At 52.6% G+C, this 125,331-nt stretch overlaps 2 protein-coding genes across 5 annotated transcripts; both read left to right on the plus strand.

Moving 5' to 3' along the window:
* Positions 1 to 11,530: 11,530 nt before the first annotated feature.
* On the plus strand, positions 11,531 to 91,692 carry NCAM1 (neural cell adhesion molecule 1). Of its 4 annotated transcripts, XM_050983523.1 has the most exons (20): positions 11,531 to 11,599; positions 46,669 to 46,743; positions 47,042 to 47,260; positions 48,220 to 48,363; positions 49,175 to 49,312; positions 49,706 to 49,823; positions 50,857 to 51,026; positions 51,661 to 51,803; positions 56,093 to 56,122; positions 60,815 to 60,965; positions 61,501 to 61,685; positions 62,033 to 62,129; positions 63,143 to 63,313; positions 63,933 to 64,064; positions 76,071 to 76,195; positions 77,818 to 77,998; positions 86,715 to 86,922; positions 87,475 to 87,591; positions 88,573 to 89,325; positions 90,444 to 90,571. In XM_050983523.1, exons 1-20 carry the CDS (start codon positions 11,545 to 11,547, stop codon positions 90,556 to 90,558), a joined length of 3,327 nt encoding a protein of 1,108 aa, XP_050839480.1. In that variant the 5' UTR covers positions 11,531 to 11,544; the 3' UTR covers positions 90,559 to 90,571. The 4 variants fall into 4 exon arrangements, with proteins under 4 accessions (XP_050839480.1, XP_050839477.1, XP_050839478.1 ...); XM_050983520.1 differs by lacking the exons at positions 56,093 to 56,122; positions 88,573 to 89,325 and having other exon boundaries at positions 90,444 to 91,692; XM_050983521.1 differs by lacking the exons at positions 56,093 to 56,122; positions 88,573 to 89,325 and having other exon boundaries at positions 87,475 to 87,691; positions 90,444 to 90,575.
* Positions 91,693 to 98,222: 6,530 nt separating this feature from the next.
* TTC12 (tetratricopeptide repeat domain 12) lies at positions 98,223 to 113,725 on the plus strand. The gene is made up of 21 exons (XM_018923054.3): positions 98,223 to 98,446; positions 98,959 to 99,122; positions 99,673 to 99,703; positions 100,156 to 100,233; positions 100,604 to 100,725; positions 101,268 to 101,327; positions 101,643 to 101,714; positions 102,571 to 102,631; positions 103,464 to 103,652; positions 104,169 to 104,235; positions 105,034 to 105,122; positions 105,636 to 105,801; positions 106,884 to 106,976; positions 107,151 to 107,214; positions 107,791 to 107,985; positions 109,255 to 109,353; positions 110,128 to 110,196; positions 110,816 to 110,917; positions 111,792 to 111,891; positions 112,615 to 112,840; positions 113,639 to 113,725. Exons 1-21 carry the CDS (start codon positions 98,383 to 98,385, stop codon positions 113,712 to 113,714), a joined length of 2,187 nt encoding a protein of 728 aa, XP_018778599.2. The 5' UTR covers positions 98,223 to 98,382; the 3' UTR covers positions 113,715 to 113,725.
* Positions 113,726 to 125,331: the final 11,606 nt, after the last annotated feature.

Consider the following 125,331-nt stretch of genomic DNA (forward strand, 5'->3'; position numbering starts at 1 on the left):
GCCAGTGTCCCAGCAGTGCCAGTGCCCCAAAGTGCCACTGCCCTACATTGACAGTGCCCCACAGTGCCAGTTCCACTGTCCCAGCAGTGCCAGTGCCCCACAGTGACATTGTCCCCAGTACTCAGCAGCCTGCCTGGGGATGCTTTAGGCCAGCCCTGCCATTCCAGCTCTGCCTCAGGAGCAGCACCCCGCTCCTCTGAGCCTGTGTCCCCTCCTGTGTCCCCTCCTGTGTCCCCAACTGTGCCATGGCTCCGTGCTGTGCCTGCCCCAGCCCAGGGCTGTTCCCTGTCCCAGGAGCAGCCCCTGTGTCCCCTGGTCACTGGGACTGGGACATGGGAACGAGCCTGTGCTGCCTTTGTGCCTTCCTGAGCCTCTCTGAGCCTCTCTGTGCCTGGGAACCCGGGCAGGGCCAGCTCCCCTCGCCACCCGGAGAGAAACGGCCCAGAAAGGAGCTGGGATGTGCTCCAGGTCACAGAGCAGAGCAGTGGCCAGGAACAGGAGCCAGCTCCCACTTCCCTTCCCAGAGCCTGTCCCCTCTGTCCCCCCCAGTGCTGGCTTTAATCACCAGACCCTGTTTGTTTTCCTGGCCGTGCATTCCTCACCCACACGACATCGGATCCTCGCTGCCCTGCTGGGCCAGGTGGGTGGACAGCAGGGAGAAAATCCTCTCTTTTTTTGAGAAAGAAAATTCTCCAAACCTTCTCCGAGCCTCCTGCTGCACCCCAGCACTGGGAATTTCCTCGGGGGGTTTTGTGAGTCCTTGTCCCACTCAGCAAGGAGAAAATCCTCTCTTTTTTTGAGAAAGAAAATTCTCCAAACCTCCTGCTGGACCCCAGCCCTGGGAATTTCCTCGGGGGGGTTTGTGAGCCCTTGTCCCACCCAGCCTGCCCTGCCCAGGGCAAAGGGGGGCTGCAGAGGCAGAGGGTGCAGGGCAGTGTGGGAGGGGGCTGGGAGGAGCAGAGTGACCGGGCTGTGCTCTTTTCCACCGCTAAAGTTAATGAATTGCAGGCACAGGAAGCCGGGGGTCCCCCGGAGAGGGGAGGATGCCCTGGCAGTGCTGTCTCCAGCCCTGGGTGCCCTCCTGCCCCTCCCCACACCGAGCAGATCCCCCAGGCTCTGCTGCCACAAAGCAAACCCAGATTTAGCCAAGCCGAGCTGAACTTTAGCTCTGAGACCAGTGCCACATCGCCATGGCAACAGCAGGGCCGAGCTGGGCAGGGCCTGACTGCTCTCCAGCCTTCCCGGGGTGGGTTACAGCATCACTTCTCCATGGAGCCACTGAGCTGGGAACAGCCCCGTGGGACCCCTGACTCCAGCCTGTGCCTCATGCCCAGCCCCGAGCCCTGGGTGCCACCTCCAGCCCTTCCTGGGCACCTCCAGGGATGGGCACTCCAAACCTCCCTGGAGATTCTCACCAACCCCAAAACTTCCTGTGACAATGAGGAGGGATGGGGGCATGGGAAGGGATGTTTGGAGACCCAGAGGCATTGAGGGAGTCCTGCACCCTGTCCCTGAAAGGTCTGGGCTGGTGAAACCCTCCTGGTGTGAGCTGGGCTGGCTTGGAGGGGCTGGAGCTGCTGTCACACCTGGGTGGCTCTGCTGTGGCAGGAGGGGCAGGAGCTGGAGGCAGCAGCTTTGAAGCTGCCTCAGAAGTGTGTGGATTCCCCAGGGATGGGCTCCTGCAGGTGCTCCCTTTGTCCCATCAGCTGCCACGCCTTGGAAGCAAATCAAAGTTTTCCAGAGCTCACTTTTCTATCCTCTCACTGCCTGATCACGGCGGGGCCAGTGGGGAATTCAGGCCAGAGCTGCCTTTGGACAGCAAAGCTCCACGTTTTCCTGAGAAAACCTCCAGTCCTGCTGCTGTCCAACCCAATACATTGGATTTGTCTCCTGGATGCAAATGCCAGCAACCCGTGGCAGTTAATTGCAAGTTTTCCTTGCAGGCTCAAGTGCTGGGATCTGGCTACAGAAGGCGTTTCTGGTGGAGGGTGCTCTGTAAATATTTATGTTCTTCCAGTGGAGGAATGCCTCGCAATCAGACAAACCACACAAAGGCAAATGAACTCATCAAAAGAAACCACAACTGAAAGGCAAACATTCTAAAAACAGGGGAGAGAAACCCTCTCTTCTGAGAGAGCTCCGAGCCCAGGTGGTGCCCTGGGTTTTCCTCAAGTGAGGATCTTTTTTTTTCTAACCTGCAGGTGCTTCCAGAGGATGAACAGGATGGGAAATCTGGCCCAGTCCACCTTAAATCCGAGGATTTAATGGAATTTCAGTGTTTTGTCAGGCTCACGGGCTGTAATTACTGACCAGGACATAATCACCACTCACACTCAAACACTCCAACTTTCACCTGTGCCTTTGGTAAATTTCAGCTCTGAGCCAAATATTTTGCCTCCTAATCAGAGTTTACACCCTTTATTCCTAAACAGGAGGTAGCAGCAGGAAGGGAAAGTCTGTGTTTTGTCAGTTAAAGGTTTCTTTATTTCAGCCTTGTTTTTTAACACTATCAGCTAATCCCCAGCACCAAAACAAGGCTGGAACTTTGTCAGGAGTTTGCTGCTGATATCCAGGAATATAATTGCATTTATTTATCTCCCACCTCCAAATTTTAATGTTTTTTTTTTTTTTTCCTCACAGATAACAACAGGGACACAATGGCCATAGATAGGCTGTAAATGTCAAATCTCAGTTTTCTTCTTTCTTTCAAGCTCCTCTTGGGACAAATGCAGGCAGCAAGTAGGACCAGGACTGCAGGAGTTTTACTGCCAGGATGGAGCTTGCTTGTCACAAATCCTGGACTTTTCCAAGCTGGCCTCTGTCACTTTCTGCTGGGGGAGAGAAAACTTCCATTTTTAATTCCATTCTGGGTTTTTATTTCTTTGTTTTGCATTGGTTTCTCTGGAAAGTGAGACAACTCACTCAGGCAATGTTCGAATGGAAGTTGTTCTTGCAGATTTGCAGGAGGTTAAACCAAGGAAAATTGGGAGCCATTATCTTCCCAAAGCCAGGAAATGTGTTGCCTGAATTAAGGGCTGATTTCAGGAATACTCTCAGTAACAGCCATACATCAGAAAGGAGAGGCTGAATTACCAGCAATGGCCCCGTTCTTTATTAAACACTTTGGTTAATTAGTCTGGGAGCATTTCACAGGCTGGGGCACTCTGAGGAGCTGCAGAAGGTCACAGCAGAAGGCAGCAGGCGATGGATTAGTGAGCACCAGGACTCAGCAGCTCTGCTCAGCCCCTGAAATCCCCCTGCCTGAGCTCCCCAGCCCCCTGTCCCACCTGTAAGCACATCAAATAAAAGTGAATCAGGATTGTTATGGCCAGGAGACCATGATGGTTGTTCTTTCTGAAGGGCTCAAAGCTGCCAGGCTGAGCTGAGAACACCTGCCCTGAGTTTGTGTGAGCTCACAGCAGAGCCACGTTCTGGGCAGGATTTACCCTGCAGGGAGACAGGGAGCCCACCCTGCAGCCCCTGCCTCCCCCGGACCAGGGGGAAGAATAAATGCAGAATAAAGGGAGTTCTAAAGGGTTTGGAGCTGGGCTCTCACAGGCTGCAGCTCCCAGCAGAAGGAGAGAACCTCTCTCAGCCTGCAGAGCTTTGGGTGGTGCTGGCAGTGCCACCTTTCGCCTCCCTCTGTGGCCCTGCTGTCACCCTGCTGGAGCACAGCCCCCTGCTCCTCCCTCCCTGAGCCCCTGCCATGAATTAATGGCATTAGAGCTCCCCTGATGCCCCGCATGCCAAGGGGGTGTTGGTCCCTTCCCCTGGCAGGGAATCACCCTGAGCCTCCCTGGTGTGCCCTGAGCACCGTGGGGCTGCTGGAGCTCCCAGGGCCTGCCCAGGCCACCCCAAACACAAACCCAGCACCTCGAAGGGTTTCCCCCTTTCCTTCTAGAAACACATCCTTGCTTGCTTTGGTTTTTGGCCATCTTTGCTCAAGGATCAGTATTCCAGGGAGGGCTGTGTTGGAGCCCCCATCTGGGGTTTGTTTACGTCCAGCTCTGCCCTGACAAGGGCACTTTGTGCTGCTGGGGATGGAGGGGGACAGCAGGGAAAATGATGCCTCTATTCCAGGGTAAGCACCAATTTCCAACTGGGGTTTTGTTCCAGAAAGGCCAGAAATACAAAATGACTCCTCAGCTAAGAGAGTAGAAACCAGGTCTTGATGTACAAAGGATGGTTATGCAAAACATCCCAACCCCGGGGCTGCATTGCAGAAAAAAATAGGGTGAGTTGTACCTGTAGCTTCAGTGAAGCAGATTTCAAACTGAAAATCCAGGGACAAATTCCACAATATTTTTTTTTCCCCTTGTGAAGTCAGGAAAGAGTGAAGAAAAACCCCTGACAGTCCCAGGTGACAAAGCTGTCACCTGGCTGCCCAGAGATGTGATTCTCCCCCAGTTCTGGAGAGTTCTGCCCCACATCAGCTCAGCACTCCTCACCCTGTGTGTGCCTCAAATGAGCTGGAAACGCAGCACAGGAACACGAAACAGAATCTTCTGCTGTTGGACTCTCCTTTCCTTTGCCCCATTTGTGCTGTGATTTATATGGAGAGCACAGTGGAAGGCTGCATTGTGCCAGCAGTGAGCCCACACACCCTTTCTGCCAAGATGAATTATTTTGCAGCTTTCCCGTGCTGCTCAATCATAAACAGGGGCAATGGGCAGAGGATGAACCTGTGACTGAGCAGAATTCTCTTTTTTTGTGCAGATTTCCCCAATTCTGAAATGTTTTTTGATTACATCATAGAAAGTTCTTTTGGGAAAAAAGCATTTCTCACATTTCCATCTTCCACAGCGTCAACGACTTCCCAGACATTGCCAGAGCTTGAAGAAGAGTGGGAGGAGGAAGAGCCCCTGAAGAAAAGGAGTTCATGGAGTTTAAAAATGCAGTTTACACGTTCAGCAAGAGTCCTGCAGGAAGATGCACGTTCCACATGCATTTGACAGATCCTACAAATAAACAGCTTTGCTCCCTCTGCTGCATATTTTGATCTTGGTAACAAAAATAGGAAATACCAGCCTGACACTAGGGCAGGATCCTTCCCCTGCAGGGCCAGAAGGGTCTTTTGTGGTGGGATTATTTTAGAAGTGAACCTTGGTCAGATGTGTAAGATGGAAATTTGAAATATTGGAAGTGATTTGAAATATTGGAAGTGATTTGAAATATTGAAAGTGATTTCCTTCAGTGCAACAGCTCTGTGAAGTGTTAGACTGTTGGTAAGAGAAGAGCTGATCTCAAAGTTAAGCCCAGCTCAAATGGCTGTGTTTAATGGTGCTGTGGTGGCTCTGAGTGCCAGCCCTGCTGGGAATGAAGTGCAGGGTGGATATTGATTAGCCCTGGGATCGTGAGTCATTTCCTCTGATCCTCTGCTGAGTGGGAGCCTGCCCAAGGGGCTGGTTTAGGCTTCACAAAAAATGGGAAGCACAAAGGGAGTGTGGGCTGTGCAATGGCAGGGACTTTCATTCAAAAAAAACATCTTTGCAGAATGGCTTGCCTTTGAGAAGGAAAATATTTACATCCCTTCTCATCTGGAACTGGAATAACAAAAACAAACCTTGAAATGGCAAAGAAAAAGGGGCAAGATCCCACATTTCCAGAGGCTTTGTAACATTAAATACACCTGAAAGGACAAATCACAGCTCAGGTTTTAATTACTCACATTTCTACAGTGGAGCTTTTGGAGAAGGGCTTGAGGGAGAGGGGAAGGGATGTTTTGTTTGTCTTGCATTTGTTTCCATCCTGCTGCTTTCAGGATTGTGCTCATGGTTTCAGCTGAGGCTCAGGAGCTGTTTCCAGCTCCCTTTTGGCTTTCCCACAGACACATCACTGAATCAAGCTGTGCTCAGCTAAGGTGACTTTGCCTCTTTGGGCCGTGTCCTCAGCAGGGGCTGGGCTGGGAAATCTCCGAGTTTGGGGCTCCAGAACAATGAGGACTTGGGGAAGCCAAGTTGGGTAAAAGGAGAAATATGAAATAATGGGGGAATGTGCTGAATTCCAGCATCTTCCAGCTGCAGGGCTGCTGCTGCAGGGCAGGGAAGCTGCAGGAGCTGAGCTCTGTTTAGGGGTGATGCTGTGCTTGTCTCCAGGAGATTTATCACAACTTCCAGGCCCTGGGGCCCCCCTGGCTGCCAAAGGCAGTGTCTGTCCCTGATTGTCCTACCTGACTGGCACCAAAATGCCTTCAAAGAGGATCCTGAGCCCTAGCAAAGGTTTCTGTGCTGGTTTTTTCCCCTCCCATAACGAGCACAGCCCTCTGCAAGAGAGGCTGGAGCAGCTGTGCAGATGGCAGACATCTGCCAGGGAAATGCATCATCTTCCATCATCTGGCCCCGCTCCTGCCAGCACAGAGCTGCTGATGTGTCACCCAGCAGCTCCTCAGCAGAGATGGAACCGGGGTGAGGAGGGCTAGAGCCACACCAAAGATGCTCTCCTGACCCCATCTGGGTGGCTTCAGTGGCATTCCTGCCAGCCTGGGACCTCCTCACCCTGATGTGGGGGTGAGAGCCACCAGGACTTTTATTGCTGAGGGCTTTGTGTGAAGAACCTGTCTGTGGAGCAGCATCTTGTGTTCAGGAAATCATTTAATTTCACTCTAATTCAGACTGGAGCACAAGAGCAGCAGCAATCAAAACTGAACACCAAGGATGGAGACAGAGCTCTGAAAATCATGGTCAGGACTGGGGGGCAGCAGCTGCCCTGGGGTCTGGGGGTGATGCTCACCAGTGAATTCGGGCCCCCAGACTGGTCATGGCAAAGATTCAATTCCAAAAGTGGTGCCCAAAGGTTTCATGGCCGAATTTCAGCATCCAGATGTGCCTGGGAAGCTGCCTCAAAACAACCTGGATGTTGTAAGTCCCAGAGCCTCCATCCACGCTTTGGTAACAAAGCAGAGGATGTATTCAGTTCCAGAAAAAAATTATTTTTGCCTCAACAGCAAGAATTTTCCAGGATCTTTTTCTTTCTCACTGCATTTCAGCACCATCTTAAGACCATTATGCAAAAATAGAAACACTCCTTTACTCATATTTTTATCCTCTCCACAATATTTTTAGAGAAATGTGAAGCTGACATAACACAGAGTCAGAGAGTGAGATTCTGTTACAAGTTTTATTCTTCTGTGCCTGAAACCCAGTCACAACCAAAGAATGTTGGGGAAACATTCAGCTCTGCTCTGGGCTGATTTCAAAATGGAAATATTCCTTTTTCCCTTGGGATGAGTGCCTACCTGCCTGCCTTGGGGGCAATCAGCACCATCCTGTTTGGTTGCCTCTCAGCAAGAGGAAAATGAAAGCCCAGTTCTGCTCCAGTGGATTCATCTTCTGCAGCTCTGACTGGCAAGGAGCTCCCTGTGGAAGGAGAGACAGGAGCAAAAAGTTGTCAATTACTCCTTTTTTGGGTGGGTTTTTGGATAGCTCTTTACTTTGGGGGGATGGGGGAGCCTTCTCTGAGGTTCCAAGTGGTCCCTGGTGCCTCAGAGGCAGCTCTGGGTGGGTGTGCTGGCTGTAGGTCTGGCAGTGCCCTCCCTGGGCAGGGAATGAGGCTCCTCAGAGCTTCCACATGTGCCTGAACATTCCTGCCAGGCTTATTTGTACTCCTGTTAAATCAAAGCAGACTGAGGGATGGATTTTTTCAATTAAAACCATCCTTTATTGCTTGCTACCATCAGACACCCTCTGGTTTTAGTCTCTCCTCTGCTAATTTTGCACACACTGGTTTTACACTTGCATTAATGCCCGTGATGTGATGGTGAGGCCTGGAATAAATATTATTATAAATAAAAACAGCAACTAGAACAGCTGTTCTTTTAAAATAGCCAGGTATTAGTGATGCTGATGTCTGTTATTTGGAGGCACTGGGTGATGGAGGTGCTTTAAATACCTTTAATATTTTAAATTAAAACAGAAACCAGTGACACCATGGGGAGAGAGGAAGAGAACAGTCAATTAATCCTCATGTAGTCTGTACAGCCTTTTCATTTCTGTGATTCTGCTCAGCTGAGAATCCTCCTCTCCTCTGAATTGAAGCACCAGAGTTGACTGGGTAGGTTAAAAATATTAAAATGAGACATTTAGTGCACACTGGCAGTGTGGAGTGGTTTTCTGCACGGAAGGCTGCATGTCAAATGTCACATTTTATCCTCAAAGATGGAAGATTTCCTGCGTTCCCACCAGTGCCAGGTGACTCCCAGGAATGCCAGCAGCTGGGTGCCATGTGAGCTGTGAGTCAGACTGACAGAGCAGGGCCAGGAAGGGGAACATCCTTTCCCTGGGTATTCCCATGGCCAGCAGCTCCACATCCAAACCTCCCAGCTCTGGGCAGGAGCCATCCCTGGCTGTGGGCAGCAGAACTCCAGGAGAAATCCAGGATCCAGCTGGGAGCTCCAGGGATGCACACAGAGCAGAGGGTTTGAGTGTGAGGTTCTGAATTTCTGGGCTGTAATTTTACCTCCCCTGCTCTGATGACTTCACCCTCATTCCTTGGTTTGTGACACCACCAGAGCACAGGAATATCTTGGTGAGCCACCTTGTCTGAAAAGGAGAGGGAGATACTCTTACTCTTCTTCTATATTAAGGCTTTTAAAAATAATCTGTGGCTGAGAGAGGGATGTTTCAAGGGACTGTCTCTGCTTTTATTGCCTGGCTGTGAAGAATATTGATCTGAGGTCATTTTGCATAGTGTTGTTATCCATCACCACAAACATCTGCAGAGCACAGAATCATCCCCCTCTGGCCAGGAGGAATTCTGAGGTGCATTCCCTAATTCTGCCCCTTTTCCAGAGCCTCCAAATAAGGGAGAGCTCTGCTTTGTGGTATAAAAGTCTGGCTCTGATATTTGTGAAATGCCTGTAGAGTTAAAATTCACTTTTATTATATTTGCATGGCAGAAGTGGAATTAATTTGACAGATTCCACTGCTGCTGCTTTTAAATGTGGCAGAAAACTTCAAATTTCCTGCTGGCTTTTATGCCAAGTACCCAGTGAAGTCAGGAACAGAGACTTGCACTTCAGTTATTGATTGATGGGATTTTTTTCCCCTTTTCATTTTATATATTAAATGCACAGGCATGGCCCATAAACCTCTGTTAATGGCCAAAAAAAAAGGGAAATGTGTCAGGTAATGTACTTGGAGCACCTCATTCCATTTGGATGTGCCTGGGACTCGTCTCCATTGGATTTTCATTATCAAAGCCATGATTTTGTTTTTAAATTACTTGGAGGCCCAAACTCAGGCTGGACACTTGGTGCCTTTGCTCTGTCAAGTGTTTTGAGGAGAAAATCTCGTATTTCAGGAATTCTGCTCCAGGTGAAATGGTGTCTCCAGATTCTCCTTTATTCTGCCCCATCCCTGGGCTGGAGGGGCTTTGGGGTGACTTTGCTGATTTCCATGGGAGTTCTTCCCCTGATCCACCCTGGCAGTTAAAACTCCCACGTCAGGGACTAAAATATTGTTTAATAGGAGTGAGGATCTGCTGACATCTCCAACACCAACAACTGCTCCCCACAGCACACAGGAATTCATGGTGCTGGTTGTGTGCAATATTCTCTCTTCAGATCCTTCTGCTCCAGTTTTTGGGGATGTCAGCTTGCAGGGAAGAAGAGCTGCCTTAACTGATGGGATGTTCACTCCAGAGGAATATTCCTGCTGTGCAAGGGTTCCACTCTTCTGCTGATTTTTGGGGAGAGGATGACTGGGATTTCATGGAAACCCCTCAGTTTATAAAATTGTGTCCACAGCAGCCTCTGAACTTCTTCTGGATGCTCCAAAGGTCGTTTGTACAAGGTGGCAGGGACACCTCCCTCTGTCCCAGGGTGCTCCAGGGCTGGGGCAGGAATTCCTCCCCAAAATTCCATTTACACATCCCCTCTGCAGGCCCGAGACCCCCGCCCTTGTCCTGCCTCCATCTGCCCATGCCAATAAAAACAGAGATGTTGTGGAAGGCTGCTTGGTTCTCTTCTGGGCTTGCTCTTTTCAGGCCAAGCTCACGGAGATTTAATCTCGACAGGTTGGGTAATAATTGCTGCAAACTCTGTACCTTTCATAATAAGAAATATACCCAATGTGTGGAACTCAGCTCGTTGTTTTCAGGATAGACAGGGATTTCTGCCTCAGGTTTTTATCCCAAATACTCTGAGGGCAAGGTTGGCTTTCTGCTGCAAAAACATAGATATAGAATATATTAACATATCTATGTTATATAAATATAAACAACACATATAAACATATATAACACATGTAAACATATAGCAGATATAAACATATATAACATATATAAACATATAATATATATAACATATATAAACATATATAACATATAAAAACATATATAACATATATAAACATATATACATATAAAAACATGTATAATATATATAACATATATAACATATATAAACATATATATAACACATATATAAACATATATAACATATAAAAACATGTATAATATATATATATTATATATAAACATATATAACATATATAAACATATATAGCAGTATAAATATATATAACATATATAAGCATATATATAGCATATAAAAATATATATTAATACTATAATATAATGTGATAATAATTAATGGAATAGAATGGAATAAATAGAATACAATAGGAGTGATATATAATACAATATATAATAATATAATAATATTTATTTGCATAAAGATTAACTACCCATTTTCTATAGCACATAATACATATCATATACACATATTTAAATATGTGTTAGATACACATTCTATACACCTTAGAATAATCTATATTCTAATACTATTATACTACTTGATAATTACTAATAATGATGCTATGATAATTAACGATAATGTTATACAAATATATAATGTAATATAATATAATATAATATAATATAATATAATGTAATGTAATGTAATGTAATGTAATGTAATGTAATGTAATGTAATGTAATATAATATAATATAATATAATATATATAATCCCTGCCTCCATATATAATTATAGTAATATTCTATATTATTAATTATTAAATATAGTATATTATTAATCGTCGCATCAGTATTATATATATTATATTATATTATATTATATTATATTATTATATTATATTATATATTATATTATATTATATTATATTATATTATATTATATTATATTATATTAGTATACTGTTTATTATTATATTATTAATTACTTATAAATAAACTTATATTATAATAATATAATAGCAATTAGCAATGATGCTATGACAGTAAATACCGTTGTTGTGACAACAATCAATGACAACTCTTTCCTCATTCCTCTGCTCGTTTCCTCCCCAGACAAAGCTCTTTCCCCCCCCTCCCCCCCTCCCGGCGCGCAGCAGCGCGGCACTACTTGTCGCGGCGGAGGGATCGCGGCGGGCGCAGGGATCGCGGCGCTGCGGCGGCGCTGTCAGTCAGCGCGGCGGCGCCGGGACGCGCCGGGCGCAGCGCTGAGCGGAGCGGCCACGCCGGGCTCGGCTCCCGCGCCCTCCCCGCGCCCGCAGCCCCGGCCAGCGGCTCGCCCTCCCGCCGGTGCGATGCTGCTGCCGCTCGCCGTGCTGCCCTGCGCCTTCGTCCTGCTGCGGGCCGCAGGTACGGCGGGGCGGGGGCGCGCCGCGAACAATGGGGTCGGGCGGACCCCGGGCTGCGGGGGCTCGGCAGGGAGAGGAGGAGGAAGAGGAGGAGGAGGGTGCCGGGCTGGGGTGGGCTGGGCAGGGTTCCCCCGGGGCCGGGGGTCGGTGCGGGGGGGCGCAGACAATGGGCGCGGAGGGGATGCTGCGTGCGGTGTCGCGGCGGGCTCGGTGCGCACCGCGAGGATGCTCCCGCGGCCGCCGCCCTCCGCCGCCGGGGCACGGACGCGGCCAGGGAGGGAGCCAGGGATGCGATCGCCGTGGAGCGGCTGGAATAATAAAAGGAGGAGGAGGAGAAGGAGAGGAAAAAAAAAAAAAAAAAAAAGGTAGAAAAAAGGAGGGGCGCGGGGCGCTGCCGTTGTGGAGCGGCCCCGGGCGCGAGCGGTGGTGCGGTGGCCCCGCCGTGGCCGCTCGGTAGCCGCCGGTGACCGCCCGGGTCGCCCCCGCCCGGGTCCGGGAGCGGCAGGTGGGCTGGGAGCGGCGGGATGGAGCGGCCACACCTGCGCCGGCCCCGCCCCAGCCGGCATCCCTGCTCCGAGCCGCATCCCCGCTCCGTGCGGTCCATCCCCGCTCCGATCTGCAGCCCTGTGCTATCCATCCGTCCGTCCGTCCGTCTGTCCCTCCTCCGCGGCGCTGTCCGTGCCGGCGCTCCCCGGGGAGCGCTCCCGAGCCGCGCTGCGCCCCGCCGGTGTTCGCTGCCTGTCCCGTGCTGTCCTGTGCTCCTCAGCCCTCGTTCCCCGTCCCTCGGGAGCATCCCGGGCTGGCTGTGCCACCGCCACCCCGCGGCTGTCACCGCGCCTGGCGGGCAGCCCCGGAGCGCTCCGGGATTTTCCGGGCGCCGTGTCCGTGTCCCCGCGCTCCCTGGGGCTGTCGGTGTGTCTGTCCTTGCCGTGTTCCATCCCTGCCTCCGTGCCCACCAGCCCTCCCCACGCTGAGGATTTTTATCTCCTTAAGCAATTACCGCGGCTGGGGCTCTGTGTGCGCTCGCGGTGACAGCGGTGACAGTGCCACCAGTGTCCCCAGGGCTGCTGCCAAAGCCGAGCCACCTGTTTATCATCAGCGCAGCGCCCACCCCGAGCCCTGCCCGGCTCTCGCGGGCACAGCGCTGCCGTTTAGCCTCGGTTAAATTAAAATAAAAGGGAGGAGTGCCTGTGAGAGGGTCTGGGCACGGCGCGGGGGTCGCGCTCCCGTTCCAGCCGTGCCCAGCTCCGCATCCCGCCCGGCCACACCCTCCCATTCTCGGCTGCACATCCCTGCTCCTGCATGGCACAGCCTCGCCTCCCTGACACCTCCCCACCGCCTTCCTCAGCTGGGGGACGCCACTATAAAGCGCCTGCTTTGGGGGTTTTTTGGTGGTTTTGTTTTTTTTTTTTCCCCCCTAGGGGAAATAAATGGGAGTAAGCAAAAGAAAAATTATCTGCATCTCATCTGTTGCCCCACTCGAATACATGTTTATCCAATAATAATAATTATGAATATGGAGACAGCCTAGGAAGCTGCACAGCTGGATCTGTTAAATCAGCACAAAATGGAGAACACAAAAACCAAATAAAATATTAAAAAGCTAGAACAAAGCAGCAGCCGTGTTTATGGTGAAAGCAGCACCAAGCACATCCAGCTCTGTTTTCCACCCTAAAGGATGCTCTGGTCGTGTTCCTTCTTTTTTCCCCCAGCTGAGCTCACCACTCTGTGATGGGGGAGAAGGAATTTTGCTTTGAAAGCTGTGGAGATGTCAGTGCAAGAGGGTGTTCTATTTATTTTTATTTATTTTCTGATTGTGCTGCTAAGAAAACCCTTAAGCTTAAATGTGAGAGGAGGCAAGAGGGAGATATTTATCAGTGAGGAGTCCCTGAGGAAACTGTAGTGTGAGCACAGTTGTGGGGTGGGCTCACCCAAATCGTGTTTTTTATGGCTTTCAGAATAATTCCATTTCGTGTGTACCCCCGTGGCCTGTGGTAGTGATGATTTATTTTATTTAGTCTGCTGTAAAATTAAAACATTCTCTGATAGTGTAGAAGCTGATTTATAGATGGAGCAGATGGCTCCTCTCCTTTCATGTCCATCCTGAGAACTGTGGGTTCCTAAAAAATAGAGAGGATTTTCTATCAACTTTATCCCCTTAACACATCAACTTGAAAAATCCCGACTTGACTCTTGGGCTGGGTTGTTTTTTGGATTTTTTTTGGGTCTTTAGCCCATGGGTTTTGTCAGAGGTTTTTTTAAGGACATTTCAAACGAGTAACTTCACAGCTACCCGGTTTTTAAGTGTTAAACGTTGTGGCTGCTCTCCAGGCTGAAAGTGCCTTCACTTTTCCTGGCTGGGCTCCAGAAATGTATTTTAAGGATAACTGCTCTGCCGTCGGGTGCAGAATGCCGGGGGGGTTTGCTGGTTTTCCTGTTTGTTTGGGGTGGGAGGGCGAGGCCATGGATTCCCTGCCAGGGAAGCAGAACCAATTGCTGGGGAACGAGGAGGAGGAGGAGGAGGGGATGGGGATGGGGATCCTGCATCTGCTGCCATCAGTCTGCGAGGAGCAGGGGGATGGCTCGGGGAGGAGACAAAGCCCAGTTTATTTCTCATTTCCAAGGCCATCCTGCGGTTCTCCTCATTATCTTACACAGCTGGTGGTATAAAAAGGGCACATTTCTGGGATTTCGGGGTGGGTTTCTGGGGGGTGTGGAAACATCGGTTTGGCAGTGTGTTCAAGGTGAGATGGGCATTGTGAGCTCCCCAAACGCCTCTGCAGGCAGCTGGGCAGGAGCTGCTTCCCCTGGGATTGTGCTGAGGCTTTTATGCAGGGGATTCTGAGGAAGCTGCAAGGATCTGATGCCACCAGGGCACGGTTTTCCAGGTGCTGGGAAAAGAGGGTGTTGATTTCTTTGTTTATTTCCCAATCCTGTCCTTTCCCGCGGATGTGAAATGTGGTGTGAAACCAGCAAAGGACTCACTTGTAAATACAGGGCTTTGAAACCGACCGGGAGACAGAATTGTGTTTTCCTTGCTGTTTCTAAACTGGGAGAATGGGAATAACTGGGCTGAGGGTGTGTCTGCCAGGGAACTACGGCTCCCAGCAGCTCCTCTCTCCTGGAGGGTTCCTTTGCGCATGTTTTTCAGGAATTAATGTGGAAAAAAAAAAAACCCAAAAAAAAAAAGAGCCACCAGGCAAATGGACTTTGAGGCATCCAAATCACAGGAGCAAACGTGAAGGTCAGCTCTGGGCTGGCTGTGGCTCCTTTTGTTTAGGAAAAGCCATTAGCATGGAGCAGAGGGCTGGCTGTGCGGGATGGAAATGAGCAGGGCTTGGCAGCCGGGCCCTGCTGCTGCCTGGTGGGGAAATGCAGCTGCTCCTCAGCAGCGATGCCTTTTGAGGTGACCCAGAGCCAAATGGCAGCTCCTGCTCAGGCAGCCTGTGCTGGGAGGTGTTCCTGCCTTTGGGTTTGCAGTGCCCGGGGAATGGAGGAAAATAGAGCAAAATCAAGGATAAAATTCAGATTAAAATAAATGTGTGGCTTCCAGTCCAGCACTTTGCACTGTGGTGATGGTAAAGCAGATAATCCCTCTCTGGAGAGTCAGTGATGGAGACTCCAGACCTTCCCAGGATGAATGGCACCTACAGGATGGAGTCACCATCCCTGGAAGTGCCCAGAGAATCCGTGCCCATGCACTTGGGGCAGGGTTCAGTGCTGAACACGGTGCTGCTGCAGGGCTGGCAATGACACTCGATGATCCTAAAGGTCTTTTCCAGCCTTGACAATTCTCTGGTTGCACAAAAAACAGTTTCAGGAGGAATTTCCCAATGGGAAGGGTTAAACACGGGCAGGGCTGCCCTGGGAGCTTTGGATTGCCCATCCCTGAGGTGTCCCTGGCATTGCTGGGCAGGGTGGGGCTGGGCACAGCTTGGCTCCATGGCCTGGGGGGCTTCTCCAGCCTCAGGGGCTCTGATTCCATGGCAAACCTTGTCCCACAGCACCCTGGGCTGGACAAGGCTCTGATGCTCCCAGGGCAGGGCATTCCAGGCCCTCTGCATTGAGGGGTTGATTCCTTTGTTTATTTCCCAGTTCTGTCCCTTCCCAGGGATGTGAAACCAGCGAAGGGACTCACTTGTAAATACCGGACTTTGGAAACGACCAGGAAACAGGATTGTGTTTTCCTTCTGTTCATTAACCGGGAGAATGGGAATAACTGGGAATAACTGGGCATCCAGGGGGGCACTGGGAATAACTGGGAATGACTGGGAATAACTGGGCATCCAGGGGGGCACTGGGAATAACTGGGCATCCAGGGGGCACTGGGAATAACTGGGAATAACTGGGCATCCAGAGGAGCACTGGGAATGACTGGGAATAACTGGGCATCCAGGGGAGGACTGGAAATAACTGGGCATAACTGGGAATAACTGGGCATCCAGGGGGGCACTGGGAATAACTGGGCATCCAGGGGAGCACTCCCCCACCACGGGAGGTGCTGACATCTTTTTAACATACCCAAGGCCACCTGAAAACTTCCCCAGAGCGTTTTTTGGGCCCTGTTAGAGCTTTGCCTTCCGAGGTGGCTTTTGACCCAAGAATTTGTGTGCTGGAGGTGCTTCAGCTAAATTCTGCCTGGGACAAACGTGGGACATGAGCAGCCTCAGTCCTGAGAGCTCCAGATCTGCAGGCAGCTGCCGGAAAAGCTGATTTTTGGGGAGCAGCACACAATGGGAGGTTTATCCTGCAAAGCAAGTGCAAATTGCTTTAAGATTCCTCTGAAGCAGCAGCAGCAGCTGTGGGGTAGAGTCACACAGAGCTGTGCTTAAGAGCAGGGGGAGTTATCTGAATTCTTCCACGTGAATAATAATTAGGATGGAGATCATTCTGCTGGTGCTTGCAGCAGAAAGCACGGAGCAAGAACAAGATAAAAATTGTGCTTGTGCCTCAAGATGAATGTCTGCACTTGCCTCTGCAGAATCAGAGCTGGGGTTGGGAAAGGGGGGGGATTTCAGGAGTCTGGGTCTGCTCAGCCTGGGCTCAGTGCTCCTGCCCTGCCCGGGGTGGAGGCACCAAAGGGCCCAGGTAAACTGAGGCTGAAAACCAGGTCAGAGAGGGGGCAGAGCCCAGGGGTGGCAGGCCCTGGTCCCACAGCCATTCCTGCTGCTCTGGCCCAGGCAGGGCCATTCCCCACCTCTGGTGCAAGGAAATCCCCTTGGGGCTGTGGGCACTGATGGGATCTGGGCAGGGCTGACCCATCCTCTCTTTCCATCCACATCTCGTGACAGGGGTGTTGGGAAAATGGGAGTTGGCTGGTTCAGTACAACCTGGGGAGAATAGGGTGGAAAAATATCAGGAAATCCATTGAAATGGTCAATTTCTTAAAATGGGAAGCAGATTTGATTTATTTTGAGTGAAAACAAATGTCCATCACTTCACCAGGGCATCACTGGCCAGGACAAAATCCATTTAAAGGAGCTCCTCACTGCTTGAATTGCTGCAGAATTGTCAATCCCATCATGTCTTGAACAGAAATATTTATGTTTTCTTTCCAGCTCAGTGTTTAAGACTGTTAGAGCCACTGGGTAAATCAGGGTAGGGACTTTGCACAGTTTGTTGTTAAAATCAGGCAAGTCAGGTTCATTCTCTGAAAATCCACCTGCTCCTCACTGCTGGAGTGTGGGGTCCTGGATTTACAGCAGAGGGGCTGGAGCAGCACCTTGGTGTGAGAAGAGAGAAGGCTGGAGGGGATGTGGGTGTGGATAAATCCCTGCTGGGAGGAGTGAAGGCACCACGAGCTGGAGTACAGCAGATCCGAGGACAAACACTCAAACTGCACCAAGGGAGATACAGGCTGGATTTAAGGAGGAAGTTTTTCACAGAAAGAGTGGTCAAATACTGGAATCATCTGCCCAGGGAGGTGGTGGAGTCACCATCCCTGGATGTGTTCAGAAAAAGACTGGATGTGGCACTTAGTGCCATGACCTCGTTGAGCTGTTAGAACATGGGTCCCTTCCAACCTAGAAATTCTGTGATTCTGTGATTCCTCTCTGCACGTGTGCAAACACACCAAAATCCCTATTTTTATTTATTTTTATATCTTTTTTTGTTGGATGAATCCTGGGCCAGGTTGAGTGGAGGGATTGTGGATTCTCCATCCATGGACCTCCAGAACACACCTGGCCAGACCCCTGGTGACCTCCTGCCCTCCCCTCCTGCCCTGCATAACCTCAAGATGTCCCTTCCAACCCCAATCCTTCTGTGGTTTTCCTACCTCTACTCTTATAAAAATAGCTACAATAGAAGCTAATTTGAATATTTAATTGACTTTTCCCTCTTTGTTTATGTTCATGACATTTATCACCCTTGAGTCGTTAGGATGAACAAGAATGTTAATTGTTTGTTGCTGGTTTATGGTTAATTGTCATTTAGCACATTGATTAATTTGAAATATGACTGCAAAGACGTGAAAGGGAAAACCTGTGACAGAAATGGGGAGTTGTGTGAAATGAAGGGCTAGAGGAAGAAACGAGCCAGGTAACGTTCAGGCCACGTTTTGGGCAGAGTTTGGTCAGAATCAGTGAAATTCAAGGTCCTTTCCAGAGGAGAGCCCTGGCTGAGCTGGGAATTGAGCAGGTGATAAATGATGAAATCAAGTGATGAAGATTTTAGACAATGGAAGTAGAAAATCGTTGCCTCCATATTTGAATGGGCTTTTCCAGATGTTTAAGATCTCTTATCCCAAAAGCAACTGTATGAAAAATACTTTAAATGTGACTACAACTGCAATATATCCCTGCAGAATTTCGTTAATTGTCCCTGAAATCAAACTGTGGGATTGTAAATGTCCTTGTTTTATGGGAAAAAAAACCCTAAACATTTATTTATAAAGTGCAGATCTTTTTACAGTGAAGACTGATGTGCATTAAGCATTCCAAAATTGAAATCCCATTTTTTTTCCAGCACCTTCATACATGGGATAATTAAGGCTGGGTTTGAATAAAACCAAAGGAGGAGGAGCCAGTTTGGTGGTGTTGGCACAAAATTGGCAATCTGGGCTCTAATCTGTGGCATTATTGCATTTTTAAAAATAGGAGCAGGCAGTTTGGTGGTGTTGGCACAAAATTGGCAAACTGGGCTGTAATCTGTAAATTATTGCACAATTTTAAATAGGAGCAGCCAGATTGGGGGTGTTGGCACAATGTTGGCAATCTGGGCTCTAATCTGTGAATTTTTGCACAATTTTAAATAGGAGCAGCCAGTTTGGTGGTGTTAGCACAATGTTGGCAATCTGGGCTCTAATCTGTGAATTTTTGCACAATTTTAAATAGGAGCAGCCCGTTTGGTGGTGTTGGCACAATGTTGGCAATCTGGGCTGTAATCTGTGGCATTATTGCCCAATTTAAAATAGGAGCAGGCAGTTTGGAGGTGTTGGCACAATGTGGGCAATCTGGGCTCTGATCTGTGCCATTATTGCACAATTTCAAGCAGGAGCAGGCAGTTTGGAGGTGTTGGCACAATGTGGGCAATCTGGGCTCTGATCTGTGCCATTATTGCAGAGTTTGCAGTGATCACGGGCAGGGATTGAGGGCAGCTCAGGGCTGGGGATGCTCGTGGTGGCTCCTCGGAGCCCAGCCTGTCCTTGCATGTTAATCACCCTCTCAAAGAGCTCTGATGTGCATTGTGCAGGCTCGGGATTGTGCTGCTCAAAAGGGTTTTTATTCCATTCAAGTGGCAGGGCTGAGAGCAGCAGAGCCCGGGCAGGGCTTGGGAAGGGCAGCCCCGAGTGCCCCGAGCTCTGCCCTGCCAAGTGGGCACCAGATATTCCAATATCCACCCCAGCTCTCCCTGCCTCCTCGGGCAGCTGGGGTGGGAAATGGAATATTGGGCAGTTCCTCTGTGGGTTTTGCCTTTTGGGGTCTCAGCAGGCCCAGCTCGAGGCTGTGATCCCGTTGGGAAACTTGGAGGGGTAAAAGTTGGGGAAGTGGCAGATGTGTGAGTTTGGGAATGACAGGATTTCTGCCAGGAAAAGGGTGGGAAAATTCAGATTGTGTGAGTTTGGAATGACAGGATTTCTACCAGGAAAAGGTTGGGCAATCCCAGATTATGTGAGTTTGGGAATAACAGGATTTCCCAGGAAAAGGGTGGGGAAATTCAGATTGTGTGAGTTTGGAATAACAGGATTTCTGCCAGGAAAAGGGTGGGAAAATTCAGATTGTGTGAGTTTGGAATAACAGGATTTCTGCCAGGAAAAGGTTGGGCAATCCCAGATTATGTGAGTTTGGGATTAACAGGATTTCCCAGGAAAAGGGTGGGGAAATTCAGATTGTGTGGGTTTGGGAACAGCAGGGACTACACAGCTTTCCTCTGTGATGTGGTTTTATGTAAATTCAGCTGCTGCTCTGGGCAGGTGAGGTGAGGTGGGAATGAGCTGTGTCTGTGTGAAATCCAGAAGAGGGGAGATTTTGGATCCTTTTCTTTGTGCAAACCTCAAAAACCCCTGTAGGGATTGAAGCATGGACTCTGGTGAGCAGCAGAGATGTGTCAGTGGGTGATGGCTGGTATTCTGAAGGAGAAAATGGCAGATAAAATATGTTTATCTCTATCTAGATGGGTCCAGATGTACATATGAGTGTTCTGGCACAGGAATTTTGTACAGTGAGTAGAGAACTGTGCTTGTGAATTGCCACCAGCTCATGTGGTGAGGACAGGTGAAAACTGGTCCTGGTTGTGCAGAAGAAAAGCTTTTGCTGGAAGGAAAGATCTGCATTTCAGACCAGCAGTGAGCCCATCACTGTGCTCCCCAAATCCAACTCTGTAATGCTGGGTTTGTGTTTAATCAATATTATTGAGCTGTTTGCTGAGTCCTTGGTGTCTCTTTGCTCCTGCTTTTCCTCCTTTTATCAACTCCTGGGCACGTTTTCTTCCTGTTGGTTTTTTATTCTGCGAGAAGCCTGGCAGGGTTCCCTGTCTGTGTGAATTTCAGGAGTGAACCTGGGAGAGCAGCAGTTCCTGACAGGCATCCAGGGAGCTGAGAAAGCCCCAGGGATGGTGCTCAGCCTGGGCTGAGGTTGGTGTGAAGGTCTCTGTGGGAATGAATCCCTGGAGTGCAGCCTTTGGTGTGTTTGTTGTTGTTCTCTGTGCACTCAGTGGTATTTTCTGGGCATTTTCCTAGTGAGCACCAGGAGTTTTGGTGTGATTTGGTGGTGCTGTTAAGGCAGCGAGGTGGGGAGAGCATTTTTCTGCTCAATGTCCATTTTGGCTGGATTTGAGTGGGAGCTGTTGGGGTTTTGTGGGGGTGTTTTGGGGTGGGAGTGGGAGGATTCCTCTGGTGCAGCAGAGCCCTGCCTGTGCCCCTGCAGTCAGAAGGAAACCCCCAGACCATCCAATTCCCATTGATTTCCCTCATTTCCCCACTGAAATTCCAGCAGGAAATTCTGAGTGCAGCCAGTGCTGGCATGTCCCTTTGCTGAGAGCTGCCTTGTGGGGTTTTGGTACCATTCAGATCAATGTGTGCAGGCTGTGGCACTGCTCTGATGGAGCCCTTGGAGCCCCCCTGGGCGTGCTCTGAAATCCCCAAAAGTACCAAAATAAAATTCTTTTAAAGTTGTTAAGGTGCATCACAGATCCCGTGCAGGCCAGGGACAGAAATGCTCAATCATTATTGGCCAGTTGGAACGGTGGAGGATTGAATTTGGCATTTTTCACTCTGTTAATAGTGAGAGGAGGACACTTCCAGCTTTTTAGTGAAATAAAACCAACAGCTGCTTGGCCAAGGAGCTTCTTTAATTCTGGAGAGCTGCAGGAGTCAAAAGAGCAGAGCTGGCAGTGCTGCAGTTGTGTTTGCTGCAGATAATCCCCCCGTGCAGCGTGGGGCAGACACAGGAATTACTGCACACTCCCCAAATCCTCCTGCACTTTAATCTCCCCCTGATCTCTGGGAAGGCTCGCAGCCTTTATTCCAGTTATTCCATTTATTCCAGCTATTCCAGTTATTCTATTTATTGCAGTTATTCCAGTTACTGCAGTTATTCCATTTATTCCAGTTATTCCATTTATTCCAGCTATTCCAGTTATTCTATTTATTGCAGTTATTCCATTTATTCCAGTTATTCCATTTATTCCATTTATTCCAGTTATTCCCTTTATTCCAGTTATTCCCTTTATTCCATTTATATTTATTCCATTTATTCCAGTTATTCCATTTATTCCAGTTATTCCAGTTTTTATTCCAGTCATTCTAGTTATTCCAGTTATTCCATTTATTCCAGTTTTATTCCAGTCATTCCATTTATTCCATTTATTCCAGTTATTCCATTTATTCCAGTTTTTATTCCAGTTATTCTAGTTATTCCATTCATTCGCTGCTCCCTCCTGGCTGGGCTTTCTTGGGAATGAAGGAGGGAAGCTGGAATACACGAAGGGAATAAAATTTAAATTTATTTTTTGCAGACAGCCTGGAACAACCTCCTTTTTTACATTTTCTTTTTAAATTTCTTTTTCCTGTAAGAAGAGCTGCAGCATCAGAGATTTAATTTATATTGATACACTTCTGGCTTTGCCATTGGGTTTTATATTTGGGATGGGCTTTGGCTGTTTTGCTCTCTAATTTCTCTCCATTTCTCTGTAAAATGAATATTTCATCAAATACAAGCAGACTTGGAGTAGTTTGTGCTCCGTGGACAAAAATAACGTGGTGCTGCAGTGATTGTTTGTAATTTTAATTTCCCACTGCAGGCTGGCATGGCTGTTGGCTCCAGAGCAGGAAATACTGTGGAATATTTCTGCTCAGAGTAGAAATTATTCATCATAAACGCTGGTAAATAAAAAGTGACTGAGTTGGAGATGCTCTGAACAGAACAGAAGTTATTTTTATTCCTTTATTCCTGGCCAAGGTGAGGTTTGTGTGGTGTGCAGTTTGGTTCTGCTCAGGGTCAATCCTGCTTTTGTCCAGTCCCAGGGAGTACCCAGGGGGGAATTCAGGGATTTTGCTCACAGGTACTGAGGGATCCCCATGAAAATTCCAAATGCTTGAGTAAAAATCACTGTAGATCTGCTCAGCGAGTGTTTCTTGTTAAATCAATGACTTGTGCTGCTCTTTCTCCCAGCTGGTGACAAACCAGGCTTTAACTGGCACAGAAAATGGGATTTTCTCCTTCCCACCCCGGCCCTGCCTGGCTGCTCACCCTGCAGTGAGTGTGACCTGCTCTCCTCAGTGCCTTGCTGTGGGTGGGGAGGGAAATCCCAAATTTGATGGAAACTCTGCTTTTTTCCTTCAAACCCATCTGACAGCAGCAAAAACCTCAGCATCACCAGCCAAGCACGGAGCAATCCCAGCCCTGGGGTGTTTTTTCACTCAGTTTCTCTCCCAGGAGAAAACTGCACCTCAAACCCTTTGGTTTTTTTTTAAAAAATCTCTTTAAAACACTCTTTTTTAAACCCACACCATTTCTGGAGCAGCTTTTGCCGTTGTTTTATTGAATATTCAGAGTGAAGAGTGCCCTTGGACAGTCCCTGGAGTGTGTTTGCCTGGGGTTTGTGTTCTGGGCAAACACTTCAGGTATTTCTGCTTTTCTCATGGCAGTGCTTGGTGTGTGCTGGTAAAACAGTGGTGGAAATCCCTGGTTTGTGCACAGCTTTGTGGGATTGCATGATTTTAATGTGAAATAATTCCTTCTGGGTGCTGGGGGAGCTCTAAAGGCTGGCCTGTGGGACAATCTCTGTTAGTGCTATCTAATACAGTAAATTAAAGCTTTTTTTGCTTTTTACTAGGTGTGCTGCAGTTTCTGATAACCTGTTTCTGTTTTAGTTACATTTTACCTGTTAATCAACCCCCCAAAAAAGGCAGAATGTGCCAAAATGTGCAGATGAAATCCCAAGCTTTGAAATCCTAATTATTTTGGCTAAAAAAAGCCATTTTTATATGGAGAATTCTTGCTTTGTGAGAATGGAGCTGGATTTAAATGCAACCACAAAGCCACGGTGGACCATTTCTGTTGTGTTCAGCCCTGAATTTTGGGACCATTTTTGTTGTGTTCATCCCTGAATTTTGGGACCATTTTTGTTGTGTTGATCCCTGAATTCCAGGACCATTTTTGTTGTGTTCAGCCCTGAATTTTGGGACCATTTTTGTTGTGCTCATCCCTGAATTTTGGGACCATTTTTGTTGTGCTCATCCCTGAATTTTGGGACCATTTTTGTTGTGTTCATCCCTGAATTCCAGGACTATTTTTGTTGTGCTCATCCCTGAATTCCAGGCTCTGGTTTGTAGCTGCAGGCACTCTGTCAGGTTTGGAGGGTGATCAGTGCCCTATCCCAAACCTTCTGTGTATTCCCAGGAGCTGCTTTTTATCCACCCAAAGGGGTCCATGCAAAGGAGCCTGGAGATAAAAATAGAAATCCCCCAGTGCTGGTTTGGGCCCTGCATTATTGCTGGGCTCCTGCAGTGTCCCCTGGGCCCAGGAGGTTCATGGGCTGTGATTTATTATTTAGTGGCACATGCAGAAGCAGCTCCAAGCATTAAAGGAACAAAAGATGAAGGTATTTTCTTATCAGGTGAAGGGTTCTCTTATCTCCTTTTCCTTGAAGATTGCAGCAGCGGTGGGAGCAGAGGAATTCAGCTGGAGTGGTGAGTGAAAGCAGTGCTGCTGATTCCCTTGGAATTTAGCACTTTAAATGGATTAGAACTAAAAATATCCCTGCCTGGCATTGCGTCAGAGCCTTTCAGAGAATCTGCATTTCCATGTTGGATGGCAGTTCCCAAAGATTCCCACGTTGGGGCTGAGAGGGAGCCAGGATTCTTCACCAGAGCAGCAGGGCTGGGCAGAATTCTGCAACTCCTGGGGAATTCTAAATCCTGCCAAAGTGGGAGCCCACAGAAGCAGCACTGGGGAAGGAAAGGTGATTTTGGTTGCAGACAGGTGTGGAATTCTCTGCTTGGACAGGTGGGACAGGAATTGGTTTGTAACTTTGGGGGGGATCTTGCAGCATCTCCACGTCCTGCTGGTCAGGTGTGTCCCCAGTGAATTCACTCCTGGCTCACAGTTTGGGGTTTTGGCAGTGATGGTGGGTGAGCCCTGCAGGAGGGTTTGTAATCCCAAAGCCCAGAAATGCTCCTGTACCCATGGAAGGGGAAATAATCCCATTTTGTGCTGCCCTAAACCTGGAGTTTGAGTGCCACAGGGGAGGGGTTGGATGGAGCTGGTGGGGTGAGCTCCTGTTCTCTTCCCAAAGCAGTGCCATGATCTCGTGGAGGGGCTGAGGCAGAGGAGCACAGAGCCCCCAGTGCTGGTTGGGGTGCTCCTGTGAGATGTGGTGGTTGAACACCCTGGTGCATTGCTGGTCCTGAACTGCTGGGAAATCCCATCAGTGCAGGGCTTTTCCCTCACACTGAACATTTCTGCTGATTTTTGGCCCATATTTCGTGTGACTGCAGAGCTGTTGGCTGCACGTTCAGCAGCTCCAAAGGTGAGTTTCTGCAGGTGCTGGAGGTGTGGTTTGAGCCCCAGGTGTGGGTCCTGCAGCTCTGTGGAAGGTGAGGGGAGCTGGGCAGTGCTAAACTCATCTGTCTGACGGATCAGCTGCACTGCAGGGAAGGCTCTCTGAGAGGCTGTAAATTCCAGACAGGTAAGAGCTGGCAGCTGTGGTCCAGGTTAACATTTTGGACTCCACTAGATGGCACTGATTTATTGTGCTGTTGATAAAAAACCATCCAATGCAGTGGGACACTTTTATTTTCTGAAGAGGAGCCATAAAGGAGGTGATGAGGATGCTCAATATTTATCTGTTTGTCTGCTGGGTGCATTGGTCAGAGCAAAGTTAATTAAGAGGGGGAGTAAATTGGCCCAGGAAGGGGGGATGGAGTGGAGCATGGCAGGGGCTGCTGGGTTTGTGCTGCTGGGAGAGCCAGGCAGGGCTGGCTGGGGACTCCAGGCTCCCTTTGCTGTTCTGTTTTCCAGCACAGAAGGTGGAATAGTAATTTATTATCTGACATTCTTGGCAAACAGATGGAAACCACTCTGCCTGTGAATTTGCAAGGGAGAGGATTCTGGGAGCAGGCTTTGCACATGTCCTTCCCCCCTTGGTTTTTGTGCCTGCTTGGGAAAACAACAATGAAGTCATTGCTTGTTGTTGGGAGGAAGCTCGTGTGGTGTTCCCAGTCCTGCTGTCAGGGTGGATGAGAGAGACATCCACTCTGAACGTGGCACAGGGCTGGGAGAAATGGGAATAAAACCCAGCTGAGAACGGCAGGGAGCTCTGCTTGGTTCCCATCCCACATTTGCATTTTTAGTGTAGAATAAACCCCTGTGTTTGATGGAGGAGAAAGAGGAGATGTTAAAGGTAAAACATGTCATTAAGAAGTGAGCAGGTGAACCCAGGGCTCAGAATGAACCCCTGTGTTTGATGGAGGAAAAAGAGGAGATGCTATGGGTGAAAATATCTAATTAAGAAGGGAGCAGGTGAATCCAGGGCTCAGATCAGGAGCGGGGGACGTGCCCTTTGCAGCAGTGACATGTTTGTGTTGTCCTTCACCTTTGTTTGTGGCTTTCTGGGAGAGGGCAATTAATTAACTTGTCTCTTTGGTTTGGTGGGGGTTTTGCCTTTAGTGAGTCTCACACCAGGGAGTTCTCACCCCGCAAAGATGAGAGAGGGGCTCTGGCTTTGGGAGGGCAGAGAGGAGCACTTGGGAATGGGGGTTTTGCAGCTTTGGGCAATTATTGCCCTCTGGGTGTGCCCTGTGCTCTGCAGGCTGTGGGCAGGCACTGCAGAGGCTCCTAAAGCACTCGGGCTGTGCAGGAAGGGCAGCCAGGGCTGGGACTGGCTGGAGCTCTTCCCTGCAGAGCACAAAGCCTGGAGGAGGAATCAGACAGATGGGTCTTAACCTCAATCCCCTGAACTCCCTGGGGACACCTGGCCCAGGCTGCCCTCGGGCTCAGAGCTGCTGTGGGAGGTGTGTCAGTGCTGCATTCAATGTCCAGCGTCCATGGAATGTCCCTGAGAGCTCCTGGAGGGGGAAATCCTGCTCACAGTGTCAGGGAGCCATGGAGGAGACAGCACCAAGGTCTCCTGGGCAATCCCAGCAGGAGCCTGAGAGATTCCCACTCACACATTGGGAATGTTTGGCTTTCCCTTCCAGCTGGAAGAGCAGCCATGGCATGAGCGTTGGCTGTAGGGAAGTGGGAATCTCCCATCCGTGCATTCCCATTTGTGACATCAACCACTGGGATCTGTCAGTCTCATTTGCAGTGTTTTGGATCTCTCCATCTCATTCACAGTGTTTTGGATCTCTCCATCTCATTTGCAATGTTTTGGATCTCTCCATCTCATTCACAGTGCCTTGGATCTCTCCATCTCATTTGCAGTGACTTGGATCTCTCCATCTCATTTACAGTGACTTGGATCTCTCCATCTCATTCACAGTGACTTGGATCTCTCCATCTCATTCACAGTGCCTTGGATCTCTCCATCTCATTTGCAGTGTTTTGGATCTCTCCATCTCATTTGCAGTGCCTTGGATCTCTCCATCTCATTTGCAGTGCCTTGGATCTCTCCATCTCATTTGCAGTGTTTTGGATCTCTCCATCTCATTCACAGTGTTTTGGATCTCTCCATCTCATTCACAGTGCCTTGGATCTCTCCATCTCATTCACAGTGTTTTGGATCTCTCCATCTCATTCACAGTGTTTTGGATCTCTCCATCTCATTTGCAGTGTTTTGGATCTCTCCATCTCATTTACAGTGTTTTGGATCTCTCCATCTCATTTGCAGTGTTTTGGATCTCTCCATCTCATTCACAGTGTTTTGGATCTCTCCATCTCATTTGCAGTGGTTTGGATCTCTCCATCTCATTTGCAGTGAGATGCAGAGACTGAAATGAGCACTCTGGTATTTTCCCCATCTCAGTGCTCCTTTCAGTCTCTGCAGCTCTGCCTTTCTGTTCCCCCCCAGAGCAGGGCCCGTTATCTCTGAATTCCCTCCCTGAGTTTGTCCCTGGCTGCCTGGAGGAGGCAGAAAGGGGAGATGGCAGCACAGTGACTCCCCATGGAAGCCTGAGCCAGGGCAGGTTCCTGCTGCAGCACCAGGAAATCCCTTCCAAGCCCTGGTGCCAGTTCTCCAGAGCCAGGCAGGACCCGCTCCTTGTTCTGGTGCCCATCAGGAGCAGCTGCAGGCTGGACTTTGATGTCCTGGAGGACAGTGGGGTCCCTGTTCCAGCTCCAGAGCTGCTCCTTGCTGTGCTCTCTGTCTGGGCCAGACGTGAGGGGCAGCACGAGATGGAAAGCTCAGGCAGGAAATTGCTCCCAAATGCCATCGCTGGGACCTCGGGCTTCCAGCAGGGATGCACTTGGGAGGCAGCAGAATTTTAATGCTGATAAATAAATGGGGATGAAGGGGGAAATTGTCCTCATTGAAGAGGGGAAAATCCAGCTTAATTCAGAGCAAAGTGTAATTAAGGGGGGGGAAACTTCTGGTGTGGATGGAGAGAGCTGAGAGATCACAGGAGGAGTTCTCGTGCACAGATGAGATTTATCTGGTTCTGTCTGGTTTCCCAGAGAACGTGCCCACCTTTTCCTGGGCTGTGTTATGCAGTGGACACCCAGAAATTTTGGGTAATTTGTGCAGCGAAGGAGGAGTCAGTGCAGGAAATGTGAATTTCTGCCAAGTGGGGTGCTTTAAAAAGAGCAGGGAAAGCAGAGGTGGTGGATCCTTGTGTTTGTGGGGAGGAGGAGTTGGGAGGGATGGGGATGGGAAAATGGGGTGACAGAACCCCCACCCCAGTGCTTTGGGTTGGGCTTGCTGTGAAACAACACCAAAGGATGTTTCTTTCCCTTCTCCCCCTAACAGCTCCCATTTTTTGCCTCAAACCCTGGCTGGTTAATCTGAGATCCATTCTGGTTTCTGTTTTCCCCAGAACTCTGTGGCAGGATCCCAGTGAGTCACCTCCTCCCAGGGTTTGGTTGCTTTCCCTCGGTGACAGAAGTGACTGAGTTCCTGCTTGCAGGCATGTAGGAGATCCCACATTCCTGCTGCCATCTGTTACCAAACTTTGAGGGTTCTGTTTTTCCCAGTTTGCAGCAATTTGAGGGAGAGTAGGGGAAATAGAGCAGGTGATTAAAAGGAGGATTCAAGTGATGCAAAACATTGGTGGAATGACCAGGAAAAGAAGAGTGCCTGGAGTGGTGCTTTAGGAAATGGAGCAGCCTCTGACAGGAGATGGATTTGCTCAGATATTCTGGCTGTATTCCCCCTGCCATGAACCCAATTTCAGTTTATTTCTTTATTTTCAGCGGTGTGTGGCTGTAACTGCAGCTCATTATCTCTGCTGTGCTGAAGGCAGGGGTGAGCCTGTCCCAGGAGGTGCTGGCTGGTGACAAAACTCACCTTGCACGTGAGCTCTGAGTGCCAGCCCGGCCTCCAGAGTGCATTTTTTAATGAGCTCACCCCGTGGAAAGATCCACTGTTCCCTGCACAGACAATCCCTGGCCTGTGCTGTTTGCAGCTCTCTGCTTGGCCACCATCCCTGGCTCCTGTGGGAATTATCCTTTGGGTTTGGCTTTTCCTTCAGCAGCTACAGAAAAAGGAATAACACCCCCATCCATCCAAATACATCTTTAATTATTTGTATTTTAGTGGTACAAAGCTCCCAGTTCATTGTGTGGTGCTCAAAGCAGACTTCTGAGCATGGATGAGCAAACAACACTTTGTGCTTTTCCCACAGGGGAAGAAAATGTTTCTTCAGACTGAAATAACCCCCTGTCATTCATGAGTCAGGGCTGATTTTAGGAAGGAGTTGATTGGACGTGAATTACGTAGATGCTACTCCAGAGTTGAAATTATCTTGGGTTACTGTGGGTATTTTTATCTGTGCAGCTGCAGGATTGAAGGCAGAACTGTGCCTACAGCTCTGCTTTCTGTAAAGAAGAATTTATAACAGAACATTTTAATCTTTCCCTTCAAATATTCAATTAGCAGGCTTTGATTTTTTATCTTTTTCTGTCGCACAGACAGATTCCACCTGCACTTTGGATTCCCTGACCACGCTGACTTGGGCACCAAATCCTTTTTTCCCCTCATGGCCTGAGGAGTGTGAACTCGCTGGGCACATCTGTCCCCAGATGTGGGGCTCAGCTTGGTTCCAGGTCCTGCTTTTGGCTGTTTCTGCATTGAGCCTGGGGTTGTTTTGGGTATCTCAGAGTGGAATTGTGCTTAAACCTGAGGAGGAGCAGCTGGATCCCAGCTGGTCCCATGTGGGGGCTCCTGAGGCTCCTCAGGGTCTGGTTTTCTACACCCTAAACCCTTTTATCTTCTTACAGCCTTGATTTTTTTATTTATCAATTATTTTTCCCCTAGAAGGCACAATAGATTTATGAAGAGCTGTGAATGATCTCGTTCATGTGTTTGTGAAACCTTTGGGGAGAGCAGCCAGAAGTGGTTCCTGTTGTGTCCTGATGTGTCAGTGGGTGTGCAGATGCAGGGAGTGATGGACGTGGCAGTCACAGATCAGCTCTGGCTGCTCTGCCCCTGGCAGGTATTATTAGCTGTGCTGAGCCCCCAATCCATCCAAATCCAGCAGCTAATCCCCTTGTTTGAAGGAAGAGGAAGGTGTGGGGAGCCCACAGAGCTTCCCTGCGTGTCCAAACCCTGCCGGGGCAGACTGCAAATGGTGGTTAAAAATGAGAATTGTGCCAGCAAAGCAGGCACTGAGCTGTGAAGGGAGGGAGGGTTCTGGGCAGGGAACAGAGTGTGCCTGTTCCCAGGGCAGGAATTCCAGTGCTGGGGTTTCTGATGGGTTTTTAATTGCTGTGAGCAGAGCCCTGGGAGCGTGTGCAGCACTCTCAGGGCTCGTGCTGTGTCTGACACATCTTCCTCACCAGGAATTTCCAGTGGGGTTTTCTCCTCCCTAACTCAGCTCCATGCCAGAGGTGTTTCCTTCTCCTGGAGGGGATTTCACTGGTAATTCAGGCACGGGTGCTGCCCTGGGACCTGTCCCTTCCCAGCCTTTGGGAAGGGCAGCTTGGGTCACTCCTGGAGGAGCTGGAATTCTCCAGTCGCCCTCAGCCAGCCCTACCATCATCATCCTCACGGGGCAGAAACGGGGATTCTCTGCACATCTGCCTGGGAGGGAGCCCTGGGAGAGCTGGTGGCTGTAATTAGTGACCCTAATGAAGGTGGCAGTGTCCCACAAGGACAGGCCCCATTCCCATTTCCCTGCTGTTCCTGTCCAGTGGATGCTCCCCGAGCCGGGGGCAGGATTTGGCTGCACTTTGTGCCTTGTGATGCCCCAGGGTGAACAAGAGACCCATTCATGGCTGGACTTTCCCCACAGAGACAATATGGGAAATCAGGAAATTGTAGCACTTCTCATCCCACTACATACTGCAGTTTGGATTTTCCTTGTTCTCCCTCCTCCTGGGTTGTAAATCAGATTGCCTCTCCTTTTCTTGGCTTGCTCCCAAGGGCTGCATAACTTTTTTAAAGAATAGAATGGATATTCAGTGCTTTAAAAGAACAGAATGGATATTCAGTGTGGCAAAAAGCCCTTGGGATTGGATTTTGGGAGTCAGTGGCTGTGAGGGGTCCCTGACTGTGACACCTCTCTGTGAGAAATCTGCTCTCTGAGATGGATTTCTGAATGGGACTCTCTGGAAAACAAGCACAGCTATTGTTTGTATATTGTTTGTTTGTATATTGTTTGCTTTTGAAGAGAAAGGATGGGAAAAATGGCCCAAAAGCAACTCAGAACTGCTTGAGGCTTGAACAGCTCCACGGCCAGGGAGGAAATGTTTGTGGCAGGACACGTGGGCTGGGGGAAGGTGCATGGATTTTAAATTGTCATCAGGGAATCCAGTTCCATCAGCTGTGCCCCTGAAGGATCCCTTTGCACAGCCTTCCCCTTCCCTCTCCATTTTCGTTGCAGCTCGTTTTTTCCTGGTGTTTCATTCTTTATCATCTGTTCCCTTTTCAAAATAATTTAGGAATGAAACATATGATTTATGGCAATTATCTTGCACATTGGAGGGGGGAAATACACAGTTTGTCTGGGTGCTTTGCTGTTGCAGTTTGCAGAGCTGATAAGCAGCCCCAATTTCCTGACACATTCATTTTTCAAGTTGTTTCAAGAGAAACTGATGTGACACAGTGAACAAAAGACTAATCTAATTTATCTTTTGGGTATTTTTTTCTCATCTCTCTCTCTCATCCCTGCAGTGTTTCTGCTTGGCTGGCTGCGTATGTGGATGGGTTCTGTGGTGGCATTTCAATTTTGGGGTGGATGTTGAGGCAGGGAACGTGTCCTCCCCTTCCTTGTGATTCCAGAGTGACACCCAGGGCTCTGTGAATTCCAGAGTCAGGGATCAGGGTGACAGCAGGGACAGAGTTATTGCTATTACTATTACTAATAGTAATATTAGATTAGTAATCCTGTTTTACCTTGTGGCAAAGTCTGTTCTTGGCAGCAAGAGACTTTGCAACTTTAATAAGAATAGATTTTGCAACTATAATAATAATAATAGTAGTAGTAGTAGTAGTAGCAACTTTAATAGTGCTGGCCCCCAGGCATAATAATAATAATAATAATAGTAATAATAATAGTAATAGTAGTAGTAATAGTAATAATAATAATAATAATAATAATAATAATAATAATAATAATAATAATAATAATAATAATAGCAACTTTAATAGTGCAGGCCCCCAGGCATATTAATAATAATATTAATAACAACAACAACAATAATAATAATAATAATAGCAACTTTAATAGTGCTGGCCCCCAGGCCTTAGGGCCAGGGGTTTGGCAGTGCCTGCTGACTATGGTGCAGGGAAATCCCATTTCCATTGCTGAGCTGTCAGGAGTGCAGTGGGGTTTGGGGGGTGTGTGTTCATCTCCACGATCACGGGGGTGGCAGGGGATGGGGACGTGCTGAGGGACAGGACTGCTGGTGGCACTGGGCTGTGGCTCCTGTTCCTGGCCATAATTGCAGGGATTTGGGAGCCTCCAGTGCCTGGCAGCACTGGTGCCCTATTGGAAATATTGAAATAACGAGTCAGGCTGAGGCAGCACGGGAGGAGCACAAGGCTGGGCAGGGTTTGCTCAGGGTAAAGCAGGATGTCAGGGCAGAATTCAGAACAGCTTCATGATTGCAGCAGTTCAGGCTGGGAAAGCTCCTGTTCCCCTCTGCTGTCCCTAAACCCAGTCTTCACGCTGCTCCCAGATACTGGGAATTAGAGAAGGTTATTTCACCACCGCTCTTGCCTGGCAGAATTTGCCACTTATGAAATGATTCCACTGAGCAGATTAGTTTCTGTAACTGCATATTGCTTTTCATTAAAATTTCATGGGGCTTTTATTTAACATGCACTGGAGCCTTGTTTATGTGGGACCTGTTGAAGGCAAAGTGGATTAGGTCGTTAAAGCCATGTAAAATCCATTCCCCATGGGCTGGTGTGTGCTGCTGCCTGTCTGCTCCTCGTCCCTGTCTGTCCATCCCCCATCCATCCCCCATCCATCCATCCATCCATCCATCCATCCATCCATCCATCCATCCATCCATCCATCCATCCATCCATCCATCCCCCATCCATCCATCCATCCCTCCATCCCTCCATCCATCCATCCCTCCATCCATCCATCCCTCCATCCATCCATCATCCATCCATCATCCATCCATCATCCATCATCCATCCATCCCTCCATCCATCCCTCCCTCCATCCCTCCATCCATCCATCATCCATCCATCCATCCCTCCCTGTGTCCATCCCTCCATGCATGTGTCCATCCATCCCTGTGCCCGTCCCTCCCCCCCTCCCCCCCTCCCCCCCTCCCCCCTCCCTCCCTCCCTCCCTCCCTCCCTCCCTCCATCCATCCATCCATCCATCCATCCATCCATCCATCCATCCATCCATCCATCCATCCATCCATCCATCCCTCCATCCCTCCATCCATCCATCCATCCATCCATCCATCCATCCATCCATCCATCCATCCATCCATCCATCCATCCATCCATCCATCCATCCATCCATCCATCCATCCATCCATCCCTCCATCCATCCATCCATCCATCCATCCATCCATCCATCCATCCATCCATCCATCCATCCATCCATCCATCCATCCATCCATCCATCCATCCATCCATCCATCCATCCATCCATCCATCCATCCATCCATCCATCCATCCATCCATCCATCCCTGTGTCCCTCCCTCCCTCCATCCTGCAAGGAGCAGCACCTCTGCATTTGCTGCACAGGGAATTAGCAGTGCTTTAATTGCATGATAACAATCCTGTTCCAGGCCTCTCCTTGGCTGACTCCCAACCTGTGCCCGGTTTGGGCCCTGCAGTGGTGCCAGTTCTTGTTTGCAGGGCTGGCTGCTCCTCTGCCCACTTCCATGGATTGAGGGCAGGTGTTTGTTACTCTGGAGGCTCCGGTTGGTGCTCAGCCGGGTCAGGAAGGCCCTGCTGGGTGTGTGGGGTTCATTCCCACGTGTCCCAGAGCCCAGGGCTCCTGGAGCTGGCTCTGATCCATGGTGGGCTGCCCAGCACGGGAAGGGGCTCGGAGCCCACGGGACACGAGCTCGGGCACTCTGTGCCCAGGGCTGGCATGGCCAGTCCTGGCTGTGCCCTGCACACAGCGGGCTGCTCCGGGAGCCTGGGGCTCACTTTGGGGTTCAGCTGGGCTTCACTTTGGGGTTCAGTTTGGGGCTCACTTTGGGGTTCAATTTAGGATTCAGTTTGGGGTTCAATTTTGGATTCATCTGGGCTTCAGTTTGGGGTTCTGTTTGGGACTCAACTGGGCTTCAGTTTGGGCTTCACTTTGGGGTTCAATTTGGGATTCAGTTTAGGATTCAATTTGGGATTCATCTGGGCTTCAGTTTGGGGTTCAGTTTGAATTCATGTGGGTTTAAGTTTGGGGTTTAAGTTTGGGGTTCAGTTTGGGCTTCACTTTGGGGTTCAGTTTGGGATTCAGCTGGGCTTCAGTTTGGGGTTTTCAGTTTGGAGAGCTCCTGATTCCTGCTTTCCCCCTGCTTTTTCCTGTTTATTTTCCTGCTTTTTTTCCTGCTTTTTCCGTGCTTTTTTCCTACTTTTCCCTGCTTTTTCCCTGCTTTTTCCTGCTCCTCCCGAGTCCTCGTGCTGCAGCAGAGCCCTTGGGGGAGCCCTGCAGCCCTGGTGCTCCTGGGGGGTGCTAATAGCTTAATTGTCACTTGGAGCTCCTCTTGATTTTCAGCTTCTTTATCCTCTGAAAGGTGATAAAATAAGGCCAAAAAATGCAGAGGCATTTTCCTTTCTAAGCCTCCTTTCTCCAGGCTTCTGAAATGTATTTATGCACAGAGCTCCTCCTAACAAAGGCCTCTTTGAGGGTCCTGTGCTGTCTAACATTCCCTCCTTTCACATGAAATTAAGGGCTGTGATTTACTGCAGTGACCTGAGTGCCTGAGTGCTCTCATTTACAGCCAGCACGGCTTTTTTTTTTCCTCTTTCTTTTTTTTTCCCCCTCTTTTTTCCCCCTTTTCCCCTTCTTTTTTCTTCTTTCTTTTTTTCCTATTTTTCCCTTTTTTTTCTTTTTTCTATCTTTTTTTTTTTCTCTTTTTTTCTTTCCTTCTGTGCGATCTCTAGGATTTTTCCTGGTTTTTTCCTCTCCTTCTGTGGGATTTTTGCAGGTTTTTTTCCTCTTCTTCTGTGGGATCTGTAGGATATTTCCTGGTGGTATTTTCCTTCATTCTGTAGGATTTTTCCTGTGTTTTTTTCCATTCCTTGTGTGGGATTTTCCCAATTTTTTCCTCTCCTCCTGTGGGATCTGTAGGATTTTTCCTTGTTTTTTTTCCCTCTCCTTCTCTAGGATTTTCCCAGTTTTTCCCCTCCTGCTGTGGGCTCTGCCTTTTCCCTGGCAGGTGCTGGAGGAGCAGGGCTGGGCTCCTCCATTATTCCATTAAACCCGGGGTTAATTGGGAGCTGTCTGCCCTGCTCAGCCTGGCTCTGGGGAGCTCCACAGCTGCCTCTCCTGGGAGCTGGTTTGTGGCAGGAAACAGAAATTCAGGACAAGGAGAAAACACTGCTTGGAAAAAAAAATGGCCAAACTGGGAGAAAAGGAATGGATTCCTCTCCTGTGCCATGGCTGGGTCTGTGCTGGGTGCAGGAAGGAATGGATTCCATTCCTGTGCCATGGCTGGGTCTGTGCTGGGTGCAGAAGGGAATGGATTCCTCTCCTGTGCCATGGCTGGGTCTGTGCTGGGTGCAGGAAGGAATGGATTCCATTCCTGTGCCATGGCTGGGTCTGTGCTGGGTGCAGAAGGGAATGGATTCCATTCCTGTGCCATGGCTGGGTCTGTGCTGGGTGCAGAGGGAATGGATTCCTCTCCTGTGCCATGGCTGGGTCTGTGCTGGGTGCAGAAGGGAATGGATTCCATTCCTGTGCCATGGCTGGGTCTGTGCTGGGTGCAGAAGGGAATGGATTCCTCTCCTGTGCCATGGCTGGGTCTGTGCTGGATGCAGAAGGGAATGGATTCCATTCCTGTGCCATGGCTGGGTCTGTGCTGGGTGCAGAAGGGAATGGATTCCTCTCCTGTGCCATGGCTGGGTCTGTGCTGGGTGCAGAAGGGAATGGATTCCATTCCTGTGCCATGGCTGGGTCTGTGCTGGGTGCAGAAGGGAATGGATTCCATTCCTGTGCCATGGCTGGGTCTGTGCTGGGTGCAGAGGGAATGGATTCCTCTCCTGTGCCATGGCTGGGTCTGTGCTGGGTGCAGAAGGGAATGGATTCCATTCCTGTGCCATGGCTGGGTCTGTGCTGGGTGCAGAGGGAATGGATTCCTCTCCTGTGCCATGGCTGGGTCTGTGCTGGGTGCAGAAGGGAATGGATTCCATTCCTGTGCCATGGCTGGGTCTGTGCTGGGTGCAGAGGGAATGGATTCCATTCCTGTGCCATTGCTGGGTCTGTGCTGGGTGCAGAGGGAATGGATTCCTCTCCTGTGCCATGGCTGGGTCTGTGCTGGGTGCAGAGGGAATGGATTCCATTCCTGTGCCATTGCTGGGTCTGTGCTGGGTGCAGAGGGAATGGATTCCTCTCCTGTGCCATGGCTGGGTCTGTGCTGGGTGCAGAAGGGAATGGATTCCTCTCTTTTGCCATGGCTGGGTTTGTGCTGGGTGTCCCAGCCCAGAGTGTGACGTTGCTTTGCTGACGTTTGACGCTGCCTTCAGCCAGATGAGCTGTAAATAAAGGGTGAAAATGCAGTTTTTGGCAGGGTGGTGTGGTGGCTCAGCACAGGGGCTGCTGCTGAGGATGTCCCTGTGCCTTGCTGCAGTCTGTGGTTGCTGGCATGCAGCACAGACCCGCTGAGCAGGGCTCCAGGCACCCTGGGCACTGGGATTCTCTCCTGCCCTGCTGTCAGGAGTTCTCCACTGGGATTTTCAGCCTGCTGCTCCCCGCATGCAGCACTGCAGTTGCACTGCTCTGTCACCCTCGGTCTCCTTTTCCCCCTCTGGTTCTTATCTGTCCTTGTCTGCCTTGCCCTTGGCTCCAGCAGAAACAGAGCTCCCTCTGTGGCTGCGGAGCCGGGTGCCAGCTGCTCGGGATGGCTGCAGCAGTGCAGGGGGGTGGAAGCCATGGAAGGGCCGGGGAATTCCTCCTGATGCCACCCAGTACCAACCAGAGCTCCCAGTTTGATAACTGGGCAGGGCGAGGCCTGACCTGGCTGTGGGATGTGAGCCTCACCCCTTGGCTGGCTGCAGAGAGGGTGAGCTCAGCTCTGCAGCCCTCTGCTGCTAATGATGCTGCACTCATTAGCATCCTAATGAGGGCCTGGCTCCCTTCCTGGGGCACCCCCTTCCCTTACCTGAGCCCCTGCCTCCATCCGGGCTGGAGTGCAGCTGATTTATTGTCTGGGGAGGGGAAGGGCACTGGGGGCACGGGGATCAGCCATTGCTGAACATTTACTATTTCAATTATTTAATTGTTATTTATTATTAATAATAAATAATGGATCAAGAATTATTATTATTACATTATATGTACATATAATATATATTATAATAATATAATACTAATATGCATATTATTATTTGTACATTATATGTGCATAGAATACAATACATTATAATATAATACACATATTCATATTATTATTATTTGTACATTATATGTGCATAGAATAGAATATAATAATATAATACATATATACATATTATTATTTGTGCATTATATTTACATATAAAAGAATACATAATAATAATATATTATAATACTAATATACATATTAATATTATTTGTACATTATATGTACATAAAATACAATACATTATAATAATATATTCTAATACTGATATACATATTAGTGTTTGTACATTACATGTACATAGAATATAGTACATTATAATAATATATTCCAACACATATATACGTATTATTATTTGTAAATTATATGTACATATAACAAATTATAATACATATATACATATTAATGTAAGCATACCTATATACATATATCATAATACATAGAATCTAATATAGTACATGATATGTATTACATCAGTGCAAGGTGGCCCAGAAGGTTCTGTGCAGGTTTTGGGTCATCATTTCATTTCATTTTCCTGGTTTTGCCTCCTCTGGGCCAATTCCCTTTGCTCGTTCCTGCTCCCTGCTTTGCTGGTGCTTGGGGTTGTTGTGTGGAATTGTTCTGCGCCTATCAGATTTCCCTGTGCTGCCTTTTCTCCTCAGAGATGAAAGAGCAAATTCTTAATGAGGGAGTATTACAAAGATTAATGATTTGATGGATAATTTCAGAAGAAAGAGACTGGACTTCAGTAAGCACTTTGAATTTGGGGCACTTTGAATTTGGGGCACTTTGAATTTGGGGCACTTTGAATTGGGGCACTCGTGGATCCTGAAGGGGAGATGTGGAGGGAAATGAAGCAGCACAGATCTGCCAACTCTCAGATCATCACTGCATCTCCTGCTCCATGTTCCTGCTTTTTCTGGATTTTGTTTTTTTAAATGTGGATGGAGAGCGTCCAGCAGAGCTTGTTCCTGGGGTCCAGGTCTGTTCCTAGCTGGGAATTAGGGAGCACACCTCAGTGAAAGGGCCTGGGGTCTGAGGGTGCAGAGCAGGCACCAAAACCCTCCAGCCAGGAGGTGTTCAGGTCCTCTTGTACCCCTGAAAAGGGATCTGGGCATTGAGCTTCCTCATGGAACCCAAAGGAGGAAAACTTCTGTGGAGAAGCCCTGCCTTGGACCTTCAGTTATGCCCCAACATTCTGGAAGTCGTGGTTCCCACTCTGATGTGTATCAGCTCTTTCTGCTCAATTATTTCTGGGCTTTTTTGCAGGATTTCTGTCAGTTCTGTTAACTGCAGTGCCCTGACTCCATCCTGCTGCCAGGCACAGCCCCTGCCCTGCAGATGGGCGAGGAGTGACCCGGCTGCAGGGACCTGGACACTCCAGGGATGCTTTTCTGAGTTCTCCCCTGTCCTGGACACTCCAGGGTTGCTTTTCTGAGTTCTCCCCTGTCCTGGACACTCCAGGGATGCTTTTCTGAGTTCTCCCCTGTCCTGGACACTCCAGGGATGCTTTTCTGAGTTCTCCCCTGTTCTGGACACTCCAGGGTTGCTTTTCTGAGTTCTCCCCTGTCCTGGACACTCCAGGGTTGCTTTTCTGAGTTCTCCCCTGTTCTGGACACTCCAGGGTTGCTTTTCTGAGTTCTCCCCTGTCCTGGACACTCCAGGGATGCTTTTCTGAGTTCTCCCCTGTCCTGGGCACTCCAGGGATGCTTTTCTGAGTTCTCCCCTGTCCTGGGCACTCCAGGGATGCTTTTCTGAGTTCTCCCCTGCAAGAGCAGCCCTGAGTCCTGAGCTTCACAAATCCTGCTTTCCTCCTCTGCTCCAAGCTCTTCCCTGTCACCCACCCAGGTTTCCCTTCCAGCAAGAGGTTGTAACTTGCTTGGGTTTTAATTAAAGTTGTCCATTCTCTGATTTAATGGCTCCATAAAGCATCCTGGCTTAGCCCACCTCAGGTAAATGAAAATATTTGCTGTGGTAAATAGGACTATTAGTTTTATGATCCATAGCAATAAAAAGCTTTTATCAAGAATGTCATCAAAAGAGGCATAAAATTGTGTTCCATGTAAAAACACTGAGATGTCTGGGAAGTTTTACTGCAGTCCATAAATTTCTGTAGGAAAAGGTGTTAATAGGATCATTTTTGGCTGTGCCTTGTGGTCATTTAAAAATCAAAAGCTCTTGTGAGCAGCTCTGGTACAAGGAAAGGACGGGGTCACAATGTGGACATAATTGGAATTATTCCCTTTTCCCTGCACAGATTCCCCACGTCAGCTTGGCCGTGCCACTGTGCTCAGGACAGAGCAGTTCTGTCTGAAAGGAAGCAGAGCAGGATCCCCTCTGAGTGCCCTGGCCCCCTGAAATACCCCCGGGATGGGTGGGTTGGGCTGGGAGAGCCCCCTGTGCCCTGGGGGTGTGCTGGGTGAGACCCCCAGGGCAGGGGGTTCCTCAGTGCCCAGGCCGGGCTGTTTGATGGAATAATTTGAATTCTGTTGGCTGCTTTTCTTGCAGCAGGGGGTGAACTGCCCTTCTGCCACCCCCAGCACCCAGCAGGTCCCGCTGGAAATGGGGAATTCCAGTGGGAATGGGGATTTTCATCCCCCGGAGTGGGCAGGGCACACAGAAGGGTGGCTGGAGCTTGGAGCAGAGCTCCCCTGGCTCTGGGATCTGCTGTGCCAGAGCTGAGTCCCTCCCCAGAGCCCCCGGAGGGGTTGGGGTTGGGGTGGGGCCGTGCAGGGCAGGGGCTGCTCCCCCTGTGCCCCCTCCCATCCCGGGGGGCTCAGCACCAGGGTGGGGAGCAGCCCCCACACCCAGGGCACCAGCTGGGCTTGGTGTCCTTGTTCTGGGGTGTCCCTCCCCTGCAGGTGAATGTCTTTATTTTGGGGTATTCCACACCTGAAGGTGGCTTCGGTGTCTTTATTTACAGATGTCCCTCCCCTTTGGGCACACCTTTATTTTGGGGTGTCCCTCCCCTGGAAATGGCTTTGGGCAGATCTTTATTTTGGGATTCTACCCTGAAGGTCACTTTGGTGTCTTTATTTTGGGATGTCTGTCTCCTGCAGGTGAATTTGGGCACACCTTGCTTTAGGGATGTCCCTCCCATTTGGGCACACCTTTATTTCGGGGTGTCCCTGCCCTTGTGCACCCCTCTCTGTATTTGGGGTGTCCCTGCCCTTGTGCACCCCTCTCTGTATTTGGGGGTGTCCCTGCCCCTGGGCACCCCTCTCTGTATTTGGGGTGTCCCTGCCCCTGGGCACCCCCTCTGTATTTGGGGATGTCCCTGCCCCTGGGCACACCTCTCTGTATTTGGGGTGTCCCTGCCCCTGGGCACCCCTCTCTGTATTTGGGGTGTCCCTGCCCCTGGGCACCCCCTCTGTATTTGGGGATGTCCCTGCCCCTGGGCACACCTCTCTGTATTTGGGGTGTCCCTGCCCTTGTGCACCCCTCTCTGTATTTGGGGTGTCCCTGCCCTTGTGCACCCCTCTCTGTATTTGGGGTGTCCCTGCCCTTGTGCACCCCTCTCTGTATTTGGGGGTGTCCCTGCCCTTGTGCACCCCTCTCTGTATTTGGGGTGTCCCTGCCCTTGGGCACCCCTCTCTGTATTTGGGGTGTCCCTGCCCCTGGGCACACCTCTCTGTATTTGGGGTGTCCCTGCCCTTGTGCACCCCTCTCTGTATTTGGGGTGTCCCTGCCCCTGGGCACCCCTCTCTGTATTTTGGGGTGTCCCTGCCCTTGGGCACCCCTCTCTGTATTTGGGGTGTCCCTGCCCTTGGGCACCCTTCTCTGTATTTGGGGTGTCCCTGCCCCTGGGTACCCCTCTCTGTATTTGGGGGTGTCCCTGCCCTTGTGCACCCCTCTCTGTATTTGGGGTGTCCCTGCCCTTGTGCACACCTCTCTGTATTTGGGGTGTCCCTGCCCCTGGGCACACCTCTCTGTATTTGGGGTGTCCCTGCCCCTGGGCACCCCTCTCTGTATTTGGGGTGTCCCTGCCCTTGGGCACACCTCTCTGTATTTGGGGTGTCCCTGCCCCTGGGCACACCTCTCTGTATTTGGGGTGTCCCTGCCCCTGGGCACCCCTCTCTGTATTTGGGGTGTCCCTGCCCCTGGGCACCCCTCTCTGTATTTGGGGGTGTCCCTGCCCCTGGGCACACCTCTCTGTATTTGGGGTGTCCCTGCCCCTGGGCACCCCTCTCTGTATTTGGGGTGTCCCTGCCCTTGGGCACACCTCTCTGTATTTGGGGGTGCTCTGTGCTGCTCCCTGCCCGCTCTCCAGGACCATTCCCCAGAGGGCTCCTCTCCATCCCCTCCTCCCGCTCCTGGCAGATTTAGGGAGCGGTTGCCATGGCGACGGGGCAGGAATTGGATCCGCAGCCCAGCTGGGATCAATCCCAGCTGCTGCTCCTCCTCCTCTCCGAGCACTCGGCGGATTTTTAATCAAGTGCCCGTGCCCGGGAGCCTGTCTTTGTCTTGTTAAGCCTTTGTTGTGCATTGAACCCCCAGGGCTTCTCCATCATCTGCTCGGCTCTGGGCTCTGCAGATCGAGCTGTGCCCTCCACATCCAGGAGATGGTTCTTTCCCGATGGTTTTTATTTCTGGGATTGGGTTTAATTGGTGAATCCTTGCTAGAGATGCAGGAAATTAAAGGTAGAGCCTGTGAGAATGGAGCCAGGGCTTCGGTCACAGCTGAATTCCTCCCTGCTGGGCTTTGTTTGCACTGATGTTTTGGAGGTTTTGATTCTGGGTTTTGATTCTGGCTTTTTTGATTCTGGCTTTTTTTTTATTCTGGTTTTTGGATTCTGGGTTTTCTGTGGGCTTTGTTGCAGCAGTGCATCGTTACCTGGGTTACCTGTGACAGGATTCCTGCTCCTGGGGACACCCTCTGAGGCAAACCCCATCCAAATTCCCTCCTGGGCTCAGAGTGAGAGCCCTTAGAACTGAGTTTGGCCCTTAGAACTGAGTTTGGCCCTTAGAACTGAGTTTGGCCCTTGCTGGGAGCTGCAGTGTGGGCACACCCCTGGGGATGTGAGAGTGGGGTGACCCCAGTGCTGGGGTGGGGGGAGGATTCCAGGAGGATTCCAGGAGGATTCCAGTCCTTGCTGAGCTCCAGGTGGGACCTGTCAGGGTCAGGGCTGAGCTGCTGGGGGCTGGAAAGGAGCAGTGGTTTTTTGGGAAGGGAGGGCTGAGCTCCATTTGTCTGAGGGAGTGGAATGAGCTCCCGTTTGTCTGAGGGAGTAGGAGCCCACAGTAAATCCTAGCTGGGTGTATTGAAGTGTTCCAGGATGCTCCTTTTGAGGAGCCAGAGCAGTGTGAGCACTCATACTCCTGTTCCAGGTGTGTCACCTTGGGAATTTGGGCAGCCACAGACCCAGTTCCCAGTAATTCACTTTATTTGCTTTGTTCCTGCCCAGGTACAGCCTCCTGCCTCAGGCTCAGTCTGAGCCCAGCAGGGACACAGCCTCCCTGCCTGTTACCAAAACCAGGCCTTAATTTGAGCTCATTTCTTTTGTCGAGATGCAAAACTAATTATATTGAACTGCAGATGAACAGGAAGTTGCATTAGCAAATTTGTTGTCTGTTTTTTTTTTTTTTTTTTTTAATCAATGGGGAATTATTCAGCATTTTTTGGGGGCTGGGGAACTTCATAACCAGATAAAAGATACGGGGGAGGGCAGAGCTATAAAAAGTGTTATTGTGTGATTATGAAGAGGCCTTTTAATGCAGTTATTATGTGATGCTAAAAAGGCCTTTATTGCTTGAAGTTGGAAGCAGAATACAAATGGGCTCGCAGTGTCTGTTAAACGAAGAGTGGGAAAAACAGTCCCCATTTCCCTGAGCTGCAGAGCAAAACTAACGATGAAACAGTGATTAAAAGCAGCAGGGCTGGCTTTGTTTGGGAGCTCACAGCCCCAGCTCAGGGTGGGCATGGCTGGTGAGATTGCAGGTGTGAGAAACGCCAGGCACTTGGTTTGGAAATGTTAAAAGTTTAATAGCAATAAAGCGGTTATAAAAATAGTAATACAATTAAAATAATAAAAATTGGGACAATTAGGATGAGGACAATGTGAGACAATAAAAACAAAGAGTTAGGGACAGGTACCTTTTCTGGGCAAAACAAGCCCAAAAAGGCCCCAGGTTAACAGAGGATTAACCCTTAACAGCCACAGCCTGTTGCACATTCCCACACCTCATCCATGGTGCCTCAATTCCAGTCCCACACAGGATTCTGGCTGGGCAGGGTCAGCTCCTTCCTCTCAATCCTGACAGCTCTGCAGGGCTGAGGGGCAGGAAGAAGTTCATTTCTTCTGATAAGGGAGCAGTCAATTCTCTTTCTCTGAAAGATTCAGGTGTCCTGTGGCTGCTGGCTCAGGGTCAGTACCTCATTCCTCTCTTTAGGAAAAGTATCCAACACAGCACAGTTTCTATTTTAACATTTTGTTATAGCCTAAAATCAAATTTAGCACACTACTTAAGAAAATTAACACAGCATCACTTTCTAACACAACACATACAATATTCGTTTTAATATTGAAATGTGAAAATATTTGAATATTGAAATGTGATAATATTCATTTGAATATTGAACATGTGAAAAGCCAATCATGAAATGCCCATTTTTCCCAGCAGGCACAGCCCCTTGTTCTGGGCACCTGTTTGTCCAGGTGACAGTGGCAGCAAACCCTGCAGCCAGGGCTGGGCTCTCTGCTGAGAAATGAGGACAGAGGAGCTGGGAGTGTCACTGTCACATTTTCTGAACAATCCCCTGGCCAGGATTTTCTGCAAAATCTGAAAAGTTTCAGAAATTTTTCTGAACAATCCTCTTTGCCCAGGATTTCTCTCCTGGGAAGCTGAGAAGCCTCAGAGAAAAATGAAAGCACTATTATCTCATTTGCTACTCCTGTGTTTGGCTGCTTTGGAATGTGGTTTGGACACTGTTTATCCAGCACTGGTTTCATGTGAATTGTTTTGGTTTAATGACCAGTCCCTGACAGGCTGAAAAAGCTGTGAAGGTGCGGGCCAGGTGCTGAGTTCAGGGTGATGGAGAGCTCAGTGCTTTCCACAGAGCCTGGAGCAGAAATCACCTGGGGATGGAATGAAAGGCTCTGAGCAGCCCAGCCAGGGCTGTGTTTGCAGAGGGCAGGGTGGGCAGAGAAATCTGGATTTCTGTCAGATCTCAGGTGTGGGGGTGCTCACCGGGCTCCCAGGAAGAGACGAGGATCTGACTCCATGGTTCAGAAGGCTGATTCGATTCTATTCGATTCTATTCGATTCTATTCGATTCTATTCTATTCTATTCTATTCTATTCTATTCTATTCTATTCTATTCTATTCTATTCTATTCCATTCCATTCCATTCCATTCCATTCCATTCCATTCCATTCCATTCCATTCCATTCCATTCCATTCCATTCCATTCCATTCCATTCCATTCCATTCCATTCCATTCCCTTCCCATTCCCTTCCCATTCCCATTCCATTCCCATCCCATTCCTATCCCATTCCTACTCCTACCCCATTCCTACTCCTACTCCTACTCCCACTCCATTCCTATTCCTACTCTATGAATAGAAGAAGGGATTTGCTCAGAAGGCTGGCAAGGACTAGAAAGGAAAGGACTGAGAATCAAATCTCGTGGCTGACCGAGGGTCCGAGCCAGCCGGACTGGGGTTGGCCATTAATCAGAAACAGTCACAGATGCACCTCCTGCACCCCACAGCAGCAGACAATCCTTGTTTTTCTTTTCCTCTGAGGCTTCTCAGGAGAAAAGAATCCTAAGGAAAGGATTTTTCATAGAACACGTCCGTGGCACTCAGAGGGCTGCCAGCCATTGCAGTGCTGGGCAGGAAGGTGCTCTGGGAGCCTCTCCTTGGGCTGCTTTTCCCAGCTCAGGAGCTCCAGGGGTGTCTGAGTGTCCCTGTCTGAGTCCCTGCAGGATGTGCAGCTCTGGGCAGAGCTGGAGCCCTCAGCACTCCCAGCTCTGCTCCCAGCTGGATCCTGGCTGGGTTCTGGGGGTTTGGGGCTGTACCCAGAGGTTTTTGGGGTGTTTGGCATTTCCCAGGAGGTGCTGGACTGCAGGGAGGGGAGCCAGGGGAGCGCAGGCACCTTGCCCTGGGGTTACCTGGGGAGAAGCGCTGTCTCAGGGGGTTGGTGGCTGAGAGAAGGTGCTCAGCAAACCCTGCTGGGGCTGTGCCTTCCCCCGAGGGCAGGCAGGGCTCCCCCAGCCCCAGGCTCGGTGCCTGACCCCAGCCCTGGGGTTCCCCATTAAGGAGTGTTGCCATTGGCAGGCGCAGCCGGGATTTCATTCCCGAAGCTGTGCTTGTTTCTCCTAACCCCAGGTGTGCTTGGCAGCTGAAATAATGCCTCTGTGGTCTGGAGGTAAAATTAGCTGCTCTGGGAGAGAGATTTTCAGCTTTTCATGCACTACATGAAAGCACAGAGGGTGTTTTCCAAAGAAAACCTGTTTTGGCGTCCTCAAATTCAACTTGACCCGGGCTTGTTAGGCCACAGATCTGCTGTGGAATTAAGCTATAGCTGGAGGAGGGCCAGAATCCAATTACATTTTCTGCCTAATGGGTCATAATTTATGCAATGAAGGAGGAGGCAGGGATGATGCTGGGGGAAAAGGGCACTGGGCCTTCGTGGGTGTGTGCTGGGAGGGGCTGCTGGTAAATGGGAATGGACGGAGCAGGGGTGCTGTAATTTGGTGTTTAAAACCTTGTTCTGGTGCTTAAAACACCTCTCTTGTTTAAACCCTTCTCTCTTGTTTAAACCCTTCTCTCTTGTTTAAACCCTTCTCTCTTGTTTAAAACCTTCTCTCTTGTTTAAAACCTTCTCTCTTGTTTAAAACCTTCTCTCTTGTTTAAATGCTTCCCCTGGTGTTTCAAACCAGCAGCTCAGGTCAGAGCATGGGTGTCATCCAGGACTATAAATGGAATGATGATCCATGGGGATTGTAAGGCTGGCAGAGGGTTTTTCCTGGAGCCCCCAGCCCGTGTCTAACTGTGCTCATTCCCCTCCCAGCCTCTCTCCAAGTGGACATTGTTCCAAGCCAGGGGGAGATCAGTGTTGGAGAATCCAAGTTCTTCTTATGTCAAGGTGGGTGCTGGCCAAAGGCTCCTGGGTTCATTGGTTCAGTTCAAAGTGAGACAGAGCCTGCTGGGATGGGATTGCTGCTGGGGGGTCACTCACAGCCTCTGCAGTGGGGTTTGGGGCTTTCCCTTAGCAGTGGGGTTTGGGGCCATACAGGGCCGAGCTATCCCACTGTGCTGTTTGCTGCTGGGGGGTCAGTCAGATGCTCAGCAGTGGGGTTTGGGACACACCCTGGGGTTTGGGGCGCACCCTGGGGTTTGGGGCCGTGCAGGGCTGGGCTCTCTGACCCCACTCCTTCCCTCAGTGGCGGGCGAGGCCAGCTCCAAGGACATCTCGTGGTTCTCCCCGAACGGGGAGCGGCTGAGCCCGGGCCAGCAGCGCATCTCGGTGGTGCGCAACGATGACTCCTCCTCCACGCTCACCATCTACAACGCCAACATCGACGACGCCGGCATCTACAAGTGTGTGGTCAGCAGCCCCGAGGAGGGCGACTCTGAGGCCACCGTCAACGTCAAGATTTTCCGTAAGGCAGCCCCACCCTGGCTCCTGTCTTACCCCCCCTGGCTCCTGTCTTACCCCCCTTGGCTCCTGTCTTACCCCCCCTGGCTCCTGTCTTACCCCCCCTGGCTCCTGTCTTACCCCCCCTGGCTCCTGTCTTACCCCCCCTGGCTCCTGTCTTACCCCCCCTGGCTCCTGTCTTACCCCCCCTGGCTCCTGTCTTGTCCCTCTGGCTCTTGTCTTGCACCTCTGGCTCTTTCCTTGCCTCCCATGCTCTTTTCTTGTCCCTCCCTGGCTCTTTCCTTGCCCCCCTGGTTGTTTCCTTGTCCCTCTAGCTCTTGTCTTGCCCCTTTGCTCTTCCCTTCCCTCCCTGCCTCTTTCCTTTCCCCTCTGCCTCTTTCCTTGCCCCTTTGCTCTTTCCTTGCCCATTTGCTCTTTCCTTGCCCCTTTTCTCTTTCCTTGCCCTCCTGTTGTGTTTTCTGAGACTCCTGACGTTGTAAGGAGAGAGGAATTGAGAGTCTGACTCCATGTTCTTAGAAGGCTGATTGATCATTTTGTGATCTGATATTAAAGAATGCTATAGTAGAACTGCAGTAAAGAATAGAGAAAGGGTACTTAGAGATGGCTCAGCAAGACTGAGGAAAAACCTGAGGAAAAACTCTCCAGAGTCTCAGCACAGCTGGACTGTGCCTGTCATTAAATCAAAACAATTCACATGCTGGGTGAACAATTCTCCAAGTCACTTCCCAAAGTAGCAAAACAGAGAGGAGCTGAGGCTTCCCAGCTTCTCAGGAGAAGAAATCCTGGCCAGGGGATTTTTCATAAAACATCAGGTGACAGGCATGCCGTGGGCAGTGACATTGACCCTCCCTGAGGAACAAGGAGATCTCTGGGATCTGGGGGTTCTCTGCCCCCCTCGGGCAGGAGCACAGCTCCAGGTGTGCTGGCAGAGCTGCAGTGACCCTCTCCTGTCCTGTTCTCCAGAAAAGCTGATGTTCAAGAACGCCCCCACGCCCCAGGAGTTCAAGGAGGGGGACGATGCTGTGATCGTATGTGACGTGGTCAGCTCGCTGCCCCCCACCATCATCTGGAAGCACAAAGGCAGGGATGTCATCCTGAAAAAGGATGGTAAGGCCTTCCTCCTGTCCCCCTCCCTCCCACACTCCATCCTGGGGGTCACAGGGGGTGGGGAAGCAGCTGTGCCTGACCCCAGGCCATGGGGTGGCAATTTAGTCACCCCAGGGGCTGTGCTTTGCCAGTGGCAGGGCAGTCACCCTCCCACTGAAGTGGCCACCAGGCTTTGGCACCAAAATCAGCCAAGGAATGCTGGAAGAAATAACCAGATGAAAGAAAAGCCATCAGACAGCAAAGCTGGGTGTTGTGGCACCCTCCACCTTCCTGGGGAAGAGGGGCTGAAAGCTCCCTTCAGGAACATTTCCCTTTCTTCCCACGTGCTCCAGGCAGCTGTGTCCAGGGGGGCTGGCACAGCCCTGGCCCCAGCTGAGCAGGTTTCCCACACCTGGCACACAGAGGGGGAGGCTGGAGCCCTCGGGCAGGGGGGGTCCCAGGCTCAGTGTGCTGCACTGCAGACGTGTCTGTGGGAGCTCCTGATGGGGCTGAGCCCCTTCTGCTGTGCCTGGGCTCTCTGGAGCACAGAGCCCACCCAGGGAGGAGAACCTGAGGCTGAAAATCCCGTTGGTTGAGATAAACAGAGTTTCATAGAGCAAAGCAAACCAAAGCAAGGAATTCCTTCAGGGCACCCCCTTTGGGCCAGGCCTGCTGTGTCCCCCTGGCTCTGCTCACCTCCCTGAGCACGGCCCAGAGCAGGGCAGAGACAGCTCCAGCTCCAGCAGCATCTCCATTCCTGCTGGGGAGGGAGATTCTGTGCAGAGAGGAGAGGCTGGAGTGAGCTTCCCTTGCCTTTCTTTGTGCCCTGCAGTGCGCTTCATCGTCCTGTCCAACAACTACCTGCAGATCCGGGGCATCAAGAAGACAGATGAGGGCACCTACAGGTGTGAGGGCAGGATCCTGGCCCGAGGGGAGATCAACTTCAAGGACATCCAGGTCATCGTCAACGGTGAGGGCTCAGAGAGGGCCTCGCCCCAGGCTGCTGCAGGAGGTGCTGCCTCAGCTTCAGCCCCTCCTCTTCCTCTGCTGTGCCCCAGAAAATGTCCATGGGAGCAGGGAGTGTTTGCCAGGGGTGTACAGGAAAACAACACCTGGAGGGACCGAAGGTTGGAGTGAGGAGCTGGGCTTGGTGGCACTCCCAGGGGGTTCTGGCCAGCACAAGGATTTCTCTTGTGCCTCTCCACCCACTGCCCTCTGTCCCCTGTGCTGGGGACTCTGGCTGTGCCTCAGACTCTCTGACCAAGCCCTGCAGGTGGTGCTGGCACCACCAGAGGTGCCCAGGAGCTCCCTGTGGCTCAGGCCTTTGTCCTCTCCAGCTCACCCTGCCCCTGCTCTCTTGCAGTGCCTCCCTCTGTGCGTGCCAGGCAGAGCACCATGAACGCCACTGCCAACCTCAGCCAGTCTGTCACCCTGGCCTGTGACGCTGATGGCTTCCCCGAGCCCACCGTGTCCTGGACCAAGTAAGATGCTGCTGGCCTGGGGGTGCCTCCCTGCACAGGCAGCCTGAGGGAGGGCAGTGCCCTGCTGGCAGGGGCTGGTTTTGCTCAGCAGTGGCCTCACGATGGGGCTGAGGTCACCCTGTTGTATTTTCTGGGATCCCCACGGCAGGAAGGAGTGATGAGTCTGACTCCGTGTTCTCAGAAGGCAAATTTATTATTTTGTGGTCTGTATTAAGTTAAAGAATGCTGTGCTAAACTGGACTAAAGAACAGAGAAAGGATACAGACAGAAGGCTAAAAGATAACAATGAAAACTCCTGATTCCTTCCAGGGTCCTGACACAGCTTGGCTGTGATTGGTCATTAAATCAGAACAATTCACATGAAACCAATGAACCAATGAACCTGTTGGATAAACAACCTCCAAACACATCCCAAAGCAGCCAAACACAGGACAAGCAATCAGATCATTATTGTTTTATTTTTTCTCTGAGGCATCTCAGCTTCCCAGGAGCAAAATCCTGGGCGAGGGGATTTTCCAGGAAATGTGACAGTGACACCACCTTCTGGTGTGGGTTAGCTGGGACACAGAGCCCACCCAGGGCGGAGAATCTGAGGCTGAAAATCCTGTTGGGTTGGGATAAAAACAGTTTGATAAAGCCAAGCAAACCAAGGGGTTCCTTCAGTGCCCCCCATGGCCCAGCTGTGCCCCCTCCCAGCATTGCCCTGCCAGGCAGTGATTCCCACTCCAGGCACTCTGGTCTGGGAACTCTGCCTTTGGTGAAGGTTAGGAGCACAAATGGCACCTTGGAGTGGTGCTTTGGTAGGCAAGAAACCACCTGTGGTGGGGTGACAGCTCAGTGCTGTGCCAGGAGGTGGGACTGCAGCTGATGGGGCAGGAAGGGGTGGGAATGTGTCCCCAGCTGAGCTCTGGAGCCCACGGGGACAGAGGAGGGTCTGGTCCCTCGGAGCTGCCGTGCAGGAGCTGCATGGACAGGCCTGAACCAGGCTGGACTGGCTGCTGCCACCACAGCCCTGTGTGCTCTGTGCCCCCAGGGATGGAGAGCCCGTGGAGGAGGTGGAGGAGGAGGACAAATACAGCTTCACCTCGGATGGCTCCGAGCTGGTCATCCACAGGGTGGACAAGAGCGACGAGGCCGAGTACATCTGCATTGCTGAGAACAAGGCTGGCGAGGCCGATGCCACCATCCACCTCAAAGTCTTTGGTAACAGCCCCTGGCAGCCCAGCTGGGTGCTGGGCACCCTGGGGGGAGCTGGGGGAGCTCCTGGTCCCAGTCAGTGCTGCTGCTGTGCCCCTGTGCCATCCTGGGTGTGTTGGGGGGAGCCCCTCCCAGCTCCTGTGTGCTCCAGCACAGGCAGGGCTGGTGGGTCAGAGCCACAGGAAATGTCCTCCAGGGGATTCCTGGAGTCCTGATCCTCCAAAGCTGCTGTTGGAAGGGTTTTAGCACTGGAGGGGGGCTCCTCCCCACCACTGTGGGAGTGACCTCAGGCTGGAAGGGGTGAATCGTGAGCTTCCCTGCCTCCCAGGAGTCTGGGAGTGTTGGGGAATGTGGAATTCCTCCTGCCTCGTGTGCAGCCAGCTGCCCAAGCCCTTGGCAAAGGGGGCAGGGGGTGGGAGAGGGAGCTGGTGATCCCAGGGTGAGTGTCTGGACCCTCTTAGCTGGCTCCTCCTCAGAGCCTCAGCTGTGAGAGCCAGCACAGGAGGTTTCCAGGTCCTGGTGAAAGTCCCCGTGCCCCTTCCCAGCTGGCAGGAGATGGTCCCAGCTCTCCCCAGCGCTGCTGGTGCCAGGCAGGCTCAGCCCCACCTGAGCCAAGGCTCCTCTGCCTTCTCCTCCCCAGCCAAACCCAAAATCACCTACGTGGAGAACAAGACAGCCATGGAGCTGGAGGAGCAGATCACGCTGACCTGCGAGGCCTCGGGGGACCCCATCCCCTCCATCACCTGGAGAACGTCCAGCAGGAACATCAGCAGCGAGGAGAAGGTAAAGGGACAGCCCTGCCAGGGTGGGCTGGGCTCAGCTCAGCCCCTGCCCTGCCTGCCCGCCTGCATGGGGCACGGGGGAGCTGGGCTGGGCTGCTGGGGGGGCACGGGGGAGCTGGGCTGCTGGGGGGCACTGGGGGAGCTGGGCTGCTGCTGGGGCACACCTGGGGCACTGCCACACCTGGGGCACTGCCACCTCTGCCACTCCTGGGCCACTCCTGGGCCACACCTGGGGCAGTGCCACACCTGGAGCAGTGCCACACCTGTAGCAGTGCCACAGGTGCCACACCTGGGGCAGTGCCACACCTGGGCCAGTGCCACACCTGGGCCAGTGCCACAGGTGCCCTCCTGTGAGAGCCACCTGGGCTCTGAGCAGCTGGGGAGCCATTCTGCACTTCCTGCTGTGTTCACTGGGGGGATTCAATTGGGGAGCCCCCAAGCCCTGTTCAGAGCAGTTCCTCCAGCTGCAGGGAACATCTGGCGGGGGGGAGCCCCCTGAGGCCAGGGCTGGCCGTGCTGGGCAGGTGGCAGGTGAGGGCTGCTCCTCTCAGGAGCCACAGTGAGCCTGTCTGTCCCTCCTCCGTGCTGCCCTGTCACCCTGCACATCCCCAGGCACAAAAGCCTGCCTGCCTTTTGTGCTGGCCTGCTCCCTTGATCCCATCAGCACCATTCTGGTCTCAAAAGGCAAAAATAATTAGCAGTTTTTTCTTCCTGGGAGAGGGTGCTGCAGTTGTTACTGGTGACAGCTCCTTTGGTTAGAGCAGGTGGCTGTGCTGCTGCACTGGAGATGTTCATCAGGGGTCAGGAGGCAGAGAAGGCCTAGACAGAAGCAGGAGTGAGGAGTTGTTGCTAATTAACAATCTGCTAATCACAGGATGCTTCAGGGCTCAGCTGCCTTGGCCAGGCCAGGGCTCTGGCTCAGTGTGGAGGCAGCAGGTGACACTGAAAGTCTTGGAGCAACAGAGGTGTCCACTGTGCCTTGTCCCCACAGCTGCTGTCCTGCCCTGCAGCTCCTAAATGAGCTTTTTTAATTACCCCCATGACATCAGCCCCTCCCCACGTGGTCCATGTGTAACTTCATTAATCAGGGTGCCAGAGCTGTCCAGCCTCAGCTCTTCCTCAGCATCTCCTGGATCCCGGGGCTGCTGGCAATCCCTGCAATGGTCAGGGAGTGTTCCCAGGCCTGCAGCAGCTGCAGCCTGGCTGGGGCACCTGTTTGGGCAGGACTGGAGGCTGTTTATTCCTGGGTTTGTCTCCCTTAGGGGAGCCCTGGGAGGTGCCAGGGGCTCTGGGGCTGCTGGCTCTGGAGTTTGGATCCCAGCCCTGGGCAGGGAGGGGATGCAAAAGCTGAATCAGTGGTAGAGGAGCCCCCCCCAAGCCCAGTTAAACCATCACAGCTCAGTGCAAAACTGCTAACTCATTTTTGCTGATTTCTGAGACTCTGCCTGCTGCTCTCAGGTGGGGGATCAATGGCAAGGGGAATGTCCATGCTCTGACACCTGGAGATGGGGGAAGAGCCAAGGTTTGAGGCACTGCCATGTGGTCATGGGCTGGTTCAAACCTTCAGGGCAAACGTTGCTTTACCATACCCCACGCACTCTCTAGGCTGGGTTATTGTGTGTGTGTGCATTTTGTTTTGGTTTGTCTTGTACTTCTCTCATTCTCTCTCTTGTGATCTGAGTTGAGGGAAACGTTTCACATGTCCAGAAAATCCTGAGCTCAGAACAGCTCCATCAGTACTGCACATTCTATTAGAATATTTAATCCTATTAAATATTCTGTTACAAATGCATCTATTCAGTTTATTCTCCACTCTTTCTCTGGGACAGCACAGGGGAGTGGATGGTCTTTGGTGCAGGACAAACAATGCTCTTTTTAGGATTTTCAAGCCTTCTTTTGAACATTTCTGTTATCCAGGTACTTGGATGCCTCTCTCTTGCTTTGTGCTGTTTGCTCTTGCAATCATCCCTCAGTGAAGGTTTCTAGAGGTGTAGAGATGCCTTAGCTGCCATAACATTCTGGAAAACCTTCCCAAAGCCCCAGAGGAAAAGGCAGCTTTAGTTCAGCTGTGTCTCCTGGCAGGTTTTGGGCTGTCCCAGCCTGTGAGAGCTCTGTGGGGACATTGCTGGGTTTGTCACCCAGCTCAGCCTGTGGGGATGGGAGGGGAAGACTCTGCAGGTCCCTGATCCTGTATCCAGGGCTGGATCCCCTGGGAGCTGCTCCCCCTGCCCACCATTCCCTGCAGGGCAGAAAACAAGGGAGCCTCTTCTCCCCAAGGGAGTGAGGAGCAGAGGGATGCAGCTTCTCCCTCCTGCATCCCCAACTCAGCTGAACCCCTGTGCTGTCTCTGGGCCTTCCCCCAGGGCTGCCCCACCAGGCTCCCTGTTCTGCAGCAGGAAAATGCAGATTTCTGCATGGATCCGTGGAGTGGCTGGGCTGAATCTCAGGTGTGTGACAGGTGAATTCCTGGGAGCAGCCCAGCCCATCCTTCCTCTGTGTCTGGGCTGCTGTTGTGCCCTGCAGCCTCTCTCAGCTCTGTGCTGCTGGCAGCCAAAGCAGATGGAGCAGTTTTCCAGAATTTGGGGATCTGAAGGTGCCTGAGGCCTTGGACTCACCCTCGTTCCCTGCCTGGTGCTGGGGGGAGCTGCTCTGTCTCTGTCTGGATGAGGAGGAGATAGTCTGGGATTCTCTCTGTTCTCTGCACAAAAGAGAAAAATTTCTATTTTTTCTTTTGTGTTGATTTGATTTCAGGTTAATACCATAAAATAAACATGGATGGAAACCACAAATGAGCCAGGAGTTAGCCCTGGTTGCTGCTGTAGACTGCAGGCACTGTTTCATTTTCAGTTTCACAGCACAGGCAGAGCCCAGTGTGGTCACATGAATAAGACTGGACTCAAAATCAGGGTATTGTGTCCTGCAGTATTTCAGTGTCCTGCAGTATTTATTCCATCTCTGAGGGTAATTTTGACATCTCCAGGTTGGCCTCAGCCTTGGTCAGAAGCTCTGAACCATGGAATCACAGAATGGTCTGGGCTGGAAGGGACCTGCAAGGGCCATTTAGTGTCCCTGCAAGGGGAAGGGACATCTTCAGCTCCCCTGGGGTGGGGATGTGGCTCTGCCTCTTTCCCCCCTCCCAAGGGTCACTGCAGAGAAGCTCTGAGGGTTTGGGGAGGGGCTCCTTTCCTCCTTCATCCTCCAGGTTGGCCCCCAGGGCTGAGAAGTGTGTCCCTGTGCTGAGAGCAGTGAGAGGAGTGGCAGGGGACTCGCAGGGACATCCCTGGGCCTGAGCAAAGGGAATCCTCTGCATTGTTGGCTCCTGCTCAGCTGTCAAGCAGGACCAGTGCCCCCAGAAAGGAGCAGCTCCTGGGAGTGTCCCAGCCCTGCAGGCTTGCTGAGCTCCTGTCCCAGTGGAGCCAGCCCAGTGCTGTCCCCAGAGCACTGACAGACAGGTGTGTGTCCCATCTGTGCCAGCTCAGTCTCTGCTCCATGGCAGCAGTTCCTGCCCCTCATTCCCTGAGCCTCCATCTCCATCCCTGTCACCCGTGTGTGCTGTGACACCCCCACAATGTCACTGTGCCTCACAGCCAGGTGCCCTCCTGGCTCTCGGGCCAGCAGGTGATTCCTGACTCCTGGACAAACCCCAGAGAGCTGAAATATGAATTACAGGGGGATGGAACCCAGCAGCCTGGCTCTGTGTGAGCCTGGGGAGCACAGTGGCCCTCGCTGCTGGTGGCTTTCCCTGGGTGGGAAATATTTGCTGTACAGAAAGGTCTGGGCATGTCTCACTGCCCTGGGGCCAGGTGCTGCCTCCCTGAGCACAGCTGGGCACAGCCTGCATGGAACCAGGCCTCCAAATGCATGATGAGCACGTTAATCAGCGTTAATTAACTGGTGTGGGGTGGCAGACAGAGCAGGGGCACCACGCTGGGTCTGTCCTCTGCACTTCAGTGGCCAGAGGCACTTCCAGGTGTGCAGGGCAGGTGAGATGTGACAGAGGAAACAGTCCCTGATGTAATAAAGCAGTGTGGAGGTGCCATCAGCCCTTTTTAGCCATTTACAGAGCAAAGCAGAGGCTGTGAAATGGTGAATGCCAGCCTGAAATTGCTGGGAAGGGGAAGCTGTGACCCCCCACCCCACCCCACCCCACACCCAGGAGATGCTCAGCTTGGAGCCTGCATGTGCACCCAGCTCAATGTGCTGCAGACACTGAGAAAGCAGCCTGTGACAAACTTTGATTGCTGTTTTTCTGTTGTTGTTGTTGTTGTGTTCTATATCTGTTCTCTCCAGGCTTCGTGGACCCGGCCCGAGAAACAAGAGGTATCAGATCCCCAGAGCTTTAGCAGAACTCCTCTAGGTCGTTGGTTTTTGGTTTCTCTCCTAAGCATTACAGATTAACAAATCTCTAGTGCAGTAACCAACTAAACAGGCATTAATCTGACCCACTTAAATGCCAGAACATACAGGAGGCAGCTTCTAGAGGTAGAAATTGCTTGGCAAGTAGTGGTGCAATTTTTGGATGAGCAAAGTAGCTGTGTTGAGAGTGAGGAACTCTGCTCCTCACTCTAAAATGAAAGGAGAGGCAATTAAAATGAAAAGCAAATGTAAAATGCTCTTTTCACCATTTTTTTTTCTGTGCTGCCAGTGTGAATCATCCTCTCTTTCAGAGAGGGAAGAATTAGCACAACCTGTATTTTGGGAAAGTCATTTTTCCCCAGGAGAGCCTCCTCTGCTCCAGCCAACTCACCTCTTTGCTCATGGCACTCTTTCAGTTTGACCTCCTGTGCAAAGGCAACTGCATCGTGCTCCATTTCCAAACCAGTGCAGGCAGACCTTGCACGAGGGGCATTGCTCCAGAAATGCTCCAGATTGCTCAATTATTTCCTTTTGTCTTTGGTCTGCAAGGGCCAGCGAGGGGGAGGTGGGATAATGCAGGGACTGGGGCTGGTGCAAATGGGGTTTGATTTTATTTCACATTCAGTTCTGTGCTATAATAATAATAATAATAATAATAATAATAATAATAATAATAATAATAATAATAATAATAATGATGCAGCTGATTTGTAGCCCTCTTGCTTCAAATGGACCAGAAGGAAAGTTCCCAGGCAAATAACAGGGGTCAGGTGGAGAACAAGATGAGCTGTCAGAGCTGGGTGACTCGGATTTGTATTTTTGGGATCAACTTTGTGGAGGCTCTGATTTTTTAAATCATTTTGAAGCCATCCCGAGTCCCAGAGACTGAGCAAAGTGAAGCTGTAACCTGAGCCCCACCCAGCTGTGTTTCCTGAGGAGATCCTGCCCATTCTCCCTTCAGAATCATCTGCTGGCCCGTGGCAGGTGGAGGTGTCAGATTCTCAGAGCAGCTTGCACTGAGGAATTTGGAGTTGGAGTGGCTGCATCTCTCCAGGACTCGCAGCAATTCTGTCCCAGCTGTCCCCTCCCTGCCCCTCTCTCTCTGCTCTCTCTCTCCAGCTTTTGATTAATATCAGCACTAATACTATTAAGTTTGCTGTCTCTAAATTTCTTACTCTCTCTGTGTCTTAAACTTCCCCAGTGGGGTGCAGGATCTCTCTCTAAAATTGCTTTTAAATTGCTTTAAAGTCACCTGGGGGCTTTTGGCAGTGGATTCCAGCGGCAGGGAGAAGGTCAGGGAATGTTTGGCATTAAATATTTCACTTTTACTGGAGGAATTTCGGGGTGAGGAGGTGAAGTCAGTCCTGGCAGCACCTCTGGGTACCCTCAGTCCCACCCCAGACTGGTCACTGGGAATGGGTGCAGCCTTAGGGGGACTCAGGGCTGCAGTGAAATATAAACATCAAACACAGGGCAAGGGGAGACCCCTCCTCTTCCTCAGTGCCATTCCTGCCTGGGTGTGTGGGCAGTGGCTGAGGAGCAGGCCGGGCTGTGACAGACCCCTCCTCTTCCTCAGTGCCATTCCAGCCTGGGTGTGTGGGCAGTGGCTGAGGAGCAGGCCGGGCTGTGAGAGACCCCTCCTCTTCCTCAGTGCCATTCCTGCCTGGGTTGGGGTTCCAGGGATTTGTGGGCAGTGGCTGAGGAGCAGGCTGGGCTGTGCAGATTCACCCTGGCTGCTGTTTGGGGAAGCTGAAAGCTCCAGAAGGTGAAGGGCAGGGGGCAGATGCAGTTTGTCTGTCTGTGCTCTCCCCTTTGGCCCTGAGCTGCTGAGCCCTTGCCCAGTTGTGTGCCAAAGGCTGTGCCCCAGGGCACGGCCAGGATTTGGGGGAAATGCCTGCAGAAGGGTAAATTGCAGAGATTGGCCACAGAGAGAACATCCTGCTCTGTTCTGAGTGATTCCTGTGGCCCTGAGCTGCTCTCCCCAGCACTTGGATTTTGTTCTTTTGATAGCCCAGATCCTTGCAGGTGGGGGTTTGAGTCAAAGGGCTGCAGATGTCAACATCTGGCTCCCAAATTCCCGCCTGCCCTGTCTCCAGCAGCCAGAGCCCCTGGTGGGTGCAGCAGGGAGGGAGAAACCCTGAGTGTGCTTCCTTGGCTCAGCTTCTTCTCTTCCTTAGAGTGCTTTTCCTGGTCTCTCTTTTTCTTCCCTTTTGCCTTTTTGCATTAAACCCCAGCTTTATTTTCAGAATCAGTTGCATTGCTCATGGAATCCTCCCTGGCTCTCCTTTGGGGTGGGTCCTGAGGAAGTGGGGAGCAGGGCAGGAGCCATTTGGCTGTAAAGCTGCCTTTTCCAGAATCACCTCTGGTGACCCCACACTGGTGTTCTGTCCCTCCCACTCCTCTGGTGAGGCCCCAGAGACAAATATTGAGAATATTCCCAGGTCTGGAGTCCTGGCACCCATGGGTGCTGCTGGACTGAGCTGGGGTTTGGGGGGAAATCCAGAGTCAGACAGGAGAGAGCAGTGCAGCCAGCCAGGGCAGTGAGCTGAAAGCAGATTCTGCTGGTGTGGCACCACAGTATTTCATGCCAGGCTCTGCAGTGGTGCCCACAGCACCTGTGTCCATGGAATAACTGCTCCAGGACTGGGATGGAGTCTGTGGCTCATGGCACTGGCCAGGGATTGCAGCAGGGCATTGCAGGAGAGAGGAGAAAAATCCACCCAGTTGTTTCTGTGTCATCCAAAGTTACTATTTTTGTGCATGTGAAGTTGGCCTGGTGCCCACGAGCTGACCCTGGAGCTAACTGAGGTGACAAAAGCCATTTATTTGTAGAAACTTTGTCAGTCTCAGCACAGAGAGAGGCTCAGGCCCAGAGGTCTGAGATACCAGAGATGCTTTTTGTGCACTTGGCTGTTGGAAATCCTCAGGGTTTTACTCATTTACCAGCACTTGTCCTGCCCCTTCCAAGGAAACAGATGCTCCTGGAGAGTGGCAGGATGCAGCAGCAGGCACAGCCCCGAGGGTGCCAGATTTACTCCCTGGTGTTTGTGCTGCAAAAGCAGAAATGAGAGGAGGGAGCTGGAGCTTCCAGGCTGAGGCAGGAGCAGCAGGAGGGAGAGAGGAGTCCCTGCCTTGTGTTTGCATGGGTTTGGTGGCAGACTGAGAGCTGGGTGCAGTCCCTTGGCAGCCCCTGGGGTTTTACCCTCCTTGCTCCTTTCTGGCAGTGGCATCCCCACGCTCTCTTGGTGTGGGAAATGGTTCTGGAATTTTCTGGAGGCAGGGCTGTCTCTAGAGGCTTTCTTGCCCTTTCCACTGCCCTTTCCTCTCTTGCTGTGCCACGTTCAGGTGAAGGTTCTGAGCTTCCTTTTTGCCTGATTCAGCTCTGAGCTCTGGATCTGTTCTTCCTTCCCCATTTAGGGGCACTGAGACCAAACCAGTCTTGCTGGGAGGACAGGAGGGGCTGCCTTCTCTGACTGCAGGCTTTTGGGGAGGTTTCCTTTTTTTTCTTTTCTCTTTGCATGCTGGCAAAACTTTTGAACCAGAGCTGGATCTGTGCAGTTCCCACCCTGGGGAGAGGCTTTGTCCTCAGGCCCGTGGTGTGCTCAGCCATGTGGGAGCTGAGACTTCGCTCCTGCCTCTGATGTTTCCCCTTCTCCTGAGTGCTCTGAGTGCTCTGCACACACAGTGAAGGGAGCTGCCCCTGGTGCGCTCACCTGGCCTCAGGTGAGGGATCTGCAGTGCTGGGGGCTGGCTCAGGCAGGGCCTGTGCCATCCTGGGGCAGGGGCTGTGCCATCCTGGGGCAGGGAGTGTGCCCTTCTAGGGCAGGGTGTGTGCCCTGCTAGGGTGCCCTGGGCTGCCCCTGATGGGCTATGCTGTGTGCCACCCTGGAACTACCTGTGGCAGTCTGTGTGCCATCCTGGGGCTGCCAGGGGCAGGCTGTGTGCCCTGCTGGGGCTGTGGCAGGCTGTGTGCCCTGCTGGGATTGCCAGGGCAGGCTGTGTGCCCCTGGCCTGGGGCTGCCAGGGACTGTGGCAGGCCGTGGACCCTGCTGGGGCTGCCAGGGCAGGCTGTGTGCCCTGCTGGGGCTATCAGGGGCAGGCCGTGTGCCATCCAGGGGCAGGCTGTGTGCCCTGCTGGGGCTGTGGCAGGCTGTGTGCCCTGCTGGGGCTGCCAGGGCAGGCTGTGTGCCCCACTGGGGCTGTGGCAGGCCCTGTGCCCTGCTGGGCTGTCAGGGGCTGTGGCAGGCCCTGTCCCCTGCTGGGGCTGCCAGGGCAGGCTGTGTGCCATCCTGGGGCTCTGGCAGGCCACGTGCCCCGCTGGGGCTGTCCTGGGCTGGGGCTGTGGCAGGCCGTGTGCCCCACTGGGGCAGGCCCTGTGCCCTGCTGGGGCTGCCGGGGCAGGCCGTGTGCCCTGCTGGGGCAGGCTGTGTGTCATCCTGGGGCTGCCAGGGCAGGCCGTGTGCCCCACTGGGGCAGGCCCTGTGCCCTGCTGGGGCTGCCAGGGCAGGCCGTGTGCCCTGCTGGGGCAGGCCCTGTGCCCTGCTGGGGCTGCCTGGGCAGGCTGTGTGCCATCCTGGGGCTCTGGCAGGCCGTGTGCCCCGCTGGGGCTGCCAGGGCAGGCCGTGTGCCCCGCCCTGACGGGCTGTGCTGTCGCAGACGCTGGACGGGCGGATCGTGGTGCGCAGCCACGCGCGCGTCTCCTCGCTGACGCTCAAGGACATCCAGTACACGGACGCGGGCGAGTACGTCTGCACGGCCAGCAACACCATCGGCCAGGACTCGCAGGCCATGTACCTGGAGGTGCAGTGTAAGTGCCCGGGGGCTGGGGCTGCCTCCTTCCCTGGGCCCTCCCTGTGTCAGGGAACGCCTGGGGTGGGGAGGGTGGGGAGGGTGAGGGTGTGGAAGGGTCTGAGAGGTTCCAGGGTGTTCTCTCTGCCTGGGTGCTCTGGGCACCTCACCCCAGACCAGCTGCAGTCCCATTTGTTGGGAGTCAAATGGGGAGGGTGAGGGTGTGGAAAGGTCTCTGAGAGGTTCCAGGGTGTTCTCTCTGCCTGGGTGCTCTGTGCACCTCACCCCTGACCAGCTGCAGTCCCATTTCTTAGCAGTCAAACTCTCCCCTAGAGCACCTTCCCAGCCCCCTGCTGCTGTCTGCTCCTGCTGCCCTTCTCTCTGTGCCCTCCAGCAGAAGATGTTCCCCATGCCTTGCAGGAGAGGACATTCCCATTTCCCATATTAGATTCCCTTGCCCGCATTGAGGTGGACTCCAGCCAAGGGATCCTTACAGGGAGGCTTTTTTTGGGAGCTTGGCTGGCTCCAATTTTCTCCCCAACTGTGTCTTCCAGATGCCCCCAAGCTGCAGGGCCCTGTGGCCGTGTACACCTGGGAAGGAAACCAAGTGAACATCACCTGTGAGGTGTTTGCCTACCCCAGTGCTGTCATCTCCTGGTTCCGGGATGGGCAGCTCCTGCCCAGCTCCAACTACAGCAACATCAAGATCTACAACACCCCCTCAGCAAGTTACCTGGAGGTGAGGGAAAGCCAGCAGTGCCGTCAGATGAGTGATGATGGACAAATTCAGTCTGGTCCTCCTGGTAGAAATGAAGTTGGGGTGGTGTTTCTGGCATGTAAATTCTGAGAAAATCGGGTTGTAGAAGGTGAAGAGGAGCAGGAAATGGAAGAAAAAGAAAATCAGGTAGCAGAAGAGACAGCCCCTGTTTGCCTCTGCTCTGTGCCCACTGCAGTTCTCCCCCCATGGACAGCCCTGGGAGCACAAACAGCTGGGTTTTACTGTAGCTTCTCCCCAGCTAAATTCAGGGTGCCTTGGCAGAGTGGAAGGGGTTTTGTGATCCCAGCCTGAGCCTTCCTTCCCCACAGGTGACCCCAGACTCGGAGAACGACTTTGGGAACTACAACTGCACGGCTGTGAACCGCATCGGGCAGGAGTCCTCCGAGTTCATCCTGGTGCAGGCAGGTGAGCAGGGAGGGCAGGCAGGGTGTGCTGGCTCCTGACAGCAGCTCCTGCCTGCAGAGAGGCTCTTCACACATTGCTGCTGGCCTGGGGCTGCTCAGCACCTCTGGTCCCTCCTTTCTCCGGGGGCTTGTTCTTCCCTGTGCTCCCAGAGCGCTCGGTCAGGGCTGTGATCCTGGATTTGTACAGCCCAGCTCAGGCACACCCTGGGAGCAGCTGCCCTGCAGGGTCTGAGCTGGGCCAGCCTGGGAGGGCTCCAGAGCTGCCACAGGGGCACATCTGGGGGTATTAAGCTCCATTTTTAACCTTAAAACTCCCTAATATCTCCCTAGATGAACTTTTCTGCAGCTCAGGGAGTTATTCCAGACAAGCATCAATACACAGACCATTGTTCTGTTTGTCCTCACTTTTCTACTTTTTACATAACTTTCCTGCTGACCAATCTCACGGTGCTGCTCAGCTCCAGTCACAGTTCTGCTGGCTCTGAGGCCTTTTCCAGCTTTCCCAAACCCCTCTGATTTTATGGATTCCCACAATGGAGCTCTGCAGAGCCCTGTGGAAGGGGCAGAGGGGACAGAGTGTCAGCCAGGACTGCAGAGCCTTGTGAAAGGGACATGGGGGACAGACAGAGTGACAGCCAGGACTGCAGAGCCCTGTGAAAGGGACATGGGGGACAGACAGTGTGACACCCAGGACTGCAGAGCCCTTTGGAAGGGACAGAGGGGACAGAGTGACACCCAGGACTGCAGAGCCCTGTGGAAGGGACAGAGGGGACAGAGTGACACCCAGGATAATTTTGCTGCACTGTCCTGGTTGTTCTCTTTTGGAGAAGGGACTGGGAGTCTCCACCCTCTTAGAGAGGAGACAAAATTAACATCTGTGCACTAATTAACATCTTTAAAGCTGCCTAAACCCTCTGGGAGGCTCGGCCCCACCCTGGTGCCGCGCTGCCCAAAGCCCGGGGCTGTGGGCTGCTGCCAGCTCTGTGTCTCACCGCTGCTGTCCCTTGTCCCCAGACACGCCCTCCTCGCCCTCCATCGGCAGGGTGGAGCCCTACTCCAGCAGTGCCCAGGTGGAGTTTGACGAGCCCGAGGCCACGGGCGGGGTGCCCATCCTCAGGTACAAGGCGGAGTGGAGGGCCCTGGGCGAGGGGGACTGGCACTCCAGGCTCTACGATGCCAAGGAAGGTAGGAGTGACAATAACAACGGGTTCCTTCCCCACCAGCACTGAAAAAACTGACTTTCCTCTAGGGGAAAGCCGGGGGTGGGTGGAGGGTTCAGGCTGGAGGCTCCAGACAAGTTTTTAAACATTTTTATATTTTAAACATTTGCTGTGAGCAGCACGTGGAATTTTCTACTGGAGATGAGGGTTGGGCTTTGCTGAGAGCTCATCCCCAGCAGGGTGAAGAACCCTGTGCTTGGAATTTCAGTCTTCACTTGCTGCTTCCCACAGGAGGCTTTTGAACCCTCATCTGTCACCCTTGGTGACAGAAAATGAACTCAGCTATCCCAGCAGCCAGCCCGTCCTGTTGAGGTGATCTATAGCAGATCTGATCCATCCTGGAGTCAAACAAGGCAAAAGAATTTTGATCTGGGGAGGGCTGTGAAAGGGAGAGCTCTGCTCCAGAGCTGAATTCTCCCCCCGAATCCCACGTGGAGCTGAGATCCATCTTTTATTCCCCACTGCAGGGGTGTGGTCCCAGCTAGAGCCAGGCCTGTTCATCCCTTTCCCCCGCGCGGGGAACACAAAGTTTGTTCCTCCCTTTCCCGGAGCCCTGAGCTTTCCTCTGCTGTTTGTGCCCACAGCCAACGCAGAAGGGACAGTGACCATCACGGGGCTGAGGCCTGAGACCACCTATGCAGTGAGGCTGTCAGCAGTCAATGGCAAGGGCGTGGGGGAGCTCAGCCTGCCCGCCGAGTTCAAGACGCAGCCAGTCCGTAAGTGCAGCCCAGCCCAGCCCAGCCCAGCCTCGCTGTGCTGCTCCCTGCAGCCCCTGCCGTGCATGGATCTCACCTCCTCTCTCTCACAGACCTCGCTGCACCCTCTGTTCTCTCCGTGGTTTTGGGCTGGGTGATGGAAAAGTTTGGTTTTGTTGGTGGTGGAAAGGTTTCTCTGAAGGGAGGAAGAGCTGTTCCATGTGTGCTGGTTGGGGTTTGCAGCTCAGCCCTGGTGGTGCCAAGGAGCAGGGGTTGTGAAGGAGAATTGTAGTGAGGACAAGCAGTGAGAAGGGGTTTGGTCACAGAGAATGTGATGTCACTGTCACAAGGTTGGTTTTGCACAGTGAGGTGTTCAGCCAGGACTGGCCTTGGGCTGTGCCAGGTGAAGGAGGGAGGGTTGCTCAGTTCTGCACTTGCTGCTTTGAGGTGCCCCTGCAGCTCTGGAGGAGATTCCGTGGATTCCTCAGGCTCTCTGTGCTCTGCCTGGGCCATTTCCATGTTCTGCTGTGGGCCAGCACTGTTCCAGGGAAGAGCTGAACCCCAGGGAGCTGTTCAGGGTAGGAAGGAGAGCAGGAGGAAAGTATGCAAGCTGGAGTGGGCAGGGCAGGTGTGACCAGAGCAGGCAGGGAGAGGAGTTTTACCTGGTGCTTTCCCTTTGCTCCTGCACCCAGCCCTGACTGTTGTTCCCAGCCCTGAGCTGGAATTCTCTCTGCAGACCCCTGAGCTGGAATTCTCTCTGCAGACCCCTGAGCTGGAATTCTCTCTGCAGACCCCTGAGCTGGACCCAGGGCTGTCCCTGCCCACCCCGAGCATGTCTGGAGTCCCCTGAGCTGTGCCCAGGCTCTGCCCATCCCTGCTCAGCAGGGCACACCTGGGATGCTGATTTTCCAGCTCCATATTCTCTGTCTCCTCACATCTTCTACATTTATATTTTTTTTTTGTTTTATGTGTGTCTATCTCTGTCTTTTTATTTTGTTTTTGGTCTGTGTCCCATCCATGGATAAACTGCAGGCATCCCTCACCCACGTAAGTGCTCTCTGCATTTCTTTCACTCTTTTTTTGTGTTTTTAGAGTGTTCCTCTAACACTCCCAGCTTTCAATGTAGTGCCTTTTTCCTCTCAAGGGCTGTAGGGCTGGAGTAACTGGTAGTGTTTGTTTCCTAACCACACTGACTCTGCAGTAGCCACTCTGCTCTTGTTTGGAAGAGTTGGGGTTAACTCCTTGTCTGTGCTCTACAGCATGCAGTTGGAATGTTTAATGTAGTGATTATCTAATCATAACAATAATAAAAATAATAAGAGTTAGCTTGTTGACTCAGAGTGGAGTAGTGGAAGGCTTCATATGTATGAATCCATTAAAAACTGTTCAGTTTTAATGATACTGAGATAATTGAGGGGAATCAATTCAGCGGAATTGCAGATCTGGTTTAGACCAGAGCCAACCAAAAACTTCAATGTTTTGAATATTTCCACAATTTTGAAAGCACAAAATTGAAGAAAAAATTCCATTTTTTTCCTCTTCTCACAAATGATTTTACCACTGGACAGTCTTCCAGCACTTGTGTAGATTGTGTGATTGAATAAATAAACCTCGTACTAAATTTTAAAGAAATGGCATGTTCCCCACTTCCCCGTGCAAAATGAGTCAGGAATGTGATGGATTTGTGTAATTGGGAGTGAAAAGTGGGGATGGCTCCATAGCTTGGTGCCTTTCCAATCAAATCTGATCAATGGAGCTAAAAGAAGCTCTTTATCCCAGTGAGCATTATTCCATTTGTCAGTGCCCCCCTGTGGGGAGCTGCTGCCATCCCAGGATTACAAGGACAAGCTCCAAGAAGCTTCTTTGAGATTCCTGAAGTGAAAAAAAAGGAGAGGATTTTAAAATATTTTTATTAACAATATTTATTCTTTTATTTTTTTAATATTTTTGTTTGGAATCACACTTGTGCCATTTCCCCTTCAAGATTGCCTTGGACCAAAGCTTGGATGGAGGGCAGGAGGAAGGGGAAGGACGGATGGACAGATGGACAGGCAGGGCTGCAGACTGCAGCAGTTAGGGAGGCACTGGGAGGCATTCCCAGAACTTTGTTTGGATCCCCTTCATTCCAGGAGCAGTAATAAAAAATAATGACACGAGGGGGTGGTCAGGGCTGGAGGCCAGGCTGAGGATTGGGGCAATCCCCTCTGAACTGGAGATAAAACCCCAGCGAGGGCAGGGCTGGCCATCCCCAGCAGGGCTGCAGGAAGAGGGGAAATGCAGCACAGAGGAGAGGAGAGGAGCCTGAGAAGCTCTGCAGAGCCCCAGCCTCGTGGCCAGCACCTGGGGACAGGTGGGTGGCTCTGCAGAACATTCCAGCCCTTCTGCACTGGAGCCTTTTGCTTTTCTCTGAATCATTTTCATGTGGCAGTGGGCTGCCAGTCCCTCTGTGCCCCCCAGGGCAGGGTAGTTGCAGTTCTTCCTCCTTTAGCTCATTTTTCATTCCCAGTTCCACCCTGCTCTGGAAGCTTTGCAGCTGGGATCACCCTGGGATCACCTTGGGATCGTCCCCAGTTCCCTCTGCCCCTTCCCAGAGCCCCTCTGGGACCTGCCTGGAGATGGCACCGCAAAAATGCCTTTTTTCCACCTCTGCTGGGATTCCAGTCACCTCCTTGTGGGCATAGTCACAAGCAGGAGGAATTTTTGTCCCCTCAAGTGTGATTTGAAGGTCACAGAGATGTCTCAGGAATTTTACAGCTCAGATTAACCAAAGCCACTTGTTTTCCTTGCCCTATTATTTAAAGTTTCTGTCTGAATGTAAGACCTGACACAATTTTTAATGCCTGCTGGGATAAGTCTGAAGTCAATTTGATTTATTTAATTTCCCTCAGTAAGAAAAAGAAGTTTCTGTCTATCCTAGAGGGCCTCTCCATGAGGTAATTAGTGATAATTATGGATTATAGTGGCACAGATGAGAATTCTGGAGATTGGAAGAGTGACCTGGGTTTGTATTTTCATTTTAACCGTTTGCTGCTTTTCTTCATTTCCTTTTCCTCACAAACCTGCAGGCTGGAGGGCAGGGGTGGGGTTTGAACCCAAAAGTGTTCAAAGAGAGCGTCTGTGGGGCTGGTACCAAAACACCTTTGGGTGCACACCAGCACTGCAGTCAGCCCATGTCCCACATCTGGGACTGCAATCACCCCATGTCCCACATCTGGGGACTGCAGTCAGCCCATGTCCCACATCTGGGGACTGCAGTCAGCCCATGTCCCACATCTCCTGGGGACTGCAGTCAGCCCGTGTCCCACATCTGGGGACTGCAGTCAGCCCATGTCCCACATCTGGGGACTGCAGTCAGCCCATGTCCCACATCTGGGACTGCAGTCAGCCCATGTCCCACATCTGGGGACTGCAGTCAGCCCATGTCCCACATCTGGGGACTGCAGTCAGCCCATGTCCCAGATCTGGGGACTGCAGTCAGCCCATGTCCCACATCTGGGGACTGCAGTCAGCCCATGTCCCACATCTGGGGACTGCAGTCAGCCCATGTCCCACATCTGGGGACTGCAGTCACCTCTCATCTCGTGGGGCTGGTACCAAAACACCTTTGGGTGCACACCAGCACTGCAGTCAGCCCTCATCTCACATCTCCTGGGGACTGCAATCATCCCTCATCTCCTGGGGCTGGTACCAAAGTATCTTCATGTACAAACCAGCACTGCAATTACCCCACATCTCACATCTCCTCATCTCCTGGGGCTGGTAGCAAAATACCTTTGAGTGCACACCAGCACTGCTGTCACCCCATGTCCCACATCTCCTCATCTCCTGGGTTTGGTGCCAAAATGCTTTTATGTACAAACCAGCCCTGCAGTCACCCCCCCATCTCACAGCTCCTCATTCCCTGGGGCTGCCAGGACCCCCCTGGGGCTGCCAGGACCCCCGTCCCTGCAGCAGGGCTTGGCAGGCAGCAGCAGGGCAGGATTTCTGCAGCCCCCCTGGGTGGCACAGCCGTGCCACCAGGGCTGGGTGTCCCCTCAGTGCTCTCATCCCTGGTTCCCTGCTGTCACCCCCTGGTTCCCACCCTGTGCATCCTTGTGTTTCCATAGCAACGCCAGCTCCGGCTGCTGCATCCCCGAGCCCCCCGGCTCTGAGTGAGTACCTGGGGCTGCTGGCCCTGCTCTGGGTGCTGCTGGAGCCCTGCATGCCCCGGTGCCAGGGCTCTGGGGCACCCCGGGCTGGCTGCTGGCAGCAGTGTGCCGTGTCAGCATGGTCACAGCCCAGCATGCTGCCCCTCTGCCCCCCTCCTGCCAAGCACGGGCTGGGAAATGGGAGTAAAAGGGTTAGAAAAGGCACAGAGAGGGGGAGGAGAGGAATAACCCCCCCAAATCCTCCTTTCCAAAAGGAATGTTGTCCCTCAGTGTTCCCCATTTTAGTGGTGCAGCTGCCTTTGCAAAAGGGAAGTGCATGAAATCTTTTTCTTGCTGCCCTGCCTTGCTCTGTTTGCTCTGAGTAGAGGGAGGGACAGCTGATATGAAAATTAGGGATGGTGGGTGCTGGACAAAGATGCAAATGAGGAGGGAAAATACCCTGCAGGAGAGATCCCAGGGCCCTGCTTGCCTTAAAAGAGGCCTCAGGCTTCCAGAAAATTCCATAGAATTTGGAATTCCAGAGAATTAGAATTTGGGGTGGCCAAGGGAGAGGAAACCCCCCAGGGAGGATCTGAGTTCCCTGGTGCATGTGTGTGTGTGTGTGGAGTCACTGGTGGGCTGTGCCAAGCCAAATGCTCTCCTGTGCCCTGCAATAACCCAGAGTGAGTTGGTGCAGTGGGAGGGCACTGAGGTGTTTCCCTGAGGGGGTGGAAGTGGTTTTCTGAATGGAAAACACTCCAGGCATGAAGTGTGGGGTGATCTTGGGGTTGGGATGGAGGGAAAGGAGAGTGTGGCCAGTCCAATGAATTTATAATTAATTCTGAGGAATGTATTTATGGCTGGCTGTTTCATGGTCTCACAGGTGACTCTAAATGTCCTTTAGCTGCCAGTGGGCACCAGCAGCGAGTTCCTGTGCAGTAATTTTCCTTTCCAAATGCCAAACCCCAGTCTCTGCTGCACTCAGGGCTGAAGGGACCTTTTGAATCCTGTCAGCCTTGGAGGGTGGAGAGGCTGAAGGGCAGCTCTGCTCCTCCTCCTGGATCCCTCAGCAGGCAGGGGCTCCCTCCTGGCACAGCCTCCCTTGGAGGGAACACCTGGGGTTCATGTTTTACAGAACAGCTTGTTCTGCAAAAAGGGAATTTTCACCCAGACAAGCTGCTGAGAGCTAATTAATGATGAACATTTCCCACAGCTTTGTTGGTGTGTGGGGAGGAGGAGGAGGAGGAAGGTTTCCCTGTTGCCCTGCCCTGGGGCTCAGGCTGTGAGCAGGAGCAGAGCTGTCTGTGTGCCCACACTGGGCTGTGCTGCAGCCTCTGGAAATGAGGAGAGGAGGAGAGGAGGGGTTCAGGGCAGTGGCACGGGGCAGAGCTCCTCTAGCTCTGATCATTTCATCCCTGCTGCTGCTCTGTGCCCTCCCCTGGCCTCTCCCGGGCTCAGTGAGAGAGAGCAGCAGCAACTGGGGATGGAGAGCTGCCCTGTGGCACCTCAGGGACAGAAACCCCATGAGGCTGCAGGGATCTCTCCACTGCTTTTTGGGGTGTGGGATCAGGGGCACGGAGGAGCTTCAGGAATGTCTCTGCTTGGATTTAACCCTCTGAGGTTGCTCCAGGAAATAGTTCTGTGCCAGTCCTGACGTTTTTCTTGCAGCTCTCTCCTCTCTGGGACCTGCTTTGCCTTGCAGTGGTCGAGCTCACTTGGAAAAGGGGATTATTTTTTTTTTCAGGTTGGAGGGGGCTTGGAGCAGCCTGCTCTAGTGGAAAGTGCCTCTGCCTAGGACTGGATAATCCTTAAGGTTCCTTCCAACCCAAACCATTTTATTCTCTTTATGCTGCTACATCTGCCCTTGATCTTTACCTGAAGCTCCTCTCCTGAGGACAGGCAGCCTCTCTTGCCTGGTGTGAAATCTCAGGTTATATTGAGTTTGCTGCAGTCTGGGAGAGGTTTCTTGGTGACCACAAGAATGGATTTTCCTTCCAGGCAACCTCACAGCAGCTCCTAAAGCTCCCTCCTTCCCAGTGCCCTGAGTTCTGTGAGCCTGTGCTTGAGGAGAATGGATGGAGAGCTTGGCTGGAACAAATGGATTTTACACCTTGTGCCATCTGTGTTTTCCCCAGTAGAGGTCTGCCCTCAATCTTGTCAGAGACCCTGGGCCCCCAGAAGATTTAGGGTTTAATTCTCTCTGCATCAAATTAGCAGGGAGCTGCCAGAGCAGTGTGGGGTGGCAGAGGTGAGGAATGGAGGCCTGCAGTGATTTGGGAAGGGATTGTTTCTGATTCCCTGCACTGCCCATCCCTCCCAGCAGCTGCTGGGATGGATTCCTGTCCTGGGGCAGAGCCCAGCCCCTGGGTGAGGAGTGCCCTTGGCCAGGGGCACCCCAGCAGGGCTGTCTCTCCTGCTCTCGTTGTTGTTGATCAGGGGCAGTTGGTGCTGCCCAGGAGGACACACCACTGTGGGGTGCCAGGGTTTGTCCTTGGTTTTGGGCTGGTTGTGACCCTTTCACCCCCACTGCCTCGGAATAACAATAATTCCCTTTTTCTCCCCAGCAGTTTTGTGGATTCCTCCTGCAGTCCTGGCACACACTCCAGTGATTTTGTCCCCTCTGTTCCTTGTATGACTAAGCAGTGACGCAGCTGTGCCTAACACAAGGCCATAACTCAGTGCTTGCTGTGGTTTAATATTCTTATTTTCCAGGCGGTTTTACTGCCCCCCCCCCACCCAGTGTTTCTGATATATGCTGGCTAATTTAATTTTGCTCCTATTTTTATTTACTCTGTAATTCTGTTGTTGATTTTTTTCCCTTGCCCATTGTTTACATCAGTTTTTTAATTTTTTTGTATTTTCCATGTGACCTCCTCCACTTTCCTTTCAACCAAACTCATGTGCGTGCGTATCATGTGAATTTGTCATGTGGCTTGCATGGTGCTGATGATGTCGTCCTCGCTGGTGAACAGAAGGTAAAACACTTTGTTCTGATTGGTTGCCTACATTTTTGGGGTGAGGATTCCCCTGTGGGATCTCCAAATTCAAACAAAAAAACCCAACAAAAACAACAAAGAACACAAAAATCCCACCGAGCCTTTTTGGAGTTGCTCGTCACTGTCTGCATGGGAAGAACTTGACTTCAGTTCTCTGCATTGAGCTGGAAAAGACTTGCAGGGAAAACAGGGAAAAAACCCCAAACAAATCACCTGGCTCAGTCATTTGCTTCTTCATTTCAGAGTCCAGCCAGGAACTGTCCTAGGAAGGTGCTGAAAATCCTCTGGAGTGAGCACCAAAGGCCAAAATCCTTTTGCCTCTCTGTGGGACCAACCACAGACTCGAATCTGATGGGAAATCAGGGCTCAGTTCTGGGAGAATTGAATAGAGTAGAATCCTGTTGCTTTAGCAGCATTTTGACCTATAAAATACACATTTCTGTAGAGATATGTGCACACATCCACACTGTTTAGTAGCCTTCCAAAAAAACCCTGAATTCTCTGAAATCTGGTTATTTGGAGTGTGTCACAATTTGATTTAAGAAATAATTTCCTTTTTATTGTGAGTTAAACTTAAGCATATCTAGAAGGAGAGCTGTGTTATGAAATACTCTCTGTAAAATGCTGTTATAAAATCCTCTCTCTGTATAAAATTCTGCGTATAAATCCTGTGGAACAGCACACAGAGAGTCCATGGTGGGGCCAGACCTCACTCAGATCTCATCACAGGGAGAGTCTGGCTCCTGCCAGAGCCTCTCATTCCTCCCACAGGGGCTCTGGGAGCCTGGCAGGGCTTTAAGCTGAGCCCAGCTCCCAGGAGCTGCTGGTGCCCAGCACAAGGAGCAGATGATTGAGCCTGGCAGGGCTTTAAGCCGAGGAGCAGATGGTTGAGCCTGGCTCTGTGTGAGCTGGGCTCAGCCTGCAGCAGCTGTGGGGTCTGCAGAGCAGCTCCTGGCACTGCCACACCACTCTGAGCACAGTCCCAGCAGGGCAGGGAGGGAAGCTCCTGCTCTGCTGCTGGCCCAGCCAAAGGAGGAGTTGGGAGAGCCAGCCAGGAATTGGCTTTTGACAGTCCAGGACTTCTGGAATCGCCTTTTTGGCCAGGACCACCCCAGGACAGGATTTAGGCTGGGCTTTGCCAGGAAAACAGAACTAACACCAGTAACCTCCCCCTGTGGCTGCATGCACAGAGGAGCCCTGTCCCTGTCTGCACCTCTGCTGGAGCCCAGCAGGGTGGGAGATGTTCCTGTCTCCTTTCTGCACCTCTGCTGGAGCCCAGCAGGGTGGGAGATGTTCCTGTCTCCTGTCTGCACCTCTGCTGGAGCCCAGCAGGGTGGGAGATGTTCCTGTCTCCTGTCTGCACCTCTGCTGGAGCCCAGCAGGGTGGGAGATGTTCCTGTCTCCTTTCTGCTCCTCTGCTGGAGCCCAGCAGGGTGGGAGATGTTCCTGTCTCCTTTCTGCTCCTCTGCTGGAGCCCAGCAGGGTGGGAGATGTTCCTGTCTCCTTTCTGCTCCTCTGCTGGAGCCCAGCAGGGTGGGAGATGTTCCTGTCTCCTTTCTGCTCCTCTGCTGGAGCCCAGCAGGGTGGGAGATGTTCCTGTCTCCTTTCTGCACCTCTGCTGGAGCCCAGCAGGGTGGGGATGTGCCTGTCTCCTTTCTGCACTTCTGCTTTTGTTCCTTATTTCTGCTGCTGCTGTTTGCTCCCCTTGTGTGCCCCCCGACCCCAGCCTGTTCTCTCTCTGTGTTTTTCCCTCCTGGAGGCTCTCCCTGCTGTCTGTTCCCAGTCCTGGTTTCGTGGTGCTCAAAGATTGCAGAAATCAGCCCTTCCCTCCTTCCTCTGCTGCAGAATTCTGCAGGTTTGCTCTCTGAGCACAGGGAGGATGCAGGACCTTGCCTTGCTGCCAGCTGGGCAGGGATTTAACCTCAGAGATTTTTCCTTTTCTCCCCACCTCAAGTTGCACCCACTCCTGGTGCTCACGGCACCCTCTGAAAAACACAACAAAACCAAGAATTTCTGCAATCCTGCAGTGCAGTGTTAGGGCAAGGAAGCCCTGAATGGGAGCCAAAGGGGTCAGAGGGTACCAGAAACATTTCCTGCCCCCTGAAGCAGCAGGTGAGCAGAGTGCTGATGGAGTGGCTGGGAAATAAATTGGGAATGCCATGGCTCAGAGCCCTGCCCTCAGCTCCCTGCCCCCAACAGCTTTGGGAAGCCCTTCAGGCTTCGGGAGCCTGGAGAAAAGTCCTCATTTCCTTGCTGAGACTGCCCCTGGTTCCTGTGGAGCCCAGGAGAGGCTGGCTGGGCAGTCCTGGATCCCAGCCCAGCAAAGGCTGCTCCTCTCACAGCTGGAGCTCCTGGCTGGGGCTTTCCTGCTTTGCTGAGTGTCCCGGGGGAAGTTGGAGCATCAGCCTCAATCCCTGGGAGCACAAGGTCCTGCACCCTCCTGCACAGAGAGGATTCAGTCAGATATTTGGTGATCAGAAGGAAACCTGGGCTCTGTGGAGCTGCTGGCTCTCCCCAGCCAAGCAGCAGCAGCAGCAGGAGGGTCCCTCAAGGATTGCCCTGGTTTGGAGCAGGGAAGGGCTCTGAGGAGGGAGGGACAGGCTGGTTTGTGCCCTGGCTGAGCAGGAGCTGCCCTGGGATGCTGCTGTGCCTTGCAGCCCCCGTGCATGTCTGAGCATGAGTCCTCCCCAAGCTCCTGCTGACCACCTTCTCTCTGCAGCTACTCACATCTTCACTCCTCATAGGGTTGCTGGTTCTGCTGGACTAAACTTTTCCCACTAAACTTTTCCTCCTCTGTTTGACACACTAACCCAGTTTTCATTTTACAGCCCTGTGTCTGGATTGCATCCACCTGCTTGAGATAAATGAAATAAGCACTTATTTCTGGAGAGAAAACTCTGCCTTAGCAGGGCTTGCACTGCTCCTCCTGTTGGTTTGCAGCACTTGGGAGTGTTCTTTTCTTTGAAGAGAAACGTTTCTCAAAGCTGAAATGAATTTAAACTGTTGGGGGAGGAAGGAGTGGATCAGGAGCTAGAAATTAGATAATTCAAAGTGAAGAAAAGGAGGAAAAGTTTCAGCAGAGCAGGTAATTAATCCTGGGAATGGCTGTGTGTAAAGTGCAGCAGATCTCTGGCATTTGAAATCAGGAATAAGCATCTTTTCAGAGGATGTTCTGTTGTTAGTCTCAGTGCTCAGTCACTGGGAGGGAAATGCAGGCTGTGTTAGATGAAAGGTCAGGTTCTGTAAGTGCAGTGTTCTCAGCACTTGGGGATCTCTGTGCTCGTTAATGATCAATTAGTGATCACCTCTGAGATGGGGAGGGGGGAAGGAGTGAGGAGGTGCTGCTCCTGCTCTGTCCCTCTGCCACAAACAGGGAGAATTCAGCCCAGCTGCTCCAGGAGGGCTCAGGGCTCACCCAGGGCTGCCCCTGGGAGCTGCTCAGGGGCTCAGAACCAGGTTTGGTTTCTGGTTCTGTGAGTTTTGGTGACTAACCAGGACAATTGGTGACTAACCAGGACAATAACCAGGCAGAGCAGCTCCTGCCACTCAGCCCCACAGCCAAAAGCAGGGACTTTGTGGTACTGTTTGTCTTTTGGGCTGGAGGAAAAAGAACCATTGCTTGTTTAACTGATGTGTTCAGTGTGCCCAGGTGAGGATGGAGGTCTCCTGTTCATCTGTGCCTTAAACCACACCTGTGCCACCTTTTCCTGTTCAGTGGGCACTGAGAGAGCTGTGCCAGGGTGGGATCCACATCTGGAACGTCCAGGGGGTGGGGGAGCCCTGCAGAGGGGATAAAGGCAGAGGAAAGGATTTGGAAAAGCAAAACAGCCTGGGAAAAAGGAGTGTTTCCCCTTGGCATCCATCAGAGGAGTTGCAGTGTTGCTAAACACAAATGTGTGTGTCCCACACTCCTGCAGTGGGATTGACTGCCTGCTTGGAGCAGTGCAGCAGCGTGGAATTCATCTGGAATCACAGCTCCCACTGGCATTTCACCAAAAACCTTCCTTTGAAAGGCAGCAGGGAGGGGAAAGGGCTTCAGCTTCCTTCTGGAGGATGTTGGGATTTGAACCTTCCTGTGCTGTCCACGAGGAGCTGGGCACAAATCCAGGGCTGCAGATCTGCACTCAGTCCTTCTGTACTTGGCTTTTCTAGCAGAGCTGCAGGGTGGGACTGGGATCCCCCAGGGCATGGAGCAGTGGGGGAGCTGAGGGCTGCAGGGCTGGGGGTGTAAATCAGGAAGGGACATTTCCATTTTCTGCTGGTGCCAGTCTGGGTCAGGATAGCCTCTTTCTCCTAGAAATGGAGAAACTCTAGAGGAGCAAAGGGAGGAGAAGTTACTCTAGAGGATCAAATGGGTTTCTCTGAAATTCTCTCCAGCATCCCCTGGAGTTCCACAGTGCAGGCAGAGTGAGGGGATGTGCTCTGGCTTCTGTTCAGGGGTTTTCACACTCATTTAAGTGGTTCAGCAGCTCTAAAACCTCTAAACGAATTCAGAGTGCAGACCTGGGTCTGTCTGAGAGGCTGGAGGTCCTTTCCAGTGGTGCTCTGCACATCCCATCCCACAGGAGCAGCCACAGAGCCCCTCCTGGTGTTTGCCAGGCATTCCCAGCAGTTCTTGCAGGAATTGCTCATTGCTTTGGGGTTTTCTTGGGGGAGGGGGGATCTCTTTCACTGACTCCATTGCAGCACACACAGAGATGGAAATCTGGTGTTCCAAATGCAAGAAACACTTGGGTGTGGGAAGTCTTTACCTCAGACACACGGTGTCCTCTGTGCCTGGCTCAGCTCACACCCTGAGCTGAGGGTGATCAAGTATTCTGGTTTTTTATGAGCACTTTTTCCTTAACAATCCCTTTCTTTCCCCCCCCCCCCCCCAAATAACCCTGACTGCCCCGTTGTTGCAGGGGAACCCAGTGCCCCCAAGCTGGAAGGTCACATAGGAGAGGATGGCAACTCCATCAAGGTGAACGTCATCAAGCAGGACGACGGGGGCTCCCCGATCAGGCACTACCTGATCAAGTACAAAGCTGTAAGTGTGGCCCAGCCCCGAGCTCCTGGGCTGCCCGGGGCCCTGGCAGGGGCTGCCTTGAGGGGAGGAATCTCTCTCACTCAGCTGGTTCCAGTCTGGCACGCTGAGATCTGCAGGAGTGCTTGTGCAGGAGCAGAACTTGCAGCTCTTGCCTTCTGGAAATAGTTTGGTTAGGGGGATGGTTTGGAGTGAGAGAGGAGCTGGGGGGGTTTTGTCTCAGCAAACAGGATTGTGAGCAGCAGAGAGGCTGCTCTGGCATCTCAGCCTCACCATCCAGCAGCATTTCAGGGTTTCAGTGACTCCTGGTATGGTGAACACGTGGAATGTGTCACAGAGATTTGTTCACCAAAGAGTCGTTTCTTAATTAGCCAGTAGTGATGGTGTTTGAATTAGAGGGCCAATTAAATCTGCCAGAATCATAACTGTCTATGAAAGCAATGGGTTTCTGAATTCTCTTGGTTTGAACAGACAGGTGTGTGCTAAGGAAGGCAGGAGCCTCCCCTGAAATGGAGAATGTAAACCCCCTCCAAACTGTTATAAATTTGAAATTCAGGAGCTCTCAGGCAGAGATATGGACCAGGAATAACAGTTCTTTATTAGGGAAGAAAATTAAAATAAAATAAACAATGCAATAAACTAAACCAGCATTGCCAGAGCACAGCCTGGCACCCTGTGGGTCAGGGGGCTGGCAGCAGTGCCACTGGAATTGTGGCTCAGCCCTCCTGCAGTGCCAGGGCTGGTTCTGCTGGAGCAGGGACCCTGGAGAAAGGTGCACTCTGCCTCTGAAGGGCCAGGGGAAAAGGCAGCTGCTCCTCTGGGAATCCAGTGGGAAGGCTGTGCTTGTGTCCCAAAATATCAGATTATATCCAGGTAGGAATGCTTGGCTCCTCCCCCTGGGCGGAGCTTATGAAAATGGGATTGTGGAATTTTTAACAGTCATGAAGTGACACTCACTGGCCCATGAACAGGAGATAGCACTTGGTTTTAAAATTTTAAAAGTTTAGTAGTAATAAAATGGTTATAAAAATAGTAATATAATTAAAGTTAAGAAAATTAACACAGCATAACTTTCTAACATAACACATATAATATTCATTTTAATATTTGCGCAAAGCCAATCATAAAATGTGCATTTTTTCACAATCTCCTGTGAATCACAGAGTCAATGCTAATTGTGACAGCCACGCCCTGTCAAATAAAATATGCATTTTTTTCACAATCAGCTTTCTGTGGGTCACAGAAATAAGCATTTTCCCCAATCAGCTTTCTGTGGGTCACAGAATCAATGACAGCAATTGATTAAAATAAAATAAAATACACATACAAAATAAAATACACATTTTTTATTTGAGTCATAGAGTCAGTGCTCACTATGACAGCCACGCCCCATTAAATAAAATACACATTTTGACAATCAGCTTTCTGTGGCTCTAGAGTCAGTGCTCACTACGACAGCCATGCCCCATTATATAAAATACACATTTTTTACAATCAGCTTTCTGTGGCTCTAGAGTCAGTGCTCACTATGACAGCCACGCCCCATTAAATCAAATACACATTTTGCAGTCAGCTTTCTGTGGCTCCCGAGCCGGTGCTCCCGTGACCCTGTGCCCTCCCTGCAGAAGCACTCCTCGGAGTGGAAGCCCGAGATCCGGCTGCCGTCGGGCAGTGACCACGTGATGCTCAAGTCCCTGGACTGGAACGCCGACTACGAGGTGTACGTGGTGGCTGAGAACCAGCAGGGCAAGTCCAAGCCTGCCCACTACGCCTTCCGCACCTCGGCACAGCCCACGGTGATCCCAGGTACTGCTGTGCCCCCCCCGGGTCCTGCTGCCCCCTAATGCCACCGAGCTGCCCCCGTGTGCCCCAGTAACCCCCAGAGCTCGCTTGCTTCCAGCCCATTCTCTCATGGTTGGTGCCCCCATCCAAAGCTGAGGGTCGTGGCTGCGTGCATACCTGTGGCAGGTATGTGGGAGTGCTCCCCGTGGCCAAGCCCTGCCTGGCTGCTCCCAGGGCGTGGTGGCTCCTTGGCTGGGGTAGGAGAAGCTTCCTGAGAGTGGAAGGTGGAATTTGTGTTTTAAACCTGAGTGGGACCTTCAGCTCTGCACGAGGCAGATTTCCCGAGTCCATCTCTGGAGGAGTAAGGACATCAGGAGTTGGCTGGCAGTTGGATGAGAGTGCAGTGAGAAATCTCTCCTGGAGCAGTTTTCAGTTCACATTACCAGATGATGACAGTGATTTTCAAACAGCAACAATTCAGTGCTGAGCAGGACATCAGGAGAAAATAACTCAAAGGCTTCAGGGTGCTGCTGGAAGCTCTCAAGACAGACTGTCCTTATTGGTGTGCTCATAAAGTCAGGGGTAAGGATAATTACTGCAAAAGCCAAGGACAGGACATAACAGGAGAGGACAGGATAGGATAGGATAGGATAGGACAGGACAGGACAGGATAGGATAGGATAGGATAGGATAGGATAGGATAGGATAGGATAGGATAGGATAGGATAGGATAGGATAGGATAGGATAGGATAGGATATAGTATAGGATTGGATTCCCAGTGCTGTGTCAGCAGAGATCCCTTTCCTTGCTGTCCTAACAGGAAATCTTGGCTTGGCTGGAGTTAGCTGAGCAGCAGAGTTGGGATTGCTGATCCAGCTCTCAGCTGGGAAGCTGGAGCTGAGCAGTTTGTGGCAATCTGTTGGAAGGACAGTTAGGATTTTTTTTCTACACGTGGACATTTAAAAAAAGCAGTGGGGAAACCCACACAGAGCAACCAAAGCCTGAGGATGGGAGGCTGGAGGAGCTGTAAATTGAAGTTGTGGTGGTCAAAGCTGGGGGTGCTGAGTCAGGGCCCCCCTGCACGGGCAGGGTTGGTGCTCCAGCCCATCCTGATGGGATTTCATTCATATTTTCCCTTGAAAGCAGAGGGTTTCCCTCAGTCTTTCCCTGAGAATCCAGTCCCTGCTCCCCTGAGCCCATTCCCATTGGGAGGGAACTGCTCAGACCTTGTGGGAATGCTGCAGCCCCTCTGGCTGAGGCAGGTCAGGTTGCTGAGCACAGAAATGGGTGAAAAAGTGGGAAAAGTGGGATTGGCAGTGAGGAGGAGGGAGATGGGCCAAAGGAGAGCCTGGGGGTGCTGGAACAGGGTGTAGTTTTGGGTGGAAGGACCCTCAGTAACTCATTAACTCACTCTGTGGTTCTCATTTTCAACCGCTCTAACCCTTGCTGCCCCTCTGAGCCCTTTAATCCATGTAACATGAGCAGGAACCCTCTAAAAACCAGGGAAAAGCCAGTTTGTTACCAGAGCTGAAACTTCTCTGCAGTTACTCCTTGCTTAGCTCGGTGTGGAGCCCAGGAGGAGCTGGGGTCTGAGGCTGCCACTCAGACGTTGCAGGTGGAAAATTCAGATTTTGGCTGTGCAGGGCTGCCCCAGGAGCTGGAACCCAGCTGCTCCTCAGGAAGGGCTGTGTCCTTGTGCAGAGCCATGGTTATTGCTGCCTTTGTGACTGTCTCTCCTGGGGTTTTGTCATTTTGGCCTCCCGAGGTGTTCCCTGGTGCCCAGACTGAAATTCTGAGGAGAATATTTCCAGGGACAGGTTGGTTTTTCCTCTGCCGTGCAGCCCCACAGGTTTCACTGCCAAGCTGCAGCAGGGAAGAGGCTCTGTGTGTTCCTTTTCCCTTTCTTTCCTTTTCCTTTTCCCTTTCTTTCCTTCTCCTTCTCCTTCTCCTTCTCCTTCTCCTTCTCCTTCTCCTTCTCCTTCTCCTTCTCCTTCTCCTTCTCCTTCTCCTTCTCCTTCTCCTTCTCCTTCTCCTTCTCCTTCTCCTTCTCCTTCTCCTTCTCCTTCTCCTTCTCCTTCTCCTTCTCCTTCTCCTTCTCCTTCTCCTTCTCCTTCTCCTTCTCCTTCTCCTTCTCCTTCTCCTTCTCCTTCTCCTTCTCCTTCCCCTTCCCCTTCCCCTTCCCCTTCCCCCTTCCCCCTTCCCCCTTACCCTTTCCCCTTTCCCCTTTCCCCTTTCCCTTTTCCTTTCCCCTTTCCCCTTTCCCCTTTCCCCTTTCCCCTTTCCCTTTTCCTTTCCCCTTTCCCTTTCCCCTTTCCCCTTTCCCCTTTCCCCTTTCCCTTTCCCTGTTGTTCCCAAGGCGTTTCTGTGGGTTTATCTCAGAATGGGCCGTGCAGGACTCAGAGCCAGTGCTGTAACAGGAGCTGTGCTGTGCCTGACAGCAGTGACCAGGGATTCCCTGCAGGAAAATGTGCATTTCTTGTGTGGAGTCCTTTGTTCCCCTCACCTGGGCAGAGTTCTGAGTGGCTGGGAGGATAAGGGTGTTATTTTCAGTAACAATAACAATAATAACTCCACTGCCAGTGTGCTGGTTGTTGCTGTGGTTCCCAGCAGCTGGGAGGCTGAGTGGCAGAGTCAGAGGATTCCTGAGACCTTGGTGCTGCCTCAGGATAAAGTGGATTTTTTATCTTGGATTTGGGGAAGGGCTTGGGCAGGCAGGTGGATTCTCTGCTGCACCAAAGCTTTTCTTGTTTTCCTTTTCCCTGCTGAAGGCAGCCTTGTGCTCTCTTCAGAGGCTCCAGAACCATCTCCCTGTCTCTCGCTGAGCCCCTTCTGTCCCTTCATTTGAATCTCATTTGCTTGCACTCCCACCCCCCTGCCTTGGACCCTGCTCTGCAGCTTTGGGCTTTGCTGAGCTTCTGCCCCTTTTGTGCTGGATGTGCTGCTCCTTGAACCCTGAGCCATTTTAATTTACGAGATTAAATTAAACCTTTGATTCTTATGTTTTCTGTATTTATGACCTAATTTTTTTTATCTATTTTTCTCTCTCTTTCTCTCTCTCTCCCTCTCTCTCTCTCTTTCTTTCTTTTTTTCTTCCTCTCTTCCTTCCTCTCCCTCCCCTCTCCCTTTTCCCCCCACTCCTTTCCTATGTCTGTCATCCATGGTCACCTTGGATCTCACGGGGAACATCCACGCTTGCCACATGCACCAAATTTGTTTTTCCAACAACCATATTCCCCCCTCCTGGGAACCATTGTCTGGCACCTGCAGCGACCTTGGGAAGTCCATCAGCGTCGTCCTCCTTTGTCTCATTGCTTCTCTCTGCAGTGACTCTGCTTTTGCTCTGTTAGAAACTTTCCAACCAAGAGTCAAATAAAGCAATATTTGCTTGGGAAGGCCTGGGTCCCACCAAGGTGTGCAAGGAGATAACTTTGCTTCAGAGGATCGTGTCAGTTCAGAGAAAAACAAAACAAAAAAAAGAAAAAAGAAATACAGAACACTTTAAAAAAAATGTTTAATTTGAAAGAGTCAGTATTTTGTAACAAGGAAGAAAGGTTTAAGCCAAGTTTTTTCTCTTTAACTTTTTTTTTTGTTACTTGTAATGAATTTGCCCTTTTAAATGGATGTAAAGAAAGATTTTTTTGTGTTGTTTGCTTGCTGTTTTCATCAAAGGAAGGTGCAATGTTGAAAGCCTTTAAGATCCTGCTTTTCACTGATTTCTCTGCACATCTGGTGCTGATCTTGTGCAAAAGGAGGCCCCATCCACAAACCCACAGACTGTAAAAGAAAGAGAAGATTTGTCAGAGACCATCGTGCTGATTGCCCAGCTGTCTCTGGGGGCTCTTGCATGTGGATTCAGATGTCTGGAAGGTTTTCCTGCCGTGCTGCTCTGACCATAAACATCTGCTGGGATCCCAGTGCTGCTTTTCCCTCCTCCTGGTCCCTCCCTGGTGTGCAGGGTGCTGCTGGCACACCCACAGTGCCCGTGGTTCCCAGGGCTGTGGTGGCAGAGATCCCTTCCCTTGCTGTCCTAACAGGAAATCTTGGCTTGGCTGCAGTTAGCTGAGCAGCAGGGTTGGGGTTGCTGATCCTTAATCATCTCCCTGGCTGTGTGTGTGGGGCAGGAGGAATCCCTGGGCTGAACTGGTGCAGCAGAGCCATCTTTGGTGTCAAATCCTGGGAATTCCCTTCAACAAAACTCAGAGGATTTTGGCATTGCTTCTTTGAAAAAAAAAACAAACCCAGAACTCCCCACCCCAAAAAAATAAAACCAAAAACCACAAAAAAACCCAACAACAACCCCAATGAATTTTTGTAATAGGAAATCCATTGGGATAGGAAATTTGGGATATGAAATCTATTGGGATAGGAAATCCATTGGAATAGGAAATCTGTTGGAGCAGGAAATCCATTGGGATATGAAATTCATGGGATAGGAAAGCCACTGGAATAGGAAATTCATTGGGATGGGAAATTTGGGATATGAAATCCATTGGGATATGAAATCCATGGGATAGGAAATCCATGGGATATGAAATCCATGGGATAGGAAATCCATCCCCTCTGATGCTCTCCTCAGATCAGGGGTCTCTCCCTTGAACTGTCTGTCCAGAATGTCTCAGAGCCTCTCAGCTGGGTGGGGTTCATCTTCCTGACAGAATTCTCACAGGGACAGACAAAATCCTGCCCTCACTCCTGTCTGACTCTGCCGTGTTGGTTCAGAGCTCCTTCTTTCTGAGTTGGGAACTTTCCTGTCTGCGCTGTAAATGCAAACTTGATGCAGGTGTCACACACAAAAGCCTGTGCTTTTATTTTATTTTATTTTTTTAACAAAACCCCCTGGTTTCCAGTGTTGTAGAGTGCAGACACTTTGGTAGAGCTTTGGAGTTTGCTGAAGCGCAGCAGAATAATCCTGGTACTAAAAACTGGTGTGATTTCCCCTCTAACTGGATTAATTGAGCTCATTGTAGGTCTGAAATCAGCTTTTTGTGGGTTTCCCTCATCCACAGAGGGAGGTCCCTGCCTGAGGCTGAGATGTTTCTCACCAAAATCAGTCATTAAAATGATCTCTGTAACTTTGTGAGGTCGGTGTGGAGAGAGAGCAGCACCTGTGGGGGGGTTCTGTCCCTGGGAGGGTTCAGGATTCTCTGTGGCACAGCCCTGGCGAGCAGCTGAGACACCCTGAGTGTGCCTGAAGTGAATCCCAGACTCCACAGCAGCCAGGGGCCCAGCCAGCGTGGCACAGAGACAGCAAGGGCTTCTTTGGGTTGGTTAAAAAGGAGCAGAACTGGGTTTAGCACTGATTTGGGCAGATTTGTAACGTGCCAGGTACCAGGGATCTGTCAGACCCTTGGGGTGTCGAGCTGGGGGTCCCAGGCCTTGGTGTGAGTAAAATGAGATTCAGATAGAGATTTTGGAAAAGCCAGAGAGGAGGCAGAGGCTCAGAGGGGGAAGCAGGAGAAGCTGAGAGGTGGGAGCAGGAGGAGCTCAGCACTGGGATTCCTGTGCCCCAGGCTCAGAGGTGGGAGCAGAAGGGGCTCAGAGGTGGGAGCAGGAGGGGCTCAGCACTGGGATTCCTGTGCCCCAGGCACCTGCAGTTCCTGTGTGTGTGTGAGGGGCTGCAGCCCTGCAGGGTTCCCAGTTTGCTGAAGTCCCTCCACATTCCCAGAGCTGTTTCTCAGAGCATTGTTTGGCTGTTTTCATGGGCAGGAAGGTTTGGGAATGTCCTGCTCCACCAGGAGCAGCTGCAGGTGTCTGCACCTCCAGGGTTCTGGGGATAAAAAGAAGGTTTGATCTCAAAGGTTTCAAAACCAGCTTCTCCTGGCTCTTGGAGCTGCTGGGGTGGGGTGGGCACTTGGGGCAGGGCTGTGATTTGTCCAGGAGAGAGGATTTGGGTGTCGCTCTGTGTGCAGCCTGCAGAGAGGAGCTTTGGGGTGACCTGAGTGCCATAGCAGGACCCAAAGGAGCTGGCAGGAAAAGGGAAGAGGGGTTATGTCCAGGAAAGGGGGAATGGCTTCACACTGCCAGGGGGCAGGGGTAGGTGGGGTCTTGGGGAGGAATTCTTCCTTGTGAAGGTGGGGAGGGGCTGGGATGGGATTCCCAGAGCAGCTGAGGCTGCCCAGGCTCCCTGGCAGTGCCCAGGGCCAGGTTGGATGGGGCTGGGAGCAGCCTGGGATGGTGGAAGGTGTCCCTGCCATGGCAGGGGTGGCATGGATGGGATTTAGGGTCCCTCCAGGCCCGGCAGAGCCAGAAGGAGCAGAGCTCTGAGGCACAGGAATCCAGGGCAGCTCTGGGAGATCCCAAATGCCCATCCCTGCCTCAGGCCAGCTCCCCAGGCTGCTGGGAGCTCACTCCCAGGATGGGACGGGGATCTCTGTCCCTGGCAGAGCAGGGTGTGAGGGGCTGCACTGCAGGGTGGGCTGGGCAGTGTCTGGGAGAGCAGCCCTGGGAAAGCTCCTGCCCAGGGAGCTCCCCTGGCAGCCAAAGCTGCTCCCCTGGGCTTTGCTGCTGGCACAGAGCGGGTCTGGTTTGGTTTGTCCCTTCTTCTCCTCCTTCCTTTGCCAAATCCCGTAGGATCTTTGCCATGCCTCAGTCCCACCTGCTCCTCTGCACCTTTTCTGTGTCTCTGCCTGGACATTGTGTAGCTGAGACCCCCCCAGGAAGGCCCAGCTGAGCTCTCTGTGACAGGGCAGGTTTTGGGCATGGTTTTCCTGTGCACTGTGAAATGAGGGGGTCAGAAAAGCCAGTCTCGCAGGAAGCTCATTTTCCATTGGAAAACATAATTTGTAATTAATAAATTCTTCACTTCTTTAGAATTGAGGACTCCAGAAGTTCTTTAATGGTTTGTGTTTCCTTATTTAACCAGTGGAAATGTTATTCCTCCGTGTCCTGAGAATGGCAAAAGGGGATTAATGGAAGGGCTGGATGTGGATCAGGTCAGAAATGTCCAACACCAATTTATTACATTTATTTCATACACACAGCTGCTCCTCGTTGTTTATACATTTCTTTCTTTATTTATACATTTATTTCTCCATTTATTTATACATTTCTTTATTTATTTATACATTTATTTCTCCATTTATTTATACATTTCTTTTGCACACAGAGTTAGCAAACCCCTTAGGCATGTCTAAATATTAGTTTCGTTAAATACAACATAAATCCAGCTACAGGATGGAGGGAATTGTTCCAGAAAGTATTTGGAGATCAATGTAATTTAATCAGAAGGGACAGTCTGTGAAAAGAATAATCTCCACTATGATTCCTGCTTTTTGTAGGAGCAGCAGAATTCCTGTACAAGGAAAAAGAAAGGCAGCACCAAGAGCCTGCCAGGTCCACGGGGTTGTGGAGGATTTTTATATTATGTTTCCTTGTGCCAGCCCCTGGAAAGTTTGGGATTTCAGTTCATGCCACGAGTTAGGATTTCTGAGCCCACAGCTAATGGGAAAGGTTGGAAAGTTCCTGCAGATTGCAGGGCTCCCTTCCCAGCCTAGAAACCCAAATTGCAGGCAGTTACCTTGGCCCAGTTTCCTTGGCTGAGGTGTGAAATCCCAGAATAGCACAGGAACAGGGACATTGCTCTGCAGGCCTGCCCTGCTTCTGCCCAGCTCCATCCTCCTCCTCCTCCTCCTCCTCCCGGGGCAGGGCTGGGGGGTTGGTGCCTGCCCAGGGCTCTGGGGGAGCACAGGGCTCTGGGCCTGCCAGGGCAGGACTTTGGGGGGATGGCAGCTCCTGGAGAAGCTGGAGGGGGAGAGGAGACAAAGAGCAGCACTGTGGTGGGAGTGGAGTCCTCCAGAAGGGGAATATCCCAGCTCTGGGGCACCCAGGTGTGTCTGATCCTGGGGTGCTGCCACGGGGGGTGGGTGGGAGGTGTGACACAGCTCACCTGGATTATTGACTCATCCCTGCAGGCACCAGAAGGGCTGAATCCCTGTCACCCTGCTGGGGACAGTGGGACAGTGTTCTGCTCACCAGGGGCTGGACTTGTGATCCCAGAGTGACTCGGGTGCCTCGCTGTGCTTTTCTGCACTTTTCCTGCTGGAATCTGCATCCCTTGATCCAGCTCGGGGTCCCAAAATGAAACACCACCTCTCTGCCTCCTGTTTTAGCCAGAGAACTTCCTGGCAGAGGCTGTGGCTCTGTGGAGCCCTGGGAAGGGTCTTCTCACCTGTCCAGGTGGGGGATCAGAGGCTCTGCTGGGGGCTCTGCAGAGCAAAGGTTACCAGGGTTTGGGCTCCAGGGGCTGGCCTGGTGGGAGGCTGGGGAGCCATGAGCAGGTTCTGCAGAGCTGGGTCTCACCTGAGCTCCAGGGAGGGCCTTGGCTCAGTTTCACCCCCCCCAGGGGCTCACCAGCCCTGAGCAGCCCCCAGTGATTTGTATCCCACCAGGAAAACCCTGCTGCAGAGCCTGGCCTTTGCTCCCACTGCTCCTTGGGCAGGGCCAGGGCCACTCTGGGCCTTCCTCCTGACGAGGAGGAGGGAAGCAGGAGCTCTGCCCTGTGCTCAGCAGGGATTCTGCTCTTTGCTTCCCAGGCTTCATGCCAGCAGGGCTGGAGAGGCCCCATCAGGGCCATCCTTCCAGGGAGGTTCTCTGTGGGATGAAGCACTCACTGGTCATTGCACAGCGCTGGTGCAGAGGGTGGACTTCTGAAAAAGCAACTTAGTGCAGCCAAGTGTGAGCCCTGAAACCCCGGATTTTAACCCGAACGCCTTCTCTTCTTCTCTCCCTTGGTGTCTGAAGCCAGCAGTAGCCCTGCCTCGGGCCTGGGCACTGCTGCCATCATTGGCATCCTCGTGGTGGTCTTCGTGGCGCTGCTGGTGGCCGTGGATGTCACCTGCTACTTCCTGAACAAGTGTGGGCTGCTCATGTGCATCGCCGTCAACCTGTGTGGCAAGTCGGGCCCGGGGGCCAAGGGCAAGGACATGGAGGAGGGCAAGGCGGCCTTCTCGTGAGTACTGACCCCAAAACCCCCTCTGTGCCCCCAGGAACCCCTCTGTGCACCAGGGGCAGCAAAGGGGCTCAGGGAGGGGGCCCTGGGCTCTGTGGGGAGGGGGCTGGTGCTCTGTTGGGGCTGGCAGGAAGGTGGGCTTGGGGCTGTTCCTCTGGGGTTCTGTCTCATTACTGTTGGTAGCCATCAAATCGGTGGCCCCAGCGCTGGACATCCCAGTGCTGGACATTCCAGTCATCCCAGTGCTGGACATCCCAGTTATCCCAGTGCTGGACACCCCAGTGCTGGACATCCCAGTCATCCCTGTGCTGGACATCCCAGTCATCCCAGTTATCCCAGTTCTGGACATCCCAGTGCTGGACACCAGTGGAGCTCCGTGCTGGAAGGAGCAGTGATCCCAGGAGCGCTCCCGGCCCGTGGCCGTGTCAGGCTGTGGCCGTATCCATGCCTGTGTGTGCCTGTGGCCGTGCCCATGTCCGTGTGTGCCCGTGGCCGTGCCCGGCTGTCTCTTCAGGAGCAGCCATCACTGCCCAAGCCGTTCCCTCGTTACAGGAAGGATGAGTCCAAGGAGCCCATCGTGGAGGTGCGCACGGAGGAGGAGAGGACCCCCAACCACGACGGGGGGAAGCACACGGAGCCCAACGAGACCACCCCGCTGACAGAGCCAGAGTATGTGGCCTTAGGCAGCCCTAGCACAGGGTCACTGCATTGCCCTCAGCTGCCCCAGTCCCTCAGGAACAGCAGTTAGGGCAGCAAGAGAGGAAGAAAGGTAAAATCTCCGCGTGCCAGTGAGGAAGTGCCTCCTCTCAAGCTTCAGTGGTTGCTGTTCCCAGCACTGGAAGGGAAGGGGAAGGAAGCAGTGTTTGCTGAAAGGCTCTGTCCCGTGTGGAGATCCAGCACTGTCCAGGATCTGCAAAGGATCCAGAGCAAAACCAGTCCCAGCAGTGCTGGCTGAGAGCCTGAAGCTGTGGGGAGAGATCCTCCCCAGGAGCTGGGCGCTGGATGTGGAGTCACAGCAAGGCTGAGTGTTCTGAGAGAGAGCTGGGAGCTGGACGGGGCCTGAGTCTGCATTCACGTGTGAGGAGGAGTTTGGGTCTGAGGGGGCTGTGCAGGCCTGCAGCCAGACCTGCAGCAGCAGGACAGGACGAGCTGAGGGGCTGCATCCAGGGTGCCAACACGCTGGATCCAGGGTGCCACGCTGGCACCGCGTTGTGCTGTGTTGTGTTGGTGGCAGGTGGCACAGGGCTGCAGGCTCAGGGGGGTGGCAGAGCTGCCTGGAGGGGTCAGGAGTCACAGGCTGAGAGGAGAGTTTTAGCTGAGAAGAGTTTCTGCAAGCTGCCAGGATCCCATTTGCCTCAGCCCAAACACTGCACGTGAACAAGGCACTCCTGCAGGTCACGTCCTCTTGGCTTTTTTCTCTTCCTGATGATCCTCAGCCATGCCAGCCTGGCTCCCTTTGCATGTCTGACCTCTGCACGTCTCTGCTCCCGAGTCCCCCTCCATGTCACGTGTGTGTGCTGTCCTCACTCTCCCTCTCTGCCCTCTCTGCCCCCTCTCCCTGCTGTCCTTTCGGGCCTTCATTCTCTTTCTCTCTCTCTCTCTCTCCCTCTCTCCCTCTCTCTCTCTCTTGTCCCCGTGTCCCCCTCGCAGGCACCCCGCCGACACCGCGGCCACCGTGGAGGACATGCTGCCTTCTGTCACCACGGGCACCACAAACTCTGACACTATCACTGAAACCTTTGCCACTGCCCAGAACAGCCCCACCAGCGAGAGCACCACGCTGACCTCCAGCACTGCCCCGCCGCCCGCGGCCGCTCCCGACGCCGCCGCGGGCCCCGGCCAGGCCACCCCGGCCAAAGGCGCCGCCTCAGGGGCGTCCCCGGCGCCCTCCTCCACCCCCAAGGTGGCCCCTCTCGTCGATCTCAGCGACACCCCCAGCTCTGCTCCGGCCACCAGTAATTTATCTTCAAGTGTCCTGCCGGGGCAGGCCGTGCTCAGCCCGAGCGCCGCCACGGCCGACGCCGCCAAAGCCGGGAACAAGGCGGCCGCCCCCAGCCCCGCCGGCCTCGCGAGCCCTGCAGGCCCCTCCGAGGCCAAGCAGGAGGTGGCCAAGAGCCCCGAGAAGGAGCCCGTGCAGCCCGGCCCGGTGAAGAGCCCGGCAGAGACCCCCAAGAACCCGAGCGACGCCAAGAGCGAGGCTGCCGCGGGCAGCGCCGCCAACCCCTCGCAGAACGAGGACTTTAAAATGGACGAAGGGACCTTCAAGCCACCAGACATTGACCTTGCCAAGGATGTTTTTGCAGCTCTTGGCACTGCTTCTCCTCCTGCTGCCGGCGGGGCTGGTGGGCAAGCCCCCGAGCCTGCTGCTGCCGCTGCAGACAGCTCTGCCCCCGCAAAGACCGAGTACGGCCGCCTTTACTCTCGTGTTGGTTGTGTGCTGTGTCCCTCGTGCCCTGGTGCTCGTGCTGTGTCCTCTGTTGGGTGTTCTCTTGACTAATCTCGCTGTTCCCTTAGCCAACTAACTCACCTGAGAGCCCACGGGGCTTGCCTCTGAAGGTGCCAGGAGGAGAGCTGTGTAGGCTGTGCCAGGGAGGCAGAGAGCTGGGAGTTGGTCAGAGATAAATTGTTGCTGTTTGTTCCTCAGGCTCTTGGGCAGCTTTGTTTGTCCCGGGTTATTGTTTCGTAAGGAAGAGCAGAAACAGTTCAGTTTGGTGTGAAGAGCTCTCCTCAGGTTCTGCAGGTCACTGAGCACAGCCCCCAGGTCCCATCTCCTGCGGGTCAGAGGAGCCTCAGGGCTCACTCAGAGCTCACTCAGGGCTCACTCAGAGCTCACTCAGGGCTCACTCAGGGCCAGGCTGGGTGGCAAGCAGTGCCCAGGGCAGGGGTGGCAGCGCTGGAGGCTCGGGGCTGTCCCCAGGCTGGGGCAGTGTGAGCCTGGCTGAGAGAGGGGAGCACCCTGAGCAGGGCAGGAGAGAGAGAGCAGCACTGGGGGCTGGGGGGTCCCAGCTGTGCTGCAGATGTTGGAGCCTGGCTGGGCTGGCAGTTGTCACCTGTGAGGGTGTCACCTCCCTCAGGCTTGTGAAGATGTCTGGGACAGAATTCCCGTCTTCTGTGTTCCCCTTTCTCCAGCACCCTGGGGGTTTCAGGACTGGCTTCCTGTAGGAACACAAAAAATGGGATTGCTGCTGAATTGTCAGCAAATTCCAAATTGTTTCAGCTAATTCCAGTTTCGGAAAACACCAGTTTTGGTAAATACCAGTTTCAGGAGATCCCAGTTCCAGTAAATACCAGTTTGGGGTGCTAAGGCCAAGTCCTTGTGCAGCTGGGGGAGGTTTCCTTGCTGCTCCTTCCTGCAGCCCTGGAGCTGAGCAGGAGAAGCCAGAACACGTTAATGCAGACCTGAAGGCAGCAGGGTGGGGAGCTGAGCTGGGCTCTCCCGGAGCTGTGCTCCCAGGCAGCCGCTCTCAGGCCAGCTGTGTTTGTGTGCCTCTAAAGCCTGTCCTTGTGGTGCTTCTCCCCAGGAAAACTCCAGCAGAGGACAAAGGCGCCGCGCAGGACAGGAAGAGCCCCGCGGCAGAGGTGAAGACGGTGCCCAACGAAGCCACACAGACAAAGGAGAGCGAGAGCAAAGCATGATCAGCACCGCAGGGGACGGCAGAAACCTTCACCCGAGCATTGAAATCACAACCCACACACCCATCTCATTCCTCTAGTGTCTGTTGCCTTTTTTTAAAAAAGAAAGACAAACCAACCAACCAGAAAAATGCATCAATGGGGGGAGGGAGGGAATGTCTCTTTTTTCCTTTTCTTTTTTTTTTTTTTTTCCTCTTCTTCTCTTTTTTTTAATTTTGATTTCTGTTGTTTGCTTTCTTTGAGATTTCTAGAAAGGTTCTATTCGTTGTGCACTTGCTTTTAAAAAGTAAAACGTGTTAAAAACAGGGTTAAACCCATCACCAAACCAGGGCTCAGCTGGCCCTGTGTGTGTTCAAACAGGCAAACATTGCAACGCTGCTTGCAGTGTGCTTGGGAAGCTCAAAATCAAGTAGTCCTAGACAAAAAAAAACCTACAAAAAAGACAAAAAAAAAAGAGAAGAGACCCTGTTGTTTTCTTTGTTAGTATAGCAGAGATAACCACTGTGCTGCTGGGCACAGCTGGTGCTTAAAGAACAAAGTCCACAATTTATTTTTATACTTTTCAGTCGAGTTTGAAATATGTAAAGCCTCATAAATAAGTTATAATTTCTGTTCACCTTGTATCTGGTCAGTATGCAAAGTGTCTCGAGCCCTTTGTGACTGAATCCTGCTCGCCACCTTTATTTGGGGTTTATTATTGTTATCTCTTTTTTAGGAAGAATGCCAAAATTGCAGCTTTGGGGGATGTGTTTCAATTTGCAGTATTCAGACTCTACATTTCTTTTCCAATTTTACGTTCAATTATTTTTTTAGTTTTTTGCTTTGTTTTGGCCAACTTTGGTTCTTTCCAGTGTTTACAATTGACAGATATTTTTTTAACTTCTGTTGTGTTGAAATGGATGTGTAAAATAGCTGCCTTTTTTTTTTTTTTTTTTTCCCCTTTTCCTTTTTTTGGTTTTTCGGTCAATCCAGTCCTTTAGACACTAGGGTAGCAGCATGCTTGCTTTGCAAAGGGAGACATTTTCAACCATGGATGTTTACAGTAGTCGTTTCCCCTTTTCTCTTTTCTTAATTATTGTTATTATTATTATTATTGTTATTATTATTATTATTATTTCTTACTGGAGTAAGAAGAAAAGCGATGCTGGGGTTTGGTCTGGGGTTTTTTTGGGGGGTGGGGGTGTTCAGACCACTTGCCACCAGTCAAGGGCTTTAGCCAGCAGTCCCCAAAGCTGCTTGGGCTGAGGGGGTTGCTGGAGAAAATCCTTCTGTGCTTAAATTCAGTTTGAAGTCCCTCGCTGGACCTGGGCCTGACTGCATAAGAGAAATCTCATCTCTGCTTTTTTAGGACATTCTCCCCTTTCCTTCACGGAGCCCCCTCAGCTCTGGGGGCACCAGGGAGGTTGGACAGTTTGGGCTGGTCTGGGCTCAGGTGTGTGACCAAATCAACCCCTCCTGATCAGGGCAGAAAATTCCAGTTGTGGAAAATCCTAATTTCAGTAAATTCCAATTTCAGCAAATTCCAGTTTCAGAAAATTCCAATTTCAGCAAATTCCCATTTCGGTAAATACAAATTTCAGTAAATAACAATTTCAGTAAACACCAATTTCAGTAAATAACAGTTTCAGAAAGTCCCAATTTCAGTAAACACTAATTTCAGAAAATTCCAAATGCAGAAAATCCCCATTTCAGCCAAGTCCAATTTCAGTAAATACCATGTCCTGTCCTCTGACCCTAAAACTAAAACCCAAAAGTTCTTTTCTCCAGAGGTGCTGGGCAGACCCCAGACCCGTCCTGCAGCTCCCACCCTGCAGTCAGGAGCAGGGGCTGGAATTTGTGCCAGGACCATCCCTGGGCAAGGGCTGAGGCAGCACCTGAAAAATGAAATTATGGGTGGGGAGCTGACTAATGGGATTTATTATCAAGAATCATGGAGCAACACTGAGATTTGGGGTGGGGAGCTGATCCATGGGATTTATTATCAGGAATCGTGGAGTGACACTGAGATTTGGGGTGAAAAGGAGCTTTGAGCAGAAGGAAGGCAGAGGAGTGTAGGGAGAGACCAGCCCATTGTATAGAGATGTTCCTCCTCTTGGGGTTTTGGGTATTATTTCCTTTATTTTTTTTTAATTTTATTTTATTTTATTTTCCCTTTTATTTTTTTTTTAATTCTACTTTAGATCTGCAAGCTTGTGCACTGTGGGTGCGTGACTATTTTAGTGTGAACCGTGTTTTTTGTCATAGTATTGAAATAATAAAAGCTTCAACATAGTTTGGATGTGGAAGGTGTAGCGCTAGTTCAGATTTGAGAAACAAAAATAAAAAAAAAAGAAATGTTCAGGAATTAAAATGATTTAAAAAGAGAAAGAGAACAACTCTTAGAAGGAGCAGAAGCCTTTAACGGAGAGGAGCAAGCTGAGGTGGCGTTCCCAGAAGGAGGAGGGGTGTGGAGGCTGTGTCCGGGTGTTCCTTGGGAATATTCCCTCTGTTCCAGCTGTGAGGGGCAGTGCTCTGTCCCAGCTGTGAGGGGCAGTGCTCTGTGCATTCCAGCTGTGAGGGGCAGTGCTCTGTTCCAGCTGTGAGGGGCAGTGCTCTGCCCATTCCAGCTGTGAGGGGCAGTGCTCTGTCCCAGCTGTGAGGGGCAGTGCTCTGCCCATTCCAGCTGTGAGGGGCAGTGCTCTGTGCATTCCAGCTGTGAGGGGCAGAGCTCTGTCCCAGCTGTGAGGGGCAGTGCTCTGTCCCAGCTGTGAGGGGCAGAGCTCTGTCCATTCCAGCTGTGAGGGGCAGTGCTCTGTGCATTCCAGCTGTGAGGGGCAGTGCTCTGTCCCAGCTGTGAGGGGCAGTGCTCTGTCCCAGCTGTGAGGGGCAGTGCCCTGTGCATTCCAGCTGTGAGGGGCAGTGCTCTGTGCATTCCAGCTGTGAGGGGCAGTGCTCTGTCCCAGCTGTGAGGGGCAGTGCTCTGTTCCAGCTGTGAGGGGCAGTGCCCTGTGCATTCCAGCTGTGAGGGGCAGTGCTCTGTGCATTCCAGCTGTGAGGGGCAGTGCTCTGTCCATTCCAGCTGTGAGGGGCAGTGCCCTGTGCATTCCAGCTGTGAGGGGCAGTGCTCTGTGCATTCCAGCTGTGAGGGGCAGTGCTCTGTCCCAGCTGTGAGGGGCAGTGCTCTGCCCATTCCAGCTGTGAGGGGCAGTGCTCTGTCCATTCCAGCTGTGAGGGGCAGTGCTCTGTTCCAGCTGTGAGGGGCAGTGCTCTGTTCCAGCTGTGAGGGGCAGTGCTCTGTCCTGTGCTGCCTGTGGGGTTTTTGGTTTTGTTTTGCTCAGCTCCTGGGAGCCCGGGGAGGGCACTGGAGGTGCTGCCCGAGGCTGCCCCGCCCGTCCTGGCAGATTTTGGGCAGGATGGGGCCTCGCCCCCAAAGCCAGCCCTTGTGACACCCCCACAGCAGTGTCCCTGCCCTCTGGGGACCTTGGCCCCGAGGATTCCTTTCTTTTCCCCAAAGAAATGAATCCATGACACAGCGGGGCAGCAGCAGTGCCTCCGTCCCTTTTTGTGCCCAGTTCTGGCTGCGTTTGTCACCCGTGTGTGCTGTAACCCCAAAGCTGAGCAGGTGGTAGGAGCCACAGCACCATCCCCAAACCTGCCCAGGGAGCTCCACAGCCCCTGCCAGATGGGCACTGGGGGAGCTGCCCCACCTGGGTTGGCATTTTTGTCCCAAAAGGGGACGAGCTCAGACCCCAGCACCTGGTGACAGTCTGGGGGTGGCACTGGCTGGGCTTTAAGGTCCCCTCCATCCCAAAGCTCTGGTTTGGATGGTCAGGAGGGAGCAGCTCCTTCCAGTGACCCCTCCCTAGTGCCATGGCTGCTCCAGGGTTGGTAGCACTGCCGTGGCTCTGTGTGTCCATCCCTGGGCTTGGTGGCATTGCCTTGGCTGCTCTGGGGTTGGTGGCACTGCTGTGGTTCCATGTGTCCATCCTTGGGTTGGTGGCACTGCTGTGGCTCTGTGTGTCCATCCTTGGGTTGGTGGCCCTGCTGTGGCTCTGTGTGTCCATCCCTGGGTTGGTGGCCCTGCTGTGGCTCTGTGTGTCCATCCCTGGGTTGGTGGCCCTGCTGTGGCTCTGTGTGTCCATCCCCGGGCTTGGTGGCCCTGCTGTGGCTCTGTGTGTCCATCCCTGGGTTGGTGGCCCTGCTGTGGCTCTGTGTGTCCATCCCCGGGCTTGGTGGCCCTGCTGTGGCTCTGTGTGTCCATCCCTGGGTTGGTGGCCCTGCTGTGGCTCTGTGTGTCCATCCCCGGGCTTGGTGGCCCTGCTGTGGCTCTGTGTGTCCATCCCCGGGCTTGGTGGCCCTGCTGTGGCTCTGTGTGTCCATCCCTGGGTTGGTGGCCCTGCTGTGGCTCTGTGTGTCCATCCCTGGGTTGGTGGCCCTGCTGTGGCTCTGTGTGTCCATCCCTGGGTTGGTGGCCCTGCTGTGGCTCTGTGTGTCCATTCCTGGGTTGGTGGCACTGACGTGGCTCTGTGTGTCCATCCCCGGGGTTGGTGGCACTGCCGTGGCTCTGTGTGTCCATCCCCGGGGTTGGTGGCACTGCTGTGGCTCTGTGTGTCCATCCCCGGGGTTGGTGGCACTGCTGTGGCTCTGTGTGTCCATCCCCTGGGTTGGTGTCAGTGCCGTGGTTGCTCCAGAGTTGGTGGCACTGCTGTGGTTCCATGTGTCCATCCCCGGGGTTGGTGGCACTGCAGTGGCCGCTCCATGTCTGCCCCCCCGGGGTTGGTGGCAGTGCCGTGGCCCCCCCTGCCTGTCCCCAGTGTCACAGGAGCGGTGCCATCTCGTGCTGCACCATTCGTACAGGTGACAATAGTGCATCCCGCCCGTCAGCTTCCAGAGTGGCGTTTTCTTTTCACACTTTTCTATGGAGCCTTCAAACCCCACGTCTTTCACCACCAGGCTGTTTTGGTAGTTGTTCTCAGCCCCTCCATGGCCATCCTTCCCCAGCATTCCCTACTTTTGGGGGCCTTCTATCTTGTTAAAAAAAGAAAAAAACAAAAAATCTTTTTACCGAGTGAAACATCGACTCCACCTTGATCCCCATTCTCACTGGTGTAAATACTGATACTAACTGAGGATTTTGACTTTGCATTCTGTCAGAATACTGTGTTCAAATAAAAACTACAAAAAAAAAAAAAAAAAAAAAAAAAAAAAAAAAAAAAAGCTGATGCCTGCAGTCTGCCCTTCTTTAGCTGCTCTGCTCCTGCTCCTCGGCCCGCCTGAGTGCCACCAAAAGCACCTGCAAGTTTGTTTCTTTGTCCCTCCACTTTTATTTACTTCTTTCCTGGAGACAGCAAGCACAGAAATGCAGTTTCACAGCTGCAGGGAAGCTTTCTCCCCAAAAAGGCACTTTTGTGTGGCCTGGCTGGAAAGGGTGAGCAAGGGTTGGGTGGGAGAGGTGACCTCTGCCCAGCCTCACCTGAGTGCCTGAACTTAATGAGCTTTGAATGTAATTAATTCTTTCAATTCATTCGTTTTAAAATCTTGATCTTTTTTTTCTAAATCCTAGCCAAAAATCGACCAAATGCCCAACTTCCATTTTTTTACTCTGGGGATTGTGGGATGGGGAGGGTTGTCTCACCTTCACCAGTTTGGCCAAAACAGAGTTGATTCTCACACAGAAGTTCCCACTTAGCTGAAAAAGAGATTTCCAAGTCACTCCCTGACCACTGGATGTAAAAACCACCAATTCTTCCAAGTGGGGAAGCACCACTGGCCCAAGTCCTGTCTGGGGTTGGAGGGGGGGGTGTTTGGGGTTGGGTTGCCCCTGGGGGTTCGGGGTTGCCCTTTCTGGGTTCAGAGCCCCCTCAGTCCCCCCGGTCCCTGTGTGTTGTGCCAGTTGGGTGGGACCTGTGCCCGGCCTTTCCTGGCTCCCTGCTGCACCCTCTGAGCCTGAGGAGCTCAGGGTTCCTCCCTCTTCTCCCAGAGAACTGCAAAGGGATTTCCCTGCCCCTGGAGCTGGGGCTGTGCTCAATGGCAAAACCACTGAGGGATCCTTTATGAGACCTTTGAGTTTCTTCAGCCGTTTTCTCAACCCTCAGACCTTTTAATTTCCATTTAATTTTAATTTTCCCTCGTCTCTCCCTCTGTTAAGGCCATGGCACCCAACTGGCAGTGTCACCTGGGCTGAGTGTGGCTCCTTTTCCCCCAGGCTGAATTTGGGGTAAGTCTGAGTGGGGCTGGGGGACTGGAGGGAGATTTTTGTGCTGCCTCTTTCTCTCATCCCTTCTAGAAATCATCATTATCTGGCCTTTTATCAGATAGCAGTGTGTGAATAGCATGCATGAGCTTCAGAGCATCGTTTGAAGTGCTTTTTGAAGTATTCAGAGACTAAAGGTGCCTCTCCCCTCTGCACATTCACTGTCCTGTTGGGTTTATTCCCCAGCTTTTGTGGGATAACAAATAACCCCCAAATTCCCGAGCATCCCAACCCCCAGCCATGGCCTCCTGGGTGTTTGTAACTGGACACTGGGCTGGGAACAGCTTCATTAGAGGGAAAAACCCCTTTGGGATGGAGGGTGGTGTGGGCAGAGCTGATGGCACTGAGGGGAGGGACAGGAACTGATTGGGTTTGGGGCAGGAGGGGGAAAAGGGGGATCCTGGCTGTTCCCGAAAGGAAAAGGGGGATCCTGGCTGTTGCTACAAGGGAAAGGGGGATCCTGGGTGTTCCTGCAAGGAAAAGGGGAATCCTGGGTGTTCCTGCAAGGAAAAGGGATATGCTGGGTGTTCCTGCAAGGAAAAGGGATATGCTGGGTGTTCCTACAAGGAAAAGGGATATGCTGGGTGTTCCTACAAGGAAAAGGGAAATCCTGGGTGTTCCTGCAAGGGAAAGGGGGATCCTGGGTGTTCCTACAGCCAAGGGGTGGAAGGGATGGGGGTCTCTGGCTGCCTGCGGAGCTCAGCACCTCTCTGGCACTCAGGATTCCATCCCTGGCTGATGAGGATGGATGGGGAAGCAGCCAGTGGATGGGCAATGGATGCGGCTCCCGGAGGCCCAGCAGCCGCAGGGTGAGCTGTCCCTGTCCCTGTCTCTGTCCCTGTCTCTGTCCCTGTCCCTGTCCCTGTGCGGAACGTGCCATCCCGGGCAGCTCATCTCCGCGGTGCTCGGGCTCCCTGCGGTGGCCGACAGGCTCCATCGCCGCCGCCTCGCAGAGATCCGGAAAGCCTTTCAGGGGGATCGCAACAGGGAAATGATCCCAGTCCGGCATAAAAATCGGGGCGAGCCTTAGGCTGGACATCGGCAGGAATTCCTCCATGGAAAGTTGAACCATCGGCAGGGGCTGCCCGGGGGGTTTGAGGTGCCCATCCCTGGAGGTGTCCGGGAAGGCCCGGACGTGGCAGCCGCAGCTCCGGGCTGGGGACAAGGTGGGCACGGGGCTCAGGGAGCGCTCGGTGCTGCCCGAGCCCCTTTCCAGCCGGGATAACCCCGGGATGCTGAGCCGGGGACCCGCGGCCGGGACCTGCCGCTTTCCCGCCAAATTACAGCTTCATTTGCATAGACACGCCCATCTAATTTGAATAACACATCATGACTCGTTTTCGTAACCCCGCCCATTCATTTGCATCGCCACGCCCACCCGCGCGTGCCGCGTCAGGCGCGTTCCCCTGGCAACGGCGCCGCGGGTGCGAGCCCGGCCCCGGCGGCTCCCGCTGTCCCCTCGGGGGCCCCTCGGTGTCCTCTCGGTGTCCCTTCTCTGTCCCGTCTGTGTCCCCTCTGTGTCTTCTCAGTGTCCCTTCGGTGTCCCCTCGGTGTCCCCTCGGTGTCCTCTCTCTGTCCCCCGGTGTCCCCCGGCCATGCTGCGTGACCAGGACACCGAGGCGGATTTCCAGCGCTTCCTGCGCCGCGTGGACGATGTCAGTGAGTGGCCGGAGGGGCGCGGGGACAGCGCGGGGACAGCGGGGAAGGGGAGGAGCGGGGCCGAGGACGGCGAACCTCGGTGGGAAAGGGGCAGATCCCCGCTGTGCCCCTCGGTTTGTTCGGTGTTTGCCGCAGGCTCGGAGGGGCTCTCGCCTTTATTTGGGATGCCGAGAGCCGCTCTCTGCTGTGGATTTCGGTAATGTTGGCAGAAACTGCAGGTGTCTGTCCTGAAAGCGACGCGAAATCCACCCTGGCACAGTTTCTGTTTATTCAAAGTGCCCAAGGCCACGCTGGAGCATCCTGGTCCAGGGGAGGGGTCCCTGCCCATGGGACTGGGTGGGTTTTAGGGTCTTTTCCACCCCAAACCACTCTGGGATTCTGTGGTTTTGTGGTAAAAGCCATCCTGGTCAGCAGTGCCTTCAAAGCAGGTGCCACCTGAACTCCTGGTGCTTCCACCTTTGAAGTCCTGTGGGTATCTATATTTTATTGGGGTTTTTTCTGTGACTTTTTAGCCAATTTGCTGCAAGGCCTGAAGTCCCCGGACTCGGCTGTGCAGGAAAAAGCCATTGCTGAGACAGAGAAAAGGCTCCGAGAGCAAGGGGCCAGCAGGGAGGAGGAGGAGGAGGAGGAGGAGGAGAGCAGGACCACGGTGAACAGAACACTCATCAACACATCTGTAAGGGCCTTTCCCTCTGAAATGAAAGCTGGGCTCAGTCCAGCTCTTGCCTCTTTAAAGACACAGATGGGAACTTCCCAGGAATGCCAGAATTTATCAGATCTTTGCCCTTTTTTTGTTTAAATGTCACACTGGTGCTGCTGCTATGTGTCAGGCTGGGGGTTTCGGGGGCACCAGACACTCCTGGTGCTGCTGTGGCTTTGTGCAGCCCAGCCAGGTGTCCCTGTGCTGCTGTGGCTTTGTGCAGCCCAGCCAGGTGTCCCTGGGCTGCTGTGGCTTTGTGCAGCCCAGCCAGGTGTCCCTGGGCTGCTGTGGCTTTGTGCAGCCCAGCCAGGTGTCCCTGTGCTGCTGTGGCTTTGTGCAGCCCAGCCAGGTGTCCCTGTGCTGCTGTGGCTTTGTGCAGCCCAGCCAGGTGTCCCTGTGCTGCTGTGGCTTTGTGCAGCCCAGCCAGGTGTCCCTGTGCTGCTGTGGCTTTGTGCAGCCCAGCCAGGTGTCCCTGTGCTGCTGTGGCTTTCCCCAAACCACCTGAGCTCTGTTTCTGTTCTTGCAGGGCACGCCGAGGGTGCAGGCAGCAGATGCAGGTAGGACAGTGCTCCTCTCTAAAGCCAAGCTCTAAAACCAGTTACTAGCAGGGGTGGAGCTCATGCAAGAGCTGATTCCCCCCCTGCCAAAGTCCAAGTTGACTTTTCCTGGTGTCTCTAACCAAAACTCAGTCAGATCTAGGACCACACTCGAGGTCTCAGCAGCACGGCTGTGTTGCTCACAGGTGGGAGCCTTGTTCTCTTTTTACACTTTTTATTGTGGATTTCAAAGCAAAGCTGGAGAGGAGCAGGGCAGGTGTGCAACTCCTCAGGGGTGGCATCATCCTTGTCTGTGACAGCTTGGCAGCCACTTCCACTTAAATTGCTGAAATGAAACGGTCCCTTGGTATTTGCCTTTATTAAGAAGTGACTCAGAAGCACCCTGGGAATTGTTGTTTTTCCCCTATTTTAATGAAGTTTGCTCTCTTTGCCCCAACTCTGCTGGCTGGCAGATGGCTTCCTGGCAGCTCTGGAGAAGGATGCCAAGGAGCGAGCCCAGCGCAGGAGGAGGAACGAGCAGCTGGCAAACGGTGACTGCTGGGAGCAGCCCAGACACCACTGCCAGGGGCTGGGGGCACAGCTGGCCTGGGCTGAGCCCACCAAGGGTGCCCAGCCCCGGGACAGGGGCAGGGCTCCCCAGAGCTGCTGCTCCTGGTTCCCTGCAGGATCTCAGGTGGTGGAGCTGGGTTGGGATGGAGGGAGGGGAGGGAACACTCAGTTTCCCTCTGGAAGGGGAATGCTTGCAGAGAAATAATGGGAATAATGGGAATAATGGCTGGGCTGGAAGCCTGGGGCTGTTCCAGCAGGAGAGCTTGGCCTCTGCCTGCCCAGTCCCACTGGGGATGAAATAAATTAAATATTGATGGGCATTCTTGCTGTTCTGCATTCTGCTGCTCTCAGCCCTGAAGGAGCAGGGCAATGAAGCCTTCAGGGCAGGAGACTTTGCCCTGGCCATCCAGAGGTACTCGGAGGGGCTGGAGAAGCTGAGGGACAAGCAGGAGCTCTACACAAACAGGGCCCAGGTCAGTGCCAGGGCAGGAGCCAATTCTGGCTGGGTTTGTGTGGCTGTGCCAGGGTGAAACCCCAAAGCATTGCTCTGTTCCACCCCTGCTCCTGCAGAGCAGGTGGGGGAAAATCCTTCCAGTTCCCAGCTTTAATCAAATACTCTGATTTTCTATTATTAATAATAATTTATTTGTATTATATATAATATAATAATATATATATTTATTTGATATATATACTATATATATAATAAAAACAATGCTTTTCCAGGAATCCCTTCTATAACTGCAGAGGGAAATATTTGCTTTGCAGTCTCTGTTTGCCTTGTACACTCTGTCTGTTTGTGCATACAGAGCTCTGTTCAATTGATTCTAAACTGGGAAATCCAGGGAGATGGCAGACAAGTTAAGAATGGAAATTACCCTGCCAAATCAATGGCCAGGCCAATCAGCAGCCTAATTTTATTCTTTTTAATTAGCCAGTGCTTGTGCAACAGCGAGCAGAAATTGTATAAGGGATTCCAATTCTTCTGCCTGGATTTTTTTTCCTTTTATTCCAGGCCTACCTGAAGCTCCACGAGTATGAGAAAGCCCTCAGTGACTGTGAGTGGGCATTAAAGGTAATTCCACAATTGCCAAGTGGAAAAGACCATAAAATCAGCATTATTTACAGAAATCCATATTTTTGACTCAAATGAACAGGAAAATAATCACCTTTTGGAAACCCTGCTTTCCACCCTCACCTCAAGCCTGTGGTTTCTGGGTGCCTGGGGTAATAATTCAGCATAAATTTTATTCACCACTAATAAATGGTATAATTACCCTAATCTTTGCTTTGGGCACCTCTAATAGTTAATCAGAATGCTGGAAAAAAAATTCTGAAAGGCTGAAATGTTCTAGAGACATGTCTGCTGATAATTTCTGGTTTGCCTCAGTGCAATAAGAACTGCCTGAAGGCCTGTTTCCTGATGGGGAAGGCTCACCTGGCCCTGCAGCACTTCTCTGAGGTAAGCTGGAGCAGCTCTGGGGCCACACTCTGTTCTGCCTCGGGGCTCAGAGGGAGAGAGGTTCCTGCCCTGCCTCAGCTCCTGTTTTCTGCTGGAACTCTGACTTTTTGCTCCCTGGGTTTCACTGGAAAATTCCCTTGGAGTTTGAAACAGGAGGCAGATGCAGGGACTGAGAGTGTCTGACTGAGAGTGACTGAGAGTACCTGACTGAGAATATCTGAGAGTGTCTGACTGAGAGTATCTGACTGAGAATATCTGAGAGTACCTGACTGAGAGTATTTGAGAGTACCTGAGAGTACCTGACTGACAGTACCTGACTGAGAGTGTTTGACTGAGAATATCTGAGAGTGTCTGAGAGTGTCTGAGAGTATCTGACTGAGAGTGACTGAGAGTACCTGACTGAGAATATCTGAGAGTGTCTGACTGAGAGTACCTGACTGAGAATATCTGAGAGTACCTGACTGAGAGTATTTGAGAGTACCTGAGAGTACCTGACTGACAGTACCTGACTGAGAGTGTTTGACTGAGAATATCTGAGAGTGTCTGAGAGTGTCTGAGAGTATCTGACTGAGAGTACCTGAGAGTGTCTGACTGAGAATATGTGACTGAGAATATGTGACTTTTGTGAGATTTTTGTCATCTGAGATGCAGGGACTGAGAGTATCTGACTTTTGTGAGTGACATCTGTGTCCCCACCAATTTTACTTTTCACCTTTTTTAAGGACCATGGCCCCAGAACCCGTGGGGTATCCCTGGTATCCCTGGTATCCCTGGTATCCCTGGTATCCCTGGTATCCCTGGTATCACTGACTCCTGTTCCAGCAGGGACTGAGAGCCCCTTTCTGTCCCCCTGCAGTCCAGGCAGTGCTATGAGAAGATGCTGCAGATCGATCCCCAGAAGGAAAAGCTGTTCAAAGGTGAGAGATTTCCTTTTCACCCTTGTTTCCTGCTGGAGGGAGCAGAATTTCCCTGCCACACTTGGTTTCCCTGTGACCTACACCATGGTATTTTATGGAAAATCCCTTGGCCAGGATTTCTTTTCCTGGGGATCTGGGAAGCTTCAGCTTCTCCCTGTTTGCTCCTCTGGGATGGGATTTGGAGAATTGGTTGCCCAGCATGTGTTTAATTAATGACCAATCCCAGCCAGCTGGGTCGGACTCTGGGCAGTCACAGGGGTTTATTTCTGGCTGTCTGATGTCTCCTTTCTTTTCCTTTAGAGTAGTTTTAGTGCAGCATTTGAATAGAACAGATTATATATAATTATATATTATATCTATATATAAAATATACATTATATATAATTATATATAATATAAATATTATATTATATAGTATGTAATGTAATAGAATGTAATATAATAGAACTATTATAATGGAATAGAATAGAATAGAATTAATAAAATATATCCTTATATATGGTTATATAGTATATCTATATATACAATATATATTATATATAATAGAATATTAAATAACATAACCTAATATATATATATTACATTATATTACATGATATTACAGTATAGTACATTATATTACAGTATATTACATTATATTACATTATATGTATATTATATTATATTATATATATTATATTATATTATATTATATTATATTATATTATATTATATTATATTATATTATATTATATTATATTATATTATATTATATTATATTATTATATTCACCCTTCTGAGAACTCAGAGTCACTTCTCCTGCCCCTGGCCCTGCCCACCCCTCCCCTCTCAGAGTGTGTGAGCCAGGCCCGGCTGGAGGAGCAGCGGCTGCGGGAGGAGCAGAGCGCCCAGAGGGAGCTGCAGGCCGGGAGTGAGGCTGCTCTGAACATCCAGGAGCTGCTGCAGAGCATCCTCAGCCCTGGCCACGCCATCCCCTACTACAGCGGGGCCATCAGGCTGCTGGCAGGAGCTGTCAGCACTCGTGAGTTCGCTGAAGAACGTTAATTTTGTTAATTGTTAATTTGGGAGTGTCACCCAGGCAGAGGGCAGGGAGCAGGTTCCAAAGGGTCCCAGGGACTGTTCTGGATGTGAACCCCAAACCTGGCAGTGCTGGTGTTTCACAGGGGCCAGGGGGTGCTCACAGCGTTTTTAGAGTCAGGCTGATGCTGCAGCTGAGCTGCTGGGAGTCCTTAGGGACTGGGGTCTCCTTTGTTCATAAATATTTGTAATTGTCTGTTCAAGCCCGTTGAGTTACAAAGCCAGTTTTGTGTTTCACCTTCCTGAACAATCTCACTTGGAACCGACAGCACCAGGCGTGAACCAGAGCAGGTTCAGCAGGTTCACCTTCAGCACCTCTCCTGCTCCATCCCCTCCTGCATCCCCCGTGCCCAAGGATGTTTTCCCAGAGCTGCTGCTGCAGTGACCTTTTCACTTAGCACTGCTCAGGAAGAGCAGGAGCCGGCCTGGCTGTGCCCCAGTGTTTGTCTCTGCCCTGCAGGCACCGGGCAGACGCTCTTCAGGACCAACAAAGGCTTCAGTATGCTCAGCAGCGAGGCTGTCAGAGGGTGAGAGCTCTGCCCGGGCCACTCCAGCCCGGGGAATGCAATCCTGCTCTCAGGGACACAGCCAGCCCTTGAGAGGAGGATGGACTGCTGGCAGGGGGCTGTAACCCCAGACCTGAGCCTGAATGGAGGCACTTGTACCTGCCTGTGGCACAAACAGGGCTCTCAGAGGCAGCCAGGAGCACCCTGGGCTGCTGCTGCTGTCTGCTCTGTCCAGGCAGTCACCCTGTCCCTGGGGCTGAGAGCAGCTCTGCAGGAGAATCCGAGCAGGAAAGAGCATCCGAGGGCTCTGGCTGCACCCCTGGGGCTGGGGCTGGGCACCAGGGCATACCTGGGTGCTCCTGGCACTTTTAAGGCTGGTTTAGTATTTTAGTTCATCCATATTTGGGTTTTTTAGTTTGTCCATATTTGGGGTTTTTTAGTTTGTCCATATTTTGGGGTTTTTTAGTTTGTCCATATTTTGGGGTTTTTAGTTCGTCCATATTTGGGTTTTTTATTTTGTCCATATTTGGGGTTTCTAGTTTGTCCCTATTTTGGGGTTTTAGTTCATCCATATTTTGGGGTTTTTAGTTCATCCATATTTTGGGGTTTTTAGTTCATCCATATTTGGGTTTTTTAGTTTGTCCATATTTGGGGTTTTAGTTCGTCCATATTTGGGGTTTTTAGTTCATCCATATTTGGGGTTTTAGTTCATCCATGTTTGGGGTGGTGCTGCAGGCAGGCCTGAGGGGTGCAGCACATCCCAGCTCCCACTCCCTGGGTGTTCCCTTGGCTCAGTCTCAGGGTGCCTTTTCTCAGCAGGGCCTTCTGTGCACAGAGCAGGAGCCCGGCTGAGGTGGAGCTCTGCCTTTCCCTCCTCCTGCTGTGCCAAGCTGCCTGTGCTGGCAATGGTAAAGCCTTGGGATCCCCCATCCCTGCTAATTCACGTGGGATTAATTTGGCATTTCATGGCCCCCCCTCTCCCAGGGCACCTGCACCCATCCAGGTGTGGCTGGCACCCAGATTGTGCCATCATTGTGGCAGGACGGAATTCCCACTCTGGGAGCATTTCCAGTCCACCCCAGGGGTGGGAAGTAAACTCCCTGTGATTTTTGCTGTTCCTAAGATAACACCACATGCACCATTTTCTCTGGTTTGAGCAGTTACACCTGCAAAAAGCAGAGTTTTGCAGAAGAGAAGGCTGAATTTATTTAGAATTATCAATCCACAGTGCTTGGGCAGGCGCCTCTGTTTTTAGGGAATGGGTGAGAAATGGGCTGGGGTGGGTGGTGAAGTGGAAATGCAGAATGTTGTGTTGACTTGTGGGTTCAGCTGTTTAAATAAAATATTCACGCTGAAGAAAATGAAAGAAATGAGATGAGGAAGGCAATGAGGGACATTGCAGAGACTTTCTCTCCTTCCAGAGGAAAATCAGCGTGTCCTGCTGGCCCAGCCCCAGGTGGGGGCCCAGCTGCCAGAGCTGCTCTCCTGTGGCACAGCCCAGATCCAGAGGGAGACCCTGGCCCTGATCTCCCTCTACTCTGAGCACGAGGGGGGCCGGAGGCTGCTGGGCAGGCAGGACCTGAGCAGGTGAGAGCAGCAGGAAAGGTCCTGGCAGGTCAGAGCTGCCCCAGCTCAGGGGAGGGGGCTCAGGGTGCCCTCAGCCCTCTGCAGCTCCTGAGAGTGGCTGTGCCCAGCTGGGCTGGGCAGACCCAGAGCTCACAGCCTCCAGCTGGGCCAAGGGAAATACAGGCTGGAGAGCAGGGAAAGGCTTTTTACAGAAAGGGTGAGAAAGTTCTGGAATGTTCTGTCCAGGGAGGTGGTGGAGTCCCCATCCCTGGGGGTGGCTCTGGAGGTGGCGCTGGGTGCCAGGGTTTGGTTTGAGGTGATGGGGCTGGGTTGGACTCAATGAGCTTTGAGGTCTCTTCCAACCTGGTCATTCTGTGATTCTGGGAATTCTGGGAATTTGGGGGAATTTGGGGGAATTTTGGGGATTCCCAGGGCCCAGGGAGGTGGGGCAGTCCCCATCCCTGGGGGTGTTTAACACAGCCTGGAGGTGGCACTGGCTGCCAGGGTCTGGTGAGGTTTTTTGGGGGCTGGGTTGGACTCGATGAGCTTTGAGGTCTGTCCCAGCCTGGTCAATCTGTGAATTCCTGGTGGCACTGAGGTGGCACTGAGGTGGGATTGGGTGTGTGGGGTGGAGCTGCAGGAAGTTCTGATGTCTGAACCAAAGGATTTAAATGAATTCCTGCAATTTGGAGTCCCCTCCTCCAAAGCCGTGTAGCACTCAGGCAGAGCTCGCCCTGGTGCCTCTAAAATCTCCTGGGTTGCAGCTGAGAGTCCCTCCTCACCTAAAATTGGGATTATTTAGTGTTGCCGTGGCTCAGTGAGTGGGGAAGGAACCCCACTGCACTGCCCTTGTCCCTTATCCTGCTGCTCCCTCCCCCTGGGAAATGTCCTTGTCCTGCTTGGAGGAATCAGGGGGGCATTGCTCATTGTCCTGGGGAGGGAAGGGGAAAGGAACGAGCCACAGCTCAGAGGGGGCTAAAAAAGGCAGATTTAACTGTGGCTCCAAACACCAACAACCTAAACAAACAGAATTTTGGTCTTTCATGATGAAGCCAAGGCTGACAGCAGTTTTTGGTTGTTTTTTTATATTATTCTAACACCAGATGGCTGCAGGTTTTGATGGCATTTGTCAAGTGCACTGATGCAAGGGCTGATCGTGCCATGAACATCCTGTCTGACCTGAGTGGGGAGGAAAGGTAATTTATTTCAATTCCTCCTGCATTTCTCTGGAGCTGTGCTGTGAGGGTGTGAAACGAGCCAGGGCCAGGCTGTTGGCCCCCTCTGCTCTGAGCTTCCTGAGCTTCCCATTGCTCTTGTCTTGCTCTGAGCTGTGCTTTTGGATTCAACTTTGGTTTTTTATCCCCCAACAGGTTCCAAGCCCAGTGTCGGGCCACGTTTCCCACGGCTGTTTTACCTTTCTTCACCCAGCTGCTGGTAGGGAAGATCTGGTTCTTTTATTTCCACTTTATTTCTGTGCATCCTGGGCAAAGGGGTTTTTCCAGAAAATATGGCTGTGACACCTTGGGCAGCTGGGGCTCACCAGGGGCACACACAGAGGTGTGATGTTTGGGCTGGTTCTGCCTTGAAGAGGAAGTGAAAAGGAGGGAAATCTGCAAACTTTGGGCAGATCTGGGGCTCACCAGAGAGCTCCTGGAGTGCCAGAGGGGTGGCACAGACACACACAGACCCAGATGTGCTGTTTGCTGGTGGTTTGGGCTGATTCTGCCTTGAAGATAAAATGGAAAGGAGGGAAACCTGCAAACCCTGGGCAGCTGGGGTTTGCCAGAACTCCTGGAGTGCCATTGCCCATGACCAGAGGGGTGGCACACACACACACAGTGCTGTTTGGGGTGGTTCTGCCTTGAAGATGAGGTGAAAATGAGGGAAATCTGCAAACTTTGGGCAGATTTGGGGCTCACCATGGAGTGCCAGAGGGGTGGCACACACACACACACAGTGCTGTTTGCTGGTGGTTTGGGCTGATTCTGCCCTGCCTTGCTGTGTCTGCAGGTGTGTGCCAGGCAGGTGTGTGCCAGGCAGGTGTGTGCCAGGCAGGTGTGTGCCAGGCAGGTGTGTGCCAGGCAGGTGCCCTGGGCAGCCCTGGCCCAAGGTCTGGCCGTGCTGGGCAGGCTCTGTGCAGATGTTGGGCTGAGGGCACAGCTGGCTCAGAGCAGGGAGTGCTGGCAGGCCAGCCTGGAGCTGCTGGTAAGGGAAATTCCCAGCCCTGCCCCTGTCTGTCTGTCTGTCTGTCTGTCTGCTCCCCTGCCAGCCCCCAGCCCTTCCCTCACCGGGCTTTTGGGGGGAGGGCTCAGAGCTGCCCCCTCAGCTGGGGCCCTTCACAGAGGCCCCTTCCTGCTGGGAGCTCTGCCACAGCCTCAGGTCAAATAAAGGCTTTCCCTGTGGGTCTGTGCTCTTCAGCACGTGAAGTTTAAAACTCCAGTTTAAAATCCTTCAGCACACAAAGTTTGAAATTCTAGTTTAAAGCTCTTCAGTGCAGAAAGTTCAAAATTCTAGTTTCAAATTCTTCAGCACAGAAAGTTTCAAATTCCAGTATTCTAGCACCTTCCAGGTGAGGCTGTGCTGTGAGCAGTCCCCAAGGCCTGAGGGCTCCAGGGGTGGGGACACCCCGAACATCCTGGGATGGGGAGGGATCTTGGGACACCCTGAACATCCTGGGATGGGGAGGGATCTTGGGACACCCCAAACATCCCAGGGTGGGGAGGGATCTTGGGACACCCCGAACATCCTGGGATGGGGAGGGATCTTGGGACACCCCAAACATCCTGGGATGGGGAGGGATCTTGGGACACCCCAAACATCCCAGGGTGGGGAGGGATCTCTGGGACACCCCGAACATCCCAGGAGTGGGGAGGGATCTTGGGACACCCTGAACATCCCAGGGTGGGGAGGGATCTCTGGGACACCCCAAACATCCCAGGGTGGGGAGGGATCTCTGGGACACCCCGAACATCCCAGGGTGGGGAGGGATCTTGGGACACCCTGAACATCCCAGGGTGGGGAGGGATCTTGGGACACCCCAAACATCCCAGGGTGGGGAGGGATCTTGGGACACCCCAAACATCCCAGGGTGGGGAGGGATCTTGGGACACCCCAAACATCCCAGGGTGGGGAGGGATCTCTGGGACACCCCAAACATCCCAGGGTGGGGAGGGATCTCTGGGACACCCCAAACATCCCAGGGTGGGGAGGGATCTCTGGGACACCCTGAACATCCCAGGGTGGGGAGGGATCTCTTGGGACACCCTGAACATCTCAGGGTGGGGAGGGATCTCTTGGGACACCCCAAACATCCCAGGGTGGGGAGGGATCTTGGGACACCCCGAACATCCCTGGGGCTTTGGGGTGCAGCTCTGGTGCCACGCTGGGTTGGTGTCACGGGGTGTGCTCAGCTCAGCTTTCCCAGAGCTTCCCCTGCCAGTCCTGCCCTGGAGCTGATTTCCTGCTCTGTGCCAGGACGGGTGCCCTGCTGCCAGCCCTGGGCACCAGCAGTGTGTGTTTGCCCTGCTGGGGCTGCTGATGAACCTGCTGCTCGAGTCCAACAGCACCATCCAGGTAAGCACCACCTGGGAAGTAAAATAATAATAATAAATTACAGTTTTGCAGTTGTTTTTAAGGGTAGGTGATCGTTTAAGTTGGCTGAAAAGTGAAAAAAGCTGCAGGATTTTCTCCTCCTCTGCCACCACCTCCACTATACAAACAGCCATGAGGAAAAACCAGTGTAGAGTGCACAAATTATCTTTCCATGGTGGTGTAAATGTTTTGTGAGGTCCTGGTTACATTCCCAACTGTCCAAAGCTCAGGATCCCATCAGGAATTCCCCCGGGTGCTGCAGAGCTGCTGCCCCCTGACCTCCAGGGGATTCCTTTGGCCTTGGGCAATTTCTCCTCCAGCCATCCCAGCCCAGCTGCAGCTCAGCTTCCCCTGAGAATTCCCTGAGTTTCTCCTTTTCCCTGAGTATTCCTTGTGGTGTTTTCCACGTGTCTTCCCTGTGTTTCCCCTGAGTATTCCCTGAGTTGTTTTCCATGACTTTCCCTGACTTTCCCCTGTGTTTCTCCTGCCTTTTCCCTGAGTATTCCCTGTACTGTCTCCCCTGTGTTTTCCCTGTGTTTCCCCTGGATTTTTCCTCAGTTTCCCCTTGAGTTTCCCCTGACTTTCCCCTGGATTTTCCCTGTGTATTTTTCCCCGTGTTTACCCTGTGTTTTCCCCATTTTCCCCCTGAGTTTTCCCCATTTTGTCCCCAAGTTTCCCCCTGTGTTTTCCCCATTTCCCCCCCATGTTTTCCCTGTGTTTTCCCCATTTTTCCCGTGTTTCCCCTGTGTTTTCCAGGACTTTGCTGTGCCCATCAGTGGCAGGTGCCTGGCTCTGCTCAGCCATCAGGACGGGAGGATTGTCACAGTAAGTCACCCACCCAAGCTGGGTTTGAGCTCAGAGCCACCTTCTGCCCCGTGCAGGAGGCTTTGAAGCCTAAACCACTCCCAATAGCAAAAAAGAAACAACAAACCACTTTTATATTCATTTTTATATCGTTTGATGCAAGAGGTTTTCAAGATTCCCTTGAAATCTAAGAGAAGCTCTCACAAACATTTCAGTGTAAAACCCTTTCAGATGAGTGGAGGAGCAGAGCAGCCAGGGCAGTCTGGGTGTTGGGGTGTTCCCTCTGCAGTTCCTGTGGGACTCCAGGGGAGCAGAGGGGGCTCTGAGTCCCTCCCTGAGCCCCCAGGAGCTGCTCAGAGCCGGCTCCCCTCTCTCAGTGCCAGCAGTTTGTATTTTTATTTGCAGTGAATGAGCACCCAGGGCCTCCTCTCTCCCCGTGCTGAAGCTCTGCTCTGCTCAGTCTCCACACTGTCACATCCTGGAGCTGTTCTTTGTTAGATTCTGCAGTTCTGGGTTTCCTTAATTCCTGGGAATTTCTCCTTCCAGCACTTTAATGACCTCACTCTCACCGTGCAAGGAACAAACCAGTGCAGTGCTGGGCCACTAAAGTTGGGTTTTGTTTCTCCTTTCCCTGGTGCAGAGAGCCACGGGAGTGCTGAGCCGGCTCCTGCCCGCGGCGCCCTCGGCAGTGCACGAGGTGGTGGCAGCAGGAGTGGTGAAGAAAATGCTCAAACTCCTGAGAGTAAATCCAGCTTCCCTCATTTCTGCCTGCACAGTGCCCTGAGCAAATCCACCTCCCCCTGGGCTTATCCTCCTGTCCCTGGAGGCTGTGTCTGCATCCTTGGCCATTGGAACACTGATCCCAGGCTTCGTTTTACATTTTTAAAATTCTTAATTCTAATTTTTCTCTATTTTTTCTTTAATTTTTTCTTTATTTTTTCTTTAATTTTTTCTTTAATTGTTCTTAAATTTTTTAGTTCCTAATTCTAATTAGTCTTTAATTTTTTCTTTTTTCTTTTAATTTTTTTCATTCTTAATTCTAATTCTTCTTTAATTTTTTCTTTAATTTTTTCTTTTAATTTTTTTCTTTAATTGTTTAAATTTTTTTCTTTAATTCTTTTTTCTTGATTTTTTTCATTCTTAATTCTAATTCTTCTTTAATTTTTTTATTTTTTCTTTTTTTTTTTCTCCTTCAATTCTTCTTATTTTTTAAAAAATTCTTGATTGTAATTATTCTTTAATTTTTTTTTCTTTCAATTTTCCTGTTCACCCTCTGTGCCCAGCAGGTGTTTATGCAGATCAAGTTAACCTAAAGAAAAATCTGTGCCACAGGGCTCTTGTCAAGGGGAGTTGATTTAAAAAGGATTGGCTGCAGAGACCCAGGGAGTGCTGTGTGTTCATTAGTGGCAGGAATTAAATGAGATTTCTGTGATTGTCACCCTGGGATGAATGCCCTGGGTGTGCCCTGGTGCCCAGGCTGTTCTGGGCACAGAGGGGGAGCTGGGTTTGCTCCCTGGCTTTGCTCACTGGGATTTCTCACTGTGGTTTTTGCTCCCTGGGATTTCTCACTGTGGTTTTTGCTCCCTGGGTTTTTTGCTCCCTGTTCCACCCCTCAGGCTGGAGGACAGCTCACTTCCAGCTATGCCATCAAGACCCTTTCTGTCTGCACCAAGAGCAGCAGGAGAGCTCAGGAGGAGCTGCTGAAGGGGGATAAAAGTGAGTGAAACTTGTGATTTCCTATTAAAAGCACCCCTGATCTCCAGTTAATAATGGATTAATAGGCAGTTAATAATGAAGCACTGGGAGGAGGTGGAATCACCACCTCTGGAGGTGTTTAAAAAAGGACTGGCCATGGCCCTTGGTCTGGTTGGGGTGTCAGGGCACAGCTTGGACTCGATGATCTCAGAGGTCTCCTCCAACCTCATCATTCTGGGATTCTGTAAGGTGGCACCTTCAGCTCTCTGTGAGAGGGAACACTGGGCAAGAGGAGCTGAGGCAGCTGAAACTGCCAGGAAATCCCCCTGTTCCCCAGCTTTTCCAGGGAAACAGCACCAGAGTCACTGTGCAGCCAGCAGGGAACAGCTGGAGCAGCTCTGGCTGTGTCTGACCAGGTTCCCCTCCTGCCAGGGTTCCAGGTGCTGCTGAGGGAGCAGCTCTGGCTGTGTCTGACCAGGTTCCCCTCCTGCCAGGGTTCCAGGTGCTGCTGAGGGAGCAGCTCTGGCTCTGTCTGACCAGGTTCCTCTCCTGCCAGGGTTCCAGGTGCTACTGAGGGAGCAGCTCTGGCTCTCTCTGACCAGGTTCCCCTCCTGCCAGGGTTCCAGGTGCTACTGAGGGAGCAGCTCTGGCTCTGTCTGACCAGGTTTCTCCTCCTGCCAGGGTTCCAGGTGCTGCTGAGGGAGCAGCTCTGGCTCTCTCTGACCAGGTTTCTCCTCCTGCCAGGGTTCCAGGTGCTGCTGGGGCTGCTGCACTCCGGGGATGAGCTGACAGTGGGCAATGCAGCTTTCTGCCTCAGCCAGTGCCTGCTGCTGCCCGGGGCTGCCTCGGCCCTGCTGGGCTCCAGCGTGGTGCAGCTGCTGCTCAGGCACGCCGGGGGTGATGCTGTCAGGACCTCTGTGCAGCAGAACTCTGCCATTGCCCTGGGCAGGCTCTGCGTGGCTGAGCCAAGGTGAGCCCCAGAACTGCTTTTTTTCATTTCCCTTTTCTGTTATTATTCTGTTATTTCTGGGATATTTTTTATTTCCTGATTCTGTTATCCCTGAGAAAGAAACCAGGGTAAGCCCAGTCCAGAGCTGTTAGGGTAATTTAGGTAAATATTCCATGAATTCTGTTTCCTTCCTGCAGGCAGAACTCCCCCTTGTGATCTGTCCCCAAGTCCCTTTAGGGCTCCTGGGGTGCCAGTCCTGTCCCCACATCTCTCAGGGACTGCACTGGAAGGAATGCTGCTCACTGGGGAAGTGCAGATCTGTAGGAGATTGGTCTAGAACAGCAGAGAGAGAGGGGAAACTCTTCATTTTCTTAGTTCTGTTAATCTGAAATTAACCTGTTTGAAGAATGTCATTTCTGTGCCTTTCTGAGGGCAATAATAAACTAGAAACTCTATTAAGAGTATCTGCATTAACTCTGTGTTGTTGTTATTATTCTATTCTATTCTATTCTTTTCTATTCTATTCTATTCTATTCTATTCTATTCTATTCTATTCTATTCTATTCTATTCTATTCTATTCTATTCCATTCCATTCCATTCCATTCCACTCCATTCCACTCCATTCTATTCTCATCATCTAGAAACTCTGTTTTATATAGACTAGATTATATTTTATACAAATATATAAAACATTGAATATTTTATATTGAATACATTGAGCCCTTTATAGCATTAAGCCCCCCTGAGAGCTTGGGCAGAGCAGAGAGAGCTCTAAACGTTGATTTTCAGTCACCAGCTGTCCCCTGTTGTCTCTGCAGGCACATCCAGCAGCTGAGGAAGCTCAATGGCCTGGCCATCCTCAACTCCTCCATGAAATACGTGCACAGCAGCTGAGCCCTCAGAGCTCCAGAGCCCTGCAGCTCGCTGCTCCTCACTTGGCTTTGCTTTAATAAAATTAATTCAAATTTTCACATCAACTTCTCAGCGGCTTTTTGGAGTGGTTTTGGTCCCCACTGAAGCCAAATCAGGAGGGAGGAGTGAATTTATCATCTCAGCTACCAGCCCAAACTCCCCCTTGCATGAGGCTGGCTCTGCTTTAATAATTGACATAAATTTAATAAATGGCCATAAACACAGCACAGGGTTTTTTTTGTTGGTTTTGAACACAGGACACAGAAGAATTTATGACATTTCTGTGAAGAATAAGCACAGGCCAGCCCAGTCTGGGATTAAAATGGCTCTTCAGGTCCCCTCCTTGGCACCTGGGGGTGTCAGTTCTGGGGGGAGCCTTTGTCCCCTCAAATTATCCAGCAGCTCTTTCCAGAGAGAGAGAGGGAGCAGCTGGATCAGCTTCCCCTTGGGAAAAAGGCCAGTCACTTGTCTTTAAATTTTAAAAGTTTAATAGTAATAACATGGTTATAAAAATAGCAATATAATTAGAGTAATAATAATTGGGGCAATTAGGTTTAGGACAATATGAGACAATAAAAACAAAGAGTTACAGACAGTCCAGGTACCTTTTCTGGGCAAAACAAGCCCCAAAAGGCCCCAGGTGAACAGAGGATTAACCCTTAACAGCCACAGCCTGTTGCACATTCCCACACCTCATCCATGGTGCCTCAATTCCAGTCCCACACAGGATTCTGGCTGGGCAGGGTCAGCTCCTTCCTCTCAATCCTGACAGCTCTGCAGGGCTGAGGGGCAGGAAGAAGTTCATTTCTTCTGATAAGGGAGCAGTCAATTCTCTTTCTCTGAAAGATTCAGGTGTCCTGTGGCTGCTGGCTCAGGGTCAGTACCTCATTCCTCTCTTTAGGAAAAGTATCTTACACAGCACAGTTTCTATTTTAACATTATAACTAAAACTATTTATAACCGAAAACTTATCACCTAATAATGCCTAATAACCTTCTAACCTTCTAACATTAACTTCTAACCTAAAACTACATTTAACACCCTGCTTGAGGGAATGAACACAGCAGCACTTTCTAACACAACACACATCAGGTTCATTTGGATATTTGTGAAAAGCCAATGATAAAATGCCCATTTTTCACATCCCTGGAGAGGAGGGGTATTCTGGGATGGAAAGTGTGCAATGGATCAATTTAATCATCTCAATTCAATCTCAATTCAGTCCCCTCAGTTTAACCCTCTGGGGGCTGTGGGGTTGCAGCCTGCCCACACAGGTGACAAACCCCACCTGGGGGCTCAGGTGCTCTGCAGGGGACAGGAATTGTCCTTCCAGGGAGGGACAGAGCTGCAGGGCCCTGCCCCTGGTCCTGCCAGGGAGGGCAGGGCTGGGGCAGGGAGCTCCTGCTGGATCCCTGGCCCAGCCTGGAGAGTGGGGAGAACAGTGCTGGAAAATGGGAATATTGGTAAATAGTGAGAATATTGTTCAATAATGGGAATGTCTTAAATAATGAGAATGTTCTTAAATAGTGAGAATATTGTTCAATAATGGGAATATTGGTAAATAGTGAGAATATTGTTCAATAATGGGAATATTGGTAAATAGTGAGAATGTTGTTAAATAGTGAGAATATGGTCAAATAATGGGAATATTGTTAAATAGTGAGAATATTGTTAAATAATGAGAATATTTTTCAGTATTGGGGAATATTGTTCAATAATGGGGAATATTGTTAAATAATGAGAATATGGTTAAATAATGGGGAATATTGTTAAATAATGGAAAATATTGTTCAATAATAGAGAATATTAAATAATGGTGAATATTGTTCAGTAATGGGGAATGTTGTTGACTAATGGGGAATGTTGTTGAATAATGGTGAATATTGTTGTTCCCAGCTGTCATTGGGGCCCTTATCTGCCTCTGCTCAGGTGTTCAGTGCCCTCCCACAGGCAGGGCAGTGTCAGGATCCTCTCCCAGCCTGGCTGCAGCTTTGTGAGCCTGGCACTGAGAGATTCCTGCTGCCTGCAGGGGATGGTTACAGGGATTTGGGGCTTTATGGCTAAAAAAAGGGGGTAGCTGTGGTTGTGCCAAGAAGGTTTGAGTTCTGTCTGGTTTCACTGTGGTTTCTGTTCCTCCCTGGGATCCAGGCTCATCCCTGTGGAATTTTTTAGTGCCACAAACTGGCAAAAACCCCCAGAATTACAGAATAGTTCAGTTCAAAAGGACCTACACCATCACCCAGTGCAGCTGCCTGAGCACTCCAGGGCTGAGCAGAAGTCAAAATGTGCTCAGGGCTTTGTAGCAAATCCCCTCTCCAGGGAGCCCTTGCCAATAGCCAGCTGAACTCAGCACCTTCTTTCCACACCTCCACGTCCTCCTGGGGAGCTGCAGAGAGCCAGGAGGGCTCCCCTGAGCCTGCCAGGGGCAGCCCCAGAGCCCTGAGCCTGGCAGGGGCAACCCCAGAGCCTGGCAGGGGCACCCCCAGAGCCCTGAGCCTGCCAGGGGCAGCCCCAGAGCCTGGCAGGGGCAACCCCAGAGCCTGGCAGGGGCACCCCCAGAGCCCTGAGCCTGCCAGGGACAGCCCCAGAGCCTGGCAGGGGCAACCCCAGAGCCCTGAGCCTGCCAGGGGCAGCCCCAGAGCCCTGAGTCTGGCAGGGGCAACCCCAGAGCCTGCCAGGGGCAACCTCAGAGCCCTGAGCCTGCCAGGGGCAACCTCAGAGCCCTGAGCCTGGCAGGGACAGCCCCAGAGCCTGCCAGGGGCAACCTCAGAGCCCTGAGCTTGGCAGGGGCAACCTCAGAGCCCTGAGCCTGGCAGGGGCACTCCCAGCTCTGTTCCCCTCCCCTGGCTGCTCCCAAGCCCCTCCACATCCCCCCCAGCCCTCCAGGGAGGGTTTGAACCCTTCCCCAGGGCTGCTCAGGTGTACACAGTCACGTTTTCCACCTTTTGGATGCAAAGCCCACCTGCCCAGCTCTGTTCTTTTGTTACAAACAGATTGATTCCAATTGGTGCAGGGTTTTTCCTGGGCCAGGTTATTGGCTGGTGCTTGGCCGAAGCTCCTATAAAGTGACCCAGCCCTCTGCCCTTTGCTGGGAGGCAGCAGAGAGCCCAGGGAGCTGCTCCAGCTGGGACACTCCTCACTGGGATGGCTCAGGAGATGCAGGAAAGATTCCCCCTCTTGGTCCTGCTGGCAGCGGCACTGCTGGACTGGTCTGGTGAGTGCTGGGCTTTGTTCTGCTCTGCCCTTGCTGCTTTCCTGCCTCTCTGGCTCTGCTCTGGCTGCTGTGCCACCAGCCACGGGTGTGGGGCAGCCCTGGGATGCAGGGGCAGCTCTGGGATGCAGGAGCAGCCCTGGGATGCAGCTCTGGGATGCAGGAGCAGCCCTGGGATGCAGCTCTGGGATGCAGGAGCAGCCCTGAGATGCAGCTCTGGGATGCAGGGGCAGCCCTGGGATGCAGGGGCAGCCCTGGGATGCAGCTCTGGGATGCAGGAGCAGCCCTGGGATGCAGCCCTGGGATGCAGGGGCAGCTCTGGGATGCAGCCCTGGGATGCAGGAGCAGCCCTGGGATGCAGCCCTGGGATGCAGGAGCAGCCCTGGGATGCAGCCCTGGGATGCAGGGGCAGCTCTGGGATGCAGGAGCAGCTCTGGGATGCAGGAGCAGCTCTGGGATGCAGGGACAGCTCTGGGATGCAGGAGCAGCCTCTCCCCGTTTGTGCAGCCCAGGGTTTGGTGCAGTGCTTTCACCAGGACACGGCTCTGCTGCTCAGCCCCCAAACTCTGTCTCTTTAGGGGAAAACAAATGAAAAATCCCCTTTTCCTGAGGGGTTCCAAGCAGCACTGAGGATCAGGCTGGTGCTGCTTGCTCTGAATCCCTTTTCCAGGCAGCACAGATGTGGTGTGCTTTGGGAAGAGGAGGAGGGTGGGACTGGGACTGGGAATTGGGACTGGGACTGGGAATTGGGAATGGGAATTGGGAATGGGAATTGGAATGGGATTGGGAGTGGGAATGGGACCAGGACTGGCACTGGGGCTGGCACTGGGGCTGGCAGTGCCAGAGCTCCCGCGTGGCCCTGGCCCAGGCAGTGCTGCTCAGCTCAGAGGTGCTGCTGGGGCAGTTCAGGGCTGACTCCCAAGGGCTGTCCTGTGTCCCCAGGTGTCCCCAGGAGTGGCCGTGGTGGCAGTGGGGCGCTGGCCCTGAGCCCTGCTGGAGCAGCCCAGCCCAGCCCCGAGCCCGTCACCGAGGAGGACTGGGCTGAGGGAACCTTCCAGAGCCCAGGAGCTGCTCCCACACCTGGAACAAGGCCTGAGCCCGTGTCCCACCCTGGGAGAGCTGCAAACAGAACAGCCCTGCTGCCTGGGAGCCTGCCAGGGGCTGGGCTGCTGCACACAGCAGCCCCCAGACCCCAGGATGGACTCTCATCTCCTGGGAAGCTCTGGAGCAGCTCCACACAGGGACCACAGCCCCCCACAGCCCTGCAGAGAGAACCAGGAGCCGCTCCTGGGGCTGCTCTCAGCCCTCCCAGCTCCAGCTCGGGGCTGCCCCAGCCCCTTCCCAGGGCAGGGACACTCCAGGACTCTCCCCAGGTCACGGCTCTCTCTTCCCCTGCTGCCATCCAGCACAGCGAGGTGCCAAGCCCTGCAACTTCTCTTCTGACCCCAGCGCTCGATTTTCATCCTCCAAGGACAGAAACGGCAGCGTCTGCACTTCCCCCAGGAGCTGGGATCTCCCTGGGAAGGGCAGGGGAGGGCTGGCTGCCCACGGGGAAAGGGAACACAGGGAGAGAGCCCGTGGGAGTGCTGCCCACGGGGAAAGGGAACACAGCAGTGCTGCCCACGGGGAAAGGGCCCACGGGCACCAAGCCCACGGCAGGGGTGGCACCTGCCCACCCGAGGAGCACTCAGAGCTCTGATGCTGGAGCCACAGCCAGCCCAGCCCCGGCAGTCCCCGGGGAGCTGGGCTCAGTCTATTCCAGAAGCACCCAGGGCAGCCCCGTTCCTGTTTCCCGAGGGCAGCAGGAGAGCACGGGCAGCACAGGCAGGAATTCAAGCTCGGCTCTCACAAAGGGCTCAGGACACCCAGCCCAGCTGCCTGCTCCTCACACCCTCCCTGCAGGCACCAGGAATTCTTCATTCTGGATGGAAGCTCCAGCTCCTGAGGGATTCCTTCCACCTCCATTCCAAGCTGGCAGCAGGGATGGACAGCAGCCCCTCTCTTTGCCTCTCACCTGCACCCAGCCCCTTCCCCCAGAGAGCAGCAGGAGCTCCCAGGACGTGGCACTCCAAGGAGATGCTGCTCCTCGGGCAGGGACAGGGAGCCCTGGGAAACCTTCCTCCCCTGAGAGCCCACAGCCTCCCCCGAGCTCATCCTCATTAACCCAGCTGTGGATTTCCACATCCAAACCTTCCCCACCTACCAAAGAGCCCAAAGAGGCAACTCCTGCCCTCTCTCCAGGAATGCCCACCTTTGGGAATGGTGACCTCCAGCCTTGGGATCCTGTCCCAGCAGGGCTCCAGCCTCCTGCTGCCTCTGCTGCTGCTGGTGCTGGGACACAGCCCATGGGCCTCCACACCCCGAGCACCTCACCCTCACCTCCTGGCTCTGCCTCCCAGCTCCGAGGAGCTTCTGCCCCTCCTGTGCCCCTGGGAGCCTTGGCTGGGATGCTGCAGGTGAGCACAGGCAGAAGGAGCAAACCTGGTTCTCCAGCCTTGACCCCAGCAGCCAGCCCTGTCCCCAAGACTGATCCTCCTCAGCTGTCCCCAGCAGCCAGCCCTGTCCCCAGAGCTCCAGCCCTGTCCCCAGCAGCCAGCCCTGTCCCCAGAGCTGGTTCTGCAGCCATGTCCCCAGCAGCCAGCCCTGTCCCCAAGACTGATCCTCCTCAGCTGTCCCCAGCAGCCAGCCCTGTCCCCAAGACTGATCCTCCTCAGCTGTCCCCAGCAGCCAGCCCTGTCCCCAAGACTGATCCTCCTCAGCTGTCCCCAGCAGCCAGCCCTGTCCCCAAGACTGATCCTCCTCAGCTGTCCCCAGCAGCCAGCTCTGTCCCCAGAGCTCCAGCCCTGTCCCCAGCAGCCAGCCCTGTCCCCAGCCCCTCTGGAGCACTCAGCCCCAGGCACGGGGCAGTTCCCAGCCTTGTCCCCCCCGAGCTGGCAGCTCCTGCCCTGCTCTCTCCCCCTGCCCAGGGAGCCCATCCCAGCTCCCCCATGGCCCAGCCTGGCCCAGGGGTGCCCAGGGAGGTGCCAGCAGCCCTGGCACAGGCTCTGGGGCACCAGCTCAGGACATCCCCTGATGCAGCTGCTGAAAGCCCCAGCACAGCCAGAGGGGACCCCCCGGCCCTGCTGCCCTCGTCCCCACTCCTGTCCTTCGTGCTGAAGAGCTCCGAGGGCACCGTCTGCCTGCAGCCCATGCAGGGCTCCCCCCTGCCCCCAGAGCTGCCCAGCCCCAGCCTTGGGGGGCTGCTTTCCATCCAGCAGGTCCTGGCAGTGCCCAACTCTTCAGTGCTGGACCTGGCACAGTCCCAGCTGAGCCCCTCCAGCCTGGTGCTGGTCAGGCCTGTGTTTGTGCTGCTGCCCAGGGACGGGGCACAGGGGCTGCCCTCTGCTCAGGGTGACCACAGCATGGCCCACCTGGCCACCAGCCTGGGGACACCTGGGAGCAGCCAGGGTACCCCAGGGAAAACCAGTGCCCCCTATCCCACTGGGAAGTCTGTGGGACCTGGGACTGCTGTGTCTGCTGTGCCCACGCAGCAAGCAGAGAGGGCAGAGGGCAATCCTGAGCCAGGGCCAGCTAATCCTGAGCCAGGGCCAGCTAATCCTGAGCCAGGGCCAGCTAATCCTGAGCCAGAGCCAGCTAATCCTGAGCCAGAGCCAGCTAACCCTGCTCCTGCAGCCCTCGGGGGCCTGTCCCCAGCTGTCCCCTCAGCCTCAGGCCATGTGCTGGAGCCCAGGATGAGCCCCACACTGCAGACCGTGCCCAGGCTGCCCGAGGAGATGCAGATTCCTGCTCCCCATCCCCAGCAGGCCACGGGCACTGCTTTGCTTTCCCTGGCAGCAGAGCCTGGCACCTCCCCTGTGCCACCAGAGCTGGTGTCCACTCAGAGCCTGCACTCTTCCCCCAAAGGGTATTTTACCACTGAAAGGCCACAGTCTTCACCTGGAGCTCCTTTCCTGGCAGCAAAGGCGCCCCAGGGCTCCCCAGAGCCTGCCCAGCCTGGGGGCAGCACAGGGGCTGCAGGGCAGGGGGGCTCAGTGCCCACCCCCAGCCCAGCCCAAGCCCCCTGCCCGGGCTGTTTGCCTTCCACGCCCCCTCCCAGGGCACTCCCCAGCACCAAAGCCCTGCAGCCCCTTCCTCAGAGGCCCCCAGGCACCGAGCTGCTGCCATCTCCAGCAGCTCCCAGCACGTCCTCAGCCTCCCTGGTGCTCCCAGCTGGGCAGGGGCACAGCGAGCCCACCGTGGGCAGCACAGCCCAGCCCCCAGTCCCTGCTCCTGCCCCTGCAGCTCCAGCACCCAGCACTGCTGGGACACCCGGCCCCACTCACGGTTTGGAGCTGGAATTGAGCCCTGCTGTGCCTCAGCCCTTGGCAGCCCCCCAGAGCCCAAGAGCAGCCCCAGAGCAGGCTCTGCTCCCCACAGAGACCCATAGAGCCCCAGCCATTTCTGGGGGGGCTCTGGCTGTGCTGAGCCCTGCAGGGATGGCTGCCAGCCCTCCTGCCCCTGCCCCTGCCGAGCTCTCCTCCCAGCCCAGCAGCGGGGCAGGAGCAGCAGGAGCTGCTGGCTCCCTGGGCACCAGCGTGTCCCCACCGGCCACATCCAGCCCCAGCACGGCTCAGCCACCCCCAGCAGCCCTGGGACAGCAGCTGGGCTTAACTGCAGCCCAGCCAGGCCCTGTCCCTGCCCTGGGGGGACATCCCAGAGCCACAGAGGCTGCAGCAGCGAGCACTGCTCTCCCTGTGTCCAAGGGTGACAGTGGCACTGCTCCACTCAAAGGCACAGAGCTGCTCCTGCTGCCAGCCCCAGCCGGGCAGCCCGAGCCCAGGGCAGTGCTGGGACCCTCAGGGCAGCTCCCTGCAGTGCTGGGGAGCCCTGGGGGGGCAGCAGGAGGAGATGCAGCCCCCAGCAGGCAGCTGCCCACCCAGGCACCCGTGCCAGCTGCACAGCCGGCATCGCCCAGGCTCCTGCTGGACAAGGTGTCCCACCCTCAGAAGAATGTGTCCCACCCTCTGGAGATGTTCCACCCTCAGAAGGATGTATCCCATCCTCTGGAGGAGATGTTCCACCCTCTGGAGAATGTATCCCACCCTCTGGAGAAGGTGTCCCATCTTCTGGAGAACATATCCCACCCTCTGGACAAGGTGTCCCACCCTCAGGAGAATGCATCCCAGCCTCTGGAGGAGATGTTCCACCCTCTGGAGAATGTATCCCAGCCTCTGGAGGAGGTGTTCCACCCTCTGGAGGAGATGTTCCACCCTCTGGAGAACATGTCCCACCCTCTGGAAGAGGTATTCCATCCTCAGGAGAATGTATCCCACCCTCTGGAGAATGTATCCCACTCTCTGGAGATGTCCCAGCCTCTGGAGATGTTCCACCCTCTGGAAGTGTCCCACCTTGTGGAGAAGGTATCCCACCCTCTGGAGAACGTATCCCACCCCCTGGCAGAGGTGTCCCCCCCTCTGGCAGAGGTGTCCCCCGCTCTGGAGGAGGGTGCCATGGAAGCTGTCACGGGTCACTCCAGCCCTGGCACTGCTGCCCGGGCAGTCCCAGCGGCAGCAGCCCCTGTCCCTGCTGACAGGCTCGTTACCGAGGGCCCTGCCGAGCCCGCAATCCCTGGCAGGGACCCGGACCCGGACCCGGAGCCCGTCGCGGTGTCCCCGGGCCCGCGGAGCCCCCGGGCCGGGAGCGGCGCTCGGACCGCGCCGGGGCAGCCCGGGCTGGGGGCTGCGGGCACGGACTGGGGGCTGCTGCCGGGCACGGAGCGGGCGGAGGAGGAGGAGGAGGGCAGGACCAGGGAGGTGACAGACGGAGCAGCTGAAGCCTTGGGGACAGCGGTGACCGCGGAGCCCGGAGCGCTGCGGAGCGGCTGGCACCAGAGCAGGGGGCTGCGCTCGGATGTCACCGCGCTGGACGGGCAAGTACCCCGGGCTGGCTCCCTTTGCCTGCTGCTGCTGTAGCCTGGCCGCTTTTCATCCTATTCCCTTGTCCCGTTTGTCCCCAGGCTCGCCATCGTGAGCGACTCCTGCGGCGCCGGGAACCACTCGGTGCGCCTGAGCCTGAGCCCCGCGGGGGACGCAGCCCCCGGGGAGCCGCGCTCGGAGCAGCCCCAGGACACCTTCGTGGCCCTGGTGGCCCTGCAGAGCGACAGCAGCCGGGCCCTGCTGCAGCTCCACTCGTGCTGCGTGACCCCCTCGGCCAGTCCCGGGGCTGCGGGGGCTCAGTGCTGCCTCTTTCGCAGGTGGGAGTGGAGAACTCCTCCCTTTGGTTGGGATTTATGGAAGTAACCCGTCCTGCTCCCCCGGGGGCTGTCATGGGGTGCAGCATCCCCTTCCTGCTGGGGGGGCACACCCAGGATAGGGCAGGGCAGGGGTGCCAGCCAGGCACACCCACAGCCCAGTTCAGCCCCCCCAGGGGTATGGGAGGGTCATTGCCCGGGGTTTGTAAACCCACAGCAGGGTGAAATGTGGGTTCCAGCAGCTCCGGGGGTGATGGGCACACTGCAGCAAACCCAGCCTCCCACGAGAGCTCTGCTGCTCTGGGCTCTGAGCAGGGCAGCTCCAGCAGGGAACGCTGCTGTTCCTGGGTGTTCCTGCCCCTCAGACAGGGCTGCAGGGCTGGGCTGTGCACTCTGTGCTGGCATCTGGAGCTGTTTGCTGTTTGCCCCTGCCAGGCTGCCCCTGGAGTGCAGACACATCCAGCTGCTGGAGGGTGGCAGCTCCAGGGCCACCAGCTTCTCCATCCAGCTGTTCCAGATGCTGAACCACTCCGTGGCCTACCTGCACTGTGAGCTGAGGGTCTGCCTGCCAGGCCAGCCAGGATGTGAGCAGGTACTGAGGGGGGATCTGCTCCCATGGGAACAGCAGGGATCCCACCAGATCAGGAGGGATTTGGTGCTTCCAGAGCCTCCAGACCAAGGTCTCCCCATGGCCAATCCCTGGTTGGAGTCTGGGAGAGGAGTTAAAGGTGTGGAAGGGTGGCAATAGTTGGTAATCCCTAAGAAAAGGAAATCAGGGAATTAACATTACACATGTGCTGGCCCAGGGATGGGAAATTCACCTTTTAGAAGGACAGCAGAGGTGGGAAAGACAGAGGAGAGCCTGGGGCAGGAGGTTCTGCTCAGGACACTCCCAGGTGTTTTCCATCTCTTTCCCAGGACTGCTTGGAAAGCGTGGAGCCCCTTGCCCAGCCCAGTGACAGGACCAGCCATGGAAACCTGCTCAAGCTGGTCTCCCTTGGGCCTGTTTGGAGGATGAACAACAGGTTTCTGTACAAGCCAGAGGAAGGTGGGGCTCTCCTGGTCTCATTTCTCTTGCAGAGGTTTTTGCTCAGCTTTCCCTGCTGCAGGCAAAACAGCACATTTTTAACAACTGTTCTGGGTTAGGTTATATCCCAACAACTCCTGACCTTTGCTTGGGCCTCCCTGGATTCCAGACATGGGGGTGAATTGGTGTCACATCCAACAGTGAATGAGTGTCACATCCAGTGTCACCGGGGGGTGAATCAGTGTCACATTCCAAAGGCACCCTGTGAGGGAACTCCAGCTTTAGGAGGAGGGAAGGGGAGGAGATGAGGCAGAATGTTCTGTCTGTAAAGAATTGCAGCATTTTGGAGCAGGATGAGGCTGGCCATAGGTCAGGAGTGTTCACGGGTGAATTTCATGTTTATAGCTATTAGAAAAGAGCTGGTAAAACATGAGAGACTTCTCCAAACCCGCTGGCACCATCCCTAACTCCTTGTGCCTGTGCTTGTCTGTGCAAAGAACATTTCTCACTGCTCCCTTCCCTCTGTGTGTCCAGGTGCTGCTCCTGCCACGCTGCTGCCCGTCCTGCTGGGGGCCCTGGCGGGCTGTGCAGCCCTGGGCACGGCTTTCATGGGGCTGTGGCTGCACCAGCGGCAGAGAGCCAAGCCCAGCCGTTATCCCCTGCCTGGAGAATTCCACGGGCTGTGATCCCAGCAGCTGAACTGCTCCTGCAGCTCCCCCAGCCACCAGAGAAGCAGCTGACTTTGCTTTGCTTCTGTAGAGCTCCTGCTGACCAGGGAGCAGGAGATGCCACCTCTGCCCCGAGCCTGCCTCTCCTCCCTCCCTTCCCGTGTGCATCAGAGCCCCAGCTGCAGGGCAGAGGAGGAATGGCTGCAGTGCCCCAGCTGCCAGGGCCAGGCTGGGCACAGCAAGGGCCAGCAGAGGGGAGAGCAGGGGGCAGGAGAGCCAGGGAGATACAGCCCTGTGTGTGACCTGGAGCTGCCACCTGGGAATGAGAGGTGGTAGGGAAGAGGATGGAATTGGGTGTGTGGTCAGGAGCCAGAGCCCCAGAGGTGTGTCCCCTCGGATTTACAGCTTCTCTCACCTCCCAGGAGCCAAGTGCCTCCCTCCTTGCCCTTTGGCCCTGTTGCTGT

This window comes from Serinus canaria, chromosome 24 (genome assembly GCF_022539315.1).
Source record: "Serinus canaria isolate serCan28SL12 chromosome 24, serCan2020, whole genome shotgun sequence".
NCBI classification, from domain to species: Eukaryota; Metazoa; Chordata; class Aves; order Passeriformes; family Fringillidae; genus Serinus; species Serinus canaria.

Coding starts and splice junctions, on each gene's coding strand:
- NCAM1 (XM_050983523.1), top strand. CDS start 11,545: ATGCTGCTGCCGCTCGCCGTGCTGCCCTGCGCCTTCGTCCTGCTGCGG. Junction 48,364..49,174: donor TGTCATCCTGAAAAAGGATG/GTAAGGCCTTCC, acceptor TGTGCCCTGCAG/TGCGCTTCATCGTCCTGTCC. Junction 49,313..49,705: donor CATCCAGGTCATCGTCAACG/GTGAGGGCTCAG, acceptor GCTCTCTTGCAG/TGCCTCCCTCTGTGCGTGCC.
- TTC12 (XM_018923054.3), top strand. CDS start 98,383: ATGCTGCGTGACCAGGACACCGAGGCGGATTTCCAGCGCTTCCTGCGC. Junction 102,632..103,463: donor GAAGGAAAAGCTGTTCAAAG/GTGAGAGATTTC, acceptor CTCCCCTCTCAG/AGTGTGTGAGCCAGGCCCGG. Junction 110,918..111,791: donor AAATGCTCAAACTCCTGAGA/GTAAATCCAGCT, acceptor TCCACCCCTCAG/GCTGGAGGACAGCTCACTTC.